Source organism: Hyperolius riggenbachi, chromosome 4 (assembly GCF_040937935.1).
Source record: "Hyperolius riggenbachi isolate aHypRig1 chromosome 4, aHypRig1.pri, whole genome shotgun sequence".
In the NCBI taxonomy this organism is placed as follows: Eukaryota; Metazoa; Chordata; class Amphibia; order Anura; family Hyperoliidae; genus Hyperolius; species Hyperolius riggenbachi.
The window spans coordinates 463,263,531-463,373,530 of NC_090649.1; the positions used below are offsets into that span (position 1 = coordinate 463,263,531).

General features: G+C 47.3%; 1 protein-coding gene across 1 annotated transcript; it reads right to left on the reverse strand.

Moving 5' to 3' along the window:
* Positions 1 to 39,553: 39,553 nt before the first annotated feature.
* Positions 39,554 to 99,787, reverse strand: LOC137504427 (zinc transporter ZIP9-like). The gene is made up of 7 exons (XM_068232838.1): positions 99,617 to 99,787; positions 65,525 to 65,630; positions 62,105 to 62,275; positions 59,415 to 59,483; positions 48,518 to 48,603; positions 42,748 to 42,882; positions 39,554 to 41,976 (listed from the first exon to the last, which is right to left on the reverse strand). Exons 1-7 carry the CDS (start codon positions 99,743 to 99,745, stop codon positions 41,740 to 41,742), a joined length of 933 nt encoding a protein of 310 aa, XP_068088939.1. The 5' UTR covers positions 99,746 to 99,787; the 3' UTR covers positions 39,554 to 41,739.
* Between the last annotated feature and the right edge of the window lie 10,213 nt (positions 99,788 to 110,000).

Genomic DNA, 110,000 nt, shown 5'->3' on the forward strand with positions numbered 1-110,000 from the left:
TTGTGTGTGTGTGTGTGTGTATGTGTATATATATATATATGTGTATATATATATATATATATATATATATATATATATATTATTATTATACATTTTTCATTTGGGCGACTATGGGGGGGTAAGGGGTTGATTTTACTGGAAAATGTGTCTTTTTATTAAAAAAAAAATGTAGGTGTAATTTTACTATTTGGCCACAAGATGTCTTCACACATTTTCTTCCTGCTGTGTACTAAAAGTACGCGAGTAGGAAGTAATGCATGCTAGTGTAACTTCATTTCAATGAACGCAGACATCTCATTGATGCCTGGAGATCATTGACACCAGCACTTAGATCGGTGAATGGGATCTCTGGGCTAACAGGTGGCGGCGAGAACATGGTAAGAGCGAGCGGCAGCCGTTCACAGCGAGGACCGTATATCTATGCCCCTGTGTGGGAACTGAAGTCCTGCGGGGCATAGATATACTGACGTGAAAGTCATAAGTGGTTAAACATTTTGCAGCTTACTGTATATACTCGAGTATAAGTCTAGAAATGTAGGTGTGATTCACTTCATAAGAGTATAGGGGTCAACTTATACACGAGTCACGGGCAACACTGAGCACACAGTGTGTACTAATAGTGACATTCCCATTGCAGACATTTACCCAGTGGAAAGTGATACTTTGAGGAAAGGAAATGCCAGGAAAACACAAGTCTGAAAGTTAAGGCAACAACAATTAACAAGGAGAGGGTCAGGGGGGAAATACTGGGCTGCATAAAAGGGAGTGAATAATTGCAGAACTTGGGGGCCTGGAGGAGGTATTGGCTGCACTTAAAGAGACTCCGTAACAAAAATTGCATCCTGTTTTTTATCATCCTACAAGTTCCAAAAGCTATTCTAATGTGTTCTGGCTTACTGCAGCACTTTATACTATCACAGTCTCTGTAATAAATCAATGTATCTTTCCCTTGTCAGACTTGTCAGCCTGTGTCTGGAAGGCTGCCAAGTTCTTCAGTGTTGTGGTTCTGCTATGAACTCCCCCTTTCAGGCCCCTCTCTGCACACTGCCTGTGTGATATTTAGATTAGTGCAGCTTCTCTCTGCTCTCTTATCTTTTACAAGCTGGATAAAGTGTCCTCTGAGCTGGCTGGGCTTTCACATACTGAGGAATTACAGACAAGGGCAAAGCTGTTTGCAGGAAGAAATGAGCAGCCTGAAACTTCAGTGCATAAGAGATGCAGGGGGAAAGAAACACACAAATGATCTCTTGAGATTCAAAAGAAATGCTGTATACAGCCTGCTTGTGTATGGATGTATTTTCTATGTGTGGACATACTGTACATCAACCTACTTCCTGTTTTGGTGGCCATTTTGTTTGTTTAGAAACAAACTTTTTAAAACTGTTTTTAACCACTTTTAATGCGGCGGGGAGCGGCGAAATTGTGACAGAGGGTAATAGGAGATGTCCCCTAACGCACTGGCATGTTTACTTTTGTGTGATTTTAACAATACAGATTCTCTTTAAAGAGAACCTGAACTAAAAAAAAAAGTCAAAATAACCATACACAGATCATACTTACCTCCTGTGTAGTCTACTATTCAATCTCTTTCTCTTCTCCTGCGTCCCATTTGTCCACTGTGATCAATGGAATTCTCCGTCCTCCATTTTAAAAATGGTCATTACCCCCTAACAGCTTCCTGGTCAGCACACTGTTAAACTGTAATATCACCCACTTGAGCCATAGGGAAACATGGACATTTCCTTGCACATTCAGTTGTGACTGACAGCAACTGGTATATTTCAGTTCTGACAAAATATTGTCAGAACTGGAAGGGATCACTGTAAGAAGAAAATGGTGAGCCTTTGGGAGGAACTGACGGTTAGGTAAGTATGTAATATTCATTTGCAGCTACGTCATGTGTTTGTTTTAAATAATTTCCCTCACTTCAGGTTCCCTTTAAGGGACAGGAGGGGCTAATGGCTGCAGTAATTTATGCAGTGCAGTCATTAACCTCTCCTGAGCCCCAAGTGCAGCTATTAATTTTGCTGGGTAGATTTATACTTGAGTCAATAAAAAATTCCAGCTTTTAGAGGGTTGAATATTGGAGTCGACTTATATACGAGGTCGACTTGTATTTGAGTATATACGGTATATATCTTGAAAATATAAAATGCATATTTTAAGTATATCCAATGCTCAGCTGAATGACCCTTCTGGGAGTTCTCTTTTAACCTAGAGGCACCTCCCCTCCCTTCGGAGGGGCAGTCGGGGTACCGTTTAAAACTGGCATTCAGCCTGAAGTCTCCTCTGCTTGCGTAAGGGAATTACTGTCCATCAGCTGCTGTGATAAACAAGCACTGTCTGCCTCTGACAGCTCATTATTGTTCTGTCCTCTAATAACTTCCTCCTCATTTTATTTGTGTCTGCCAGAGTCTGCTCTATCACCACACTGTCCTAATGAGCTGAGCGCTGCTCACAGATAATTGTCCCTAATTAGAGACATGGTGCAGCGGGACATCCTTTCTTGTTTATTCCTAATTAAAGAGGTTATGCATTCCTGCCTGGCACAGTCTGACCTCTGCCAGGGATATGCAAACTACCAACTATGTTTTGTTTTTTGTTGTTGTTCACCATCGAAGCCAAGCCAGGATCAGAATGGCCAAAATAATGACATGATTATTGGCTAAACAACCCATTGGTCAGTAAAGGTTGGCATTCTTCAGAAGACTTGCCGGTCAATCGACCATCTGATTATTATAATTGTAATTGGAAGAAAATCGGTGCCGCCAAGTGTATGTCCAACGGACCAATTTCAGAACTGAAACGAGTTGCATATATCGGTCAAACATGCTGCAAGATGTCGGGCTGTCGTGGTCGGTTGGGTGCGCGGTGGTAACTCTGAGCGATATCAGGACGAGCGACGAAACCCCTGGCACTGTTCACGCAATGTATGTAATGTGTGAATTTATACATTACCTGTCCCATGTCGCGTGTCCATCTGTCCATCTGTCAACCGGATCCCCGCTCTTCCGTTAGCCGCATACACGCTGCTGGCACGTAGCACGCCAGCACTTGTGTGATGTCACGTGCCACGCCGGCAGCGTGCATGCGGCTATGGAAGAGCGGTGGATTCAGAAGGACGGGCACACGACGGGGGGGGGGCAGGTGATGCATAAAGGCACACATTACATACACATTTATACATTCTGGCAACCAGGGCTGTGGAGTCGAAGTCGAGGAGTCTGAGCCATTTTGGGTACCCGGAATTGGAGTTGGAATCGGTGGTTTCGTAAAATGAGGAGTCGGATGATTTTTGTGTGGCCTCCACAGCCCTGCTGGCAACAGCGGCGAGGCGGCAGGCTCTGCTGATTCCTGAGAGATTTCATGCTGAAGTCGAATTTGATCAGAGAGAGATCTGTCTCTAGGTCGAATCTGGCCATCATCACTAGAGGTATGGCTACCTTAGGGGCCGGTTCACACGGGTGATAGCTGGCGGCCATCCGAGTTTTTTATCGACAGGATTGACTGCATTGACATGAGTGGGAGCGTTCATTCCAATGTGTTTGCCGATTTAATTTTCTGAGAAGCTGCGCGTAGCATCCACCATCGTTTGCGATTACATGTGATCAAAGCGTGACACAACGGCGGAACAGGAACCGATGCCATCCGGTTTTCTGCACCAGCTGTGTGAACCAACCCTAAATATAAAGTATAGGGTTCCATTCACAAAGCATTACTGCTTGCGGTAAAGCAGAAAACATTAGATTTGACCAAATATTTTGTCAAATGTCAATTCACTTAGGCTGTTAGCATATACTGTGGAAATCTAAAGTTACCGACTAGTGAGGTAACTTGCCAAACTTGTGAAGTAAATACCTCATAAATGGTAATTAAGAGTTACAGATTACCCAGCAAGCTCATGGTGAAGCCTCTGCCAAGTGCTAGCAAGTGCCCGGCTGGTGGACAGGAGCAGCTGACAGGCGGTGAATTCTGGCTAATACCACCAAATGATGACACCTGTGGCGTTACCAAATCCTGCTGCATGAAATTACAGGTAAAAGATGCTCGCCGGGGGGCGGAGCTGCCAGACAAGCACAGAGTTGCGCCATTTTGAGAAGGGGCCTTAGGCCTTTTTTCCACAAGCAGCTAACAGGCAGTGAGTTCACCGCCATGTGTCAAACTTGACATGCACACAGTTGCCCTTTGGCTGCATGTAATTGCAGATGAATAGTGCTTGTGGCTGGCAGTAAACATCGTGCCTTTTTTCTCTGGGCATGAAGGGGAGGCGGAGCCACGCGGCGGAAGTCGGGTGATTTGGGGTCTTCAGGGCGGCTTCGAGAAACCAGGCAGTGCAGGTAACTATAACTTTCTTTTACAGGAAGGCTGCTTGATTTTTACTGATGTGAGAGGGATATACTATATTTATGTCTTTTTAAGCAATGCACATTGCCTGGCTGTTCTGCTGATGCGTAAGAGTGAAATCGCCGCCGGGAGACTTGGGCGCAGGATACAGCCGATATACGGCTGACCCTGCTCCTGCCCAAGTCCCGGAGGTGTTAATTACTATTCCCCCTCCAGGTCCACGTGGATGGTGGTGAATGATGTCATTCTGCTTTCAGCTGTTGCTGGCGACCGAATTACATTGTTTTAATAGTAACTTCAGCTCCGTCTTCTGACGGCTCAGAAGTTACTCACTGTGCGGCGCTATAGCTGTAATTCCTATTACGGTCTATGGTGGCGCCAGCTGCACCCAAATCTCCTGTATTCAACGTGTTCGCTGCTGATCCTCTGGCTCTACTGCTCTTAGCCACAGACCCTGAACAAGCATGCAGATCAGGTGTTTCTGACTGAAGCCTGACTGGGGGTGTGTTCCATTTGTTCCAGGTGAGATTCACTACAGCGGCCAAAGAGATCAGCAGGACAGCCAGGCAACTGGTATTGCTTAAAAGGAAATAAATATGTCAGCCTCCATATCCCTCTCAGTTTAGGTTAACTTTAAAGTGATCCCGTGCAATAAAGCAAATCTGTGAAAACATTAGATTGCTCCATTATGTCACGTTGCATAAAAATGTCATCATCTCTGAATTATTACCATGTAACTGGCCATGCCTAGCCTACACATTGCGAGGATTAATGACACAATTGTACCCTGAGCTCACAATCGCCCACTACCCTCCCTCCACCATGATCCTAACACAGTCTGCAGGTTGGGAGTGTCCATGCTGCCTCCAGTCACTCAGTGAGTGCACGCTTGGAAAATAAGACCTCCTGCTTTGTGAAGCTGATTCCTCATGTAGGAAGAGGCGATATCTGGGCTGTCTGTACTGAAACACAGACTACAGTTTCCAGGCTAGGAAATAAGTGCAGTATGTACTTACAGTAAGTTTTACAGATTCATAGACGGCAAGTCATTGAAATTGAAACATTGTTTTTTTAATCACATTAAGTTGAAAGGAAGACATTTGTGCAGCAATGAAGCAAATTTATGGCAATTTTACTTTTACTAGAATGGCCTCTCCAACACACACACAAACAAATGAATCAACAAAACGGACCTAAGGAAATAGCAATACCTTATTTGTCCTCTGGGTTTCTGATGTGTCAAAATTATACAATTAATGTAAAGCTCTGCTGCCACCTGCTGGTCATTTACATTATGACATCTTATGTGTTATATTTATTTTTTCAGCACACAAATTTTTACAGCAAAAAAGTGCTCTGTCTATGGGCCCGTTTTCACTATCACGAATCTGCATGCATTTTATGCATGCAGATTCGCTTGACATATACAAGTCAATGGGCCTGTTTCCATTACAGAGAAATTCGCTTAACCCTGTAGGCGAAAAACAAAATGGCTGCCTCTTTCAGAATATTCTGCGCAGTTTAAGGGCCAGTTCTCACTAGCGCGGTTTCCACACTGAAGCCGCAGAGTTTTCCGACAGGCAAATCGCGCAGGGAAACTCTGCCATAGGAAACAATGTAGCTGCATCATGTGGCATGTTAACTTTGATAAGGCGTGTTAACTCGGATAAGGCATGCTATTTGTCTTAGTGAATCAAGCCCTATTTGTGGTAATTCAGCTTTACGTGAGCAACTGTGCTCAAACACAGTGAATCCAGCGCAGGAGACTTGGGCGCACAGGGAGTAACTTCGGCGCTGAAGTTACTTTTGAAACACAATAATTCAGCTTCCAGCAATTGCTGGAAGTGGAATTATTTCATTCCCCACCATCCATGGTGGCCCTGGAGGGGGAATAGTACATAGCTTTTATGAATAAATACAATGGGCCTGATTCACAAAGCGGTGCAAACACTTTGCACGCCTGTGAAAAGCCCTTTATCACGCCTAAACTTAGTTTAGGCGTGATCTGAAGTAACTTGCGCGAAGTTTTGCGCAGCGCATCGCGCTTTGTGCGCAGCGCCCATTAAGCCCTAGAGTTAGAGCACAAAGCGGTGATAACTTTGGTAGTGCAAAGGTTATCACGCCTAAAGTCTTTTAGGCGTGATAACTGAGTTATCACCGCTTTGTGAATCAGGCCCATTGTATTTAATCATTTCTGGGTCAAAGAGTTCACTTCCCGACTGGCATCAGAAAGTGAAAAAACGCTCGGCAAAAGCGCTTAGAAAAGCGTTTTTCTAAGCGCAAAGTGCAGGGAAAAGCATTTAAAAAAAGGTCAATAAATCGCTCAGCGCTTGCGATAGCGCTGATGATTTATAATGTGAGCAAGGCCTAAATGCCTGTGAAGCAAGACTCACTTGCAGAATGGCTGGTGTATAGCAAGCCTATAGCTTATACATTTCACAGAGCCACATTAGTCCAACATACATACAGCCTGTTTTAGACTTTCTGGTCCTCATCAGTGTATGGTAGCGATTGATATGGCTCTATGGAATGGAGCACTAATACTGTGACTGGCACTCTGACACCATCATTTTGTAATTTCTGTCGGTGGTTTCCCTTAGAAACACTAGAATGGCTGTGTTTTATAGACACAAAAACAAATCAAGCAAGGGGAAATAAATTTAATACGTAAGGCTGAGCTGAATGGTACTGTATGCAGCGTAGTTATTGCAGAGTGGCAGTTAAAAATTACCTGCTTCCGACGGCAGTACAAGTCCTCTTCATTTCCTCTTCAGTTTATGTTCAGCCAGCCAGCCATCCAATCACCATCAGAGTTGTCTCGAACCTCCGATTTTAAGTTTGCGAACCTCGAACGCGAACACACGGAAAAAGTTTGCGAACCTGCGAACTTTCGAACTGCCATAGACTTCAATGGGCAGGCGAACCTTCAAAACTGCAAACATTAATTGTGGCCACTAAAGTGGTGGAAAAGATGTTTCAAGGGGTCTAACACCTGTAGGACGCCAAAAGTCCCGGGGAAAATCCGGATTTTACGCACAGCAAGGTTTAAGGGCAGAAATCACATTTTATTGCTAAATTGGAGGCCTAAAGTGATTCATCTCTCTCTCTCTCTCTCTCTCTCTCTCTCTCTCTCTCTCTCTCTCTCTCTAGTAGGGATGGTCACCGTTTTCCACGGAATTGTATTTTTGAGCATAAATGGTACATGCTAGGCTGGCTTCAGCATGTAGTGTTGGTGAGAGAGAGAGAGAGAGAGAGAAATGAATCTACCTGGCTATCTGGGGTTCTCTTTGGACAACTGTTGAATGCAAAAGGCAAGGCCATGCCTGGCTACATATCCGTAAGCAGTGGCTGGATGGTGTAATGGTAAGGCTGCATTTCCACTTGTGCGGTGCAAATCGCCGCAGAAAAAATTTGCATGCGGATGGGAAATTCGCATGCGGGTCCATGCGAATTTTCATGCGAATTCGCACACGAATTCGCATGGATGATGATGCATGCGAATTTAACCATGGCAGTGCTGGTGTGCGTTTCCATTGTTTCTATGCGAATTCGCATGAAAATTCGCATACCCAAACCTCATGCGAATTTCCTAATAAATACATTGTATGCGATTCGCATAGCGGTATGCGGCATGCGAATTCTGATGGCTCTGCCATGCAAATTTTTTCTGCACAGAAAAACGCAAAGGAATCCTGACAAGTGAAAACAGTCCCATTCACTTGTATTGCTATGCTAATTTGCATGCGAAAAACGCATGCGAATTCGCAATAGTGGAAATGAGCCCTTAAGGGCTCTGCCTCTGACACAGGAGACCAGAGTTCAAATCTCAGCTCTGTCTGTTCAGTAAGCCAGCACCTATTCAGTAGGAGACCTTAGGCAAGTCTTCCTGCTACTGCCTATAGAGCGTGCCCTAGTGGCTGCAGCTCTGGTGCTTTGAGTCTGCCAGGAGAAAAGCGTGATATAAATGTTATTTGTCTTGTCTAATTTTTCTCTTGGATTGAGCATAAATGGTACATGCTAGGCTAGTTTCAGCTAGTAGTGTTGGTAGTATAATGGATATGTTAGTTACCTACCATACACTGAGACCTGGGTTCAAATCCCAGCCACGGTATGTAAGCTGGTTTTTGAAAAACTGGAATTCCCTGGCAGATGAGACCCTCCTCCCTCCGGTAGGAGGGAGGAGGCAGAACTCTTGAAACATGTTTTCTATCATTATTTCAGCTAGTAGAAATGTTTCTAAATTTCGAAGTTTGCCTCCCCCATTGAAGTGAATTGCGGTTCGCAAACTTTTTCGCGGACCGAACTTTCCGCGAAGGTTCGCGAACCGAAAATCGGAGGTTCGCGACATCTCTAATTATAAATGTGCAGCTGTCACACACAGGGGCAGTGAAAAGGTAGGCAATGAATGTGCTGGGCCTTGCACAGTATAGCAATTAGCAAGGGCCAGCTGCGACACACAGGGCTGTATAATGCAGTGTCAGTGGCGCACACACACAAAAAAAAAACTTCACAAGAACATTCGCTCTGAAAAGAGTTCTTTTTGTGGTGCTTTTCAACAACAAATATCAGCTAGGAGCAAGCTACAAGAGCCTAACTAAGCTTTCTCTAATCTCTGCAGCAACTCTCTCCCTTCTCTCACTACTGCAGCAACACCGAGTGAGATAATGGCCAATGCAGCTGCCTTATATAAGGAAAGGGGGGGGGGGGGCTTCAGGAGGGAGTGCTGCCAGATTGGCTGTCATGTGTCTGCTGACTGTGATGTAGAGGGTCAAAGTTTAGCCCAATGATGTAGTATAGGGGCGGGTTCGAATTTGCCATAAAGTACGCGTTTCGGTGCGAACATGAACAACCGATGTTCACCCAAATAAGTTCGCGGCCGAACCGTTCGGGACAACTCTAATCACCATGCAGCTTTTGTCTCTGGCTACCCCAGCCTGCATGGGGGACAAGGTAATCTTTGGGAGGAGGGACCCCACGTTGTCTTTTTTTTTTTTTTTTAATTTCCCACCCTCTGAACAAAACAAAAAACAGTTGGTGGGAAATTAAAAAAAAAATGATCTTGAACCCCTCGTCCCCCATGCAGGCTGGGATAGCCAGATTGCGGTGCCCTGGATGACTGGGGCTTCTCATCCTGAGCTATACCAGCCTATTAAGTATAGCTGAGAGCACGTCCTATGCGGACGCTATACCACCAGCTCCCGCTGTCCTCCCTGACTACCACACCTGTCACTCACACCCATGCTGGCACCCATGGGTGCACTGGGTGCCATCATAAGTGAGGGTGATAGGTGTGGGCAGGTGGGGAGGACAGCGGGAGTCGGCGGTATAGCGTCCGCATAGAACGCGCTCTCAGCTATAATTAGTATAGCTGAGAGCCAAAGCATCTTTAAATTTCCCTCCAAGGCTCCCTATTGGTTCCTTATCGACCAATGGGGATCCTCCTGATCCCCATTGGTCTGTTAAGGAATCAATGGGGAGCCTCGGATGGAAATTTAAAGGTGCTTTTGGCTCTCAGCTATACTAAGTTTGACGGGGGTGGCGGCTGGCGGAGATCTTCAATCAACTTCAAGATCGCGAAATAGAGGATATTGGCGTGGGACATTTCCGAGGAAATTGGCGTGAGAACATTTTTTTTTTTAAAGGTACAGGTGAGTATTTCTGGTTAATAAAGAATATTAAAATACTTTTCTCCTTGTTTTTATTTCATTTAACCCTTTGTGGAAATGGGTAAGGGGTACTTAGTACCCCTATACTCATTTCTCCTGGGAGGGGGGCGGAAATCTGGGGTCCCCTTCTTAAAGGGGTCTCCCAGATGCCACCATGAACCCCCCTGGGAGTCACTGCCCCCATCTCCTCCTGGGGCACCGGAGGTGGGGAAGAGCCCCTTGTCCATGGATTGGACAAGGGCTCCGGGGGGGGGGGGGGGGGCTTGGCTGCCCCTCTCCCCCGGAGCCCCCCCATACCATGGACCATGCGGGCTGGTATAGCTCAGGGTGCGAAGCCCCACGTGGCCGGGACTCCGCATTCTGGCTATCCCAGCCTGCATGGGGGACAAGGGTTAAATATGCTTGGCAGGGGGACCCCACATCATTTTTTTTTAAATTTCCCACCCTCTGAACATAAAAAAAAAGTTTAAAAAAATAGGAAAATATTTTTTCCCACTGTTCTTTTTAACATACCCTGCAAATTTGGTGTTTCTAGCATGTAAGGGGGCTTTGCTATTAACCGCTAAAGTCAGCGCGTTTTGGCGGGTTTTTAATCAGGAATACTATTTTCATTTGAAATTTTTAAATCTATTTTCTCAAAAAGTAAAAGTTCGTTTTGAATTTTTTTCGTAAATTGTAGCCACTGATCACCTTTATAATCCATGCAATTTTGGTGATTGTAGCATGTAAGCATGTGATCACGGATTCTACATGTAATCATGGCAAAAATCTGAGTCGAATCTGGAGCTCCGATTCAAATCCAGATCACGATCTTGGCATATCCGGATGTCTATTCTGCCGTAGCTGGATTTACTCAAATTCGTGATTGGGGGGGGGGGGGGGGGGGGTATCCGAGCAACACTGGTGGCAATAGTATTTATTCATGTAAAGCGTCACACAAGGGAAGCAGGAAGAGACTGGTACAAATATGATTACAGGCAGAACAATAGGGAACATTCATCACTCTACAACATGTAAAAACGTGTCATTCTACTAATCCATCACTCGCGCTGAATAGGCAGATCCGCTCTCTATTCCAATCACTAAGTACTGAGCGCAGGATCAGCCAACAGACTGTTCGGCAAATAAACTTCCAATCACTTATGTGCCGGAAAAAGAGGAGGTTGTGGGGAAAATTGTCCACACAGCTTCACAATGCATCACTACAAGACTGCTAAAGGACAACTGAAGTGAGAAGAAGATGGAGGCTGCCATATTTATTTCCTTTTAAAACTACCAGTTGGAGGCCAGCCCTGCTGGTCCATTTGGCTGCAGTAGAGTCTGAATGACAGCAGAAACAAGCATGCTGCTAATCTTGTTGTCAGATCTGACAATGATGTCAGAAACATCTGATCTGCTGCATGCTTGTTCAGGGTCTATGGCTAAATGTGTTAGAGGCAGAGGATCATGGGGATAGCCAGGGAACTGGTATTAATAAATACGGCAGCCTGGAAATAAATACGGCAGCCTCCATATCCCTCTTGCTACAGTTGTCCTATAAAGCAATTTTGAAGTGAACATTAACTCAATTGAGTCACAATATATCAATACAAACATTTTTTTATTTAACTCCACTTAGTACAACACGTTTCGCAGGTGTGGTCCCGCTTCATCAGGCAAACAGGAGTATATCTCAATGGAGTCTAAATGCAGAGGCGCTCACTTCTGCATATATTGTGACTCAATTGAGTTTTATATTTTTGAGGGAGGCAAGTCCACCTGAACATCCCCCTCTTTTAGACGTTATTTAAACGTTTTTATTCTACTCTGGCGCCTCTGTACACCAAGCTTTGCTGAAATCTTGATTCCACCCTCGGTGGAGGGGTGCTACCCCGTTTCCTATCTACAGAGAGCGACATCTTAAAAACCTGAGTGGGGTCAGGTTCTAACACTCCCCACCAGGGGCGGCGCCAGGGGGGTGCAAGGGGGTGCTCGAGCACCCCCTAGAATTGTCCAAGCACCCCCAAAGCACCCCCTGGAGTGAACTGACTTCAGGCGTCTAAAAGACGCCAAGTCAGTTCACACAGCGGCAGCACGGAGCAGCAGGCAGGGCTACGGTAAGATGGCCGCCCGGAGCCCTGTTCTGCAGACTTCGAGTCTGCAGTGCATGGCTTCGGGCGGCCATTTTCCCGTAGCCCTGCTCTCTGCATGCAGGCAGGAAGTCTCGTCGTGACGTCGGGAAGGAAGAGGATCGTGGGCGCGCGGGCGCTGCGCGCCACAATGAGGTCGGGACTCGGGACAGGAGGTCGGAAAAGAAGGTCTTCTGGCTGTAGGTGAGTAAATGGGTTTTTCTTTTCTTTTTCAGGTGATGCTGATTGTGCATATTGGGGTCATATCTGCTACGGATTGTGCATATTGGGGTCATATCTGCTACGGATTGTGCATATTGGGGTCATATCTGCTACGGATTGTGCATATTGGGGTCATATCTGCTACGGATTGTGCATATTGGGGTCATTTCTGCTACCGATTGTGCATATTGGAGTCATTTCTGCTACCGATTGTGCATATTGGGGTCATTTCTGCTACCGATTGTGCATATTGGGGTCATTTCTGCTACCGATTGTGCATATTGGGGTCATTTCTGCTACCGATTGTGCATATTGGGGTCATATCTGCTACGGATTGTGCATATTGGAGTCATATCTGCTACTGATTGTGCATATTGGGGTCATATCTGCTACCGATTGTGCATATTGGGGTCATATCTGCTACCGATTGTGCATATTGGGGCCATATCTGATAACGATTGTGCATATTGGGACCATATCTGCCACCGATTGTGCATATTGGGACCATATCTGCCACCGATTGTGCATATTGGGACCATATCTGCCACCGATTGTGCATATTGGGACCATATCTGCCACCGATTGTGCATATTGGGACCATATCTGCCACCGATTGTGCATATTGGGACCATATCTGCCACCGATTGTGCATATTGGGACCATATCTGCCACCGATTGTGCATATTGGGACCATATCTGCCACTGATTGTGCATATTGGGACCATATCTGCCACCGATTGTGCATATTGGGACCATATCTGCCACCGATTGTGCATATTGGGACCATATCTGCCACCGATTGTGCATATTGGGACCATATCTGCTACCGATTGTGCATATTGGGACCATATCTGCTACCGATTGTGCATATTGGGACCATATCTGCTACCGATTGTGCATATTGGGACCATATCTGCTACCGATTGTGCATATTGGGACCATATCTGCTACCGATTGTGCATATTGGGACCATATCTGCTACCGATTGTGCATATTGGGGCCATATCTGCTACCGATTGTGCATATTGGGACCATATCTGCTACCGATGGTGCATATTGGGGCCATATCTGCTACCGATGGTGCATATTGGGGTCATATCTGCTACCGATGGTGCATATTGGGGTCATATCTGCTACCGATGGTGCATATTGGGGTCATATCTGCTACCGATGGTGCATATTGGGGTCATATCTGCTACCGATTGTGCATATTGGGGTCATATCTGCTACCGATTGTGCATATTGGGGTCATATCTGCTACCGATTGTGCATATTGGGGTCATATCTGATAACGATTGTGCATATTGGGGTCATATCTGATAACGATTGTGCATATTGGAGCCATATCTGCTACCGATTGTGCATATTGGAGCCATATCTGATAACGATTGTGCATATTGGGGTCATTGGACGTGTTTTTTGTTAAAATCTGCTCACATTACGTGTATTTTCTTGAGAAAACCTGCACAATTATGTGAATTTTCTGGGAAAAGGGTCACCAAAACTTGGGCCCTCTGTCTTTGCGTTGCACTTTTAAAGGGAACCCGAGGTGAGAATAATATTGAGGCTGCCATATTTATCTCCCTTTAAGCAATACCAGTTGCCTGGCTGCCGTGCTGGTCCTCTGCCTCTTATTCTTTCAACCATAGACCCTGAACAAGCATGCAGCAGGTCAGGGGTTTCTGACAATATTGTCAGAACTGACAAGATTAGCTGCATGGCTTGTTTCTGGTGTAATTCAGTTCACTACTACAGCCAAATAGATCAGCAGGGCTGCCAGGCAACTAGTATTGTTTAAAAGGAAATAAATATGGCAGCCACCATATCACTCTCACCCTGGGTTCACTTTAAATTACAGTTAGCCCCGCCCTCATCCGGTCATGACCACGCCCATTTTTTCGCCGCGGCGCGCTTTGCGCGCCGCAGGTTGTAGCCACACCCATTTTTTGCCGCGGCACGCTTCGCGCGCCGCAGGTCGTCAGCTCCCCCGGAAATTGGTCCAGCACCTGCATAGCACGCCCTAAAAAATTTTCCTGGAGCCGCCACTGCTCCCCACCTGCACTTAAAGAGATGCCCGGTACGCGAGAAGGAATGGTAAGACTGCCGACTCTGCTGCGCTCTTAAACTCTGCATACACGGGGACACTGGGGGGCACATTTGGAGGGAGGGAGGGACAATATTATCTCACACACCGCATCCCACACACCGCATCTGCCGGCTGGGGCCTCGATCATTTTTTCACCTCCTCACCCTTGGGCACCCTCACCCTTCTCCCCATCCACAATTATTTTTTTAATAAAGGACCATTGTGTATATATATATATATATATATATATATATATATATATATATATATATAATGTATGATTGACTAGGGGTGTGTCAGGGGTGTGTGTCAGGGGTGTGGCTTAAGTGTCCCGCTTTCTCATCTCAAAAAGTTGGGAGGTATGCATAAAGCCTTCAACAAGCAGTAAGCCTGACGATAGTTACCGACACCTCTGGTGAGGTCTTAACAATGCATAGTGCAGGGAGCCGAAAGTCTGTGCAGGGAGCCTTAATTACAGCTTGTAACAAAAGAGAGATATCGCCACACTTCTGCTGTACCACTCAATGGGCTGCAGTAATTTACCGAACTTCAAAGGCAGCTGTGAAAATCTTTATGAATTAGCACTCAAAGGTCTAAATTACCAAATGCGGTATTTTCCCTCCCAGATTTTTTTTTACTGCAAAGCCTTTTATGAATTGAGGCCTCTGACTATGTGAGGGGTTAGAATGTGACCTCCTCTGAGGACAGCCAATGACATGACTATGTGCTCTGTAAAGTGCTGCAGAAGATGTCAGTGCAATATAAATCATTGTAGAATAATAAAGGCTGAAACAGCTGTCTTTAACTTGGACATATGGCTCTGTAATATAGTGATTACCTTGCTATAAACTTTTGAAAACATAAAGAAATGATTTGAATTTTTAGCTTGCTGTCCTGAAGTGATGGATTATGGGTGATGTGGAAGTGACATGTGTAAATACTTCCTGTGTTTAGAGAGCAGAGGTGAGAAGTCCTCACTAGAGTTGGGCCGAACCTCCGATTTTCGGTTCGCGAACCGGGTTCGCGAACTTTCGCGAAACGTTCGGTTCGCGTTAAAGTTCGCGAACCGCAATAGACTTCAATGGGGATGCGAACTTTGAAAAAAAAAAATAATTATGCTGGCCACAAAAGTGATGGAAAAGATGTTTCAAGGGGTCTAACACCTGAAGGGGGGGATGGCGGAGTGGGATACATGCCAAAAGTCCCCGGGAAAAATCTGGATTTGACGCAAAGCAGCGTTTTAAGGGCAGAAATCACATTGAATGTTAAATGACAGGCCTAAAGTGCTTTCAAACATCTTGCATGTGTATACATCAATCAGGTAGTGTAATTAAGGTACTGCTTCACACTGACACACCAAACTCATCGTGTAACGCACCGCAAACAGCTGTTTGTGTAGTGACGGCCGTGCTGGACTGGTGCGCACCATGGCGAGAGTGCAGGTTTTGGTGGCTTTACAGCCCATATGGTCACCTGGCTGATGTAGCTGAATGACAGAACAGTGACTGTCCAGCTGATCAAATTTGGTCTGACCACAATGAGGCAACGACCTTATTATCGTGGGTGTGCCCCCCGAGACACTCATCTAGGCGCCGGTCATTGCTCCATTGTGATACGCAAGCCCCTTCACCACGGCAAGGTAATGATCACGAAGGGGAATGGGCGCATGTACATGCCTTTTCTTTTGTTGTTGCAGCTGCCCGCAGTGCAGCCAGAAAAATTAGGCAGTCATGTACACGCACCCGAAAAATTATTACAGCGGCCGCTGCTAGCAGCGGCCTAAAAAATTCAGCAATCCGCCTGGAGTCCCGGACCCTGTTGGTGGTGGCGGAGAAGGTAGTGAAGCGGCCTGCAGGCAGACATGCTGTGTGGAGGGACTGGGAGCGACTTAGTCTTCTTGGGGCAGGCCAGGCAGCCAGTCACACGGCGTGCAGGCAGAGATGCTGTATGTGCGGGGACTGACTTAGTCTTGGGGCGGGCAGCAGCCCTCCGGGATCCATGCCTCATTCATTTTGATAAAGGTGAGGTACTTAACACTTTTGTGACTTAGGCGACTTCTCTTCTCTGTGACAATGCCTCCAGCTGCGCTGAAGGTCCTTTCTGAGAGGACGCTTGCGGCAGGGCAGGAGAGAAGTTGGATGGCAAATTGGGACAGCTCTGGCCACAGGTCAAGCCTGCGCACCCAGTAGTTCAAGGGTTCCTCATCGCTGTTCACAGCAGTGTCTACATCCACACTTAAGGCCAGGTAGTCGGCTACCTGCCGTTCCAGGCGTTGGTGGAGGGTGGATCCGGAAGGGCTACGGCGAGGCGTTGGACTAAAGAACGTCCGCATGTCCAACATCACCATGAGATCGCTGGAGCGTCCTGTCTTTGACTGCGTGGACACGGGAGGAGGATTAGTGGCAGTGGTACCTTGCTGGCGTTGTGCCGTCACATCACCCTTAAAGGCATTGTAAAGCATAGTTGACAGCTGGTTCTGCATGTGCTGCATCCTTTCCACCTTCCGGTGAGTTGGTAACAGGTCCGCCACTTTGTGCCTGTACCGAGGGTCTAGTAGTGTGGCCACCCAGTACAGCTCATTCCCCTTGAGGTTTTTTATACGGGGGTCCCTCAACAGGCAGGACAGCATAAAAGACGACATCTGCACAAAGTCGGATCCAGTACCCTCCATCTCCTCTTGCTCTTCCTCAGTGACGTCAGGTAAGTCAACCTCCTCCCCCCAGCCGCGAACAATACCACGGGAAGGTTGAGCAGCACAAGCCCCTTGCGATGCCTGCTGAGGTTGTTCTCCTGCCGCTGTCCCCTCCTCCTCCTCCTCCTCCTCCCCCAAAGAAACACCTTGCTCATCATCCTCTGAGTCTTATTCGTCTTCTGCACACGACTTCTCTTCTTCCTCCTCCTCCCCCCTCTGTGCTGCCGCAGGTGTTGAGGAAACAGCTGGGTCTGATGAAAATTGGTCCCATGCCTGTTCCTGCCGTAACGGTTCCTGGTCACGCTCATTCACAGCTTCATCCGCCACTCTACGCACAGCACGCTCCAAGAAGTAAGCGTAGGGAATTAAGTCGCTGATGGTGCCCTCACTGTGGCTCACCAGGTTGGTCACCTCCTCAAACGGCCGCATGAGCCTGCATGCATTCTCCATCAGTGTCCAGTTGTCGGGCCAGAACATCCCCATCTTCCCAGACTGTTTCATTCTACTGTAGTTGTAGAGGTAGTGGGTCACGGCTTTCTTCTGTTCTAGCAGGCGGGAGAACATGAGCAGGGTCGAGTTCCAGCGAGTGGGGCTATCGCAAATGAGGCGTCTCACCGGCATGTTGTTTTTGCGCTGAATTTCCGCAAAGCGTGCCATGGCTGTGTAAGATTGCCTCAAATGCCCACAGAACTTCCTGGCCTGCTTCAGGACATTCGCTAAGCCAGGGTACTTTGCCACAAATCTTTGAACCACTAGATTCATGACATGTGCCATGCAGGGTATGTGTGTCAGCTTCCCCATATGCAAAGCGGCAAGCAGATTGCTGCCGTTGTCGCACACCACGTTGCCTATCTCCAGGTGGTGCGGGGTCAGCCACTCATCCACCTGTTTCTTAAGAGCTGCCAGGAGAGCTGCTCCAGTGTGACTCTCCGCTTTGAGACAAGCCATGTCTAAGATGGCGTGACACCGTCGTACCTGGCATGCAGCATAGGCCCTGCGGAGCTGGGGCTGTGTAGCTGGAGAGGAGAACTGCCACTCAGCCAAGGAGGAGGAGGACAGCGAAGAGCATGTAGCAGGAGGAGAGGAGGTGGCAGGAGGCCTGCCTGCAAGCCGTGGAGGTGTCACAATTTGGTCCGCTGCGCCCTGCTTGCCATCGTTCACCACCAAGTTCACCCAATGGGCTGTGTAGGTAATGTAGCGGCCCTGCCCGTGCTTGGCAGACCAGGCATCCGTGGTCAGGTGTACCCTTGACCCAACGCTCTTTGCAAGAGATGACACCACTTGCCTCTCAACTTCACGGTGCAGTTGGGGTATGGCCTTTCTCGAAAAATAAGTGCGGCCTGGCATCTTCCACTGCGGTGTTCCGATGGCAATTTACGGAAGGCCTCAGAGTCCACCAGCCGGTATGGTAACAGCTGCCGAGCTAACAGTTCCGCCACGCCAGCTGTCAGACGCCGGGCAAGGGGGTGACTGGCCGAAATTGGCTTCTTCCGCTCAAACATTTCCTTCACGGACACCTGACTGCTGCTGTGGGCAGAGGAGCAGGAACTGCTCAAGGGCAGAGGCGGAGTGGAGGAGGGTGCCTGTGAAGGTGGAAGGGAGAAAGCTGCAGAAGCAGATAATGCACCTGATGGAGGAGGAAGAGGAGAAGGAGGGTGGCTTTGCTTTTGTGTGCTGCTGCCGCTTTTGCTCAGGTGGCCATCCCATTGCTGTTTGTGCCTTTTCTCCAGGTGCCTTCGTAAGGCACTTGTCCCTACGTGAGTGTTGGCCTTTCCACGGCTCAATTTTTGTTGGCAGAGCGAACAGATGGCTTTGGTCCGATCTGAGGCACACACATTAAAAAATTTCCACACCGCTGAGCCACCCTGGGATGTGGGCACTATGGGGACCTCAGCAGCTGATGCTGAAGGGCAAGTTGGCTGGCTGTACATAGGTGGCGATACATGGTGCCGGACACTGTCACCAGCTGTTTCTGACGAAGAGCTGCCCCAGCTTCTTTCAGCAACTTCTCTCCTCCTCCTACTTTCTGACTCCCCCTCTGAACTGTCCCCCTCTTCATCTCCTCTATTGGGTACATACAGAGGATCCCTATCATCGTCATCATCGTAATCATCCTGCCCAGCTTCGCTTGCCTCAGACAAATCCAAACATGCACCAACATCAGTAGGTCCTTCATCCTCCTTACACGTTACATCCATAATGTTGCCGCGTAACTCAGACATATGAGCTGGTGAAAATTCATCTGGCTGTAACAACAATGGCTGTGCATCAGTGATTTCACCACTAAATAATTCTTGCGAAGTGTCAAATGCAGCGGAAGTGGTGCTAGTAGTAGCACTGGTGGCTGAGCAAGATGAGGTGTTCTGTGTCGCTAAATACTCAACCACGTCCTGACAATCTTGGGAGGTGATGGGACGTGCCTTCTTCCGAGCACTGTACTGTGGGCCAGGTCCACACGAAATTACATTTACACGACCTCGCGCAGACCTGCCGGGTGGCCTTCCTCTGGCTCTGCCACTACCTCTTCCTCTACCTGTTTTGTCCATATCGGGTATGCACGGAGTGGTATATCACACTGCGTGCACTCACGTAGGTAGGTGGGTTCACTTAACTGCACAGGTATGCGCACTGATGCGGTGGGTTCACTGAACAGAACAGGTATACAGTGGCGGGTTCACAGAACAGGTATGCAGTGGCGGGTCCACTGAACAGAACAGGTATGCAGTGGCGGGTTCACTAAACAGAACAGGTATGCAGTGGCGGGTCCACTGAACAGAACAGGTATGCAGTGGCGGGTTCACTAAACAGAACAGGTATACAGTGGCGGTTCACTGAACAGAACAGGTATGCAGTGGCGGGTTCACTTAACTGCACAGGTATGCGCACTGATGCGGTGGGTTCACTGAACAGAACAGGTATGCAGTGGCGGGTTCACTTAACTGCACAGGTATGCGCACTGATGCGGTGGGTTCACTGAACAGAACAGGTATGCAGTGGCGGGTTCACTAAACAGAACAGGTATACAGTGGCGGGTCCACTAAACTGAACAGGTATGCAGTGGCGGGTCCACTGAACAAAACAGGTATGCAGTGGCGGGTTCACTAAAAAGAACAGGTATACAGTGGCGGTTCACTAAACAGAACAGGTATGCAGTGGCGGGTCCACTGAACAGAACAGGTATACAGTGGCGGGTTCACTTAACTGCACAGGTATGCGCACTGATGCGGTGGGTTCACTGAACAGAACAGGTATGCAGTGGCGGGTTCACTAAACAGAACAGGTATACAGTGGCGGGTTCACTAAACTGAACAGGTATGCAGTGGCGGGTCCACTGAACAGAACAGGTATGCAGTGGCGGGTTCAATAAACAGAACAGGTATACAGTGGCGGGTTCACTAAACAGAACAGGTATGCAGTGGCGGGTCCACTGAACAGAACAGGTATGCAGTGGCGGGTTCACTAAACAGAACAGGTATACAGTGGCGGTTCACTAAACAGAACAGGTATGCAGTGGCGGGTCCACTGAACAAAACAGGTATGCAGTGGCGGGTTCACTAAACAGAACAGGTATACAGTGGCGGTTCACTAAACAGAACAGGTATGCAGTGGCGGGTCCACTGAACAGAACAGGTATGCAGTGGCGGGTTCACTAAACAGAACAGGTATACAGTGGCGGTTCACTAAACAGAACAGGTATGCAGTGGCGGGTCCACTGAACAGAACAGGTATGCAGTGGTGGGTTCACAGCACAGGTATGCAGTGGTGGGTTCACAGCACAGGTATGCAGTGGTGGGTTCACAGCACAGGTATGCAGTGGTGGGTTCACAGCACAGGTATGCAGTGGTGGGTTAACAGCACAGGTATGCAGCCAGGGACAGGGAGACAAGCTAAGCCTAACTAATCTTTCCCTGAGAGACAGTCTGCAGCAGCTCGCCATACTCTGACTAATGCAGGCACACGAGTGGCCGTAATGGCCGCCGCTGCCTTATATAAGGGGGGGTGGGGCTCCAGGGGCTAGTGTAGCCTAATTGGCTACACTGGGCCTGCTGACTGTGATGTAGAGGGTCAAAGTTGACCCTCCATGTGCATTATGGGGCGAACCGAACTTCCGCAAAGGTTCGCCTGCGGGACGCGAACACGAACCACTGAAGTTCGCATGGAACCGTTCGCAGGCGAACCGTTCGGCCCAACTCTAGTCCTCACCAGGCAATGTGAAATTTCTCAGGTAGGAGATCACAGCTGGTTGTCATTCCAGGAAATCAGCAATGAGCTCTCACAGGCTGCACACGTCACTGTATATAAGTAAGGGTGCATACAGACATCCAATTTTAATTGGCCAAAGGTTGTACAATTTTACCATTTCCATGTAGCTTGAGAGCTTACCTATACAAACTGATTATAGTATTCAAAGTCTGTTGGCCTTCATACTACATGAAGGTGGTTATTGGCTAATCAAAATTGGATGAATGTACGCACCTCAGGGCCCATTCACACTGTGGTGTTTCGGTAATTTGCCGCAGGTTAACGCTAGTCTAATGCAAGTCTACGAGTAAATGAATATTACCTACAGTGCGGTGCCTTGTGGTGCTCCAGAAGTCCTCAATCTGACGCCCTTCCAAACTACCTAAGTGCGTGTATCTGTGTCGACGTGCGGAGGACCAGAAGTCATGTAAGTCTATGGCAACGTGTCAGTGTGAAGACCCGCCGCAGGTTTTACACACCGTGCATGCCTGGAAGCGTATTTTTTGCAATACACTTCTGCGCACGTCATCCATTGGCTGGCAGGACGTGAGCATCATTTCCTGCTTGGCCGGATACCAACAGGGAATACCGCATAGTAACATGGTATTCCCTGAAGGCCTGTTTTTGGCGGTGCGACAGGCGCGCCACACCGCTGACACCGATTTGCGGTGTGAAACCGTCCTCAAAGAATACCTGAATGGAATTACCTAAGAGAAACGGTGGGGGGAGCATATACTATAAGCTATCCTGATTAGGGTTGCCACCCGCCCGGTATTCCCCCGGCCCAGCCGGAAAATTAGTTACAAAGCCGCTGTCGGTAAAATGTTTTTACCGGCAATGTATCAGCCGGTAATTTGGACTGTTCCATAGAGGGGGAGATGCCAGGTCTGTTGTATTAATACTTTCCCTAACTTATATGTGGCTACAGCCAGCTCTCCCCCCTCCTTCCTGTTTTTGATGCACAGCTCCCTGTCAGGCCCGGTTCACATTAGCGGCTGCTATCCGGAATCGCCGTGCCGGAGCCGTGCCGGAGCCGGACCGCATGCGGACCGGACGAAACGGACGCACGGCATAGCAATGAAAGTCTATGCGACCGTTCACATGCGTCCGTTTCGTCCGGACCGGAGCCGGACCGGATCCGGACTCCGGCGTCCGTTCCAACATGCGCTATTTTTTGGTCCGGCTGGTCCGGCTGACGTATCCGGACCGGAGCCGGAATGTTGCATCCGGCCAATGGAAACCAATGAGAACCGGAGAGCGCACAACACACTGGCTATAAAAACCGGATGTTGTACCACACTTCCTATGCAGACTCTATGGTATGGTGGCCATTTTGGATGGGGACCACATGGCACCAGCGTTCACAGAGTGGAGCAGCAGTGACTTCATGCTGGAGCTCTTTGGCAGCAATATGGAGCAGGATCTGTCTGATAGCGAGGGGGTGAGGCCCTACACATCAGAAGACCTCATCCTACAGGTGCAGCAGGTACCAGCCCTGTGGGACAAGGGGGATGCGGACCACAGCAACATCAAAAAATGCAGAGGCCTGTGGAAAAAAATTGCCAAGCTGTATGTGGAGGACTTTGAGAACTTGAGCAAGAGACAGCAAGGCACAGAGGGTATGTTGACTAGAAGTTTTTTGGGGGGGGGCTTGTGGTTTAAGCTTGTGATGTATTCAACTTTTGCTATGGATTTGTGTCACCCACGTGTTGCACACCCACCCGTGGCCCACCCACCTGTTCCCCACCCACCTGTACCCCACCTGTGATGTATCCCACCCACCTGTACCCCACCTGTGATGTATCCCACCTGTGATGTATCCCACCCACCTGTGATGTATCCCACCCACCTGTGATGTATCCCACCCACCTGTGCTGTATCCCACCCACCTCTACCCCACCTGTGATGTATCCCACCTGTGATATATCCCACCCACCTGTACCCCACCTGTGCTGTATCACACCCACCTGTACCCCACCTGTGCTGTATCCCACCCACCTCTACCCCACCTGTGATGTATCCCACCCACCTCTACCCCACCTGTGATGTATCCCACCCACCAGTACCCCACCTGTGATGTATCCCACCCACCAGTACCCCACCTGTGATGTATCCCACCCACCAGTACCCCACCTGTGATGTATCCCACCCACCAGTACCCCACCTGTGATGTATCCCACCCACCTGTACCCCACCTGTGATGTATCCCACCCACCTGTACCCCACCTGTGATGTATCCCACCCACCTCTACCCCACCTGTGCTGTATCCCACCCACCTGTGATGTATCACACCCACCTGTATCCCACCTGTGATGTATCCCACCTGTGATGTATCCCACCTGTGATGTATCCCACCCACCAGTACCCCACCTGTGATGTATCCCACCTGTGATGTATCCCACCTGTGATGTATCCCACCCACCTGTGCTGTATCCCACCCACCTGTGATGTATCCCACCCACCTGTGATGTATCCCACCCACCTGTGATGTATCCCACCCACCTGTGCTGTATCCCACCCACCTCTACCCCACCTGTGATGTATCCCACCTGTGATGTATCCCACCCACCTGTACCCCACCTGTGATGTATCCCACCCACCTGTGATGTATCCCACCCACCAGTACCCCACCTGTGATGTATCCCACCCACCTCTACCCCACCTGTGATGTATCCCACCCACCTGTACCCCACCTGTGCTGTATCCCACCCACCTGTGCTGTATCCCACCCACCTGTGCTGTATCCCACCCACCTGTGTTGTATCCCACCCACCTGTGCTGTATCCCACCCACCTGTGTTGTATCCCACCCACCTGTGCTGTATCCCACCCACCTGTGATGTATCCCACCCACCTGCGATGTACCCCACCTGTGCACATATAACATACACAATGACCAATTATTATACATCAATTTATTGTAAAAAATTAATACATTTAAATTCACTCAAACTTGAAACTCCAAAATAAACACATTTCAACAAAACATATTAAAAACCAAACATTCACCCTCGTCCAGGTGGTGTGGTAAAATAAAGTCTCAGTTGGTCCCTGTTCCGCAGTGACACTACCCTTGGCCTGGTTGCATACCTCCGCAGGGGCATTAGTGGAAGCACATTCGGGGGTTCCGGAGTCTCTCTTTCCTCCTGCCGCACAAAGTTGTGGAGGATGCATGCTGCCTTCACCACGACAACTGCGTTGCCCGGTTTCAGCAGCATGGGCGTGTGGAACACCCTCCACTTTGACACCAGGATCCCAAATGTGCACTCCACCATTCTCCTTGCACGGCTCAACCGAGCATTGAAGTGTAGCTGGCTGGCATCAAGTCCCCTGTCTGGGTACGGACGCATTACATGGTCGGACAGGGCGAAGGCCTCGTCCCCCACAAACACATAGGGGTAGGCCGGTGCCCTTGTCCCAGGCCAGGGTCTGTCACGGGGGAGACGCAGTCTGCCTTCCTCCATCAGCCGGCAAAGGGTCGTACGCTGGAAAATTCCAGAGTCATTGGAACTACCGTACGACCCCACGTCCACGTACACAAACTTGTAGTCCGCATCTGCCACTGCCATTAGAACAATGCTGAAGTATTTTTTATAGTTGAAATAATGGCTGCCACTCCCCACGGGTTTCTGAATCCGGATGTGTTTCCCATCCAGTGCGCCAACACAATTAGGAAACTTGCACTCGGTCCAGAAGCCCTGGGCGATCTCCTCCCATTTCGTGGTGTCCGGCACAGGCATGTATCTGGCCCTCAGTCGCGTCCAAAGGATCCTCGAAGTCCTCACGACGATGCCTGCCACCGTGCTCTTCCCAATACGAAATGTGACATGTAGCGATGTATATGTTTGTCCAGTTGCGATGTACCTACAAGAGAAATAATCGAAATCAAATTTTCATGTCGTTACAGGAGAAAGGTACAAGACAAGGTGGCGGAATATACGGGATGCATATGTGAAATGGCTACGGAAGAAAAAACTTGCCGAACGAAGTGGCAGTGGCGGGGGAAGGCGACAAAAAGACTACCAATTTGCCAAGCAATTGTCTTTCATCAATGCAAGCCTGGAACCTAGACTGTAAGTACCACTACTGTGGGCAGGAACTGAGAGCTCATTTACCATGACTTCGGCCATGTATTGCTATGGCCTCAATTCCCATGGCTAGCGAACTTTTCTCACAAGCTTTATCAAATGTTGGGTAGAAACGGGTGATAAAGTGATTGCTAGTGTTTGCTAGCTCTGTGAATTGACGCCACATGCTGTTTGGCACACCAATAAATATTTTTTTTATCTACAGGACTGAAGACAATTTGGAGCAAGAGGAACCGACCCAGGAGGCACGGTTCAGCAGTGAGGAGAGCTTGGTGGATGATGACGTCGCCGATGTAACCTATTGCCCCGAGGCGAGGAGTAGGAGAAGGGAGTCCTTAATCACAACTCCGTCCTTTGATGATGACTTGGCAGAAGAGAGCTTGGATGTTGAGGTTGCAGGACCGAGTGTGGAAGAAGCTGAACCTCCACAATCGACCGCTATGGAAGCTCCAGGGGAACAAGAACAAAGTGAGGAGCACCGAGAGACTGCAGCACAACCAGCGCGCAGGGCAACCCCGACACAGGCCAGAGGACGGGAAGATGCTGCCACACCACCAGTGAGGACCACCACACCAGTGAGGCGTCGAGGTACCCTCCCCCCAACAAGGAGAGAGACAGAGTCCGAGATGTCCGGGGCTGTCTCCGGACTTCTCGGGATTCTTCAGAGCCACCAAACTCTCATAACCCGGCAGTTGCAAGATGAGGACAGGGGCCATATCATGGAGCAGTACAAGTCCCACATCACTACACTGCAATGTGAGCTCGACGCTGTACATGGGCACTACAGGGACGAGCTTAAAATGATGCATGAGATGCACAGAGGAGAAATCGACCAACTGCGTGCGCAGCATCATCAGTCGGTGGGCCAGCTGCAGAACATGATGCAGCAAATGCATCAACAAAGCAAGGAACTACTGAAATTGCAGGCACACCCGTGTTTTCACACTGTGATGTCTCTAATACCATATCTAGAAAAGGTGCCTTCACAAAACCTGATGGCGTGCCATTCCAATTTGCTGGAGGTGATTAAACAGCACATGGACACGCCATTATTGCAACCACCAATTTTTAGACCCCCACAACCAACAGCGGTGCCCACCTGGCAATCATCACAGATGTACACCGGCTACAGAGGCAGTCAATATGGGCCACCGCTGTCAGGGTCCAGCTCATCCACGACCAGCACCCAAGAGAGTCCAGATTTCCAGGCAGCAACTCCCACCTTTTCTAGTAGTGGTGCCGATACAATTTGAAAAAAAAAGTCAAATTGTTCCTGGACATGCTCCTCTGAATACCTCCGATCCTCGGAGGAAGGATACCATCACAGGGCTTTTTAACTTTTGGTTTTGCTGGACTTGAACTTTAGGGCCTGGTGTCCCCGAAAGACACTACCTGGGTCACAACCTTGTGCCTGTTGCACAGCACCTGTAGTCCTGCACCTGTGCCTTTGATTCCTCTTGTTCCTTACTTTGTTGATCCTAATCACTTGCACAAGACCCTTGGAGCCATGGGTGAAGGACACCTTCACTGGTCGGTGAGAGGCCTAGCCTTTTCACTGACCTGTGTCCTTCATCCATGGCTCAGAGGGTCCTGTGCCAGTCGTTAGGTTTTAGAAGCACTAATAATTTAGGGCCTGGTGTCCCCGAAAGACACTACCTGGGTCACAACCTTGTGCCTGTTGCACAGCACCTGTAGTCCTGCACCTTTCCTTTTGATTCCTCTTGTTCCTTACTTTGTTGATCCTAATCACTTGCACAAGACCCTTGGAGCCATGGGTGAAGGACACCTTGACTGGTCGGTGAGAGGCCTAGCCTTTTCACTGCCCTGTGTCCTTCATCCATGGCTCAGAGGGTCCTGTGCCAGTGGTTAGGTTTTTGAAGCACTTCAACTTTAGGGCCTGGTGTCCCCGAAAGACACTACCTGGGTCACAACCTTGTGCCTGTTGCACTGCACCTGTAGTCATGCACCTCTGCCATCGGTTCCTCTTGCTCCTCACTTTGTTCTTGTTCCTAACCACTTGCACAAGACCCTTGGAGCCATGGATGAAGGACACCTTGACTGGTCGGTGAGAGGCCTAGCCTTTTCACTGCCCTGTGTCCTTCATCCATGGCTCAGAGGGTCCTGTGCCAGTGGTTAGGTTTTTGAAGCACTTCAATTTTAGGGCCTAGTGTCCCCGAAAGACACTACCTGGGTCACAACCTTGTGCCTGTTGCACTGCACCTGTAGTCATGCACCTCTGCCATCGGTTCCTCTTGCTCCTCACTTTGTTCTTGTTCCTAACCACTTGCACAAGACCCTTGGAGCCATGGATGAAGGACACCTTGACTGGTCGGTGAGAGGCCTAGCCTTTTCACTGCCCTGTGTCCTTCATCCATGGCTCAGAGGGTCCTGTGCCAGTGGTTAGGTTTTTGAAGCACTTCAATTTTAGGGCCTGGTGTCCCCGAAAGACACTTGGGCAGCTATGCCCTACAACTCTTCCAGCACAAAGTTGGTGGTTGGTGTTCCTTAAAACTGACCGGGCTATACCATAGATATGTTAATTTTTTGTCTTCCATGTTGGAAGAATGTTTCCATGTTGGAAAGTGGTTGTTTTTGCAATAAAAAAATTTGTTTTTACATACCTCAGTGTGATGAGTAGTTGTTCTTGTGGTGTGACTGCTCTCCTGAACGTGGTATCCTTCTTCCTAAGGTCATCCTTCACCATCTCCAAAAGGGTATCAAACCTGTCAGGAGATGTAAAGGAAGAAGCTGTAAAGTATGTTGTGGGACAAGGTGTTGGGTGGAGGATGGGGGAGGTGTGTTTACAGAGGTTTTGGAGTGTTGTGGAGGGTGGGGGTGTAGTGTATAGCTAGGTATACAGGGGTGTGGGGGTCAGGGTGGTGTGTTTAGCTAGGTATACAGGGATGAGGTGTTGTGGGGGTGAGGGTGGGGTGTTTAGGAATGGTGGGGGTTGGTGTATTTAGGCCTATATACTTACAGGGGAATAGACATCCGAGTGTAGCTGTAGAACTTCTGTGGGTGTCGTCTGAGGTCCCGGTAGAGGGCCTGGAACTCTCCCTTCCTCTGCCTCCTGGCTAGTAGAGGGTGCACCCACCATCTCCTGCGAGGAGCACGCCTTCTCCCCACATAGTAGTAGGTAAACAACAGGAAGGAGAGAATTCCCAGGTAATAAGCGTAAAAAATGACTGGATCCATGGTCCCAACTGCTGTCTCTGTATCCAAGGATGGTCTCCACACGTCCAGCTGTCTCCAACAATGACCCCAGAGCTTCTGCTGACCTCCCAGAACCCCAGGTATTTATACAGGTTGTTATCTCTTTAAGAATCCGGATCCGGACCGCAACCGTGTTCATACCGCACGGAAACCGTATGCAACCGGACCGGATCCGGACCGGATCCGGACAGGAACCGTACGGTTCAGGTCCGATCCGGATCCGGTGCGGTCCGGACATCCGGTGCGGTTTTTGCAAAACCGCAAGTGTGAACGGGGCCTCACTGCCACCGGAGCTGATTGCACTGATACTTCAGTGCGGAGGAGAGGAATGTCCTGCTCCTCCCCCTCCTCCTCCCGGAGACTTCAGACGGCCAGAGAGGAGACACGTGGAGCTTCAGCTGTGTCAGGAGATGCTGCTACTGTTGGGAGAGGTGCTGTCGCTGCTGTGTGCATGGATGCATGCAGTGTGTGTGTGTATATATATGTATGTATGGCATTTGTGTGACGTGATGTGTATGTACAGTGTGTGTGTACAAAGCATGTGTGTATGTACAGTATATAGTGAGTGTGTGATCTGCGTGTGTGTATATATAGAGCGTGTATGTATGTATGTATGTATATAGAGTATGTGTGTATGTATATAGTGTGTGTGTGTGATGTGATCTGCATGTGTATATACAGAGCATGTATGTATGTATGTATGTATATGTAGATAGATAGATAGATAGATAGATAGATAGATAGATAGATAGATAGATATATATAGAGATATATATATATAGATATAGATATATATATAGAGAGAGAGAGAGAGAGTATGTGTATATATATATAGAGAGAGTATGTATGTAAACAGAGCATGTATGTATGTACATAGAGCATGTGGGTGTATGTATATAGTGTATGTGTATGTATTAAGAGACTGTTTCCCCTATGAAAAACTGCACCCCCTCCTTCAGTGTGACACCCCCTCCCTTACCCCCATAGCAAGAATGGGCAATAGACCCCCACACTTCCTCTACGTTGGTTGTCCGTCCCCCTCCCCATTTCTGTCCTTACAGACCTGACCCCTTTTCTCTTAACAGCTTAAAGGAGTTGTAGGGGGCAAAGGGGAAAAAGAGTTGAACTTACCTGGGGCTTCTAATGGTCCCCTGCAGACATTCTGTGCCCGCACAACCACTCACTGATGCTCCCATCCCTGCCGCTGGTTACTTCTGGAATTTGCAACTGTCGCCTACACCGCCTTCTCCTTGCTTCCGCTGACATCACAGGAGCGTACTGCACAAGCACAGTACGGCCTGTGCCTGAGCAGTACACTCTCGGGGGAACAGAAGGCCGTGCAGTGGTTTTGCAACTTGAAAGTTGCAAATTCCAGAAGTGAACCAGCGGCGGGGACTGGAGCATCGGCGAGTGGCTGCGCGGGCACAGGACATATGTGGGGGATCATTAAAAACCCCAGGTAAGTTCAACTCTTTTTTCAAGTTTCCCCCCTATAGTAATCCTTTAGGACCACAGGCTTACACCCCCCTAGTGACCAGGCTATTTTTAAAAATTCAGGCCAGTGCCATACAACTTAGCACACAATTGAATCTTGCCCCCCTTTTGTTGCTACCAACAGAGCTTTCTGTCGGTGGCATCTGATTGCTGCTGAAAATTTTTTCTTTATTTAATTGTTTTTTTTTTCTTTAATAAAATCACATATTTTATTTAAATAATTCTCCCAACCTCCCTCCCCCCCAATTCAGAGCTGATCACCTCTCATAGGCATCAGCCTAGTAGAGGGATCTTCTTGTGGCATACTCGAGGGGACAGCTCAGTGACAGAGCTGTCCCCCCGTACAGCTCTGCGGTAGATCGCAGGGCTGTACTTGTAAATAAACTATTTTTTTTTTAATGTGTAACAGCCTGCCTCCTGCGACCACGGGCAGGCAGACTGATTTCGAAACTCTCCCCCCGTCGGCGTAATTTCCTCCCCCATGACTTGATACCATCGGCGTTAGGTGGTCGCAAGGAGGTTAATGTGTACCTGAAATGTTATTATTGGGTGTATTTATACTTACCTGGGGCTTTTTAAAGCCCCATGAGGTGTGTGGGCTCCCTTGCAGCCTCTCTGTTCACTGGATATCCTCCCCACGATAATCTGGAGAATCACGGCCAGTGATGCGCTTCTGCACATACGCGACCCGGCCGCTACTGCACAGGAGCAGAATGCTCTCCGCTGCGGGAGCACTACAGGGGTAGACGCATGACACAGGAGAGTGCGGCCAGCCAGTTATTACTGGGGGAGCATATCAAGTGAATGGAGCAGCTGGCTAGGGAGCCCATGCACCTTATAGGGCTGGAGGAAGTTCCCCAGGTAAGTATAAATACACCCATTAAAGGGAACCTAAACTGAGAGGGATATGGATGTTTCCTTTTAAACAATACCAGTTGCTTGGCAGTCCTGCTGATCTCTTTGGCTGCAGTAGTGGCTGAATCACACACCTGAAACAAGCATGCAGCTAATCCAGTCTGACTTTAGTCAGAGCACCTGATCTGCATGCTTGTTGAGGGGCTGTGGCTGAATGTATTAGAGACACAGGATCAGCAGGAGAGTCAGGCAACTGGTATTATTTTAAAAGGAAAAATCCATATCCTTCTCAGTGTAAAGAGACTCTGAAGCAATTTTTTTTTGCTACATTTACCTTTAAGTTCGCTTCAGAAGTCCCACCAGCACTAAACTGCTGCATCCCCGCTAAAAAACGGGGGCTGCAGACCCCCCAAATCCCTGGGCATGCATCCACAACCAACTTGGTCGTGGATTGTGCTGCCCTGAGAGGCTGAGCCATTCGCTGTAGCTCCGCCTCTCCTGCTGTCAATCGCCCCGCGGATCGCCGCCTCTCTGTGAAGAAAGAGGGAAAGGCGGCGATCCGCTGCGAATGACATTAGAAGAGGCAGAGCTGCAGCAGAGAGCTCTGCCTCTTCCAGGAAGCGCAATCCTTAGACCCCCCTGGGATTTGGGTGGTCTGCAGCCCTCGTTTTTCACCGGGAATGCGGCGGTTTAGCGCTGGTGAGCGTTCTGAAGCGAATGCTGAGGTAAATTTAGCACATTTTTTTCGCTTCATACTCTCTTTAAGTTCCCTTTAATGCTGCCTCTAAGAGACCCAGATTGAGCCTAATGCTAGGTACATACTATACAATTTTCTGGCTGATTTACTGTCAGATTGACTATTTCCGATTTGCTTTCCAATAGATTTTCCATAGAAGTGAACAGAAAATCGATTGGAAATCAGATTGGACCTGTAGGAAATAGTCAATCTGACAGTAAATTGTATAGTGTGTACTTAGCATTAAAGGTCAACTGACCTGAGAGAGGGATAGGGAGGCTGGCACATTGATTACCTTATTGATTACCTTTAAAACGAAGCCAGTTGCCTGGCAGTCCTGCTGAGCTTTCTGGCAATAGTAGTGTCTGCATCAAACACCCGAAACAAGCATGCTAATCTTGTCACACTTTTAGTCAGAAAAATCTGATCTGCATGTTTCTTCAGGGGGTATGGCTAAAACTATTAGACGCAGAGGATCAGCAGAACAGCCAGGAAATTTGCATTGCTTAAAAGTAAATACATTATGGATGCGTCCATATCCCTCTCAGGTCAGTTGTCCTTTAAAAAGTCCGTGAAAAACCACTCCCACTTTTAGACCACACCCCTCAGGCCACACCCGCAAGCCGGTATTTTTTCACCCTAAAGGTGGCAACCCTAATCCTGATGCTTACCGCTACCACTGTCTTCCTTTGTCCCCCTCCTTTCCTACCTAAATGAGACCCAACAGCCTCTTCCTGGTCGGCCGTGTCAGGAATTAGTACGCAGGTGCTGGCATGGCTGCGTGCTTCCTACATTGTGCACCAGTGGCCTAGAGTGCTTGATGTAATGGTGATGCCAAGTGCAGTTCATTCCCGGCCATGAGCGCGCGATCTAGGACATGCACAGCCGGGCCAGTGCCTGCACACCAATGCTTGACCCGGCAGAGGCTGCTGGGGTGCATTTAGGTAGGAAAGGAGGGGGACAGAGGAGAACTGGGGTAGCGGTGGGCATCAGGACAGCTTACAGTACATGCCTGCTCCCCCGTTTTTCCTACGTAATTCAGCTCTGGTATCCTTTAAAGGGAAGGTCCAAGCGTAAAAAAATAAATAAAAACTCCACTTACCTGGGGCTTCCTCCAGCCCCTGCCAGTCGATCTGTGCCCTCGCCGCAGCTCCTCTCACTCCCGGTGTCCTGCGCTGAAGAAGCCGACCTCGCCAGCTTCCGGATCGGCTTCATGTGCGCTCCACGGCGCGGGTCACGTGATGTATGTGACGTCATCGGGTCTCTACTGCGCAGGCGCAGAGACCCGATGACATTGCATACACCACGTGACCCCCCCTCCCCGACGTGGAGCGCACATGAAGCCAAACCGGACGCTGGCGAGGTCGGCTTCTTCAGCGCAGGACACCGGGAGTGAGAGGAGCTGCGGCGAGGGCACGGATCGACTGGCAGGGGCTGGAGGAAGCCCCCGGTAAGTGGAGTTTTTTTTTTTTTAAGCTTGGATGTTTCCTTTAAGCATGGTACACACTTTTCATAATGAATGACCAATCACTAGGGGTGAGGGTCCCTGATTATTTTCCCCTAGTTTTATCACTTTCATCAGGACCAGGAGAGAAGGCCTGGTGAGAGGGTGGTCCATCCTAGAATACAACTCCCTTACCCGTGCATAGCTCCAGGTACAAATCACCCCCTCCTCCATACAACATAATGCCTTGTTCACATTTAAAATCGCAATCGCTGATGCCAGCGGTTTGCGATTTTGTGAGTGTTTTTTTTAGCGCCTCCTGGCTCTTATCTGTGCGTTAGGGTTTTTTTAACAGCGCTTTTCTAAGCACTTTTGCAGAGCGATTTGTATTTTCGCTTCCTGACGCAAGTCAGGAAGTGAACTCTTTGACCCGGAAAAGAATAAATACAATGTATTTATTCTTAAAAGCGCTCAGGAAATCGCTATACAAAACGTTTTTTCAACCGCTTTGCGATTTCCCTATACCCTCCATTCAGGGCAAATCGCTCCAAAATGGTACAGGCACCGCTTTATTGAACAGATCGGAATCGAACCACTCCGACGTGAACTCTCTTATAGGGAATCATTGCACAAGCACTTTTAGGGCGATTTTGAGAATCGTCGGCACTTCAAAAAACCCAAAAGCGCCCTTGTGAACAACCCCAACTCTAATCCAAACCAGATTTTGCTGGGGTCCCAAATTGTAAGACGATATCAAAAGATCCCTTCTATCTCTTTCAAACTCAGAATTGAATTTAAGAAATGGAAGGAACTATTGGATCCGAGTATAATGATTTTAAAAAAGTACATTTTAACCAAAACGAAACCTCGCTAAAAGTTGTCATGGTTGTATAAATGTATTAAAAATGACAATACTCAAGCAGCTCGAGGTGACCCAAAACTATAGGGGACTAAAAGAGACCAAAAAGCCCTCCTAGGAAAAAGAAATTCAGCTTAAGTGAACAACTTTGGTTACCCAAAATGCATCACTACTGAATATGCAGATTATCTCTTTATACCCCTGAAGGCAGGCTTACAATGCAATCATGAACTAAATTTCAGGGATGATAAGACTGCTCTCCTCAAGTTTGGAACCCTCACCCATAATACCTTGCACAAGAAGATTTCTGTGTCCTCATTGGTCACAAATGAAAAGTGGAGGAACCTTGTAACCTCCAATCTGACAGAGGGGCTAAGCAGGAGGATGAAGTCCTTCATGGAATGCAAATCTACAACTGACTTAAGAGGTGGGAGAGCTTCCTTTTCCCCTTTTTATTTTCTTTTTTTTCTTTAGTTCTGAGAATATTTTTAACAAAGAAAAAACAAAACAAAAAAACAAAACAAAACCTTGCTACGAGTTTAAAAAAAAGAGAATAAAAAGGTAGAATGGGTCTCTCTCATTCCCACTCCAACCCCCCAAGCCAACGGGTATACAGCTCAAGGCTGATAAAAGCCTTCCCACTGCCTAATGGTGCCCATACACCAACTCGATTTCCCACTGATAGACAGCAGATTCGATCACTGTGATTGAATCTGCTGTGAAATCGATAACGCAAACGCGGACCAATTTCCATCTGAAATAGATTCGGTCGATCTGTCCAGCTGAAAAATTTTGCTTGATTGCCGACAGATTGGGAGCCGTCATTAGCGTTCGATTCGGCAACGACCAATGCAGCAATAATTTCACCTGTTCCGCCAGCGCGAGTCCGTGCTGTCCCTTTCTCCGGCTGGCTGAATCTTCTCCATTTTTTCTTCACTTCCTGTCCCGTCCTGTGACCAGCGGAAGGAAGTTCAAACAGTAGAGACAAGACAAATAACATTTATATCGCGCTTTTCTTCTGGCGGACTCAAAGCGCCAGAGCAGCAGCCACTAGGTCGCGCTCTATAGGCAGTAGCAGTGTTAGGGAGACTTGCCTAAGGTCTCCTACTGAATAGGTGCTGGCTTACTGAACAGGCAGAGCCGAGATTTGAACCCAGGTCTCCTGTGTCAGAGGCAGAGCCCTTAACCATTACACCTTCCAGCCACGGCACTCTACTGTTTGAACTTCCCCTTCTCACAGGATGGGACAGGAAGTGAAGAGAAGATGAAGAAGGCCAGGTGGAGAAAGGGACTTCAGGGACATGCGCCAGCGGAATAGATAATGTATTGCTGCTGGTAGGGGGAGCATGAGTGACCTGAGGCAGGCAGCAGCTCCACAGATTGTGAATCGATTTCATGCTGAAATCGATTCAAAATCTGTGTGCAGTGTACGGGCAGCTATTAGATACCTCTCTGATCAGATTAGATCAGAGAGGGATCTATCTGTTGGTCAATCTGGTGGCAATCGACCAGTGTATGGCTGCCTTAAAGAAAACCAGAGCTCTGTTAAATACAAACATTTATACATACCTGGGACTTCCTCCAGCCCCATCCGCTCAGATCGTTCCCACGCTGCCGTCCTCCGGTGCCCGCAGCTTCGGTACTGGGTCCCGTTACTGCCGTCAGTCAGAGCCAGTCTGATTTAACCACTTAAGGACCGGGGCTGTTCTGTCAGATCTGCGCTGCGTGGGCTCTCCAGCCCACAGCGCAGATCGTGTACAAGGCAGGGCGATCAGACTTCCCCCCCCTTTTCTCCCCACTAGGGGGGTCTGATCGCCGCCGCTCCGTGTTGCCGAGCGGGGGGGCACTCTTCAAAGCCCCTCTCCGCAGCGTTTTCTGCGCTCCCTTCCTCTCCCTCATTGGGCTGCGCAGGACGGATATCCGTCCTGCGCTGGATAGGCTTCAGCCTATCAAATGACGGCGATCCCCGGCCAATCAGAGGCCGGAGATCGACGAACTCTGTCACGGCGCTGCTGTGCAGCAGCACCGTATTGATGTAAACAGCGGGGATTTCTTCCCCGCGTGTTTACATTACGCGTGCGAGCTGCGATCGGCGGCTCGCACACTGTTCACGGAGACACCCTCCGTGAACTGGCATGCAAAACCACAAACGACCAGGCGCCGTTAGCTGGTCATTAAGTTGTTAAGAGAAGTGCGCCCTCTACGTATCCAGCAGCTTCTAAATGCTATGCCTAATCTTTTAGAGCAGAGAGGAAATTCTGAGTTTATTTCCACCTTTTATGCTGAAGTAATAAGGTCAATGCTACATTGCTGACAGGGCCTGATTCGTATAGCTGTATGTATTTGCATATGATTTGCATCAACTCATAAACTTAGCATCTCATTGATCACCTGTAGGAGGGTCCCAATAGAAGTTGTTGCCACCAACTTCACAATAAATAGGGCCCCTATGGTTAGACACACCAGCCTCCTGTTCAGCACTGCTGCAATATAACAACAACCAGCAGATGTCACTGTAGGACAATTCTGAGATCATGCCTTCCAATACTGCCTGACTTCTCATAACTCTGCAGTCAGGCCACGTTCACACTAACAATGTGGGTTGAGACTTTAAAGAGGCATCTTAAAGGGAAACTTAAGTCACTCTAAAAAGTTTAGTTTTACTTATCTGGGGCTTCTACCGCCCCCCCTGCAGTTGGTCTGTGCACACACCGGTACTCTAGGAAGCTCTGGTCCCCCCACCATGGCTCAGTTTTGATTTCGGCTTGAGCCTGTCGCTGGCCACTGCGCCTGCATGGCCCTGGCCGCGCCGCGCGCGTCCTTGTTGGCGTTCCTGGCTCCTGCTATGGAGGTGCAGTAGAGATTTTTTTCGTACTGTGCTTGCGTAGGAAGCTCCTGGCGACAGCAGCTCAAACAAGGACGCGCACAGCAGGGGCCGCACAGGAACAGCTGTGGTGGGATGGAGTGCCGGCGCGGGCACAGGCCGACTCCAGGGGGCAGTAGAAGCCCCAGGTAAGTAAAACTGCATTTTTTAGAGTGACTTAAAGTGAATGTTTACCGCTTTAAAAATAAAAAAAAGTCAGATACTCACCTAAGGAGAGGGAAGGCTCGGTCCTAATGAGCCTTCCCTCTCCTCTCCCGGTGCCCGGTCCCACGCAGGATCCCCCGTAGCAGTATTCGACCAGTTCGGTCAAATACTGCCACTTCCGCTGCCGAAGGGATGTTTCGGAAGCCTTCGGGAGCACTCGGGCTCCCGAAGACGGGCCGCTCCATACTACGCATGCGCGAGCGTCCTCTATGACGCAATCGCGCGTGCGTAGTATGGAGCGGCCCGTCTTCGGAAGCCCGAGTGCTCCCGAAGACCTCCGAAGTTCCTGCGGCGGCGGACATGAACGGGGGAGCCAGCGCAGCACCGGGGCCACCGGGAGAGGAAAGGGATGGCTCATTAGGACCGAGCCTTCCCTCTCCTTAGGTGAGTATCCGACTTTTTTTATTTTGATAGCGGTACCCATTGGCTTTAAGTATCCCTTTAAAGTGATCCAGAGCCAAAGCTCAGGATCAAAATCAGATACATACCTTAAAGGGGCACTATGGCAAAAAAGTGTAAAATGTAAACATATACAAACAAGAAGTACATTTTTCCCAGAGTAAAATGAGACATAAATTACTTTTATACTATGGCCTCAATTCACTAAGCAGTTTAGACTAGTCTACAGATGATTTTTAGTCTACTGATGGTTTGGTGTAATGTTTTAGACCTGTTTTTAGACCTGGTCTAAAACATTCGGTAATTAGGTCGGTAAAGCAGGGGAAATGATCTAAAGATGCAATTCACAAAGGCAAACAAGGAGTAACCACACCCACGTTTTCTGACAGAGATTAGACCAGCTGATTTCTGCCGGTAAAGTAATTCTGTGAGGTATTTTAGACCTGAGGATGAAACCTTTTGAATTAATTATGCAGGAAATTAATTGCATCCAGAGGAGAGCTCATCAGAGGAGAAGGATGTCAGTCATAGCTACTCGTTTGTGAATTGCATCTATTGATCATTTCCCTGCTTTACCAACCTAATTACCAAATGTTTTAGACCAGGTCTAAAAAAAAATAAAATCGGTAATTATTAGTGAATTCCCTCTTGATGCAACTGATTTACACCAAACCATCAGTAGACTAGTCTAAACTGCTTAGTGAATTGAGGCCTATGTTGCTGTCATTTACAGTAGGTAATAGAAATCTGACAGAAGCGACAGGTTTTAGACCAGCTTATCTCCTTATGGGGTTCTCAAGATTTACTTTATTTTCAAAAGCACTTAGTAAATGGCGGTTGCTCCATCCAACTGCCAAAAAACTGCGCAGCGAACAGGGAGGCTGCAGGGCCGGGCCGAGGCAGGAAAGGCTCCAGCCTCAGGGCGCAGTGTAGGAGGGGGCGCACAATTCATTCAGTTGTCATTCCCAATTGTGATTGAAGCAGAAAGAAATAGGAAAAGGGGATACATGGCAGTGACTGCAAGTCAGATAACTAGAGATTATGGTGTTGGGGAGGTTGGGGGCCCTGTGGCGCCTCTTAGTCTAATAGCAATCAGAGTGTGACGGCTGGGGGGTAGGGATGGAGGGGCGCACTTTGGTGTCTCAGCCTTGGGTGCTGAAGGACCTTGTCCCAGCTCTGGGAGGCTGGCTAGCATTTTTGTATAAATCCTTCTTCAGGGAATGTCTTTATAAAGAATAAAGGCCATGCTGAGAATCCCACATGAGGAGATGGGCTAGTCCAACACCTGTCAGATTTCCACTACCTACTGTAAGTGACAGAAACATAGGAGAAAAAATGTATGCTTTTTTGCTATGGGAAAAATGTACTTGTTATTTGTATATATGTTTACATGTACTTTAAATTTTACACTTTTTGTTGTTTAACCAACTTGATAACGTACAATGGAGTGGATAGAACAATGGACTAAATTAAATGACTGATCAAACAACTTGTTTGAATGTCTATTAGTGTCCAACTAATTTCTGTAGCTTATGCTCTCCTCTTTCATTTGATGCCTGAATCGCCGTTCTAGACCAAATAGTTTTCGTTTGATTTCAATTTAAAAATTGCAACTGCCATCTTGGCTATGTTATAACTTCTGAGTCACCCCTGTCTTCTCTGTTAGAGAAGTGCATCACTGAATGAAGCAGGAAGAGGAAGTGACACGCATGGCCATTGCAAGAGGCTCCTCCAGAGAGTTCATAGCATGACTTTTTTGGAAGTCGTGTGGCTTAAAGGCATGCCCATGAAAGGTGCTCGGAGTCCCTTTAACCATATAATATACCAGTTTTGATGATGGTGCAAGAAATGCCTGCTAGTGATGTCAGTCCTTGCCAGTTGTCAATAGCACTGTGCCCAATCCATAACAGACAAAGAAGACCCCAAAAAGAGATCTACAGCGGTCAGTCAGCCTGCCGGACAAGTCCTATAGTCAAAATATCAAATTTGGCTGCATTCACACTTAAATAAGAAACAGTTGTACATTTCCTTTTATTGAAGTATTTTTATTTTATTCATTGTGATTAGGACTATTTTTTTTTCAAATCATAAGTATGAAGTATGTCGAGTATGTTTCTTTTTTGGTTCTTCACCTGGAATTGATTTGTGAGCAGTAGAGAGAGCCGTGTTACTGCAGTAATATGAGAGCACTGCTCCTGGGCTCCACACTTTCACAACAGGTACGATCCTGAACAGGCCCAGGCCCAATAACAGCTCCAAAAAATCTAGAAAAGGCCCACACACTCGTCCAAATTGTTCTATATGTTATTATACATGTTAAACCCTACCTTCACCGCACTGCAGCAAAATGAGGCCTAATACTTACACAACATACCAGCAGGTGGAGCTCTAAACATTCTATTTTCATTTGTAAAATTTACCGGTAATATTTTTCCGATTAAAATTTTAAAAGTTTTTTAGTTAAAAATAAAAAACAACAAACCTAAAAATAAATTAAAAAAAATAAGAAAAATCATGAAATCATGATTCTTTCCCTTTTCAACACTCACAACATGTAAACTACAAATTCTGAGGGTCTACACAGAAGCTTGGATAGCCAACATGCTATATTATTATTATTGATTTATAAAGCGCCAACATCTTCCATGGCGCTGTACAAAGTAGTATAAAACATAATTTCACACAAGGGTGCAAAATCATCCCTTTTAAATACTGACAGTTATGCAGATTCTGGGGCTAATGATACATAATTAGTGCCTAAACTGCACCTAACAAGCCCTACCTGTAAAATTCATGTGTCAGTATTTAAAGGGATAAGTTGGCAATACTGAATACAGACATAAAATTTGTTCCATTTATTGTTACTGCCTGTTTGTTTTGCACACCCATACACATGGTCAATGAGATGTAAATATATGCAAATTTAAAGAGACACTGAAGCGAAAAAAAAAATGATATAATAAATTGGTTGTGTACTATGAATAATTACTAGAAGATTAGCAGCAAAGAAAATATTCACATATTTTTATTTTCAGGTATATAGTGTGTTTTCTAACATTGCATCATTCTATAATATGTGCAGATTACACAACACTCGGCATTCAAAATGATTCTTTCAGAGCAGTCTGTGAACTTATGACCTCTCCTCTAGCAGAGAAAAAGAAATTTGTTCACTAACAGTTGAGATAATAAAAGTCAGAAGACAGCCCTCTCCACGACTTTGAAAGTCGTAGAGCTTAATGGCTTTTTTGCATAGAGATAACAACTGGAATTTCTTAACTCTTTCTGTACTGGAAACAATTAGACTGATGTATCTGATCTTAATGTTTTATTTCTTAGCTGTACTACACATACAAATCATAATATCATCATTTTATTTTCGCTTCAGTGTCTCTTTAATGCACTTTGTATGCAGCTCTAAATTGGGCCAATCAATGACACTTCCTGCTGATTGTGATTGGCGCAATTCCAAGCTCCATACAACATGCATTACATTAGTAAGTTGCAGTGATTTGCCTCTCAGTACCACTACGCTGTGTAAATAGCTGCGGAATTTCTTGATTAGCAGAAAGCTTCTCCTCACATTGTCCTGGGAACGCCCCCTTGTCCTCCGCATTGGTCAGTTAAACTGTGCCGGCCCCCCTCCCTCAGACAAGCCCATCCATTGGAGCGGTATCCATTCTCCCTCAATTTACACACAAACCGCCTGGCTGCATTGGAATGATTGGCCTCTGGTGATATCACAGCCGTTACCAACAGGCATCAATGGTAGAAGAAGGCAATAATTCCTTTATTATATACTCTTTTCACGTTTCCCTGCAGTTCAGCTAGTTTTCTGTGCAGTTTTACTTTAAAAAAGAAACTAAAAAAACTAAAACAAGGAGGGCAAGTGAGTAAAAACCAATCGACCGTAAAAACGAATGGGTAAAACATTCTCCGCTGTCAATAACATTAAGGCTGTTCCCTGAAATAACATAATGATATGCATTCACTCAAGAGTTAACAGAATATTCCTCCAACCTGTAAAAGAAAAGTATTTAAATTGTCAAGTCTCTATAAATGTCAAGTCTCTATAAAAATAACCTATTTTATATTATCCCGGGGAGCCGACCGCTGCTGTAGTGTGTTAGCTTGTTATGTCGGGATGGCTTCGGAGGGACGGCTCTGTTGCCGCAGGTTAGGGTTAGTGCACAGCGGCCTCCGTCACCCATCGTGGAGTCCCAGGGACAGCAGCACCGGAAGGAAGGCCCCCACCACTAGAGTCAGGCACTCCAACAGTCCCAGGCCCGGGTGTCTGTATTCCGATGATTGGTGCTGATTGTGGCCGCGCCCGCTGATCTCCGGCAGGACGTGCACTGTGGCCACGTAAAGGAAGGTGCCAGCCGAGAATAACATTCCATTTCCTGTGGCGCTGAGCCTGTGCTGGGAGCTGCCCCCCATCTGAGCCAAAAAAGAAAGACAAATCAAATTAAAAGTTTCAAACTGAAAATTCTAATGCCAAAGAATACAAACAGTGTATCAAAGCCAAGGGCGAGCAGAGGCGAGAGAGGCTCCAGCCTCAGGGCGCAGTGTATAAGGGGGGCGCACAACTCACTCAGCTATCATTCCCTTATTGTGTTTGAAGCAGAGAGAAATAATAAAAGGGGGTACATGGCAGTGACTGCAAGCCAGATAACTATGGATTAAGGTGTTGGGGGCCCTGGAGCTCCTCTTAGTCTAATAGCAATCAGTGTGTAACGGCTGGGGTGGGAGGGATAGAGGGGCGCACTTTGGTGTCTCAGCCTTGGGTGCTGGAGGACCTTGTCCCACCTCTAATTATAGCAAAAGTGCTGGACAGAGTATCTTCAGCATGGGCCAGATGTACTTGGAACTGCCAATTCCAAGCAGATGTGTGAGTAGCTGAGCAACCACCCAAGCAGTACAACAGGTAAATAAGTAAGCCCCCCTGCAAGTACTGGGCCCCTTGGGAGTGTGGAGCCTGAGTCTGCTATCCCCTTTGGTCTAATTGGTTGATATGACTCTGTTGGTCACAATCATGGGATCATGTTTCACTTGTTGCGTAAACTAAAACAGGAAGCAGAAGTGACCTAAGATCACATGATTACTACCAGCAAATCAATGGCTTACAAATGAAAGGAAGTGCTTCTCAAGGAATTCTCCTCACGGAGGATTTCTGTAGAATGAATGGATCATCCCTAGCAATGAGCTCACCATGGTCAGTATTAGGTAGGTGGTAACGGCGAGGAGCGGAGCAGCCACAGAGAACGCCAGCAGGTGCTTCTGAATCTGTTTCTTCTCTAATCCAGCGTGCATGAGAAAGGAGACCAGACCAAACGCTGCCGGGGCCTGCAGGAACAAACACATCATTGTACATAGAAGAGGTTGACCTGTTACAGTCTCCGGGCTGTAATCCGGCAAGAGGAGTCCAAGGAGAGGAAGCCTTAACTACTCCTACCGACTGTTTTTCAAAGACATTAGCCTTCCCCCTACACCCCAAGCTGTTGTTCCCCAGCCTCAGGGGTCCAGTTAAAAATGGCGTAGGGTGAAAAATGGCACACCGTTCCGCCGATAAATGTATCATAAAACGATATTTACTGTTCTCATGTAAATACATAAAAATGGTAAATAACGTTTTATGAAACATTTATCGGCGGAACGGTGCGCCATTAAAAAATGCAGGGGGGCTTGTGTTAGACAGCGGGGTCAGGGAGGAGAGACAGCAGGACACTGGTGTTAGGCAGCGGGGTCGGGGAGGAGAGACAGCTGGACACTGGTGTTAGGCAGCGAGGTGGAGGGAGTAGCATTAGGTGGAGGGAGGATGTGTGCAGAGGCACACATTACCTTGTTCCCTGCTGGCGATCGTCATCGCTCCTTCACTTCCTAGTTAGTTTGCAGGAGTCCTGCAGCCAGCCAATCACCATGCAGGGACTGAAGCTACATGGTGATTGGCTGGATGCAGGACTTCAGCAAACTAACTGAAGAAGTGAAGGAGCGATCGCCGGCCGCTACAAGGTAATGGCCTCAATTCACTAAGCAGTTTAAACTAGTCTACTGATGGTTTGGTCAGTTGCATCAAAGGGGAATTCACTATTGCCAAATGTTTTAGACCTGTTTTTAGACCTGGTCTAAAACATTTGGTAATTAGGTGGGTAAAGCAGGGGAAATGATCTAAAGATGCAATTCACAAACAAGTAGCTATGACTGACAGCCTTCTCCTTTGATGAGCTCTCCTCTGCATACAATTAAACTCCTGCATAATTAATTCAAATGGTTCCATCCTCACATCTAAAATACCTCACAGAATTGCTTTACCTACAGAACTCAGCTCGTCTAATCTCTGTCAGAAAAAGTGGGCGTGGTTACTCCTTGTTTGCTTTTGTGAATTGTCTAATTACTGAATGTTAGACCAGGTCTAAAAACAGGTCTAATGCTGGGCATACACGGCACTTTCTTTCCTTATCAATCGAGCCGCTAATGGGCTCGATTGATAATATCCGACAGGTCCGATGACCTGCCACATAGATTCCCCGCTCGATCCCCGCAGACCTCTGTCTCAAAAATCTTAAAATTTAAAATATAGGTAAACAAATACAAATAAGAACTATCTTTCTTCCAGAGTAAAATGAGCCATAAATGACTTTTCTCCTATGTTGCTGTCACTTACAGTAAGTAGTAGATATCTGACATTACCGACAGATTTTGGACTAACCCATCTTCTCATGGGGGGTTCTCAAGGTTTTCTTTATTTTTAAAAACACTTATTGAATGGCAGTTGCTCCGTCCAACTGCCAAAATAGTGTGCAACGAGCAGGGAGGCTGGCCAGCATCTTTATATAAATCTTTTCAGGGAGTGTCTTTGTAATAAAAGAATAAAGGCCATGCTGAGAATTCCCTATGGAGAGATAGACTAACCCAAAACCTGTCAGTAATGTCAGATTTCTACTACCTACTGTAAGTGACAGCAGCATAGGAGAAAAGTAATTTATAGCTCATTTTACTCTGGAAGAAATGTACTTCTTATTTGTATGTGTTTTAAATTTTAAGATGTTTGCGACAGTTCCTCTTTAAAGGTTATGCTGTTACTTATCTTTCAGAGCACAGAAAAAGTTCTGCTTTAAAGAGACTCTGAAGCGAGTCTCAATTCTCTTTTTTAACCTATATTCATATTAAGCCCCATAAGCACAGCTAAACCGCCGCTATCCCGCGGCAAAACGAGGGGTTTATAACCCCCAAATCCCCTCTCCTACCTCCGGGGAGCGCTTCCTGCTTGAGGCGGAGTTACAGCCATAAGCTCTGCCCCAAGCGCGTCAATCCCCGCTGATCGCCGCCTCTCTCCCGCCCCTCTCATCTGACTTCAGAGTAGGGCGGGGGAGAGGCGGAGATTGACGCGCATGGAGGCAGAGCTACAGCTCATAGTTCTGCCTCCAGGAAGAGCAAGATCCACGACCAAGAAAGTCGTGGATTTTGCTGGGGGATTTGGGGGGTATTAACCCCTCGTTTTGCCGCGGGATAGCGGCAGGTTAGCTGAGCTTATGGGGCTTAATATGAATATAGGTTAAAAAAGAGAATTGAGACTCGCTTCAGAGTCTCTTTAAAGCACACCTGACGGAAGAGGGATATGGAAGCTGACATTACAAACAATGCAGATTGCCTGGCTGTCCTGCTGCAATTTCACAATCACCCCCATCCCCCCCTGTGCACCCCAGAAAAGTTCTGGGGTGGATGCGGGTGATCCCAAAATAGGATTGGAAAGAGTTAAAGGAAATAAACATGGCAGCCACCATATCCCTCTCACTTCAGGTGTCCTTTAAGGTTCTGATTCACTTGTGCTGGGAATACATGGTTTGTTTTGTAGCCGATTAGATGGTTCGATAATTTCCGACATGTCCGATTTCACTTTCGATTGTTTTGCCGCTCGATTTCTGATAGAAGTGAATGGAAAAAGATAAGAAAAATGAGAGGAAGATAAGAATCGAGCCACTGCATGTGAAATGGGAGGTGGGCTGCTGAACATGGAGGATACACATGGTAGAGGGGGCTGCACATGGAATTGGAGGTGCTTCTGTACATGGATGTTACACATGGTAGAGGGGGCTGCACATGGAATGGGAGGTGCTTCTGTACATGGATGTTACACATGGTAGAGGGGGCTGCACATGGAATGGGAGGGGTGGCAGTACATGGATGTTACACATGGAAGAGGGGGCTGCACATGGAATGGGAGGGGCTGCTGTACATGGATGTTACACATGGTAGAGGGGGCTGCACATGGAATGGGAGGGGCTGCAGTACATGGATGTTACACATGGAAGAGGGGGCTGCACATGGAATGGGAGGGGGCTGCTGTACATGGATGTTACACATGGTAGAGGGGGCTGCACATGGAATGGGAGGGGCTGCAGTACATGGATGTTACAAATGGAAGAGGGGGCTGCACATGGAATGGGAGGGGCAGCTGTACATGGATGTTACACATGGAAGAGGGGGCTGCACATGGAATGGGAGGGGGCTGCTGTACATGGATGTTACACATTGTAGAGGGGGCTGCACATGGAATGGGAGGGGCTGCAGTACATGGATGTTACACATGGAAGAGGGGGCTGCACATGGAATGGGAGAGGGGCTGCAGTACATGGATGCTACACATGGTAGAGGGGGCTGCACATGGAATGGGAGGTGGCTGCTGTACATGGATGCTACACATGGTAGAGGGGGCTGCTGTACATGGATGATACACATGGTAGAGGGGGCTGCACATGGAGTGGGAGGGGCGCTGCTGTACATGGATGATACACATGGTAGAGGGGGCTGCACATGGAATGGGAGGGGGCTGCTGAACATGTATGTTACTCATGGAAGAGGGGGCTGTACATGGGCAATGCAGACCATCATACGCAAGAGTGCCACAAGTGGCTGGGCACAGGGCCGAGCCTGGGCGGGTGCTGCGGGTGCAAGGCACCCAGGCGCCTGCCTCTGAGAGGCGCCGTCCGTCCGGCGTCGCTCTCCCCCTGTGCCGCCGCTCTGCCTCTCTCCCTCCCTCCCGCAGCAGGTGCACTGGCGCCGCGTCAGACCTCGATCAGGCGGCGACCAGTACTGCGGGCGCTAGGACCTAGCACGCCGCACTGATATGCGGAAGTGACATCACTTCCGCATATAGAGCGGGTGCGTCCGGCGCCCTCTTACTGGTCGGGTCGCCCGCTGATCGAGGTCTGACGCTGCTGCAAGGTGAGGGCGGCGGCGGCGGCGACTAGGGAGGGTGGGGGGGGGGGGGGGGAAGGGAACGTCACTCACTCACTCACTCACTCACTCACTAAAGGGGGTCCCTGTCACTACATCTTTTGAGCACATATCCCCCCTGGCTACATCTACTGGGCACATATCCCCCCTGGCTACATCTACTGGGCACATATCCCCCCTGGCTACATCTACTGGGCACATATCCCCCCTGGCTACATCTACTGGGCACATATCCCCCCTGGCTACATCTACTGGGCACATATCCCCCCTGGCTACATCTACTGGGCACATATCCCCCCTGGCTACATCTTCTGGGCACATATCCCCCCTGGCTACATCTTCTGGGCACATATCCCCCCTGGCTACATCTTCTGGGCACATATCCCCCTGGCTACATCTACTGGGCACATATCCCCCCTGGCTACATCTACTGGGCACATATCCCCCTGGCTACATCTACTGGGCACATATCCCCCCTGGCTACATCAACTGGACACATATCCCCCCTGGCTACATCTACTGGGCACATATCCCCCCTGGCTACATCTACTGGGCACATATCCCCCCTGGCTACATCTACTGGGCACATATCCCCCCTGGCTACATCTACTGGGCACATATCCCCCTGGCTACATCTACTGGGCACATATCCCCCCTGGCTACATCTACTGGGCACATATCCCCCCTGGCTACATCTACTGGGCACATATCCCCCCTGGCTACATCTACTGGGCACATATCCCCCCTGGCTACATCTACTGGGCACATATCCCCCCTGGCTACATCTACTGGGCACATATCCCCCCTGGCTACATCTTCTGGGCACATATCCCCCCTGGCTACATCTACTGGGCACATATCCCCCCTGGCTACATCTACTGGGCACATATCCCCCCTGGCTACATCTACTGGGCACATATCCCCCCTGGCTACATCTACTGGGCACATATCCCCCCTGGCTACATCTACTGGGCACATATCCCCCCTGGCTCCATATACTGGGCACATATACCCCCTGGCTCCATATACTGGGCACATATACCCCCTGGCTCCATATACTGGGGACACTGGCTGTTTGTCATTATGTGCATTTACTGGTGAAAAGCGGTCTCTTGTTATGTGCATTTACTGGTGAAAAGCGGTCTCTTATGTGCATTTACTGGTGAAAAGCTGTCTCTTATGTGCATTCACTGGTGAAAAGCTGTCTCTTATGTGCATTTACTGGTGAAAAGCGGTCTCTTATGTGCATTTACTGGTGAAAAAAACTGTCTCTTATGTGCATTTACTGGTGAAAAGCTGTCTGTCATTACGTGCATTTACTGGTGAAACGCTGTCTCTTATGTGCATTTAGTGGGGAAATTTTGTCAGTAAAAATCTTTTGTCAGTAAATGTTTAGGTATTTGTCAGTAACATGGCAGGACATGGGTGTGGTTATGTGGTTGGGCGTGGTTAATTTAACCACTCCCATAGGCGCCAGAGAAAATCTTGCACCCAGGTGCCAGGCACCCCAGGCTCACCCCTGGCTGGGCATAAGCCATAACAGGTTCATCACAGCAGCCCCAAGTTTTGTCCCTACAAGAGGATACAACCTGATAGCAGAAGCACAGCCACGCCCTCATCACGTATCCCACAATGCAATACATCCTGTGTGATTGGCGGAGGGGTTATTTGCATAGCAAATGTAAGGTTTCCTGGGCACTGGTGAAGAGCTGAGACATCAGTGCTGTAAGTAGCCATTTCTTACCTTATGGAGGATGACCGCAAAGAAAACGATGACTTGTACGGACACCTGAGATGAGGCCACAGCCGCTCCGAGAGCAACGCCATCCGCTGCAGACAGCAAGTGGGGAGACAATGGCTTACAGGTTACATAAAATGCTAAATAAATAAAATAAAGATTTTTAACGGGCCTTTTTAATAGTATTTCAGATAAGTTCAGTTAAATTGAGAAAGAGACACTGTAGTAACGAAGTACAATGCAGTAAATCTTTCAGGATACAGTGATTTTCCTGGTTTCAGCATCAGAAACAGCTGGATATATGCCACCATCAGGAGGGTAAGACTTAAAGAGGAACTGTCACAAAAATCTTAAAATGTAAAACACATACAAATAAGAAGTACATTTCTCCCAGAGAAAAATGAGCCATATATTACTTTTCTCTTGTGTTGCTCTCACTTACAGTAGGTAGTAGAAATCTGACATTACCGATCTGCAGATATCATAGACTATGAATGCAATTTGCAGGAACGGATCTTTTGCAGGAACAGATCTTTTGCAGATACTGATCTTTTGAATGTACTACAGCATCTGTGTGTGCAGCATCTTGCAAAGATTTCTGTCTGATGGGGAGTTCAGCTCCATAGAATAGACTGTGTAGGTATGGCTCTCATACTACATGGAAGGGGGTAAAATTGGTCTGTGATCTTTCATTTTCCAAAGACTATGGTCTGATGTGTGTATGCACCCTTACTCTGGACATTATTCTGAGATACAGACAACCTGCAGGTCTTTATTGGGATAATAAAATACGGCATTGCCGTTTCTATCTTGATGACAATTGTATTGTTGTGTAATGTACTGTTGCTTATAATGCCATTTATGGCATTGTACTGTTGCTAGGTAGAAATGCTGGTTGCTGTGTGAGTGTGACGGCGCCAGAGAGGTGTTGGGGGGCCACCCGGATTTATTTTAATTTGTGTGATTGTTTTTGTTTGTATTTGGAATAATAATAATAATAAAAACACTTTTGATAGTTTTATAAAATCCTGTATTTGGTCGTTTCACTCAACTCTCCTCAACTATTTTATCCTACATTTTTGACAGCTGGATCTATGCCTTTGACATGGGAGACCAGGGTGCGAATCCTGGCTAGGGATAGTACCTATTCAGTAAGGAGTCCTTGGGCAAGACTCCCTAACACTGCGGGGTGGCCACTTTTCAGTGCGCCCTTGGTGGCTGCAATTCTTGAGCACTTTGAGTCCAACAGGAGAAAAATGCTATAGAAATGTTAGGCTTATTATATAGCCCCTCCCTTCCAGTGATGCTTAGCCTAGGCTGTTTAGTTATGCGGAATTCTCCTCTCAGTGCATTCTGGAAGACCAGGCATTATTTTCTCTGGCTTTGGAACTTTCAGTAAACATTCCGCAGAGATCACCTGGCAGGACTAAAGATGTTGTCGCTTGTGATACATTTCAGAATGTAAATCGGGGCAGGAAAAGATTTTACAATGGGCAAACACTGACTTAAAAAAAAAATTATTCATTATGTTATTTTCACTACAGTTCCTCTTTAGCTAAACACAGTACGCAGCTATTATAAAAAGTTAACCCTCTAAAAAAAATAATGATACATTCCCCATAAAAGTTTAGCTAAGTTTCCAAAAGAATAAATGTATCCAAATCCTGTAAAAGATAAACACTTTAAAATAGCATTCTTATAATCGAGCCCTTTATATCTCTACAGAGGAAGATTCAGAAAGACCTACCAGAAAAAGCAGAACCGGAAGGAGAACTAAAAACAGAGAAATTCTTGTTTACACTGCAGGAAATCTCATGCGAGGTGCCATCTGGTCACCAGAAGTGTCACACTGCACTCTGCTAACTCCCAGGCTCAGAAGCAGTTCTATCTTCTACAGTATATTCCCTATAGACAGACTCTAACCTGACTCCTACATGCTAATTATCCATTTGCACTAAGCGATGGTGACTGAATCATGTGAAAAATAACAAATCAGCTACCATTCTGTGGATGGGAACATCTGGTTACTGAGAGAGGGCAGAGGCCAATGGCCACACCAGTTTGAGCTGACAGAAAGGCTACCATGACTCAGACAACCACTGTTTACAACTTTATTATACTTACCAAGTGTCTGGCTTCCACCTGTATCCCCACCCATAAAGGAAGAGGTCATAGGTGCTTCTCTAGGACCAATCAGAGAAACACCTGTGACCTCTTCCTTTAGGGGCAGGGCTATGGACGGAAGCAGGAAATTCAGACACCTGGTAAGTATAATAAAGTTTTATTCAATTGTAATTGCTCAGCCCCCAAAGCGCTACATAATTGCTTTGCAAAACACAAAGCGATTAAAAAATCTAAATATTGGAGGTGGAGCAGTAGCTGCATTGTGGGGAACAGAGTAAATGCATTTTTTTACGGCAGAAGACTATTCATAGTTGGGGAAATGTTTTTTTTCCCATTCCATATGTAGGGTACCGTTTGCTGCATTTTATATGTGGGGGAAAGGTTTGCTGCATTTCATATGTGAGGTAATATTTGCTGCATTTCATGTGTGAGTTGATGTTGGCTGCATTTTATATGTGAGTTAATGTTGGCAGCATTTCATATGTGGAGTAATGTTGGCTACATTTCATATGTCGAGTAATGTCTGCTGCATTATATGTGAGTATTTTTTGCTGCATTTCATATGTAGGGGAAAGTTTGCTACATTTCATACGCGGAGAGTATAAGTGATGCAATGCTGACAGAGAGGACCCTTGAAGGCCACATCATGAGGAGACAGACAGGAAAGTCTCTGCTACTGTGCTAGTTATGTGTGGGGCGAGTGTGTTTGTGTTTTGGGGGGACTGCTTTACATTACCATTAATTCATTTACACACAAGAAAGTTGAGCATTTGGGCTGGAGCTACAGTGAAAGGGCCTCTGAGTTGTGTTCCCCCCCACTTTAACCTTTTGCCGACCGCGTCACGCCGATGGGTGAGGACGCGGCGGCAGCTCCAGGACCGCCTAACGCCGATCAGCGTAAGGTCCTTGGGGCATGGTTTGCGGGCAATCGCGCACGCCGATGAGCGCGCATCCCCACTCTGATTATTGTTGTACAGCTCTGCAATGTAAGGCAGAAGCAGAGAAGTGATCGGCTGTCATAGCTGAAGCCTATGACATCTGATCACGCTGATTGGCTGGTGGGGGAAGGGAGGGGGGAGTATAAAAGATACATATATTTAATCAAAAATAAAAACAATAAATAATTATAAAAAAAATAAACATCTGGGGGGCAATCAGACCCCACCAACAGAAAGCTCTGTTGGTGGGGAGGGAGGATCACTTGTGTGCTGTGTTGTGCGGCCCTGCAGCAAGGCCTTAAAGCTTCAGTGGCCAATTAAGTGAGAAATGGCTTGGTCTTTAGGGGTGTTTAACACTGCGGTCCTTAAGTGGTTAAAAGGTCCCAGTCCCCCCCTGACCTGGGTGTTCTGTACTGGTTCTTCTCATGTGGCATTTGCAAAGCAGAAAACAAGCATATCACTCATGACGAATGCTCTTTATGCAGCACAGCGTTCGCCTGCTCCTTTCCCCATTTTGTGTGTAACAAAATGTGAGGTGGGCGAGCGGAGGGATGTGAAAGCTACCGAAGCGGCATAGTGTAACGATTTGTGTCAGCAAAGAACAGAATTCTGATTATTAGGTGATCTGCAGGATCACCTATAATGCAGATATATACCTGATTATATGGTGATCTGCAGAATCACCTATAATACTGGTATATCATAAGCTGATGTGACAACAAATAGCAATGTGTGATTGGTGCAACAGTAGTACTGATAGGTTTGGTAATACCTCACCAGAGGAGCTGGTGGGTACTAACAGTACAATGCCCCTCACCAGAGTCAAGGGCCCTCTGGTGAGAGTAGAGTGGTCAGACAGATCGGGTTCGGCAACAGACAGACAGATGCAGTACAAAATCGGAAGGCAGAGACAGGAAGGTATAAGCAAGCAGAGTCGGCAGCAAGATCAGATGGGCAAAGGTACAGAATCAATGAGCAGAAGAGTAGTCAGAACGAGCCAGAGTCATGCACAAATAATAACACAGAAAGTATAATCTTTAAGGCTATCAAACAATTCCTATCTTGTGTGAAATCCCCGGTTTCCTCCCGGATCAAAGCACACCGGAACTATCTAAGGGTCTGGGCGCTAACACCAAGTATTCGCAACAGCAGACAAGTTGCGAGTGATTCAGCTAGGCTTATGAAGCAGAGGAGACCCCTCTGGCACTCCCCCTCCTATCAGCCAATGAGGAGCGGCGAGTGCCTCCTCTGACGTCAGCCGACCGGCCGGTCAGCTGACGCGCCTCCTCCCCGCATAAAGGTCCTATCTGTGCGCGCGCGCACGCGACAAAGCAACCCTATGTGCAACTGACAGACCCGTCCTCAGCGTGCTAGATGCCTGAGGCACGGATACATTGCTAAACAGAGAGCTGGAGGCAGCTGCGGTGGTAGCGCTGTTCACCGCGGCTGCCTCTCCAACATTTGTTACACATAGTATATTATAGAGCGGTGGGAGGGAGGTGTGCAGGCAGCAGCAGATAGTGACATAATAAAATATTGGTGGTTGGGCATTGGCTGCATGATGGGGCGGAGGAAAATGCGGAATTGTTTAGGGTAGTAGACTACACATTTCATAGGTGGGGAAATGTTTTCTCCATTTCATACACGGGGTAACGCTTGCTGCATTTTATGTGGGGGAATGGGTGCTGCATTTCATATGTGACGTAATATGTGCTGCATTTCATATGTGAGGTAATGTTTTCTGCATTTCATGTGTGAGGTAATGTTTGCTTCATTTCATGCAAGGTAATGTTAGCTGCATTTCATCTGCGTGGTAATGTCTTCTGCACTTCATATGTGAGGTAATGTTTTTTACATTTCATATGTGAGGTAATGTTTGCTGCGTTTCATGTGGGGTATTTTTGCTTCATTTAATATGTGGAGGAAGGTTTGCTGCATTTCATATTTAGAGATTATAAGTGATGCAGTGCTGCTGACAGAGAGGACCCTCAAGTGCCACTGCATGGGGAGACAGGCGGCAGAGTCACTGCTACTCTGCTAGTTATGTTGAATCTATCAGTTTGTGTGTGGCGAGTGCGGCAGATTGGGGCATAGTAAAATATTGTGTGTGTGTGTTTCATAATTCTGCATCAACTCTATTATTTGCATCTCATTGACCAAATCAATTGTACTTCCTGCCAATGTTGATTGTCCCAATTCTAGCTGCGTACAATTTGCAATACATTTGCATACAAGCCGGCTTTGACCATATCTACGAAGGAGTCAGAATAAGACCTGCTAGGCTACGTTCCCTTTTACACTGTTCCCTCTGCAGAGAGATATTTAGCCACTGCTGCGCAGTTTTACGTCCGCGTAATAACTATGCCACTCTCGTCGAGATTAATGTGCGTTTCCTGTCGGCGCGGGGCCATAAAAAACAAGCGTTCAAAGTGAACACCGCATTCAGGAATTACTGCCCCTCCGTGACCTGATATACGGGCGCTGTATTCCAGGTGCGGAGGAGACCGCGGTGATCTGTCCTCAGCACAATCGCCTGTCAGTAAGTCGCGGCTGCAACGGCAGTGGAGGGAAGATAAGCATCGCCAATCTGTGTTTCAAGACACGTCTGCCTGTAATAAAACGCCAGATCTGGCTCTGGGAGGGATGAAATTGCCTCAGCTGCAGCATTAATCCCTTTTTTAAAAGATAGTTATTGAGATAGAGCGCCGATAAGCAGCTATTAGCAAGGCGTGAGCTGTGCCTAAGCTGCCATCTGCAGCATCGGCCACTCTTCTTCCAGCCACTAAGCCTTATCTGAGCAGGAGATCAGGCCAGAATTAGAAGAAATGGCAATTATTAGCCCAATTAGCTGCTGATGAGATCCCCGAGGACTGGAGGCTATTGGAAGACCTCCTGTAAAGCCCCATCTACACAAGACGATTCTTTATATGATTCAATTACGATTCTATTTGCGATCCGATTAAATCCAACATGTCTGATCGGAATTTGATTCGATTCAATTTGATTTGCCATTGTTGCAATGGTAAATCGAATTGAATCGAATCCTGATCGGACATGTTGGATTTAATCGGATCGTAAATAGAATCGTAATTGAATCGTATAAAGAATCGTATTGTGTAGATGGGGCTTAACAGCAACCCCCTGGGGACAGCCAGTAATATCAATTAGAGGACTGCTAATGCTGGACAGCGGAGATGGAGGTGTCTGTTTATACACATCCGCAATTAACCTGCATCTCTGGTTATAATAGGAAGCCGTTTCTTTCCGATAGCCAGCAGTCTAGTGTTATTATGAAGTATTATTTTCATTATATTCCTAAATATTTATCCAGAACTTGATGAGCGAGTGTCCTCCCAGGCCCGCCCGACAACAGATTCTTTGCGCCTTAAGGAGGACCTCTAGTCAAAATAACAGTGAATTAAATTGCTCCGTTTTTTTTTCTTTACAATATTCATTTATAAATGATTTTCTCAGTGTTTGTCCATTGTAAGAGCTTTCCTCACCCTGATTTACATTCAGAAATGTATCACAGGTGGCGACAATTTTAGTCCTGTCCCGCTCAGCTCTGCAAAATGTTCGTATACTGAGAATTCTAAAGCCAGTAGAAAATATAGCTGGTCTCCCAGAATGCTTGGGAGGAAGCCTTAAACTGAATCTCTGAAGCTAAACTGGCAAAAAATGTTTTTTAAAAAATCAGATACTCATCTAAGGACAGGGAAGGCTCTGGGACCCGCTCCTCTCCTGGTCCCCTCGTTACCCCGCAGGCTCCTCCGTTCAAATCTCCCGCTGCGGGAGGCTTCGGAAATCCCTGGTGTCCGAGTCCTCCCAAAGATAAGCGGCTCTGCACTGCACACGCGTGAGTGCATGAGAGAGGACGCTCACGCATTGTGCAGTACGGAGCGGCCCGGCTTGATTTGGGCTGCCGAAGACTTCCGAAGCCCACCTAAAGTGGAATAGAGAAGTCTCCGACCGATCACTTGGAGACTGCTAACACGGGTACCTGCGGGGCCCGGGAGAGGAGCGGAAGGCTCTATAGGACCCACAGCCTTCCCTTTTCTTAGGTGAGTATCTAATTTTTTTTTTCCATTTTAGGTCCAAACTCCCTTTAAGATGCTCATACGCCAATCAATCTAACAATAGATTTAATTCTTTTTAGCGAATCGGTTGTAAATTGTATCGAATTTTGCAGGCTCAATCATTGCAAATCAATCGACATCAGCCAGATAATTAAAAAAAAATTGATCTAACAGGATAGATAATTTTTGTTGATTGCACAAGATTCGAGAGCATTACATTTATAAGTTGGCATTAGGACGCACTGAACAGATTGACAAACTACACAATATCTATCTACCGTTTCTGGTGTGTGGAGCACTGATTGATTATTTCTTGATCAAGAAATCATTTTCTGATAAAAAAAAATTGATTGGAACGTCGATTGGTCATGGGGCTTGATTCACTAAACCGTGATGACTCAAATATCACACCTCATCAAAGATACCACACCTTATTAAAAGATATCACACCTTGTGAAAAGATACCACACCTTATGACAAGATATCACACCTTATCAAAGTTATCACACCTTATGAAAAGATATCACACATTATCAAAGTTAACACGCCTTATCAGAGTAGCACAGCGAGCGCTACGAACCCGCAGGGGCTCAGGGCAGGATGAGTGCCATTGCCAATTAGCAGGCATAAGTTCGTAGCGCTCGCTGTGCTACTCTGCTAAGGCGTGTTAACTTTGATAAGGTGTGATATCTTTTCATAAGGTGTGATAACTTTGATAAGGTGTGATAACTTTGATAAGGTGTGATAACTTTGATAAGGTGTGATATCTGTGATAAGGGGCCATATGCAATTCGAGGAGATAAGAAGCTGAAAACATGCGAGCTTCTTATCTCCTCACATCGCTCAGGATTTACCGGCAAATTCAATTGCCAGTTTCACCTGAGCGATGTCCTTGCGTAAAGGAGCATAACTCAGGCGAATACTAGGTATTCGCCGAGCGATGCTTCTGTGTGGCCAGCGATGTGGAGCGAGGCATTTGTGCCATGGAGCTGTCCTTCAGCACCACAACACTGCTGCCTCGCTCCCCGGGAAGATGCGCGCGCATCGTGGCAAGGCTCGTACCCGCCGCCCGTCGCCTCCTGCCGCTCGTCGCTACCACGGGACCCGGCAAAAAACATACCTGCATCGTTCCCGTCTCGCCACACGTCCCACACCGCTCCTCCGCTCATCTCTGTGACTGGCATTGTTCTCGGAGCCGGCAAAGCATCTTTGAGTCTCCTGCCGGGGCTCCCCATTCCTCCACTAGGTGGCCCAATGAGAATCATCCTGATTCTAATTGGACCAATGAGAATCAGGATGATTCTCATTGGGCCACCTAGTGGATGAATGGGTAACCCCGGCGGGAGACTCAAAGATGCTTTGCCGGCTCCAAGAATACTCACAGAAACAGAGATGAGCGGAGGAGCGGCGTGGGACATGCGGCGAGCCGGAACGATGGAGGTATGTTTTTTTGTTACATTTTAAATAGGTTAGGAGTCAAAGCTGACTCCTTTACCTATTTAAATCCCTGGCATCTGGGGTTTCCTTAGTAAAGGAGGCTCCCAGATGCCAAAAACAGCCCGCAGACACCGGCGATAGGTCTTTTCGCCTGCTCAGAGCAGGTGAAAAGTTATAACCTATGTTTGGCGGGAAGCATCGCTTCCCGGGGGGTGCAAAATGCAATTGCATAGGGGGAAAGGAACTTGCTGGGCGATTATATCGCCCAAGCGAGTTCTTTCCCGCCCTGGGGGGTGTTAAATGCAATTGCATTAGGCGACCTTGCTGACGCCTAATTTAAGAACTCGCCAGCACTTAGCGCTGGCGAGTTTGGTAATTGCATAGGGCCCAAGGTGTGATATCTTTTCTCCTAAGGTGTAATCTTTGATAAGGTGTGATATTTGAGTTATCACGGTTTAGCAAATCAAGCCCATAGTCTGATCAGTGTATGGCCACCTTTGTCCCTTGCCTGTTATTTGATGTGCCTGAGACAAGTCCTTTGGGATTGCTTGCACAGTTCCAGAATGTGCTAAATAACAGGACCTGCTATGGTTATATCAGTTATTGCAATGAATTTAGGAATACAGTTTTTCCCCTGCTTATAACGTGCTCTGACAGATTGCTAAAAATAGCATTAGTGGAGCCAGTCTGGGTGAGCTTCCAGAAGAATTTTCACACCTTTCACAGTGTTGTATAAACAGTAAGTAGCTAGTCTAAAGCCTCGCCCACATGCTTGAGGGCTGTCACGCCTTGATAGATGTCGCCTGTCGAGATTGGGATTTCCAATAGATTTCTGAAAGAAATCGACTGGAAAACATCATAGTGCCACCACTGCTGCCCCCTAAGTGTATGCCTCCCCCCCCCCCCCCCCCCCTGCCCATGGCAAGTGTTGAAGCCTGCTACTGCGACTCCTGGCCTCCTGTGTCACTGCATCGGCTGGATTCATGACAGCGTAATAACTGCTATCAGCAGTTATCACGCGATCTGCTGTGTGCGTCGGTTTGCGCAAGTAAAGGATTACTCTGTGTGATAAACGAATGTTTGCATGAAACACGCAAATGTTAGTTTATCACGCGGAGTAATCCTTTACTCGTGCAAACCGCCGGGCGCGGCAGATCGCGTGATAACTGCTGTGATAGTAGTTATCACGCCTTTGTGAATTGAGCACACGTGTGCCCCCGCTGCATGTACTGACATCACTACATGCGGCAGTGTCACCTGGTACAGGGGAGACACCGGCTGGGGCCTGTTGCTTGCTGCTAAATCGAATGCCATTACAGCGTGCACTCAATTAAGCCCTTGCCATAGAGATTTTACAGCACGCACAATTCATCCTTTCAACCGATTTTGGCCAGAAATCGAACAAAGGATGAATTAGGTGACCATGTTGCGGCATTAATTCACCTTTAATTTGATACAATTATTGGATACCCAAAGGGTGACAAGGCGAGCAAGTAAAATACCTTGGCACAGATACCAAAATGAAAAAATAAAATGCTCATTTGTCACTTGTTGTCTCGCATGTCAGATCATTCACTGATGGCAAGCGGACGCTGTGAACATGCTGGATTATCTGCCCAAGTAGCCCAGAATGATCATCTAGCCACATTTTTCTACAAGGTTTAACCACTTCAGGTTCCTGGCAATTTTATCATCTATCTACCTACCTATCTATCTATCTATCTATCTATCTATCTTTTTTTTTTCCAGAATAATCTAGGCTTTTTCTTGGTAATTTGGTAATATATTTTTTTTCCAAAAATTGTCTTATTTTATAGGGAAAAATAGAGGTAAGCGCAGATGATACCATTTTTTTCATTTTTCAACCTCCCCAATTCTCACAAGTCCCACTGCCACAAGACACTTCAAAATATATTCTTTGGCTCTTCCCAGTTAAAATGATGCCACAAATGCTTTATTTAATTACTAATGGGGAACGTCGCAGACTATTATCGTCGTCCCCTGCGTCTGTAGTGATGATCGGATCTGATCGCATGGCTGACAGTTCGGCGGCCCCAATGCTGTAGAGGTGCATCGCTGGGCACAAGGCTTATATCACCAGCAAGATGGCCGCACCCATGTAGGCAAGAAAGACAGCAGAAATCCCCTAATGGGGGAAGAAGTGGAATGGAATGGAGTGGAAAAGTACTGCGATGAGCATAACTGCTACTTCAAAATACAGATAATATTACATTAATATCAAAGGTTTGATTGAAGCATATAGACAGGCGGAAAATAATAAAACAACCACAAAATGTACCGTCAGACATTAACGGCGGCGGCGTTTACCTGCGGCGTGGATCACCAGACCCAGTGTGGCTGTTATACTTGTTCCTGCAGACATTCCAGTCCTGGGATCTGAAGGGAAATTTGTAACATTTTATATTAAAACAAACAGAACAACTTATAACAGGCAGCACAGTGGCATAGCGGTTAGCACTCCCGCCTTGCAGCACTGGGTCCCCGGTTCAAATGCCATGCAGTCTGTATGTTCTCCCCGTGTCTATGTGGGTTTCCTCTGGGCACTCTGGTTTCCTCCCACATCACAAAAACATAAGGATAACCTAATTGGCGTCTCCCTAAAACCCTAGACTATGATACACGTATGACTATGGTAGGAATTAAGATTGTGAGCTCCTCTGAGAGTTAAGCCCTGTACCCACCACGTGATTTTTCCGACAGCCGGCATTTCGGGATTTTTTGAGCGATGCGCGGTAATTTCCCATCGGGTGATGAGTATTCCGCTTTAGTGACCAGACTATATATACACCTTGTAAAGCGCTGCAGATGATGTCGGCACTATATATGTAAACACTAAGACCCCGTTTACATTTAATCAGTTGCTCTCAGTTATAACTGAAAGGACAACTGATTTTCAAAGTAATGCCCATGTTTTCCTATGGCACAGTTCACACAAGAAAACCTGAACTGAAAATTAAAAGTCAAAATAAACATACACAAGTCATACTTCCCTCCCATGTAGTCTACTCCACAATCTCTTTCTCCTCTCCCGCATCCTGTTTGTCCATTGTGATCAAGGGAATTCTCCGGCCTCCATTTTGAAAATGGCCATTACCCCATAACAGCTTTCTGGTCGGCACACTGTTAAACTGTAACATAGCCCACTTGAGCCATAGGGCAACATGGACATTACCGGGCACATCAGTTGTCCTTTCAGTTAGAACTGACAACAGTTAATATACAACTGACAACAACTGATATATAACTGACAGCAATTGATATATTTCAGTTCTGACAAAATGTTGTCAGAACTGGAAGGGATCATTGTCAGAAGAAAATGGTGATCTTATAAGAGGAACTGATGGCGAGGTAACTATTTGATGTTCATTTGAAGTTACTTCATGTGTTTATTTTAAATAATTTTACTCAGTACAGGTTCTCTTTAACAATGCACTGCTATGGAGAAGAAAAAAAAAAAACACATACCAACTGATTAAGTGTAAAAGGGGCCTAAGTAATAATAATAACAATGAGGATGGTGCAGGATAAACGAGACAGAGTGAGGAAAAGCTGTTGTCCTTAAACTTTAGATAACTATTAAAAATATGTATTCCAGTTGTTAATCCATTTACAAAGCTACTGAAATTGCTAGAAAACTGAAGCCCCCGGGCAGAGCAGAGGTCAGATGAGGGGAGGAGTGGGTAGGCCAGATGAGCAGGATGGGGGCAGCACAAGTGAGGGGTAGGACTTGAGTTGTTATAGTTGGGCACCTGGCAAGAGGAGATGGGCATGTAATAAATAATTATGGTAAAGGGTTTAACAACTTAACGACCAGCCAACGCCTGTCGGCGGCGGCTGGTCGCACCTGTGTTTCCTGTCAGTTCACAGAGGGGGGCTCCGTGAACAGCCTGTGAGCCTACGATCGCGGCTCGCAGGCTAAACGTAAACACCCGGGGACGTAATCCCCGGTGTTTACATTTTACGGCACTGCTGTCACAGCAGCACCGTAAAGGAGATCGGCGATCCCCGGCCTACTGCTGAAGCCTATCTGAGGCGGTACAGGATGGATGGCTGTCCTGTACCACCTATATTGAGAAGGAGAGGGAGGGAGAATATCGCTGCGGAAGGGGGCTTCCCCCCCCCCCCCCCGCTAGGGAAATATAGCCGGCGGCGATCAGACCCCCCCCCCCCCCCCCAACAGTACATCCCCTAGTGGGAAAAAAAGGGAGGGAAGTCTGATCGCCCTGCCTGCCACCTGATCTGTGCTGGGGGCTGAAGAGCCCACCCAGCACAGATCATAGAAAAATGGGCTGGTCGTCAAGTGGTTAAGGTTCGGTATTTGGTGGAGGGAAGAGTTCAGGATTGGTACTTTGCGGAAATCGGAGGTGGCTTTACGGTGAATCCTTCAGCAAGGCAAATGGTAAAGGGAAGGTCCAGGAGGATTCAAAAGCAAAAATCTACTTACCTTCCTCCAGCCCCTGGCAGCCGTCCTGTGCCCTCGCCACAGCTCTGCTCCCCGCCGGTGGCCCCGCGTAGTATATCTGCATCAGGAGCCACCAGAGTCACGGAGAGAGCACAGGACGGCTGCCGAGGCCGGAGGAGGCTCCAGGTAAGTAGATGTTTGCTTTTTAATCTTCCTGGACCTTCCCTTTAACCATTTGCCTTGCCGAAGGCTTCACCCTTTAAGCGCATGTGTGTGTGTGGGTGTGGGCGTGCGTGTTCTTAGTAAGGGACCTGGAGTGAAATGGAGGGGTGCTTGACAGGATGTAGTCAGAGGTGGTTGTGAAGTGCAGACCAGAGAGGCGTAGATACATGATACAGCAGTTGGTAAGTAACATTCACTAGCTTTGTCATGGAGGAGTGTATGAGGGCAACCTGTGACGCTCTAGTGACCTTTATGCCCAAGAGAGTTAAGGCAGTGCTGGAAAATAATGGTGGGCACCCAAAATATTGACATTTTGGGCAGAATTAACGTTCTTCACGTAGGGGTATACTCATCCTGGAACGAGTTATCTTACCATGGTAAGAGCAGTAAGTTCCTATCTGGTCCACGATGAACATTAGTACAAATCCGGTGACCAGGAAGACCCCAATAAAGAAGTGGGGAGGCACAGATGACGCGATCTCCGTTACTTCCTCCTCTGTCACATTCACATTCTGGCCCACATTCAAGCATTTAACCGGTGAGCCTGTCAAACAGAAACGACCAACGTAAGACACCCCAGAGGGCTCAAAACACATTACTGGCCTCCCACTGACTAGGTTCACTTAAAACGAGGCTAAAGCTAGTTTAAAAACAAAAAACAGATACTCACCTAAGGAGATGGAAGGCTCTGGGTCCTATAGAGCTTTCCCATTCCAGCGCTGGATCCCCGTTAGCAGTCTCTAACCGTTGGGTCGGAGACTGCTCACTTCCATTGCTGTGGAGGGTTTCGGGCCACTCCGTAATTGCGCATGCAATCTCGCCCACTAGTGCATACACAATATGGAGCGACCCTTCTTCTGGAGCACACGGGCTCCCAAAGACTTCTGAAGCCTCCCACAGTGGTCGGAAGTGAGCAATCTCCGACCTATCAGTCAGAGACTGCAAATGGGGGTCCCAGCACTGAAAAGCAGGTACTGTAGGAGGAACTGGAAGGTTCTATAGGACCCAGAGCTTTCCCTCTGCTTGGGTGAGTATCTGTTTTTTTGTTTTTAAACTCACTTCAGGCTCACTTGGAGAAATAAACAGATGCAGATATCCTGATGATGGCTTCATTACAGCTCTACTGCACTACATTAGCAGCAGGGCTACTGAGGGGAGAAGTTCCCGGTGGACCTAGGATTGCAATTCCCATCAGAGGGATATAGAAGCTGCAATTTTTATTTCCTTTTGAACAATGCAGATTCCCTGGCCGTCCTACTGATCTTCTTCTAATACATTTAGCCATAGACCCTGAACAAGCTCTGACAAAAATCTGACGGATAAGCTGCATCTGGTTTCAGGTGTGCGATTCAAACATTGTTGCGGCCAAAGAGCTCAGCAGCACTATCAGGCAATTGATTACAGCGGACCTGAACTCAGAACTTCCTCTCCGCTACGCTCGTCCAGAGACGCCGGAGGTCACTGCTCAGGCCCCGCTGGGCCGATTTGAATATTTTTTTTTAAAACACGCAGCAAGCACTTTGCTTGCTGCGTGTCCTACCTGATCGCCGCCGATCCGCCGCTACCCAGACCCCCCCCCCCCCCCCGAGCGCTGCCTGGCCAATCAGTGCCAGGCAGTGCTAAGGGGTGGAACCGGGACTCCCTGTGACGTCACGACATCGATGACGTCATGACGTCCGTTGCCACGGCGACGGGGGAAGCCCTCATGGAAATCCGGACGGGCATACGTGCTGGTGGCGATCGGAGGGCAAGGAGGGACGCCGCAGGGAGGGGGGAATCATGTAGCTAGCGCTAGGCTGCAAAAATGTGCACTGTCTACTTGCTGCTTTTGTGAAAGCAGACACAGGGTTAACATCCTGTGTTTACAAATTAGCTGCTCTGCCGACGCAAACCCTGAGCTGACACAGCTCAAAGATCAAATTACAGTTGTGATTAGTCACAGGGGGAATTAGACAGACTAAACCCTCAAAATACATACAGGGTGCATTTCTCTGCGTTTTCCTTCTGTCCTGTGCAAGAGTTTGAGGTTCACTTTAAAAGGAGACAAATATGGCAGCCTCCATATCCCTCTCAAAGAATAACACTCAGCAGGCAATGCTAGTGCTATGAACTATGGCTGATGTCAGATTCTTCTTCTGCTGCTCCTTGATTGACAATGGGAAGAGTAAATTCCCAGCAAATAATTATCACTTACCAACCTAAACCGGAAACAGTCAAAGGCCTGGAACCCACTACAAATCACAAATTGCTATCACAATTGCAAGCGTTTTTAATGAGCTTTTTGTAAGCGATTTCATGTAACGATTTAAAAAAGTGTAAGCTTTTTGCCAGTGATTATGTAGCAATCGCCAATTTAAATTCTGATTGGTTCTTTCAATTAATTTAAAAAATTTTTTTTACAGTGTGCAGTAATTTTAAAACACTAGCAAATCGCTCTGTGTAGGTTTTGATGATAGCGTTCACGGTATATACTTTACATTGAAATGCTAATGCTCCAAAAATGCTGCATGTCCTGCGTTTGCGATTTTGCTAATCGCAATCTCTCCAGTGGAATTTGGCCCATCTGTTAACACTAGCTGAGCGTTTAGGGAAATCGCTAGCGTTTTGAATCGCTCCCAAAACGCTCACAAAAAAAAATCGCTCTAGTGGTTTCCAGCCCAAACTGATATTTTTTCAGCAACTGCTAGAGGAAAAGTAAAAGCAACATCAGACCAAGAAGGGCACCCCAGATAAATTGAGGCAAAGTTTAATAGCATTCTGATAAACCTCCCTGGCGGTATGATTATTTCAGGGTCTAAAAACAGTGTAATTTTTCACACGCTTTTACACCCTAAAATCAAGAAAACAAAAAATTACACCACAAAGAGATCTGCTGCAGCCCCTGTACTTACTAACCTCCTCTGGATCCTGCAATGCAATTCTCCCTCCATCCTCCGAGTGGCGTTGTAACCCTATATAGTGTTCTCCCCAGGCTCGTTTAGCCTTGTGCTCCACCTGGCTAATTTTGGTGAGCAACTGGCTGTCATCATCTTGCCTCCTTGTCGTCCTATGCTGCAAGTCGAGTTGCTCCCACCCTGCATTCCCCAGTCGCGTCCCACGCGGCTACTTTTTCATGCCACCCGCCTGGAAAAAATATCTGGGGAGAACACCGTCTGTTGTCATGGTGACAAATGACGATCTCACCCGAAGGAACCAGAACCTCTCAGGACCGGAAGGAGAATGGCGGCCTGCGTATGGATTCTGGGGGAGTTGAGTTGAAACGCCGTAGCATCTGAGTGAAGTGAAAATTTTGAGTATTAACCCTTCCAGTAACTTGGAAACCAATAATAGGTTTTAACCATTACTTTTATGCTGTGTTTAATGCTTTAGACCATACACGAAATTTGAGTTTCATCACAATGTAACATACAAAATAATAAAAAAAAGAAAAACCTTACAATGGCTCTTGGTAGATTTGTTTGAGTATGTGGCTCAGCCGTTTGGGCAGGCGGAGAGAGGGAATTCTGGTAAACCACCTAGCTGTCTGCCATGAAGTGCGGAAGAGAAATGTAAATCTGATCTGGCAGTGACGGTAAAATCTGTGTCATACGTGGGGAATAAGGACAGGATTTTGTTCTGGTCGCTGAGGATTACTGCGCTCTACACGTTTGTTTTCCCTGCAGCCTGTCGTCCCCACATATCGGGAAATGGGCACTGCCTGTCCCCGCTGTGACATCCCGAGAGATTAGTGTCTTTCTTTGGCTGAAACATTTTGTCCAAGGACAACAAAAGGAGTGTCTGGACTTGTACAAACCTTTAGAGGAGCCGTCCAGGAGCTCAATGCCTTCTGGTATGATGATGGCCAGTGCTGTCCCACAAAGCAGTCCGGCTCCCAACACACTGATAAACTGCAGCTTTTGCTAAAACAACAGAGAAAACACACACAGTAAGAAGATCTTATCACCACGCACGTGACTGAACATTGATTTTAATGTTTTTCAGCTCCCACACAGACAAATCTTGACCTTTTGAACTTGTGATCTGTTTCCTGCACTCAGAGGTGTTTGTTAAAGAGAAACTCTGACCAAGAATTGAACTTGATGCCAAACAGTAGCTGATACCCCCTTTTACATGAGAAATCTATTCCTTTTCACAAAAAGACCATCAGGGGGCGCTGTATGACTGATATTGTGGTGAAACCCCTCCCACAAAGAAATTCTGAGTAGTACTCTTGGCAGTTTCCTGTCTGTGAACCCTGTTGCATTGTGGGAAATAGCTGTTTACAGCTGTTTCCAACTGCCAAAAAAGCCTGCAGCAGCTACATCACCTGCCAACAGTAAAAATGTCACCATGTGATAAATGTCAGAATGTAACAAGTCCTTTCTCATGTTTAGGAAGACAAATAACAGAAGTAGATGACTTATCTTCAAAGTGAGATTTAAAACCCTTAAATACAAAATACAGGTAGTCCTCGACTTACGAAAGCCCAACATACGAACGACCCGACGATACCACAGGCATGGATTCTGTGTTTCCATGGGAACAAGTCAAAACATTTTTTTCCAAATTGGACTTGTAGTTTTTGAGAAAATAGATTTTTAAAAAATTCAAAAAAAAAAAAAAAAAAGGCTTGTAAACTTGTATAAATCAGGTACAGAGGATGGAGTTGACACAGAGGGGGACACTGGAGGCATAGAGGGGCACAGATGAGGTACAGGGGGCAGAGATGGCACAGTGTTCCAACTTAAGAACAGATTCAGGTTAAAAACGAGCCTACAGCCCCTATCTCGTTCGTTAACTGGGGACTACCTTCTAATGTGGTGTAGTGTTCAATAAAGTCCTAATAAACAGAAGTACATCAGAGGCCCAATTATCCTATCAGCCTAGTTTTTATTTCAGGCTTGAAGGAACAACCAGTGTCAGATTTATTGTCCCATCATATACACGTCCAATACATGTCCGACCTGCAAGGGCCGACGATATATATACAGGATCTTCTCAAAAAATTAGCATATTGTGATAAAGTTCATTATTTTCTGTAATGCACTGATAAACATTAGACTTTCATTTATTTTAGATTCATTACACACAACTGAAGTAGTTTAAGCCTTTTTATTTTTTTAATATTGATGATTTTGGCATACAGCTCATGAAAACCCAAAATTCCTATCTCAAAAAATTAGCATATTTCATCCGACCAATAAAATAAAAGTGTTTTTGAAACAAAAAAGGTCAACCTTTAAATAATTATGTTCAGTTATGCACTCAATACTTGGTCGGGAATCCTTTTGCAGAAATGACTGCTTCAGTGCAGCGTGGCAAGGAGGCAATCAGCCTGTGGCACTGCTCAGGTGTTATGGAGGCCCAGGATGCTTCGATAGCGGCCTTAAGCTCATTCAGAGTGTTGGGTCTTGCGTCTCTCAACTTTCTCTTCACAATATCCCACAGATTCTCTATGGGGTTCAGGTCAGGAGAGTTGGCAGGCCAATTGAGCACAGTAATACCATGGTCAGTAAGCCATTTACCAGTGGTTTTGGAACTGTGAGCAGGTGCCAGGTCGTGCTGAAAAATGAAATCTTCATCTCCATAAACCTTTTCAGCAGATGGAAGCATGAAGTGCTCCAAAATCTCCTGATAGCTAGCTGCATTGACCCTGCCCTTGATAAAACACAGTGGACCAACACCAGCCGCTGACATGGCACCCCAGACCATCACTGACTGTGGGTACTTGACACTGGACTTCAGGCATTTTGGCAATTCCCTCTCCACAGTCTTCCTCCAGACTCTGGCACCTTGATTTCCGAATGACATGTAAAAGTTGCTTTCATCCGAAAAAAGTACTTTGGACCACTGAGCAACAGTCCAGTGCTGCTTCTCTGTAGCCCAGGTCAGGCGCCTCTGCCGCTGTTTCTGGTTCAAAAGGGGGTTCATGCTTCCATCTGCTGAAAAGCTTTATGGAGATGAAGATTTTATTTTTCAGCACGACCTGGCACCTGCTCACAGTGCCAAAACCAATGGTAAATGGTTTACTGACTATGGTATTATTGTGCTCAATTGGCCTGCCAACTCTCCTGACCTGAACCCCATAGAGAATCTGTGGGATATTGTGAAGAGAAAGTTGAGAGACGCAAGACCCAACACTCTGGATGAGCTTAAGGCCGCTATCGAAGCATCCTGGGCCTCCATAACACCTGAGCAGTGCCACAGGCTGATTGCCTCCATGCCACGCTGCACTGAAGCAGTCATTTCTGCAAAAGGATTTCCGACCAAGTATTGAGTGCATAACTGAACATAATTATTTAAAGGTTGACCTTTTTTGTTTCAAAAACACTTTTCTTTTATTGGTCGGATGAAATATGCTAATTTTTTGAGATAGGAATTTTGGGTTTTCATGAGCTGTATGCCAAAATCATCAATATTAAAACAATAAAAAGGCTTGAACTACTTCAGTTGTGTGTAATGAATCTAAAATATATGGAAAGTCTAATGTTTATCAGTGCATTACAGAAAATAATGAACTTTATCACAATATGCTATTTTTTTTTTAGAAGATCCTGTATGTCTCTCTGCTTTCTGCCTTGACAAAGGGGACCTTGAGTGGCCCCGAAACGATCGTCGGCCCTTGCAGGTCGGACATGTATTGCACATGTATGTGATGGGACAATATATCTGACACTGGTTGTTCCTTCAAGCCTGTGTGCGGACTCCTTCTTCATAGTATTCTGTTGAACAGCCTGGGAGCTTAGCACCAGAATTTACACACACACTGGAGTGCGGTTCTTTTCTACTGTAGATTTCATTTCAGGTTGAAACATATCCACAAAGTACAAAGCGAAAAGCAAGCGACAAAGACGCAACGTCAAAGCCTTTTACCAGCCCCATCCACATTGCTGAATATTTATGACCCGGCGATCATGTATAAGAGGTCGTTCTATACTCTCTCGCGGTGAACAGAATCGCCATTCTCAGCTCATCGCTTTGATGCACTTCAGAGAGGTAATAATATGGGCACTTTCTATAATGTATTTATACAATCCAGCCTCACAGCGTCCAGCAATTACAATAATAATCTCAAAGCTGAATTGTTGCAGCAGCAATTCAGACGCTCGGGGGAGCGCATGCAATCTAAGATTTCCCAGGCCCTGTGTGTGGATATTATCCAAGAATATATGGATCTCACTCGCACAGGTTACATAGCTAACATCAGAAACAGACTGCAGCACTTTACAGAGTACATAGTCATGTCACTGATTGTCCTCAGAGGAGCTCACAATCTAATCCCTGCCATAACCATAGTCCAATGTCCCACCATATTATTAATATGTACCGTATATTCCGACGTATAAGATGACTGGGCAGTGGCATAGCTAAGGAGCTCTGGGCCCCGATGCAAGTTTTACAATGGGGCCCCCCAAGCACTCTATACATAACAATTGCTACTGCACACCAAAACCTGCCAATGGCAACTACAGTGTCAGAGGTGCAAGAAGGGGATGGGGAACAGCTTGTTAATGATTACCACTATTTAAAGTATCTATAGAAGTGATTATTATGAGCACAGGACCAATAAAGAGTTAATTCTGCAGTTGAGGGAGGGACCCTCTGGCCCAAGGGTCCCGATGCGGTCGCAACCTCTGCACCCCCTATTGCTACGCCCCTGTGAATAGGCGTATGAGACGACCCACCCAACTTTTTCAGTTAAAATATAGAGTTTAGGATATACTTGCCATATAAGACTACCACTTTTCCAACGCACACCAAATAAAAATTAAAAAAACATCATATACTGGTGCTGTACTGTATGTGGTACCCAGTAAATAACAGTATACGGGCGACTGACTGGTTGGGTTGGTCAACTCTCTCTCCCTCTCCCTAAGCGGATTGGTGAGCTCTCCTCGTCTACCTGTTTATCAGGGTGGTATGGAAGAATAGATCGAGCTGTGCCCATAAAACTCGCCTCTTTCATCTTTCTGGCCCGCCCTTGTATCCTATTTACCTCCTCTGCCTCTCAGATCTCGCATATGTGCGCCTGCGCCGCTTCACTACAGTCCTCAGCAAGGAGATCTGAGAGGCGGTAACAGGACAGGGCGTATCACCCAGCATCAATGACACCCGGCGTATATAAGACGACCCCTGACTTTTCAGAAGATTTTCAAGGATTTAAAAGTAGTCCTTAGGTCCGTACACACGCCTGATCAAAGGCAACGACGGGTCCGTCGTCACCTCCTGCTGGGCGTGTTTTAAGCAGACAGTACAGCGTGTGTACAGTCTGTCGGTGGACTGATAAGGCTGTTTCTGAGCGATCCGCCGGGCGCCGGGCTTATAATTCAATCCCTGCCATAGTTATAGTCTGATGTCCTACCATATTATTACTATGAATTTATATAGCACTGGCATCTTCTGCAGCACTTTACAGAATACATAGTTAATAGCACTGGCTGTCCTCAGAGGAGCTCACAATCTAATCCAACTATAGTTCTAGTCTAATGTGCTACCATATTATTACTACGGATATGTACTTATATAGCACTGACATCTTCTGCAGCACTTACAGAGTACATAGTCATGTCACTGATTGTCCTCAGAGAAGCTCACAATCTAATCCTACCATAATCATATGTCCATTTTAGTCTAAGGTCAAATTTTTGTTGGAAAGTCTATTATCTTATCGTATGTTTTTGAGAGAAAACTGGAGTCCCTGGAGGAAACCCACACAGACACAGGGAGAACATACAAACTCTGAGCAGATCATGTCCTGGCCCAGATTTGAACCAGGAACCCATCATTTCAAAACTCAAATGCAATCCACTAGGCCACCATGCTGCCCTATATCAATGTGAGGTCTTCAAAAATGATGTGGGCTTGATTTCTGCAAATATAAGCTATATGACTTATGTGGATGTTGGTAGTGGAGGAGGGGCAGATGTGCACAATAAAACATTGGAAATCTCTCGACCGTTTAATTTGCATAACATTCCACAGAATTAGACCAGTATCGCTCTCCTTCTGTCCTGTCGTAAATCCAGTACCCTATTAAAAATATTTTTTTCTATTGTGTCCTGAAATGCTTAAGAACAATTTTCTGAAAGCATGCCCTTTCCCTTCCTTGTCTATTAACAACACTACTCCCTTAAAACCACCACAATTCATTTTGTGTAAAATGTGATGGTGATCTTTATGGGAGTGTCATTTCCTGTATTCACTCTATGACACTCTCTGTTCTAAGCAAGCTGCTTTTTCTAATGGCTGTGTATATAGCATGTTTTTCCCAATAAACCGATAATAATTTTCTTCCATAAGGAGTTCTAACCTGTTAAACCGGATCCCAATGTGCGTGTACAGAACACTCTGCTCTAACCTTTTTTTTGTGGCCTGGGTCACAGTACATTAGAATTAAGGCTGAACGGTTTCGCGGATTTAAATCAAAACCCGCGGTAAGTGTCAAGCGTACGAGATATATCGGCGCGGGAGAATTGGGCGCAGGACACAGCCGGTATATGGCTGATCCTGCTACCGTGCAAGTTCCCAGCCGTATTAAATATTATCCCCCCTCCAGGCCGCCATGGATGATGGGGAATGAAATAATTCAGCTTCCAGCAATTGCTGGTGGCCAAATTATTATGTTTTAAAAGTAACTTCAGCTCTTCTGACGGCGCCAAAGTTACTCCTTGTGCGCTGCTATAGCCGTAATTCCTATTACAGCCTATGGTGGCACCGGCTGCACCCAAGTCTCCTGCGCTGGATTCAGCGTGTTCGCCTGTCAAGACTATCTGGGCTGCTCCGTACGGCTCCGCCCACCATCGTGCCAGCATACGTGAAGAGGATCGTCACTGGCTGAAGCTGCGCTGCTCTATACTTATACGGCTCCGTCTACCGCTGCAGCCGTCATACAAAGTAGAGCCAGCCAGCGATTGGTAGAAGCTGTGCTGCTTGCAGAGAGAGAGAGAGAGAGAGAGAGAGAGAGAGAGAGAGAGAGAGAGAGAGGGGGGGCACAGAGAGACGCAGTGCGGGCACGGAGAGGGCACAAAGAGACTCAGAGCGGGCACAGAGGAGGCACGGAAGGGGCACATAGAAATGCAGAGCGAGCACAGAGGAGACAGCGGGCACAGAGGAGGCATGGATGGGGCACATAGAAACGCAAAGCGAGCACAGAGGAGACAGAGAACGGGCACAGAGAGACGCAGAGCGGGCACAGAGGAGACATGGAGAGGGCACAGAGGGGGCACACAGAAATGAAGAGCAACCACAGAGGAGACAGTGGGCACAGAGGAGGCATGGAGAGGGCACAGATGAGACAGTGGGCACAGAGGAGGCATGGAGAGGGCACAGAGGAGACAGTGGGCACAGAGGAGGCATGGAGAGGGCACAGAGGAGACAGTGGGCACAGAGGAGGCATGGAGAGGGCACAGAGGAGACAGTGGGCACAGAGTAGGCATGGAGAGGGCACAAAGAGACTCAGAGCGGGCACAAAGAGGCACAGAGGGGGCACAAAGCTTGATTTGACAAAAATCATGAATCGAAATCGCGATTTCGGACAGAAATCGCTCGATTCAATCTTCTCCTAAAATCGTTCAGCCCCAATTAGATTCCCTTTATAGTAAACTTCAAGGGACCAGGAAAAGTAGTTTACTATATCAGAATTGGTCATTCATTGTATATTTATAAAGACACATTTTTCATATCCAGAGGTTTACTATATCAGAGTTTACTATAACGAGATTCTACTGTATTGGATATTTGATTTTCACCTCTCAGTGTTCTCAATATCAAAAACCAAAATCTCTTTTCTTTTCATCACCTGTGTGATAAATCCACCATATAAATACGGTAAGCCAAACTCAACAAGAGTATACATTTTTAAAAACAAAATAAAGTTTCTGCACTTGGAAGGTTGTCTGTAGACCATTTTTAAATATCGCATGTACGTGATTATAGCATTCTGTGCTAATTTACATTTAACAGGTTCCCAACTTTTTTGAAAATGGGGTGGTACAATGTTATTAAAAAATGACCTCTCTGATTCAGTCTGCAACCAGCGGTAATTCTCTAGAAGTGCTGATTTAGTCTTCCTTACATCCACAGTATTGCCCAGCCGAGCGTGTATCCGGGTCAGAGTTACACTCTGTTGTAACATTTTCCTGTTCGGTCATGCAGATCGGTGTACTCACAGAGCAGGGAATTTATGTAAACAGGACTTTCCTGGCGCCTTTTATTCTTATGCTCAGGTTATAGGCTCAAATTACTCTAACCTGTAAAGAGCAGCCATGTCAGTGTGATGTAAAATCTGGATCATTCAGCTCAAACACAAAGAGAAATAATGACCTTTTGAACTTTTCCGCATTATCCTGTTATCAGGAGTGTTTGTTCAGCTAAATAAGTGTTTTGGCTTTTAACATTTTTTTTTCGGGAGAGCAAACATTAAGAACTATGTTTAGTAGCACACTGGTGCAGCGGAAAGCACTCTCACCTTGTACTGCTTGGTCCCAGGTTCGAATCCCAGTCACGGCACTATCTGCATACAGTTTGTATGTTCTTGTCGTGTCTGTGTGTGTTTCCTCCGGGCACGCCTGCTTCCTCCCACATCCCAAAAAACATGCGAATAAGTTAATTGGCTTCCCCCTAAACTGGCCCTAGACTACAATGGGCATATGACTAGGATTAGATTGTGACCTCCTCTGAGGACAGTCAGTGACAGGACTATGTACTCGTAAAGTCCTGCAGAAGATGTCAATGTTATATAAATCTATACTAATAATATAGTAGGACATTAGACTATAACTATGGTAGAGATTAGTCAGTGATCTCATCTATACACAGTCAGTGACATGACTGTGTACTCTGTAAAGTGCTGCAGAAGATGTCAGTGCTATATAAATTCTAAATAATAATAATCCCTGCAATGAAAAAATTAAGACAAGACACAGACAAGCTCCAAGGACAGGTACTATATTTACCCATATGTATGCTTTAAAGCGGTATTGTCACCATAAAAATCTAATTTCAACAGCAACTGGTCTGAGTGTATTAAGTGATAAAGATGCTAATCCTGCATTCAAAACTTTTTCTGCTGTTATGATTTGGAGTTATCACATACTTAAGGAACACTGGCCCTTTAGTAGTCGTGCCAAAGAATTGCATGCTGGGGGTTCTTTTTATCTATAATTTATTCCTCCTCTTCCCTTTATTTCCCTCCAAGCTTCTTATCTGAAACCTGATCCCCTACTCAATTGTGTTTACAAGCAAGGCTAAGGCGACTCAGCGACTGGAGGAGACAAGAAAAAAAGTAAAGGGCAGAAATGACATCACGAGTTAGCCTTAACTGTGGGCAAAATACATGGCCCCCACCAGGAACAGAATTCTCGTAATTTACTATATAATATTTACTGAAATCAAAACGTGGACAGTATAATACATGTATATGTAAGAAGATCAAGTATTCATCTACTTATATGTGTTTTTTTTCCCTGGCATAGTATGGCTGATCCTACTGCTTTAAGGCCTCTTTCCCAGTGGGACGTTGCGCTTGATGCAACATTAAAGTCGCACATCATGCCCCTAACGCAGCGCATGTAGGTTATGAAATTGGACATTATTTTGCACTGCGTTGTGTCTCTTGGTGCGCTGTTTTAGTTGCATACTGATGGAACGAAAACGGCGCATGTGTTACATTTTAAAAAATACAATTACTGAGCATGTGCAACACACATAACGCAGCAGATTTATTGCTAAACGCACAGCATGCAGCACTGTCTAAATATTGCTACACGTTACACACAACGCAACGTGTGCACTGTGAATGTCGCACAGACTTTGTATTGCTGTGCGTTAGTCTGCATTATAATTTTTTATAACGTGCGACTTTAACGTCCCACCGTGAAAGAGGCCTAACTCGGTGGAAGGAGGATTTAAAAAAATAACTACTTTTATAGTTCTTCAGGTTAAAGCGGACTTGAACACAGAACTTCCTCTCTGCTCTAAAAAGATACTCAACAGCATAATAAACATTAAAGAAAAACATTTCTTTGTTACAGCTTACATAGCTCCTGCAATAAATCTGCAGTGTGTCTACTTCCTGCTTTCATGGAAGCAGACATCTTGTTAGCCTCCTGTGTTTACCAATTATCAGCTCTGCTGTGGCAGAGGACATTCCTGAGCTGAGACAGTTGAGAGATCAAATTTACAGTGGTGATTAGACACAGATGAGGGGGAATTAGACAGGCTAAACTCTCTAAATGCATACAGGGTGCATTTCTATATATTTTCCTTCTGTCCTGTGCAAGAGTTCAGCTCCACTTTAAGTGCCAGACACCCGGCCACCCTTGTAGTCTAGTGTAATTATGCAGGCTGATGATGTCACTTCATTACTCCTCCCCCAGGCTGATGATGTCATTAGTACTGGTCCCACCTCAAACTCCTGGAAAGGCACACTGCTGCACTGCTCAGTTTATGGAATTAGGGCAGCAGGGAAGAGATTTCTCCCCAAGTAATGAAAGTTTGTGATTAAACTGGGTTTGATCTATACTGTAGCATCATTTTTAATTTGCAAATCTTGAGTTCCCCTTTAATAACGGATGTATTGAATGAACAGACACAAGAAGCAGATAGAGAGAATACAGTCAGCTCAGTCTCCCCATAGCCCTGAGCACAGATATCACACAGTCTCATGACTCCAGCAAGGGCAATGATTCAGCAGGTTCCTCCTGCTCTGAGACTGCAGCACGTACACCTGTCCGACAAGTGCCATTTATCACACCGCGCGGCTCTCACTACCGCCAGCACCGAGTGTCCGCACACAGCAGGAGAACACTGCCTGCACAGGAAGACCTCCACCAATTACATCAAATACAATGAACCACACACATCATTTAAAGTGGACCTGCACAGGACAGAAGGAAAACGTAAATAAATGCACCCTGTATGTATTTAGAGAGTTTAGCCTGTAGAATTCGCCCTCATCTGTGACTAATCACAAGCTGTAATTTGATCTCGCAGCTGTGTCAGCTGACTGCAATGGCAAAAAGGCTAATGTGAAAGCACAACATGTTAACAACATGTCTGCTTCCATGAAAGCAGGAAGTAGATACACCGTAGATTTATTGTAGGTGTTGTATAAGCTGTACCAGAAAAATATTTTTCTTGAAATGTTATTATGCTGTTGCATATCTTTTAGAGCAGAGAGGAAGTTCGGAGTTCTGGTCCACTTTAAAACCAAACCTGAACTATTCATGACTTGTCATGATTGTGTCACTTTTTCACATTCACATTGCACTTTCCCCTGATGAAGACCTTATATCTCAGGGGTGAAACATGTTGGGTCTGACATACCTATTTGCCCAGCACTGTCCCATGTTGGTAGGTTTGGTCCTGTGGCAACCCACTCCTCTTTCAAATTCTGAAATTGACGTCTTAAATGCTACAGCTGATGCCCGGAATGCTTTTCTTCTTCATGGAAGTGGTCCCGTTTGTGCTTCGAGTGAGGCCGTACTGCACATGAGTAAGTATGGTCTGCACCTGCGCAGTAACATGAAGCCGCTCATACATGGAGGCTTGAACCATGCACAACTGGCTACTTGCTACTGCGCAGGTGTGGACCGTATCTGTGAAAGCACTGTACACAAATGAGTGCCTGTCAAATATGCTTAGAGGGACCCTGCAATGGAACAGTGCGCCCCATGCAATCCTTTGTGTGTGCGTGAGTGTGGCTGTACTGCACCTGCGTGAGTCTTGGCGATACCTGCGCAGTAGCACAAAGCATTATTAGTAACAAGTATCATACAGACATGCTGCTTTACTCCCGGCCAGGGGGGCATGCTCTGCTCCATGGACAGGGAGATACACAAGTGTCACCCTAATGGGAGAACTTTCTTTGACATTACCCCACCACAAAATACATCAGGTACAGCACCACAAAATACATCATGGGCAAACCTGCTGGCAGATCTGTGAGGCACTCCGTGACATCAGACGTCACCGCTATAAACGTTACATCTTCAGCTGAAATTATCAAAACCAAAAGTGTGCACATGGCTCTGAGATAATTTTCTTTTACACAGGACAGGAGGGGGCAGTGCTGAGGTGACAAAAAGGAAACGGACAAGGCAGGAAGTGAGGATTTGTGAGAAGGGACAGGGGCAAGGTAAAAGGTATGTATTGTATATACAAGGAAGAAAAGGTATCAGCCCGGCACAGGAAGTAAATCAGTTACTCCAGCACATGAAGTATATGGCCATCATCCCAACACAGGACGAATAGCCATAATACCAACACAGGAAGTATGGCCATCATCCCAACACAGGACGAATAGCCATAATACCAACACAGGAAGTATGGCCATCATCTCAACACAGGAAGTATGGCGAGGATACCAATACAGGAAGTATGGCCATCATCTCAACACAGGAAGTATGGCCATCATCTCAACACAGGAAGTATGGCCTTCATCTCAACACAGGAAGTATGGCGAGATTACCAACACAGGAAGAATAGCAATAATACCAATTATTACCACGGAGATTCCCCTGCTCTTGATAAAGCGACGTAATAGCCGCAGAACCGGTGGAGACATCCGCCTGGGGTCCCCTCTCCTTCTTGCCGGCCTGATGCTTGCGCTTTCATCCGGATAAGTATATTGCTCTTTTGTCCACTCTATTACTTGCGCAGTATGCAGTATAGTCACTTATTGGGAATGCGTGTTTCAGCCTCAAAGGTTTAATTGTATATTCACGTTATTTTGCCTTGATCATATTGCATCTTTTATATATTTTGCATCATATTGATAGCACATTATGTGTTTCATCATTAGTGTTTTCTCTAATTGTCACTAGGTATTTTTTGCACATTATCACTGGTATACTCGCAATTTACTGAACCCGGGTTCAAGCCCAGCGGGTAGCTCTTCCTTGAGCACCCCTGGGGCTATGTAATGGATTGGTTATATATATACAATTTTTGAGCGCGTTATACTCATGTTACCTTTCTAATGTTTATATTTTTGATGCTACAGGCGGCATGAATGTTTTAATTGTTTTTATATGTTTATAGTGATGTTCTGTATTGTATTGAATAAAAATGTGCATATTTTTTGAATATTCTATATGTGTGGTGCTGTTTTCTAAAGGGCCTAGTTCTCTTGTTCCTATACAATAATACCAATGCAGGAAGCATGGCCATCATCCCAACACAGGAAGTATGGCCTGCATACCAACACAGGAAGAATAGCAATAATACCAATGCAGGAAGCATGGCCATCATCCCAACACAGGTTATATGGCCATCATCTCAACACAGGAAGTATGGCCTGCAAACCAACACAAAAAAGAACAGCAATAATACCAATGCAGGAAGCATGGCCATCATCCCAACACAGGTTATATGGCCATCATCTCAACACAGGAAGTATGGCCTGCAAACCAACACAAAAAAAGAACAGCAATAATACCAATGCAGGAAGCATGGCCATCATCCCAACACAGGATATATGGCCATCATCCCCACACAGGAAGTATGGCCATCACCCCAACACAGGATATATGGCCATCATCTCAACACAGGAAGTATAACCATCATCCCAACACAGGAAGTATGGCCATCATCCCAACACAGGAAGTATGGCCATCATCCCAACACAGGAAGTATGGCCAGGATACCAACACATGAAGAATAGCAATAATACCAATGCAGGAAGCATGGCCATCATTTCAACACAAGAATTATGCCGATGATATGAACACAGGTAGAATAGCCATGATCCCAAGAAATACAACAATAATCTCAATACGGGAAGTGTGGCCATAATCTCAACACAGGAAGTAGGACCATGATAGCTGCACAGGAAGTAGGACCATATTACCAAATTGGAAGAATAGCCATAATATCAACACAGGAAGTAGGGCCATGACTCCAACACAGGAAGTATGGACTCTATTGAGGTTCTTCTTTTTCTGTTATTGGATGGCCAGGAGAATTACAAACTTGTCATCGCCAGGCATTATGGGAAGGGTAGTTAAGTGTAATCCTGTGTCCAATAGGAAGCTAATGAAAAAGATTAATTAGCCCCTCCCAATGACTCTGCTGCTGGGACAGTACAGTGTGGCGAGAATGATGATGTTATCAGAATATTCAAAAACCTATTTTAAAGTCATCTATAAGCTTGATTTTTTTTTAACAAGTTTTAAAGAGATCAGAGAAGGGTCAGAAGTAAGCATTGGACATTTTCTGAGCACCTAGAGTTCCTCTTAAAAGACACCTGAAGTGAGTGGGGTGTGGAGGCTGCCATTTTTATTTCCTTTTAAGCAATACCAGTTGCCTGGCATCCTGCTGATAATCTGGCATCAATAGTGTCTGAATCACACACCTGAAGCAAGCATGCAACAAATGCAGTCAAACTTTAAGAACAACTGTAATGAGAGGGATACAGAGACGGCCATATTTATTTCCTTTTAAGGCAATACTAGTTGCCTGGCTGCCCTGCTGATCCTATGCCCCTAATAATTTTAGCAATAGACCCTGAACAAGCATGCAGCAGATCGGGTGTTTCTGACATTATTATCAGATCTGACAAGATTAGCTGCATGCTTGTTTCTGCGTGTACTTCAGACACTACTGCAGCCAAATAGGCCAGCAGGGTTGCCAGGCAACTGGTATTCTTTAAAAGAAAATAAATATGGCAACCTCCATATTTTTCTCACTGCAGTTGCCCTTTAAAGGAAAAAAGTTAAAGAAGAACTATAGTAAGAGGTATATGGAGGCTGCCATACTGATTTCTTTTTAAAGGGGAACTGAAGTAAGAGATATACAGAGGATGCCATATTTATTTCCTTTTAATTAATACCAGTTGCCTGGCAGCCCTGCTGATCCTCTGCCTCTAATACTATTAGCCACAGCCCCTGAACAAGCATGCAGCAGATCAGGTGTTTCAGACTTTAAAGTCAGATCTGACAACACTAGCTGCATGCTTGTTTCTGGTGTTATTCAGATACTACTGCAGAGAAATAGACCAGCAGGGCTGCCAGGCAACTGGTATTGATTAAAAGGAAATAAATATGGTAGCCTCCGTATACCTTCTACTTCAGTTCCCCTTTAAGCAATACCAGTTGCCTGGCAGCCCTGTTGAACTATTTGCCTGCAGTTGTGTGAATCACACCAGAAACAAGCATGCAGCTAATCTTGTCAGATCTGACAAAAGTGTCAGAAACACCTGATCTGCTGCATGCTTGTATCAGGGCCTATGGCTAAAAATATTAGAGGCAGAGGATCAGCAGAGCAGCCAGGCAACTGGTATTGCTTAAAAGGAAATAAATATGGCACCCCCCAAATACCTCTCACTGCAGTTCTCTTTTAAGGTTCTTCTGTGACTTTGCTATAGGCTGGGCTGATGACTTTTTTAGTCCTGCATCCAGCAAGTCAGCCTGACACGATTTCTGCATCATAAACAGAACGTTCTCACATTGTAGCTAAACCAGTTTGAATTATAGCCTATAAATGAAGAACAAGTGTTATGAAGCAATAATCCATTAAACATGAGAGAAGAGGATTCTGGGAGATTGCCAGGGCGGAGGTCATGCTGATAGCGCATACATGTGACATGGAACAGTCAGGGGTGTCACACATATAAATGCAGTTTATCTCCAGCCACAGAAATAGGGCAGCATTGATTCCTGTGTGCTCGGGCTGAAGTCTAATAACCTATTCATAGAAATTGTTTTCATTACATCCTGAAGTTTTCATCTTATGCCTAGTACACACATATGAGATGTTCTGACAGACTTACTGCCAGATCGATTATTTCCAACATGTCTGATCGATTTTCTGTTCACGTCTATGGATAATCAATCGTAAAATCGATCAAAAGTCAGATTGGATCTGTTGAAAATAATCGATCTGGCAGTAAATCTGTCAGAAAATCTCATTGTGTGTACGAGGCATTAAAAAGACACTAAAGCGAGTAAAAAAATGATATAATGAATTGGTTGTGTAGTATGGATAATTACTAGAACATTAGTAGCAAAGAAAATATTCTCATTTTTATTTTCATAGTGTTTTTTACAACATTGCATCATTATCTAATACTTGCAGTTTACACACTACTCATCATTCTAAATGATTTTACAGAGCAGGCCCGATAACTATTGACCTGTCCTCTGCAGAGTAAAAAATAAAATACAGTGACTGACAGTTGAGATAACAAGCTTCAGAAGACAGAACTATCTGGGACTTTGAAAGTTGTGGAGCTCAATGGCTCTTTTGCATAGATAACTGGAGTTTAACTCTTCCTGTACTGGAAACGATATTAGACTTATGTCTCTGCTCCTAATTTTTTTTTTCTTAGATGTACTACACATACAAATCATTATATCATATTTTTTTCTTTAAATGTATGCATGACTGTCGCTCCCCTTCTGCCCGATACCGATTCTTGTTTCTCTGGGGTAAGTCTCAGGAATGAAGAAGTACATTCACCTCGGAGTATATGATCTCGTGTAAGCAATCCTCTTTAGGCCTGGAACCCATTTGGGATCGCTCATGGCAAACGCTGGCGATTGTGACCACGATTTGTGACACTCATGTCGGAGCGATTTCCGCAGCGCTTTAAAGGACTGCGATTTCACCTTGCATACTTCAAAGACGTTACAAAAATGCCTCACTATGTATAAGGCCTGCTGGATCATCCACCAGCATACGTATAATATGGCCGCCGGTGAGTTGGGCGCAGGGTAAGCCGAAAGAGGACTCTCTCTGCTGCCGCATTGCTGCTATGATGGCGCCCAGCTTCGGTGCCACATTAACCTGATTTGCATCCACCAGGCAACTTAGGCAGGTGCTTGGGGCCTAGTAGGCGTCAAGGGGCACACCCTTGACGCCTTGGCTGTTGGCTGATGGTGTAATGGTTAAGGGCTCTGCCTCTGACACAGGAGACCAGGGTTCGAATCTCGGCTCTGCCTGTTCAGTAAGCCAGCACTAATTCAGTAGGAGACCTTTGGCAAGTCTCCCTTACACTGCTACTGCCAATAGAGCGCGCCCTAGTGGCTGCTGCTCTGCTCTGGCGCTTTGAGTCCGCAAGGAGAAAAGCGCAATATAAATGTTATTTGTCTTGTCTCTACCTTCTTTGACCTCTCTTCCCTTCAGCTTACCAAAAGGATCACATTGGGGCCCCAAATCTACCACCTCATCTCCCCATTACATTGTAAGCCATCTCTGCCTGCTTCACACTACCAGCATTTTTTTTAAAGGATACCACAACCGAATGGTTGTGGTAAAATTGATTGCCGCACTGTGTAGGGGGTGATGAGCGCATACCTGCATTTCCTCTCGCCCCCCTCCGTCTGCCGCCGTTCATACTCTATACACTCCGTGTGACGCTCGGTGTAATGGAGCGCACACGCAGCAAAAAGGGGACAGCATGCTTCTGAGCCTGGCACTATGCGCCGGCCAGAAGCGAAGGGGGGAGGACATACTGCGCACACAGGGTGCAGTATCTCCGGGGCAGAGGTCAAGCAAGTCGCCGCACACCGGAGTGTATAGAGTATGAACGGCGGCAGACAGAGGGGGGCGGGAGGAAATGCAGGTATGCGCTCATCACCCCCTACACAGTGCGGCAATCAATTTTACCACAATCATTCGGTTGTGGTATCCTTTAAGTGCTAGGGATTTAAAAAGCTCTTGCTAATCACATCCCTCAAGTGAGAACACACACATAGTATTACATTATCTAGAGCTTTTGAAATCACAAGTGCTTAGAAAAAACTAGTGCAGTGTGAACCAGGCCTAATACAGAACTCAATTTACAATCCAGGGCTGTGGAGTCGGTACTAAAATCATCCGACTCCAAATCTGACTCCTCAGTTTATGAAACCACCGACTGACTCCAGGTACCCAAAATGGCTCTGACTCCAACTCCTTAGTCTAATACTTACCAGGGCAATGGATTTGGTACAAAAATCATCAGACTCCGACTCCTCAGTTTATAAAACCACTGACTCCAACTCCATGTACCCAAAATTGCTCTGACTCCTCGACTCTGTTACAATCAATCTCCCAGAGTGGAACCTGTTTGTAAGTAGGGGCCGGCGTGTATAGTAGAGACAAGCCCTAGGACTCACATGTATCCTGGCTTTCAGTAATGTTATTATATATACACAATACAATAACATTTCTAGAGTGTTTTTCTCCCATAGGACTCAAAGAGCTTAGGCTCTCTCAGATTCAGTAATTGGTTGTGGGATGAAGTATTCACACAACAAAAGTTATATTTCTGCAAATGCCAAACTGAACAGGTGGGTTTTCAATCTGGATTTAAACACTTCCAGGGATGGAGCTGTCCTGATCTGTTGAGGTAAGGAGTTCCAAAACGTAGGGGCAGCATGACAGAAGGCTCTGGGACCAAAAGTTTCCAAGTGGACTCTGGGTATGACTACAGTGGTGTGAAAAACTATTTGCCCCCTTCCTGATTTCTTATTCTTTTGCATGTTTGTCACACTTAAATGTTTCTGCTCATCAAAAACCGTTAACTATTAGTCAAAAATAACATCATTGAACACAAAATGCAGTGTTAAATGATGGTTTTTTATTATTTAGTGAGAAAAAAAAACCTCAAAACCTACATGGCCCTGTGTGAAAAAGAAATTGCCCCCTGAACCTAATAACTGGTTGGGCCACCCTTAGCAGCAATAACTGCAATCAAGCGTTTGCGATAACTTGCAACGAGTCTTTTACAGCGCTCTGGAGGAATTTTGGCCCACTCATCTTTGCAGAATTGTTGTAATTCAGCTTTATTTGAGGGTTTTCTAGCATGAACCGCCTTTTTAAGGTCATGCCACAACATCTCAATAGGATTCAGGTCAGGACTTTGACTAGGCCACTCCAAAGTCTTCATTTTGTTTTTCTTCAGCCATTCAGAGGTGGATTTGCTAGTGTGTTTTGGGTCATTGTCCTGTTGCAGCACCCAAGATCACTTCAGCTTGAGTTGACGAACAGATGGCCGGACATTCTCCTTCAGGATTTTTTGGTAGACAGTAGAATTCATGGCTCCATCTATCACAGCAAGCCTTCCAGGTCCTGAAGCAGCATAACAACCCCAGACCATCACACTACCACCACCATATTTTACTGTTGGTATGATGTTCTTTTGCTGAAATGCTGTGCTACTTCTACGCCAGATGTAACGGGACACGCACCTGCCAAAAAGTTAAACTTTTGTCTCGTCGGTCCACAAGGTATTTTCCCAAAAGTCTTGGCAATCATTGAGATGTTTTTTAGCAAAGTTGAGACGAGCCTTAATGTTCTTTTTGCTTAAAAGTGGTTTGCGCCTTGGATATCTGCCATGCAGACCGTTTTTGCCCAGTCTCTTTCTTATGGTGGAGTCGTGAACACTGACCTTAATTGAGGCAAGTGAGGCCTGCAGTTCTTTACATGTTGTCCTGGGGTCTTTTGTGGCCTCTCGGATGAGTTTTCTCTGCGCTTTTGGGGTAATTTTGGTCGGCCGGCCACTCCTGGGAAGGTTCATCACTATTCCATGTTTTTGCCATTTGTGGATAATGGCTCTCACTGTGGTTCGCTGGAGTCCCAAAGCTTTAGAAATGGCTTTATAACCTTTACCAGACTAATAGATCTCAATTACAGTACTTTTGTTCTCATTTGTTCCTGAATTTCTTTGGATCTTGGCATGATGTCTAGCTTTTGAGGTGCTTTTGGTCTACTTCTCTGTGTCAGATAGCTCCTATTTAAGTGATTTCTTGATTGAAACAGGTGTGGCAGTAATCAGGCCTGGGGGTGACTAAGTTACTTTTTAACAAGGGGGGGCAATCACTTTTTTACACAGGGCCATGTAAATTTGGAGTTTTTTTTCTCACTAAACAATAAAAACCATCATTTAAAGCTGCATTTTGTGTTCAATTATGTTATCTTTGACTAATAGTTAACAGTTTTTGATGAGCAGAAACATTTAAGTGTGACAAACATGCAAAAGAATAAGAAATCAGGAAGGGGGCAAATAGTTTTTCACACCACTGTAGATTATTAGAACCTGTGGATCTGAGATTGCGGGGATTGCTACGCAGCTGCAACATATCTTTCATGTATCCAGGGCCTAGATTATTCAGGGATTTAAATGTCAGTAGGCCGATCTTGAATAGGACCCTCCATTCAATAGGTAGCCAGTGAAGGGAGTGCAGGACTGGCGTTATGTGGCAGTGACGGGGTTGGTTGGTTAGCAGTCTGGCAGCAGTATTCTGTATCAGTATTATATGTTATTAATCTACTGGATGTCAGCCTTACATGGAAAGCTATATTGTCCTGTGTGACTGAAGATACGATCTACAAATAGGCAGACGGTTTCCTGTGGGATTATTCGCTCGCCGAGGATTTTCTCAAGGAACGATGATGAAATATTTCCAAAGGTCTCTTCCCTGAGACGTCACCCCCTGGAGATCAGCTGGTGTACAGTGTGACATGTAGGGACGCTGCAATGACACTGCTGAAGCTAAGTACTCAAATGCAATAATTGTCGCCCGTCGGCAGGGCTGTGGAGTCGGCGTTTGAGTCGAAGTCGAGGAGTCGGAGCCATTTTGGGTACCTGGAATTGGAGGTTTCATAAACTGAGGAGTCGGGAGACGGAGTCAGAAGATTTTTGTACCAAATCTACAGCCCTGGTAAGTGTTAGACTAAGGCCTCTTTCACAGTAAGACGTTGCGGTTTGATGCGATGTTAAAGTCGCAACGCAAATTACAACGCAACGTTCCCAAAAAGTCGCAACGCAGCTTAATGCCCGTTATCATCGCATACAGTAAAGCATACAGGCAAATGAAAAGTATGCTTCAAAGTCATTATTGAGCATGTGCAAACAGTCCAACGCAGCTAATAACGTGTATAACGCACTGCATGCAGCACTTTCACTTAACGTGCAGCGTTAGCACTGTGAATGGGACATTGATTTTTCATTGCAGTGAGTTATTCTACGTTAAACGTCGCACTGTGAAAGAGGCCTAAGGGGTCCGAGGAATTTTGGGTACCTGGAGTCGGAGTTAAAGAGAATCTGTATTGTTAAAATCGCACAAAAGTAAACATACCAGTGCGTTAGGGGACATCTCCTATTACCCTCTGACACAATTTCGCCGCTCCTCGCCGCATTAAAAGTGGTTAAAAACAGTTTTTAAAAGTTTGTTCATAAACAAACAAAATGGCTACCAAAACAGGAAGTAGGTTGATGTACAGTATGTCCACACATAGAAAATACATCCATACACAAGCAGGCTGTATACAGCATTCCTTTTGAATCTCAAGAGATCATTTGTGTGTTTCTTTCCCCCTGTTCTCATGCACTGAAGTGACAGGCTGCTTGTTTCTTCCTGCAAACAGCTTTGCCCTTGTCTGTAATTCTTCAGTATGTGAAAGCCCAGCCAGCTCAGAGGACGATTTATCCAGCTTGTAAAAGATAAGAGAGAAGAGAGAAGCTGCTCTAATCCTAAATAACACACAGGCAGTGTGCAGAGAGGGGCCTGGAGGGGGAGTTCATAGGAGAACCACAACACTGAAGAACTTGGCAGCCTTCCAGACACAGGCTGACAAGTCTGACAAGAGAGAGATAAGTTGATTTATTACAGAGACAGTGATAGTATAAAGTGCTGCAGTAAGCCAGAACACATTAGAATAGCTTTTTGAACTTGTAGGATGATAAAAAACAGGATGCAATTTTTGTTACGGAGTCTCTTTAAAGAGTCGGAGCAATTTTGGGTACCTATAGTTGAACTTGGAGTCAACGGTTTCATAACGCGCGTAGGGCAGTGTTGTGCGTCTGACGTCGCACAGGAGGAAGAGAGCGCACGGACCGGCCGGTCAGTACAGAAGCGCACGGACTGATACCCTGCGACCTGGAGAGGAGGCGGAACGGGAGAGCGCGGAGTTCTTAGGCGCACCCGGATACCAGACGACATCCAGACGGATGGGCATTGGCAGCTGTTGATGTTTGATATGCGCAGAACGCACATGGAGGCGTAAGTGAGACTGAATCTTTGCGCAGTGCAATATTGATTACTGTGTTACGCTATGATGGTTTCCTGTTTTTATATATTTTTTACATTGAGCAATTTTTAAAGTGGAATTAAAGCAAGACCTTGAAAAGGCCTGTTAAAAGGATCTAGGAGTGAGAAGTTTTTTCTGGCAATTACATATAGCGTGACTTCCACCTAGGATCAGAGGTGGGCTGCATCTGGTGAGCAGTGTGATGTGCAGCACGGTGGATTGACACAATCACAGGGTGATTTTGAGGAACACAGGGTGGAATTAGTGTTTGGAATTACTGTGTTTGAACTGTATTACCCTATGTGGAGATTTTTTCCTCTTTATAGAAATCAGCGAAGTGAATCTAAACATACTGTGCATGATCCACCTGAACGCTGGGGTGGCCAGAATCTGGTGAGCATCCTAGCGAGAGGGGATAAGGTTATTAATTGGGAGAGCACCTCACATGAGTCACGTGGAATAAATGGAGTGGTGATCTATACAGATTGAACGATATTGCCCTATGTGGAGATTTATTTCTTGCAGGTCTGGAGAGCGCAGCAGCAATTTTGAATCTATTACCCAGTGACTGGACTATCTGCAGCGACCCCAGGAACTGTCATTTTGGTGATAATAATCAGTGGGGAACTGTGGCGCAGTGTTAATTAATTTGTTCTTAGTACACACACACACAGAACAATTTTGGCTGAAATGGTCATTATTGGCCGTTTCAGCAGACAATTTTTGTAGGTGTGTATGTATAAATTAAAAAATCCACTTACCTCGGGCTTCCTCCAGCCCCCTGCATCCGTCCTGTGCCCTCGCCGCAGCTCCGGTGGCTCCCGATCCCCTCCGGTGCAGATGCCGACCTCGCCAGGTTGGCATCTGGGTCGGCTTCTCCTGCGCTTCAGCATGCGGCTTACGTGGTCGCGCTGAAGTCATTCAGACTGTACTGCGCAGGCGCAGAACTACTGCACCTGCGCAATACAGTCCTGATGATGTCAGTGTGACTCAGAGCCGCTTGCGTAGGCGCAGTGGGCATCTTGCATCGGAGGAGACCCCGGCGGGGAGCGGAGCTGCAGCGAGGGCACAGGATGGCTGGCAGGGGCTGGAGGAAGCCCCGGGTTAGTGGATTTTTTTTTTATTTTTAGCGTGCTCGGATGTGTCCTTTAACGGACAACTGACGCGAGAGGGATATGGAGGCTGCCATATTTATTTCCTTTTAAGCAATACCAGTTGCCTGGCTGTTTTGCTGCTGATCCTCTGCCTGTATTACTTTTAGCCAAAGACCCTGAACAAGCATGCAGCATATCAGGTGTTTTCTGACTTTTTACATTAGGTGGGACAGTGGCTGAGATCGCATACATTGATCATTGCTATATCGGATGCCATTACCCCCGCGCACGCGACTGACCACGGCAGACCCGGATTCTTCAGCATGCTCAGTCAGTACATTTTACTGATTTCGGCCCAAAACCAATTGAATCATCAATCAGCATGCTTGTTGTGGCACCAAATTTAATCGTTGGGTGGAACGCAAAATTGGCAGATGTATGGGTACCAATAACACAGTACAATATTATATATATATATATATATATATATATATATATATATATATATATATATATATATATATATATACATACATACACAGACACACTTTATGCAGCGGCTGTCTGGCGGTGCACTTGCAGCGCCAGCACAGCACCAGCAGAGTGATTACACAGGGATTATGGGATTATAAAGCACACCAACGGAGCTGACCTATGAAACCCACAACCTGCCCACTTTCTATTTGCTTTGCCTAATTATAAGGTGATTTAAGCAGAGTCAATGTTGGTCTCCTTCCAGGATAGCTCCGGGATGTGTTCAAGGGAACTTGAAACCAGGGCTGTGGAGTCGGTACAAAAATCTTCCGACTACAACTCCGACTCCTCAGGTTATAAAACCTCCGACTCCAACTCCGACTCCTCAACTTTCAACTCCAACTCTGACTCCACAGCCCTGTTTGAAACAAAAAATTCATTCCTAGGCAGCACGGTGGCGTAGTGGTTAGCGCCCTTGCCTTGCTGGGTCCCCGGGTCAAATCTCAGCCAGGGCACTATCTGCATGAAGTTTGTATGTTCTCCCCCTGTCTGCGTGGGTTTCCTCCAGGTACTCTGTTTTTCACCCACATCCCAAAAACATACAGATAAGTTAATTGGCTTCCTCCTAAAAATTGGGCCTTAACTACGATACATACACTACATAATACTTCCATATGACTATGGTAGGAGTTTGATTGTGAGCCCCTCTATATACTCTGTACAGCGCTGCAAAAGATGTCAGCGCTATATAAATACTAAATAATAATAATAATTTCAGATTTAACAGCAGAAGGAAGGCTCTGGATACCAGAGAGATTCAGCAAACCTGGACTGGATTTGATGACTATTAGGTGGCCAGAGCGTTTAACCCTCATATGGGTCATATCAAAACTTGCCGGTGTTGCTCTAAAGTCAGTAAAGGATATCTGTGATGAATGGTAAATAAAACTGGCGATTAGTGTGTGTGGGGAGGAGTGCAGACTCTTACAGCACCTCCTGTGTGCCAGTGTCTTCCTGTTTCTCTCTAAAAGCCTCCGTTTCGGGCCCATGAGCCGGTGCTGTCCAGTAGTCAGGTCAGCCCATGCTCCCCCCTTGTCTCTGCACAAACGAGGAGCTGGGTAACGAGGTGCTGACCTGACATCCTGCACACCCGCAGCCACGTATGTCCGGGTCAAAGGGCGCCAACCTACAGGACCCAAACAGAGGCTTTTACAGCTAAACAGAGAAAGACGCTGGCACTTGGGAGGTGCAGTAAGGCCTTGTTCACGTTGCGTTACGTTCGCGTGTCCGTCCGCGGTTGGCATTTTTTGTGACGATTTTTAGTTCCGATTCCCGGGGATTACCTGCGCGCTGGTTTTTTTTTTTGTGAACCGCTTTTCTAAGCGGTTTTGTTCCTGAGCGATTGCGTTTTTAAACTTCCTGATGTCAGTCAGGAAGTGAACTCTATGATCCGGAAAAGAATAAATGCAATGGGCTTGAGGGCCCTTTTCCACTACGGCGTTTGCGATGGCTGAATCGCAAAAATGCAAACCGCTAGTGATTTTCAAATCGCTACGGTTTGCTTTTTAACATAGGAATCGCGGTAGGTCATTTCCACTACCGCGATTCAATTTTTACTCAATCGAGATGGCGCCGCAGAACGATTATTGCAGCGATTTTGCTATGCAGTGCAGTGCATAGCAAAATCGCAATCGCAAACGTCGGGTAATCGCCGCGAAATTTAGCACTTTTGCTGAATCGCAGCGTGAACGCTAGCGATTGCTAGTGGAAAATGGTCCTCATTCACAAAGCCGTGATAATTGTTATCACGGCTGTGAAAAAGTGCTTTGTGTGTTTTAGCTCATTTTCGCACGGAAAACGGTTATCGTGCGCAAAAATTTGCGTTCATGCGATAACGCAAATTTTTACATGTCAACCTTCCTGTTTGCGCGATAACGTGAATTTATCACGCGAACGCGTAACATTAACGCGCGATGATTTTTTTCTTGCAATAACCGTTTTGGCGCTAAATTTCGTGAGAAGCACTCTTCACAGCGTGATAACAGTTATCATGGGCTTTGTGAATCAAGCCCATTGTATGTATTCTTAAAAACGCAAACACAATCGCTGCACAAAGTGATTTTGTGAGCGTTTACGGTTTTCCTATACCTTCTACTGAGGCAAAATCACCCTCAAAATGGCCCACGCAACGCTTATCTGAGCGGATTGGAAGCGAACCGATCAGATGTGAACTGTCTCATAAAGAATAATGGGGCAAGCGCTTTCAGGGCGATTTTGAAAAATCTCCGGCGCTCATAAAAAAGCAAGAAACGCCTCTAGTGTGAACAAGCCCTAAAAGTCTGCACACCTCCCCACACGCTAATATAGCCTCCGTTTTTTATTTAAAGAGAACCCGAGGTGGGTTTGAAGAATATTATCTGCATACAGAGGCTGGATCTGCCTATACAGCCCAGCCTCTGTTGCTATCCCAAACCCCCCTAAGGTCCCCCTGCACTCTGCAATCCCTCATAAATCACAGCCACGCTGCTGACAAACAGCTTGTCAGAGCTGGCTGTGTTTATCTCTATAGTGTCAGTCTGCTGCTCTCCCCGCCTCCTGCAGAACTCCAGTCCCCGCCTGCATCCCTTCCCTCCCTGCTGATTGGAGGGAAGGGACGGGGGCAGGGACCGGAGCTATGCAGGAGGCGGGGGAACAGCTGAGACTGACACTACAGATGTAAACAAAGCCTCACAGCACGGCTGTGATTTATGAGGGATTGCAGAGTGCAGGTGGACCTTAGTGGGGTTTGGGATAGCAACAGAGGCTGGGCTGTATAGGCAGATCCAGCCTCTGTATGCAGATAACATTCTTTAAACACACCTCGGGTTCTCTTTAAAGAGGAACTCCAGTGAAAATAATGTAGTAAAAAAAGTGCTTCATTTTTTACCATAATTATGTATAAATGATTTAGTCAGTGTTTGCTCATTGTAAAATCTTTCCTCTCCCAGATTAACATTCTGACATTTATTACATGGTGACATTGTTACTGTGGGCAGGTTATTTAGCTGCTGCTAGCTGCTCTGTCTGTTACAGACAGCTAATAACAGCTATTTCCTGTCTCTGAACATTGTTACATTGTGGCAGTTTGCCAGCAGTACCGCGGTATTCAGAGCCTCTTGTGGGAGGGGTTTCAGCACAAAATCAGTCACACAGCGCCCCCTGATGGTCTGTTTGTGAAAATCATTGTCTTTCTCATGTAAAATGGGGTATCAGCTACTGATTGGGAAAAAGTTCAATTCTTGGTTGGAGTTTCTCTTTAACATTTGCTTTGGGTATTTTTCAAAGTGGACCTGAACTCTCGCACCGGACAGAAGGAAAACAGAGACCTGCACCCTGTATGTATTTAGAGAGTTTAGCCTGTCTAATTCCCCTCCTCTCTGACTAATCACAAGTGTAATTGGATCTCTCAGCTGTGTCAGCAGGCTGCTTCGCAAGAGCAGCTAATTTGTAAACATATTACATATAGATTATATCGCGCAACAACTTCTGTGAGTCTTTGCCACTATGTTTAGGGATCAAATGTTCAAAAACTCTTTAGTCCTTTAAACCTCCAAGCATCAACGTGGGCATCCGAAGATGCGTGGATTCTTATGCTGATACACCTCCACCACACCCTTGAGAGTGGGCACTCACCCTTATCCACAGACCCACTGCTAGATGGGTCTATTGCGCCTTGGGATACTCTCATGCGATCACCAGCCTCAACGATCCACCGCTTGTACAGTATGCAAGATCTCCAAATGTATACACCTCAGAAAAAAAGCACAAGGCCTCCCATAGCGTAAAACCATTCAACTTTTAATAAAAATGTTAAGAATGCACACTCACATGTCCAAGGTTAAAACTGCGCATAGAGTTTTTTTATGGGCTCTCCCCCATATGTTGGCCGTCAGGCAGGGCATAGGCTGAGATCAGGATCCCAAAGCTGTCATCCCTCACACCTTCCGTCTACCACGCTGGTCCACTTCCTCATTAGAAGTCCAGCGTTGCTACATCATTTTTAAAACCACCAGCCCAGGTTTCTGTTCTCTAGCCTTAGGCAGGGAACACACTTGACTGTTTCCGTGCGCATTTCGGCACAGAAACTGAAAACTTGCGTTAATCAATGGGCTCATTCACTCGATGTGGTTTTCGCGCGCTGAAAAAAAAACTGACATTCTGCATGAGGCTCTGCACATTTTATCAGTTTTCTCTATCGATTGTATTAACTGCTCGGGAAAAAAAACACATGTAGAAAAACACTTGGTGTGCAGAAACCGCATGCAGAAAAACGCGCGCAGAAAACTGAAAGACAACTGTGTTCCCGGCCTTAGTCAATCGATATGTGCGAGAAGACGGACCGCAAGGCTCAGATGATCCTAAATTTGAGCCGTGCGGACCCTCTCCTTGCACATGTTCCGGTGGGTTTGGCTAACATCAGTCCTGCGCCAGGGAGTCCTTTAGGGGTCAGAGCATATGGTTTCTCCTATCTCTTGAGGTACCCATTAACCCTTTAGCAGCCAAATAAAGTAAAATGTATTTGGCTGCAGGGCTACATTTTTCTTGCTGCTGGGAAAGTGTGCCTGGCAAGCTAGCAGGTGTGCACAGCGGGCGGCAGGGGGCTTTTATAGTTACCTGTCCAGACGGCTGGATCGGCTTCTTCTTCCTCCACCGCTGCAGCGATGTAACGATATATGTCATTGAGATCCAGATCCAGGAGACCATGTCAGTGCAACCCGGTGGTGGAAGATGGGTGATGGAAGAGTCTCTTCCATCTCCTCCTTCACCCCTCTTCCACCACTGGGTGGTGCTATAATGCTGACACGGTCTCCTGGATCCCGATCACATGTCATATCATGTGATCGGATGAGATTGGGACCCAGAAGACATGTTAAATGATCAGAGCCTCCGGTGGAGGAAGAGAAGAAGCCGTCCGGAACAGGTAACTATAACTGCTCCCTGCCGCCTGCTCGTTTGGCCAATCAAGATTTGCAGGCGGAAATTTATAATGCATAGCAGAAGCTGCTAATGGTTTAACGATCCAGTTTACCGAACAATTATCCGTCTGATCAGATTGTTGCGATCGATCGGAAGCAACCATTCAGACTCCCCAATGAAAGGGAAAATGCCAACCAATGCAAGCAGACTAAAATAAACGTTTAGGAATTCGGATTGACGTTACAATCAATACAATGATCCTTTGTTGTTGATTGGCACTATTAACGGTACCTGATCCGATTGACCATGTGGTCGACTGTTCGAGAGATTGTACCATTGGTGGGCACCTTAAGTCAATCCAACCCCTTTGCGTGATCTCGACCTCTCAGTGACCCCTAGCTTGGTTGCAAGAACAGCAATGCTTGGCTGAGGCAGGCGTCAGCGTTTGAGTACACTGTCAGCAGATGTAGGCTGTGAGGTCTGCCAGCATGTCAGGCTGTTCTCTGATGTGTCTATACACAGTGCAGGTGTGAAACAACTGTGGCAGGTAAATATTTATTCGGCACATGGGGGTTAGGAGGCCACCAACACGCTGCCTTCTGCATGGAAAACCACACGGAACATTGTATGTTGTGCAAAGAAACATATTCCACTGAGAGTTTACATCACAAAACTGGTAAGATTAACAATTGTATCCTTAACCAGGGCTGTGAAATCGGAATCGAGAGCAATTTTGGGTACCTGGAGTCAGTCGGTGGTTTCACAAGGAAATAAAACTGGGATTCTACAAAAGTCATATTTAGGAGCAGGATGATAGATACAATTATTTATCTGATCAGTTTATTTTCAGTTCATGTTTACTTTAAAGGAAACTAGAGACGACGTAAAATAAAAAAGTTGTATACATACCTGGGGCTTCCTCCAGCCCCATGCACACGGATCCCTCCCGCGCCGCCGTCCTCAGTCTTCTGTATCGCCGGTACCGGGTCCGGTAACTTCGACCAGACGCGGTCAGTCTGCGCAAGAGAAGTGCAGCTGCCGGAGAGATACTTAGAGAGTGCACTTTTCTTGCGCAGACTGGCTGAAGTTATGGAACCCATTACCGGCGATACAGGAGACTGAGGACGGCAGCGTGGGAGTGATCCGTGCGCATGGGGATGGAGGAAGCCCCATCAGGTAGGTATAAAACTTTTACTTTAACCCCTGGCAGCCCCAGGCCCGCGTAACGCCGAAAAGTATCAAAAGCGGTGGCCTGAGATTAGTGGGGATTACGCTCATCCCTGCTTAAAGATGATATTTGATATTTGTTTTTTAATAAATGCAGCCCACAAAGCCAGACAGACATAGTCCACAGAGAGACAGTTACAGTCCACAGAGACAGACAGCCACAGTCCACAGAGATAGACAGACATAGTCCACAGAGACAGACAGCCACAGTCCACAGAGACAGATACATTCCACTGAGATAAACAGAAGCAGTACACAGAGACAAACACATTCCACCGAGACAAGACAACCACAGTCCACAGAGACAAGACAACCACAGTCCACAGAGACAAGACAACCACAGTCCACAGAGACAAGACAACCACAGTCCACAGAGACAAGACAACCACAGTCCACAGAGACAAGACAACCACAGTCCACAGAGACAAGACACCCACAGTCCAAAGAGACAAGATAGCCACAGTCCACAGAGACAAGACAGCCACAGTCCACAGAGACAAGACAGCCACAGTCCACAGAGACAAACACATTCCACTGAGACAGATAGAAGAAGTCCACAGAGACAGACAGCCGCAGTCCACAGAGACAGACAGCCGCAGTCCACAGAGACAGACAGCCGCAGTCCACAGAGACAGACAGCCGCAGTCCACAGAGACAGACAGCCGCAGTCCACAGAGACAGACAGCCGCAGTCCACAGAGACAGACAGCCGCAGTCCACAGAGACAGACAGCCGCAGTCCACAGAGACAGACAGCCGCAGTCCACAGAGACAGACAGCCGCAGTCCACAGAGACAGACAGCCGCAGTCCACAGAGATGGACATATTCCATGAAGTCACAAAGACGCAGTCCACAGTGACAGACAGACAGGCATATACAGTCCACAGAGACAGACACAATCCAGTATGCAGTCTATACCCACAGCAAGCAATGGCAGGGTTAATAGAATGTAAAAGATGCAGCACAGACTTTATATCATGTATAAAGTCCCTTGCAGCGCTGGAAGGGTTAAAGGATTGCACTGTATGCAGCACAACCGCGACCAGTGCCCTAAGGGTTAATGGAATACATTCGATGAAGCAGAGACCGTTTATAGAATATACAGAGCTCCACGCAGCGCGGGAGGGGTTAATGGAAGGCACGTGGCCTCAAAAGTGATACTATGTAACAAGTTATCAGCATCCTTTAACCCCCTCCCTGCCAGTCAGCCTCACCTCAGACGCAGTACACACAGACAGCCGCAGTCCACAGAGACAGACAGCCGCAGTCCACAGAGACAGACAGACAGGCGTATACAGTCCACAGAGACAGACAGACAGGCGTATACAGTCCACAGAGACAGACAGACAGGCGTATACAGTCCACAGAGACAGACAGATACATTCCAGAGACAGAAAGACGCAGTCCAGAGACAGAAAGACGCAGTCCACAGAGACAGACGCAGCCCCCAGAGACAGCCACAATCCACAGAGACAGACGCAGTCCTTAGAGACAGATAGCCGCAGTCCCCAGAGACAGACAGCCACAAACCACAGAGACAGACGCAGTTCATGAAGTCACACAGATGCAGTCCACAGAGACAGACAGGCATACGCAGTCCACATAGACAGACAGACATACACATTCCCCAGAGACAGACAGACGCAGTCCACAGTGGCAGAAACTGTCCACAGAGAAAGACAGGCATACGCAGTCCACAGAGACAGACGCAGTCCACAGAGATAGACAAACAGCCGCAATCCACAGAGACAGAGACAGTCCATAGTGACAGCGCAGTGCACAGGGTCAGACACAGTCCACAGAGACAGACGACAGAGAGCCGCAGTCTACAGAGACAGACGCAGTTCATGAAGTCACACAGATGCAGTCCTCAGTTACAGACACTGTCCACAGAGACAGACAGGCATACGCAGTCCACAGAGACAGACGACAGAGAGCCGCAGTCCACAGAGACAGACGCAGTCCATAGTGACAGCGCAGTCCACAGGGTCAGACGCAGTCCAGAGACAGCGCAGTCCACAGGGTCAGACACAGTCCACAGAGACAGACGCAGTTCATGAAGTCACACACATGCAGTCCACAGTGATAGACACTGTCCACAGAGACAGACAGGCATACGCAGTCCACAGAGACAGACAGACACAGTCCATAGAGACAGACACAGTCCACAGAGACAGACAGACACAGTCCATAGAGACAGACAGACACAGTCCATAGAGACAGACAGACACAGTCCCCAGAGACAAACAGCCACAGTCCACAGAGACAAGACAGCCGCAGTCCACAGAGACAAGACAGCCGCAGTCCAAAGAGACAAGACAGCCGCAGTCCAAAGAGACAAGACAGCCGCAGTCCAAAGAGACAAGACAGCCGCAGTCCACAGAGACAAACACATTCCACAGAGACAGCCAGCCGCAGTCCACAGAGACAGCCAGCCGCAGTCCACAGAGACAGCCAGCCGCAGTCCACAGAGACAGCCAGCCGCAGTCCACAGAGACAGCCAGCCGCAGTCCACAGAGACAGCCAGCCGCAGTCCACAGAGACAGCCAGCCGCAGTCCACAGAGACAGACAGACGCAGTCCACAGAGACAGACAGACTCAGTCCACAGAGACAGACAGACACAGTCCACAGAGACAGACAGACACAGTCCACAGAGACAGACAGACACAGTCCATAGAGACAGACAGACACAGTCCCCAGAGACAGACAGACACAGTCCCCAGAGATAGACAAACAGCCGCAGTCCACAGAGACAGCCAGCCGCAGTCCACAGAGACAGCCAGCCGCAGTCCACAGAGACAGCCAGCCGCAGTCCACAGAGACAGCCAGCCGCAGTCCACAGAGACAGCCAGCCGCAGTCCACAGAGACAGACAGACGCAGTCCACAGAGACAGACAGACGCAGTCCACAGAGACAGACAGACTCAGTCCACAGAGACAGACAGACACAGTCCACAGAGACAGACAGACACAGTCCACAGAGACAGACAGACACAGTCCATAGAGACAGACAGACACAGTCCCCAGAGACAGACAGACACAGTCCCCAGAGATAGACAAACAGCCACAGTCCACAGAGACAGACAGCCGCAGTCCACAGAGACAGACAGACGCAGTCCACAGAGACAGACAGACGCAGTCCACAGAGACAGACAGACGCAGTCCACAGAGACAGCCAGACGCAGTCCACAGAGACAGCCAGACGCAGTCCACAGAGACAGCCAGACGCAGTCCACAGAGACAGCCAGACGCAGTCCACAGAGACAGCCAGACGCAGTCCACAGAGACAGCCAGACACAGTCCACAGAGACAGACAGACACAGTCCACAGAGACAAACAGGCACATACAGTCCACAGAGACAGACAGACACAGTCCACAGAGACAGACAGACACAGTCCATAGAGACAGACAGACACAGTCCCCAGAGACAGACAGACACAGTCCCCAGAGATAGACAAACAGCCACAGTCCACAGAGACAGACAGCCGCAGTCCACAGAGACAGACAGACGCAGTCCACAGAGACAGACAGACGCAGTCCACAGAGACAGACAGACGCAGTCCACAGAGACAGCCAGACGCAGTCCACAGAGACAGCCAGACGCAGTCCACAGAGACAGCCAGACGCAGTCCACAGAGACAGCCAGACGCAGTCCACAGAGACAGCCAGACACAGTCCACAGAGACAGACAGACACAGTCCACAGAGACAAACAGGCACATACAGTCCACAGAGACAGACAGACACAGTCCACAGAGACAGACAGACACAGTCCATAGAGACAGACAGACACAGTCCCCAGAGACAGACAGACACAGTCCCCAGAGATAGACAAACAGCCACAGTCCACAGAGACAGACAGCCGCAGTCCACAGAGACAGACAGACGCAGTCCACAGAGACAGACAGACGCAGTCCACAGAGACAGCCAGACGCAGTCCACAGAGACAGCCAGCCGCAGTCCACAGAGACAGCCAGACGCAGTCCACAGAGACAGACAGACACAGTCCACAGAGACAAACAGGCACCTACAGTCCACAGAGACAGACAGACACAGTCCACAGAGACAGACAGACAAAGTCCACAGAGACAGACAGACAAAGTCCACAGAGACAGACAGACATAGTCCACAGAGACAGACAGACATAGTCCACAGAGACAGACAGACATAGTCCACAGAGACAGACAGACATAGTCCACAGAGACAGACAGACAGACATAGTCCACAGAGACAGACAGACATAGTCCACAGAGACAGACAGACAGACATAGTCCACAGAGACAGACAGACAGACATAGTCCACAGAGACAGACAGACAGACATAGTCCACAGAGACAGACAGACAGACATAGTCCACAGAGACAGACAGACATAGTCCACAGAGACAGACAGACATAGTCCACAGAGACAGACAGACAGACATAGTCCACAGAGACAGACAGACATAGTCCACAGAGACAGACAGACAGACATAGTCCACAGAGACAGACAGACATAGTCCACAGAGACAGACAGACAGACATAGTCCACAGAGACAGACAGACAGACATAGTCCACAGAGACAGACAGACAGACATAGTCCACAGAGACAGACAGACATAGTCCACAGAGACAGATACTCATACAGAGTCCACAATGACAGACAGATGCAGTCCAGACAGACAGACAGACTCGGTCTACAGAGACACGCAGATCCAGGCAGAAGCCTTCAACGTAGAAAGTTTGGTCTATAGAACATCCTTTAGCACTGGAAGGGTGAATGGAATGCAGTTTGCAGCAGAGACAGTATATGACCTATTCAGTAGTGGAAAGGTTAATGGAATGCAGAAGAGACAGTATGCAGTCTATACCCACAGCAAGCAATGGCAGGGTTAATAGAATGTAAACGATGCAGCACAGACATCATGTATAAAGTCCCTTGCAGCGCTGGAAGGGTTACTGGAATGCACTGTATGCAGCACAACCGCGACCAGCGCCCTAATAAGGGTTAATGGAATACATTCGATGACGCAGAGACCGTATATATAATGTACAGAGCTCCGCGCAGCGCGGGAGGGGTTAATAGAAGGCGCGTGGCCGTAGAAGTGATACTATGTAACAAGTTATCGGCGTCCTTTAACCCCCTCCCCGCCGGTCACTCACCTCGGAGAGTTTCACGGCCAGCGGGATGAGTCCGAGGAGGAAGCAGCCCAGGAACATGCCCAGCGAGATGAGGCAGACCACCAGCAGCCCGTCCATGGTGCTGATCCCCGGGGGGGGCTGCTCCCGCATGCCTCTCCCCCCAGCCGCTCGCGAACTAACTTCTTCAATAGGGTGAGATCATTGCAAAACAACGTGCCGCCGTGCGCCCTCTGGCGGACGCTGGGGGGAACTGCAGGCTGACAGCGTGGAACAGCAAACATCAACTGTACACTGTACACAGACGTTCCCTGGTGCTGCTGTGTATACATGGAATGCAAAGCAAGGACGATTTGCATATTCAGCAGCATAGCTCCAACAGTCCCTTTTTCGGAGGGTCAGTCCTCCTAATGCTGGGTACACACGGTGCGTTTCCGCACTCGATTCCCGGCCTCTCGATTATTTCTGACATGTCTGATTCGCATTTCGATGGATCGTTAGGTCGATTTGGCATACTTTACATAAGAATCGACCTAACAATCATCGAAATGCGATCGGAAATGCTCCAAAATAATTGAGCGGCCAGGAATAGAGCGGGGCATCGAGTGCGGGAACGCACCATGTGTACCCAGCATAAAGGTGGCCATACACTGGTCGATTTGCCATCAGATCGACCAACAGATCCCTCTCTGATTGAATCTGATCTGAAAAGGATCGTATGGCCGCCTGTACTGCAAACAGATTGTGAATCAATTTCACTATGAAACCGATTCAAAATCTGTGCGCCCTCTACGTATCTCTCCGGAGCACACTTCCTCTTGCGCAGACTGTCCGTGACTGAAAGAACTAACGGGACCCAATACCAGAGCTGCAGGCAGCAGAGGACGGCGGCGTGGGAGCGATCCATGCGCATGGGACTGGAGGAAGTCCCGGGTATGTATAAAACGTTTTTTATTAGGTCTCTGGTTTACTTTAAAACCACACTGGTCTTTTCTATCGCTGTGGTCGGGCGCTGTAGGTTGTGCGCAGACGCAATGATGCTGACTCTCGGCAACCTGGAAGAAGCTGCGGGTGGTCTTTAGGTGAGAAAGAGGGGTGTCGATGGAGAACAGGGGGAGCAGTTGCCATCAGGACAGCTCCCACTAAATGCCTGCCCCCCTTTCTCCAACCTTTTTTGGCTCTGGTATCCTTTAACCACTTTGCATTCAGTCGTTTTCACTTTATGCATCCGAGCAATGTTTACCTCCCATTCATTAGCCTATAACTTTATTACTGCTTATCACAATGAACTGATCTATATCTTGTTTTTTCCGCCACCAATTAGGCATTCTTTGGGGGGTACATTTTGCTAAGAGCCACTTTACTGTAAATGCATTTTAACAGGAATATTAAGAAAAAAAAAGAAAAAATTCATTATTTCTCAGTTTTCGACCATTATAGTTTTAAAATAATACATGCCTCCATAATTAAAACCCACGTATTGTATTTGCCCATTCGTCCCGGTTATTACACCATTTAAATTATGTCCCTATCACAATGTATCGCGACAATATTTTATTTGGAAATAAAAGTGCATTTTTTCCGTTTTGCATCCATCACTATTTACAAGCTTATAATTAAAAAAAAAATAGAAATATTTCATCTGTACATTGATATTTAACCATCTTAGCGGTATGGACGAGCTCAGCTCGTCCATCACCGCCGATGGCTGCCGCTCAGGCCCTGCTGGGCCGATTTTGTTCAAATAAAGAGCAGCACACGCAGCCGGCACTTTGCCAGCCGCGTGTGCTGCCCGATCGCCGCCGCTCTGCGGCGATTCGCCGCGAGCAGCGGCGAAAGAGGGTCCCCCCAGCCGCCTGAGCCCAGCGTAGCCGGAACAAAAAGTTCCGGCCAGCGCTAAGGGCTGGATCGGAGGCGGCTGACGTCAGGACGTCGGCTGACGTCCATGACGTCACTCCGCTCGTCGCTATGGCGACGATCTAAACAAAACAAGGAAGGCCGCTCATTGCGGCCTTCCTTGTTTATTCTGGGCGCCGGAGGCGATCGGAAGAACGCCTCCGGAGCGCCCTCTAGTGGGCTTTCATGCAGCCAACTTTCAGTTGGCTGCATGAAATAGTTTTTTTTAAATTTAAAAAAAACCCTCCCGCAGCCGCCCTGGCGATCTTAATAGAACGCCAGGGTGGTTAACTACCTGCGGACCGAGCGAGTATGAATCTATGGCAGGCAGGGGGCGCTGCGGTTCTGACCGGGCGTAAACTCTACGTCCCATTGACCGCGCGCTCCCGCCCGTCCCCGCCGCTCGGTTCGCTCTGCCCCCGCCGCAATGTGATGCCCTGCCGCCTCTATGACGGCAGACCACTGTGAGCCGGGCAGGAGCCGTTTTCATTGGCTCCTGGCCCTGTCATTCATGTAAGCCGTTCCCATTGGCTTACATGGAGTGACAAGGTCAGGAGCCAATGAAAGCGGCTCCTGACCGGCGCACAGCGCTCTGCCGTCATAGCGACGGCAGAGAGAGCAGCCTGTGGTGGGGACAGAGCGGCGTGTCCGGCGGGAGCGACGAATTATTGCGGCGATTTGTCGGGAAGCGGCGGTTTGCTGGACCAGCACCATCTGGTCCTTAAGGAGGCAGAGGGTGCTGGTCCCGAAGGGGTTAAAAAGTTTAGACCCTTAGGTAAATATTTACGTGTTTTTTTTATTGTAATGTTTTTTTGTTTTGTTTTTATTAAACATTTTATGTGGGTATTTTTGGGAGGGTGGGATGTAAATTGTAATTTTTATGTTAATATATGTGTATTTTTATATTTTTTTACATTTAGGTGCAGTTTTACTTTTTGGCCACAAGATGGCAGCCATGAGTTTGTTTACGTGACGTCACTGTAAGCGTAACATGTACGCTTAGAGGGACGTAGGAAGCAGAAAAAGTGAAGCTTCTGAGAGAAGCTGTCGCTTTTTCTTGCGTGGGAGAGGAATCAGTGATCGGGCACCATGGCCCGATTCACTGATTCCCTGGCTATCAAACCGCGGGCCGGGAGCACGCGCGTGATCGGCCGCGGGAGTGCGCGGGAGGAAGGTTAAATGGTTAAAGGACAACTGTAGTGAGAGGGATATGGAGGCTGACATATTTATTTCCTTTTAAGGCAATACTAGTTGCCTGGCTGTCCTGCTATTCCTCTGCCTCTAATACTTTTAGCCATAGCTAGTGATGGGCGAACACCTGGATGTTCGGGTTCGGGAAAGTTCGCCGAACATGGCCGAGATGTTCGGCATGTTCGGGCCGAACCCCGAACTTCCCGAACATCCAGCTTTTGGGGGCCCTATGGGGTCGCAGGCATAAGGGGGGAGCATGCCCCGATCGCGGGGGGGGGGGGGGGGCGGAAATTCCCCCCACCCCCTCCGCTAGCGCTCCCCCCTCTGCCCGCTTCCCCATAACAAAGTTTCAAGAAGTACCTGCTGTGTCCGGTGGTAGTGTGGGTGGCTGGCAGTGGGCGGCACTATGCAGTGACTGAATGAGGAGGAGGAGTCCGGAGAGTGACGCGTTGAGGGAGGCCGGGCAGCGGGCGGTTCACTGCTGAACCGCCCGCTGCCCGGCCTCCCTCAACGCGTCACTCTCCGGACTCCTCCTCCTCATTCAGTCACTGCATAGTGCCGCCCACTGCCAGCCACCCACACTACCACCGGACACAGCAGGTACTTCTTGAAACTTTGTTATGGGGAAGCGGGCAGAGGGGGGAGCGCTAGCGGAGGGGGTGGGGGGAATTTCCGACCCCCCCCCGCGATCGGGGCATGCTCCCCCCTTATGCCTGCGACCCCATAGGGGGGCCGTATTCGGCCGAACAGGGCCCTGTTCGGCCGAACAGGGGCCCTGTTCGGCCCTGTTCGGCGGCCATTAGAAGTTCGGGGCGAACCCGAACTTAAAAGGCCGAACACCATCAGGTGTTCGGCCGAACGCGAACATCACCCGAACAGGGTGATGTTCTGCAGAACCCGAACAGTGGCGAACACTGTTCGCCCAACACTAGCCATAGCCCCTGAACAAGCATGCAGCAGATCAGGTGTTTTTGACATTATTTTCAGATCTGACAAGATTAGCTGCATACTTGTTTCTGGTGTGATTCAGATACTACTGCAGCTAAACAGATCAGCAGGGCTGCCAGGCAATTGGTGTTGTTTAAAAGGAAATAAATATGTCAGCCTCCACATACCTCTCACTACAGTAGTTCTTTAACCTCCTTGCCGGTTTTCCCGACCAGAGCTCGGGGTAGAAAAAACAAGCTATTAGCGGTGATCCCGAGCTCAGGTCGGGGTATGCATTGCAGAGCTTTACTTGAAGTTGTGGAGTCCCATGCGCGATCTCGCTGCGCAGCGGGACTCCAGCCTCTCTCCCCGGCAGTGTGGGGTCTTTCCCTGGCCGCCGGGATCCCCCATGTCCCCGCTATTCTTCCGGGGACCCGGCAGCCAGTTGGAGCAGCGGAGCCGTGGTGGTGGCAGCAGAGCAGTGGTGGCAGCGTGACGTCATCGGGGGCGGGGCTAATATTGAAAACGAACTTCTCTATATTAGAGAAATATAGAGAAGTTCGTTTATATGTATATTAGCGCCATCTTGTGGGCAAAGAGAAAACTGCAGCACAGGAGCCCAGGAAGGTACATTTTTTTTTTATTTTGCTGCAGATCTCCCTGCCAGAATGATTTATTATCAGGTTTTAGGGTCTGAAAGAGTAAAAAAAAATTGCACCGCTTTTAGACCCTAAAATCTGGAAAGAATCAGACCGCCAAGGAGGTTAAGGATTACTACTATGCAAAGCACATATAGAGGTGTTCATTACAACATAGCTCCCAACTGTCCTTCTTTTGGTGGGACAGCCCCTCTTTGCAAGCCCTGTCCCTCTTTCCTCATTTGTCCCTCTTTCAGGACTTTAAATGTAAATATATATATTTCTCTGCTAAAAAATGTGTTTGATTGACTCTAAACTTTATTTCCATCCTTTAAATTGATATATTACTAATTTTAAAATGTTACTATGAAGGAAAATGAACCAGGATGGAAAGGAGCAGTGTGGGTTGGATTATAAAACAGCATATTTTTCTTATTAAATATTTATGGTATGCGTGACTAGGGGTGTGATGGGGGCGTGGAAAGGGGTGTGGATGGGGCGGGGCTTAAGTGCCCCTCTTTCTCATCTCAAAAAGTTGGGAGGTATGATTACAAGCATAGCACCAATTAAAAGCTAATAAGATGGATGCATCCATCTGGTCCAGGGCTCTAGTGCGGTTGCATCCCCTGCATCCCCTATTGCTTCGTCTCTTATTACTATTAGGGGTAGTTTCAATGTGCTTCAAACAACTTACAACAGTTTTTATACTGCTGTATAATGTTTCAACAAAAATATGTACTAAGACAACTGTACAGTACATTTTGTACAGGAGGAGAACTTTGTGTGTTTGTGTTTCTAACTTGTGTGGTTTGTAAGTAGGGGACGGTCTGTATGTGGTGGCTAATCAGCACTGACTGTAGTGATTGTGCTACCTCATGAATGCTGCTGGTCATTGCTCCAGCTGTAATAATAACAAGCCTCTGGGGTGTACAACCTGCCTGCAGGGCCGGTCCTGGACTTTCTGCTGCCTGAGGCAAACTTGTGAGCATGCGCCCCCCCCCCCCCCCATTTGGAATGAGCACACAGCACAATTTTCACCCTTAGTATAGGTAGTTAGGAGGTAGTTAGGGTAGCCAGGTATAGGTGCCCCCTGTATAGGGTAGCCAGGTGTAGTGTCAAGTAGGTGCTAGTCTGGGGGTCCTGGAGTGATATTTAAATAGTGGCTGACTAGGTGGAGGGTGGCTGTCCTGGAGCAGGGCCAGGGATGGCGGCCTGGCTGCCATGGGGGCTGGTGGATCTGAGTCGTTGGTGGCAGAGCTGACAGTGGTCGCCCAAATGTTAGTGCGGCTGAGAGTGGTCGGAGCTGGTTGTGGCCATGATGTCCTGCGACAGAGAGAGGGGGAGAGAGAGAGACAGAGAGAAGGGGTAAGAGAGGGAGAGACAGAGATGAAGACAGAGGGAGAGAGAGGGGGGAGAGATACAGAGATGAAGAGAGAGGGAGAGAGGGGGCAGAGATAGAGACAGAGATACAAAGAGAGGGAGGGAGAGACAGAGGGGGGTAGAGACAAAGGGGGGAGAGAGAGAGATACAGAGAGAGAGAGAGAGAGAGGGGGGGGGGGGTAGAGACAAAGGGGGGATAGCGAGAGAGAGAGAGAGAGAGACAGAGGGGAGAGAGAGAGACAGAGGGGAGAGAGAGAGAGAGAGAGAGACAGAGGGAGAGAGAGAGAGAGAGAGAGAGAGACAGAGGGGAGAGAGAGAGAGAGAGAGAGACAGAGGGGAGAGAGAGAGAGAGAGACAGAGGGGAGAGAGAGAGAGAGAGACAGAGGGGAGAGAGAGAGACAGAGGGGAGAGAGAGAGACAGAGGGGAGAGAGAGAGACAGAGGGGAGAGAGAGACAGAGGGGAGAGAGACAGAGGGGAGAGAGAGAGACAGAGGGGAGAGAGACAGAGGGGAGAGAGACAGAGGGGAGAGAGACAGAGGGGGGAGAGACAGAGGGGGGAGAGACAGAGGGGGGAGAGACAGAGGGGGGAGAGACAGAGGGGGGAGAGACAGAGGGGGGAGACACAGAGGGGAGAGACAGAGGGGGGAGAGACAGAGAGACAGAGGGGAGAGAGAGAGAGACAGAGGGGAGAGAGAGAGAGACAGAGGGGGAGAGAGAGAGAGACAGAGGGGAGAGAGAGAGAGACAGAGGGGAGAGAGAGAGAGACGGGAGAGAGAGAGAGAGACAGAGACAGAGGGGAGAGAGAGAGAGAGACAGAGGGGAGAGAGACAGAGGGGGGAGAGAGAGAGAGAGAGACAGAGGGGGGGAGAGAGACGGGGGAGAGAGAGAGAGAGAGAGAGGGGAGAGAGAGAGAGAGAGACGGGAGAGAGAGAGACAGAGGGGGGAGAGAGAGACGGGAGAGAGAGAGAGAGAGGGGAGAGAGAGAGAGACGGGAGAGAGAGAGAGACAGAGGGGGGAGAGAGAGAGAGAGACGGGGAGAGAGAGAGACAGAGGGGGGAGAGAGAGAGAGAGACAGAGGGGGGAGAGAGAGAGAGAGAGAGACAGAGGGGGGAGAGAGAGAGAGAGAGACAGAGGGGGGAGAGAGAGAGAGAGAGAGAGACAGAGGGGGGAGAGAGAGACGGGAGAGAGAGAGAGAGACAGAGGGAGAGAGAGAGAGAGAGACAGAGGGGAGAGACAGAGGGGAGAGAGAGAGAGAGAGACAGAGGGGAGAGAGAGAGAGAGAGACAGGGGAGAGAGTGAGAGAGACAGAGGGGAGAGGGAGAGAGGGAGAGAGACAGAGGGGAGAGAGAGACAGAGGAGAGAGAGAGGGGGGAGAGAGAGAGAGAGAGAGAGAGAGAGACAGAGGGAGGAGAGAGAGAGACAGAGGGGGGAGAGAGAGAGAGAGACAGAGGGGGGAGACAGAGGGGGAGAGAGAGAGACAGAGGGGGAGAGAGAGAGACAGAGGGGGAGAGAGAGACAGAAGGGGGAGAGAGAGAGAGAGACAGAAGGGGAGAGAGAGAGAGAGAGAGACAGAAGAGGAGAGAGAGAGAGAGAGACAGAAGGGGAGAGAGAGAGAGAGACAGAAGGGGAGACCAACACTGCCAAAATCCAAGAACTGCTGACAAACTTTCATACCAACCTATATGAACTGAACAAACAAGGTGTCAACCATGCAGTGAAGGACTTCAGCAACATCTTATATAACATGGCAGTACTCGCCGGCCTCAAGCAGACCAACTTTAAGAGATCCACAAATAAACAGTCCCAAAAATGGTTTAACAGTGAGTGCAAGGCTCTACGTAATTCTCTAAGGGCAGCCTCTAACCAAAAGCACAGAGACCCCAACAACCAGGACCTAAGGGAAGCCCATGACCACCTACAGAGACAATACAAAGACACCCTCAGGCGGAAAAAACAGAGCCACATCTCCCACAAACTCCAACAGCTGGAGGACTCCCTCCAAGACAACTCATTCTGGGAGACCTGGAACCACATTGGGACAAAGCCCAAGAAAAGCCCTCTCCACATCCAAAATGGCCACATCTGGCTCCACTACTTCAGGGACCTCTACAAAGACATCCCAGAAAATGCCCAAACCCCGGAACAGAAACAAATAGCCGCAAAGCTGAAGGACATGGAGGAGACAATCAAGGACTTTCAAAACCCCCTGGATACACCAATCACGGTGGAGGAAATAAGAGAAAGAACAAAGCTGATAAAATGTAAGAAGGCTAGCGGTACCGATGGCATCCTGCCAGAGATGATCAAATACAGCCCCCCGGACATACATGAGGCACTCACAAGACTTTTCAACCTTATCCTGAGTGCGGGCTCCTTTCCTCAGGCCTGTAGTGAAGGCCTCATAACACCCATCTACAAGAATGGGGACAGATATGATCTAGCAAACTACAGAGGAATCTGTGTCAGCAGTACACTGGGGAAACTGTTTAACAGCATCATCAATAAAAGGATCCTCTCCTTCCTCACACAGCAGGACGTACTCAGCAAAAGCCAAGCTGGGTTCATGCCAAACCACCGCACAACCGACCACATCTACACACTGCACAGCCTTATCAAGACTCATGTCCACAGCTCACGTGGCAAAATACACGCTTGCTTTGTGGATTTTAAGAAGGCGTTTGACTCGGTGTGGCACCCAGGCCTTTTCCTAAAACTCCTAGAGAGCGGAATAGGAGGTAGAATCTATGATGTCATCAAGAGTTCATATACTGGGAACCAATGCAGTGTGAAAGTGGACGGGAAGAGAAGCGCGTTCTTCAAGCAGGGTCGAGGAGTCAGGCAGGGCTGCAGTTTGAGCCCAACGCTCTTTAACATATTTATTAACCAACTGGCTGTAGCCCTGGAATCCTCCCCAGCACCAGGCCTCCTCTTGCATGACCACGAGGTGAAGTTCCTGCTGTATGCAGATGATCTCCTGCTGCTCTCCCCAACAGAAAGGGGCCTACAGGACAGCCTGGCAGTACTGGAGAGTTTCTGCACCACATGGGCACTGCCCATCAACCCAAAGAAGACAAAAGTGATGGTGTTCCAGAGAAAAAATCTAAAAATGCCCACCTCCTCATTTATATTAAATGGCTGCCCACTGGAGACTACAAACAGTTACACCTACCTGGGGCTGGAAATTAACCAAACTGGGAGCTTTAAACCAGCAGTAGAGGCCCTGAAGGAAAAAGCCTGCAGAACGTTTTATGCCATCAGAAGGCAACTTTACCACCTAAAACCACCGGTGAGAGTCTGGGTAAAGATATTCAACAGCATCATCACCCCAATCCTGCTCTATAGCAGTGAGGTATGGGGCCCGGTCACCTACCCTGACCAATCAAAATGGGACTCCAGCCCAACAGAAATCTTCCATCTAGAGTTCTGCAAGTATCTTCTCCAAGTCCATCGCAGCACTTCGAACTCAGCTTGCCGGGCAGAGCTAGGCAGATTCCCACTATGGCTGACTATTCAGCAGAGGGCGCTCTCATATTGGGCGCATATACAGAGCAGCAACCCCAGCACTTACCACCATAAAGCCTCACTGAGCCAGGGTGGGGAGGCCATACCACGCTCTCTGAAACAAAACGTCAAGAGCCAGCCCAGCCAAGACCACCAACATAGGCTGACAAAAGCCCAAATAAAAGGAATGATAGAAAGCTGCAAGGACCGATACATAGAGGAATGGAGAAGTGACATAAAGAACTCCCAGAAACTCACTATCTACCAATCACTACAGAGGGAGTACACAATGGCCCCATATCTGGAGAGGCTACACCACCACAAAGATAGACAGGCCTTGAGCCTGTACCGTCTGAGTGCCCACAACCTGGAGATAGAGACAGGACGACACAGACAGACATGGAAGCCCCGGGAGGAGAGACTGTGCAGGCAATGTGACCAGGGGGTCCTGGAGGATGAGGCCCACTTCCTGCTACACTGCAGCAAATATACACCGTTGAGGACCGCCCATTTCCAAAGACTCTCCGCCACATTGCAGATTTCACCTCCACAGATGAGGAGAGGAAACTCTACATCATACTGGGGGAAGAGGAAGGAAACTGTGCAAATAGCTGCCCGATATGTCACGGCCTGCCACCAACTGAGAGGAACATGATAACACATGGACTGTATAACCCCATACTCCCCTCCCCTATGGACTGTTATGCCTATACCCCCCTCCCCTATGGACTATATACCCCATCCCCCCATACCATCCCGTACATCCTCCTATGGACTGAATACCCATGTCCTTCCCTTATTCCCACAATCCCCCCCCCCCCCCCCCCCCCCACATTAATGTTCTATTTTGCTTTGGCAATGCTAAATGTATTTGG

Coding starts and splice junctions, on each gene's coding strand:
- LOC137504427 (XM_068232838.1), bottom strand. CDS start 99,745: ATGCGGGAGCAGCCCCCCCCGGGGATCAGCACCATGGACGGGCTGCTG. Junction 62,276..65,524: donor CCTGGACGGCTCCTCTAAAG/GTTTGTACAAGT, acceptor TCTGTTTGACAG/GCTCACCGGTTAAATGCTTG. Junction 41,977..42,747: donor CCTACCTAATACTGACCATG/GTGAGCTCATTG, acceptor TTTTTGGCTCAG/ATGGGGGGCAGCTCCCAGCA.